At 39.0% G+C, this 125,548-nt stretch overlaps 11 protein-coding genes, 2 long non-coding RNA genes and 2 pseudogenes across 20 annotated transcripts; 8 read left to right on the top strand and 7 right to left on the bottom strand.

Moving 5' to 3' along the window:
* Nucleotides 1-11,113: 11,113 nt before the first annotated feature.
* LOC126620727 (uncharacterized) lies at nt 11,114-13,175 on the bottom strand. The gene is made up of 5 exons (XM_050288995.1): nt 12,964-13,175; nt 12,240-12,328; nt 12,056-12,153; nt 11,610-11,926; nt 11,114-11,371 (listed from the first exon to the last, which is right to left on the bottom strand). The coding sequence occupies exons 2-5, from the start codon at nt 12,246-12,248 to the stop codon at nt 11,262-11,264; spliced, it is 534 nt and encodes a 177-aa protein (XP_050144952.1). The 5' UTR covers nt 12,249-12,328; nt 12,964-13,175; the 3' UTR covers nt 11,114-11,261.
* Nucleotides 13,176-17,582: 4,407 nt separating this feature from the next.
* LOC126622761 (uncharacterized) lies at nt 17,583-19,386 on the top strand. The gene is made up of 3 exons (XM_050291489.1): nt 17,583-18,617; nt 18,879-19,306; nt 19,365-19,386. Exons 1-3 carry the CDS (start codon nt 17,583-17,585, stop codon nt 19,384-19,386), a joined length of 1,485 nt encoding a protein of 494 aa, XP_050147446.1.
* Nucleotides 19,387-30,438: 11,052 nt separating this feature from the next.
* On the top strand, nt 30,439-41,211 carry LOC126620725 (transcriptional corepressor LEUNIG_HOMOLOG-like). 2 transcript variants are annotated; one of them, XM_050288991.1, is made up of 18 exons: nt 30,439-30,560; nt 31,000-31,087; nt 31,237-31,334; nt 31,586-31,695; nt 31,818-32,110; nt 32,212-32,287; nt 32,404-32,515; nt 32,617-32,666; nt 32,762-33,007; nt 33,465-33,536; nt 33,789-34,007; nt 34,266-34,407; nt 34,493-34,602; nt 34,943-35,092; nt 35,283-35,438; nt 35,535-35,651; nt 40,477-40,674; nt 40,821-41,211. In XM_050288991.1, exons 2-18 carry the CDS (start codon nt 31,056-31,058, stop codon nt 40,962-40,964), a joined length of 2,325 nt encoding a protein of 774 aa, XP_050144948.1. In that variant the 5' UTR covers nt 30,439-30,560; nt 31,000-31,055; the 3' UTR covers nt 40,965-41,211. The 2 variants fall into 2 exon arrangements, with proteins under 2 accessions (XP_050144948.1, XP_050144949.1); XM_050288992.1 differs by having other exon boundaries at nt 30,442-30,560; nt 31,049-31,087.
* On the top strand, nt 32,870-79,881 carry LOC126622759 (transcriptional corepressor LEUNIG_HOMOLOG-like; the record flags this gene model as incomplete). The annotated part of the gene is made up of 6 exons (XM_050291488.1): nt 32,870-32,954; nt 78,804-78,877; nt 78,986-79,036; nt 79,211-79,373; nt 79,474-79,590; nt 79,699-79,881. Coding segments are annotated over exons 2-6 (546 nt in total), but the record flags the coding sequence as incomplete, so codon positions are not given.
* On the bottom strand, nt 46,475-48,407 carry LOC126622760 (uncharacterized; annotated as a pseudogene).
* LOC126620723 (putative disease resistance protein RGA1) lies at nt 58,768-64,532 on the top strand. Of its 2 annotated transcripts, XM_050288990.1 has the most exons (5): nt 58,768-60,157; nt 60,442-62,771; nt 62,937-63,949; nt 64,063-64,113; nt 64,245-64,532. In XM_050288990.1, exons 1-4 carry the CDS (start codon nt 59,033-59,035, stop codon nt 64,071-64,073), a joined length of 4,479 nt encoding a protein of 1,492 aa, XP_050144947.1. In that variant the 5' UTR covers nt 58,768-59,032; the 3' UTR covers nt 64,074-64,113; nt 64,245-64,532. The 2 variants fall into 2 exon arrangements, with proteins under 2 accessions (XP_050144947.1, XP_050144946.1); XM_050288989.1 differs by having other exon boundaries at nt 60,442-63,949.
* LOC126620730 (60S ribosomal protein L13a-1-like) lies at nt 64,802-67,783 on the bottom strand. Of its 4 annotated transcripts, XM_050289000.1 has the most exons (5): nt 66,934-67,783; nt 66,704-66,810; nt 65,872-65,965; nt 65,691-65,775; nt 64,802-65,202 (listed from the first exon to the last, which is right to left on the bottom strand). In XM_050289000.1, exons 3-5 carry the CDS (start codon nt 65,892-65,894, stop codon nt 65,044-65,046), a joined length of 267 nt encoding a protein of 88 aa, XP_050144957.1. In that variant the 5' UTR covers nt 65,895-65,965; nt 66,704-66,810; nt 66,934-67,783; the 3' UTR covers nt 64,802-65,043. The 4 variants fall into 4 exon arrangements, with proteins under 4 accessions (XP_050144957.1, XP_050144959.1, XP_050144958.1 ...); XM_050289002.1 differs by lacking the exon at nt 66,704-66,810 and having other exon boundaries at nt 67,280-67,783; XM_050289001.1 differs by lacking the exons at nt 66,704-66,810; nt 66,934-67,783 and adding an exon at nt 66,197-66,692.
* Nucleotides 70,441-73,621, bottom strand: LOC126620726 (uncharacterized). The gene is made up of 2 exons (XM_050288993.1): nt 73,216-73,621; nt 70,441-72,109 (listed from the first exon to the last, which is right to left on the bottom strand). Exons 1-2 carry the CDS (start codon nt 73,226-73,228, stop codon nt 70,617-70,619), a joined length of 1,506 nt encoding a protein of 501 aa, XP_050144950.1. The 5' UTR covers nt 73,229-73,621; the 3' UTR covers nt 70,441-70,616.
* A 1-nt stretch (nt 79,882) lies between the features above and the next one.
* LOC126620729 (transcriptional corepressor LEUNIG_HOMOLOG-like) lies at nt 79,883-81,257 on the top strand. 2 transcript variants are annotated; one of them, XR_007622618.1, is made up of 4 exons: nt 79,883-80,273; nt 80,480-80,671; nt 80,758-81,038; nt 81,138-81,257. XR_007622618.1 is itself a non-coding variant. In XM_050288998.1 (3 exons), exons 1-3 carry the CDS (start codon nt 80,208-80,210, stop codon nt 80,937-80,939), a joined length of 390 nt encoding a protein of 129 aa, XP_050144955.1. In that variant the 5' UTR covers nt 79,883-80,207; the 3' UTR covers nt 80,940-81,038. The 2 variants fall into 2 exon arrangements, 1 of the variants encoding a protein (XP_050144955.1); XM_050288998.1 differs by lacking the exon at nt 81,138-81,257 and having other exon boundaries at nt 80,530-80,671.
* Nucleotides 81,258-83,094: 1,837 nt separating this feature from the next.
* LOC126620728 (uncharacterized) lies at nt 83,095-85,544 on the bottom strand. 2 transcript variants are annotated; one of them, XM_050288997.1, is made up of 5 exons: nt 85,288-85,544; nt 84,979-85,058; nt 84,529-84,626; nt 83,584-83,759; nt 83,095-83,497 (listed from the first exon to the last, which is right to left on the bottom strand). In XM_050288997.1, the coding sequence occupies exons 1-4, from the start codon at nt 85,478-85,480 to the stop codon at nt 83,621-83,623; spliced, it is 510 nt and encodes a 169-aa protein (XP_050144954.1). In that variant the 5' UTR covers nt 85,481-85,544; the 3' UTR covers nt 83,095-83,497; nt 83,584-83,620. The 2 variants fall into 2 exon arrangements, with proteins under 2 accessions (XP_050144954.1, XP_050144953.1); XM_050288996.1 differs by having other exon boundaries at nt 83,095-83,759.
* Nucleotides 85,545-89,846: 4,302 nt separating this feature from the next.
* Nucleotides 89,847-90,365, top strand: LOC126624281 (uncharacterized). Its single transcript, XR_007624037.1, has 3 exons — nt 89,847-90,024; nt 90,108-90,229; nt 90,315-90,365. It is a non-coding gene; the product is annotated as an uncharacterized LOC126624281 (long non-coding RNA).
* Nucleotides 90,366-90,455: 90 nt separating this feature from the next.
* Nucleotides 90,456-92,032, top strand: LOC126623690 (uncharacterized). Its single transcript, XR_007623841.1, has 2 exons — nt 90,456-91,051; nt 91,915-92,032. It is a non-coding gene; the product is annotated as an uncharacterized LOC126623690 (long non-coding RNA).
* Nucleotides 92,033-97,726: 5,694 nt separating this feature from the next.
* On the top strand, nt 97,727-100,723 carry LOC126620747 (BTB/POZ domain-containing protein At5g48800-like). The gene is made up of 4 exons (XM_050289025.1): nt 97,727-98,259; nt 98,558-98,624; nt 98,728-99,900; nt 100,006-100,723. Exons 1-4 carry the CDS (start codon nt 98,165-98,167, stop codon nt 100,534-100,536), a joined length of 1,866 nt encoding a protein of 621 aa, XP_050144982.1. The 5' UTR covers nt 97,727-98,164; the 3' UTR covers nt 100,537-100,723.
* An 8,825-nt stretch (nt 100,724-109,548) lies between these two features.
* LOC126624045 (cytochrome b5-like) lies at nt 109,549-111,463 on the bottom strand. The gene is made up of 3 exons (XM_050293038.1): nt 111,196-111,463; nt 110,258-110,324; nt 109,549-110,123 (listed from the first exon to the last, which is right to left on the bottom strand). The coding sequence occupies exons 1-3, from the start codon at nt 111,280-111,282 to the stop codon at nt 109,867-109,869; spliced, it is 411 nt and encodes a 136-aa protein (XP_050148995.1). The 5' UTR covers nt 111,283-111,463; the 3' UTR covers nt 109,549-109,866.
* Nucleotides 111,464-113,767: 2,304 nt separating this feature from the next.
* On the bottom strand, nt 113,768-122,749 carry LOC126622758 (putative disease resistance protein RGA4; annotated as a pseudogene).
* Between the last annotated feature and the right edge of the window lie 2,799 nt (nt 122,750-125,548).

Genomic DNA, 125,548 nt, shown 5'->3' with positions numbered 1-125,548 from the left:
ACAAATACAAGTATTTATAGGCTTACAACTTAAAGTGAAAAATATGAAAAGACATAAAAAATAAAGGCTTACAATATAACTCCTGAAAAACTAAATGATTTCATAAAATGTCATTAACCTAGGAATTCCATAAGCCACAAATTTAAAGCTAGATACATGCATTATAACTCTAAAAATGCATGTATTATATTATAAAACTTAAATCCCAACTATGTCTTTATTCATTGGCCTGCATTAGTATCTTCCTTATCATTTGATGGATAAATGTCGATATGAAAATGGTTGACATGATGCGTACTGATACATACAGATGTTGTAGAGTTTTATGTAGTGTTTCTCCTATACTGAATCATAATTGTGTTGTGTTTAAGTTTGCTGGATAATGTTTTGAATGACTACTTATGGGCCAAGGCCATTCTTCTAACAACCACCACGGTAGCAACAGCCGATCTAACGATCCAGGTTCCATTGACGACAATTGTGGACTCGATGACTGGCCATGCTTCTCGTGGAGCCTAAAATAATCTCAAAAATTCTAGAGGTGACACGTGGACTTTTATTCAAGAAAGACAAGATTACCCTCAATAAATGGGCAAGCTTCTCAGATGTTCCCACCTGCAGCTCACATTCCTGGATGTCTCGGCGGCTAAATATGACTGTCTACAGCTCACCTGCCCTTGGCAAGGAATTAAAGATAATGATTAATTACCCAAATCCTATCTTTAATACATTCCCAATTGAATATTGACTCCAATCAAGTAAGTAATCCTAATTTAAATAAATTAAGGATAATTACACCATTATCTCAAGATATTATTTCCTATTTAATATCTTGGGAATATTTAGAGAATGTATCTCCATTAAACACTATGGCCGGCCCTATCTCTATAAATACCCCATATTCTACCAATTTTTCAGAGCTTTTGCAACCCTAAAAAAAGCTTTAAACACTTTACTTTCTCAGAGAAACTTAGGCATCGGAGATCCGTTGACCTAACCCCCTCCACCTTGTGGGCGCGTGAAGCTTAAGTCTTTGATCAAAGGTGTTAATTGTTTTGCAGGTGCATTTTCGTCAAGACTGAAGAAGGCAGAAATTTGCATCGACAAATTTGTGCTTTCGTTGAGAGCTGATTCAAAGTACTCGAAGAAGGCTCTCACATTTGTTTCTTGAATTTTCTACTACGTTGAATTTCTCACACGTCGTATCAATTAAGTTTTCCTAGAAAAGTTTCTTGATCAATCCTTGGAGAAATGATACAATGGTAGGAAATTCAGAAACTATGACGAACGGAACCCCGTATAAACAAGGATTTGGACCGGAGAATGGAGACAAGGACATAGCCCCACGACGGTGATCTTCAAGGCTCAACACGATGACATGAGGAGCCCCACCGTCGCGAAGCCGCACTTCAACCATCACCACCGTGACCCAACAACCACTGCAGGGCCACTAGGCCACGGCACCACTTCCACCGACATAGCCCTTGCTGCGCCGCATTTAACCAAACCCTATGCAAGAGGCCCAGGTCCATTTCCAAGCCCATGGGCAGGAAGCCCAGAACTTGACAGCTGCCACAGCAGGCCCAGGGCAGCAGGCTTTGCTGCACAACAAACCCAAACCCAAGCCCAGAACGAGGCAATTGCTACCAGGCAGGCAGCTTAACGAGCCCAAGCCCAAGCAACCCAGCCAGCAGGCCATGATGTGGCAGCATAACGACTAGGAGGGCCCACGGCCATGCAAGCCCAAGGCGAGCAGGCGTAGGTCCAACACGCCCCGCGACCCGTTTCGATAACTCGGCCCGCAGCCCAATCCATTCCAAGGCTGCCTCCAGCGATCCAGATTCCGACCATTGGTTCCGCGATCGATTCAGGGTTATTTTCACCCTATTTTTCTGCAGAAAATCCCGTTTTGGGCTCAAGTTTGTACCTGCAGTCCATTACATTTCCACTGCACATGGAGATGCACATTTTCTAGACTCTTCCAATCCAAATGGCGAGCACCGCCTGCCCAAGCAAGTCGTCGATTTGACGAACGTCTTCGCGTAGCAGACCACCATGGTGAACTAACTCCTCGAGCACATCAAGATGCAGTGTGCCCCAGATGAGGTGTTCCGAAGCAGGAAAAGAGCGGAAGAATGAGAATCATTCCAGCGACGTCCTAGCAAAGAACCAATCAGCTCTGCATTCGAGGTTGGGTTCATACTCTGACAGGCACTCGAGACATTCCGGGAGAAGAGTCCACACGAGGCTAGGCCCACAAAGAGATCCTCCTACGAGGCAACAGAGTAGGCAGCCGTATGACACCCAGAGAAGAGCACGTGAGCAGTCCAGCTCAAGTTCCACTAACAGCCTCCGCCCAAAGCAGCATGGACTAGCAGGTCAACACCGGGGGCAGCTAGAGGCTCCGCTGCCCTACCAGGCGTAAATCCAGAAAGAAGTACAAAGACTTGTAGCAAAGCAGCAACTCGGATTCCAGCGCATTGACACTACCGACGATGCCCTTCGTAGAAACGTGGCCAACCTGAGCATGTCACCCTTTACAGAAGAGATCAAGCAGACAGAGCCCCCGCGGGAGTTCAACCTGCCACATTTCACCTCGTTCATGAGAGATTAAGATCCGGACAAGCACCTGATGCACTACCGAAACGCCATGACCTTTTACGCCAACAATGACGCTCTCATGTGCAAAATCTTTGCTACGACACTCCAAGGCGAGGCGCAAGACTAGTTCCACAACCTGGCGCCACATTCAATCCGGAACTTCAGCAAACTTTCCTTGGTTTTCACTAAGGAATATTCGTCCTGCCATTCGATCAAAAAGAAGTTTGACCACCTTTTCAACATGAAGAAGGACCTTCGCACATACGTCAAAAGATGTAGGGCAGGGAAGGCGAAGATTGTCAGATGCGATGACATCATCGCATGCTCAGTTTTTCGAAATGGGCCCCGAGCAGATCACCCACTTTTCAGAGAATTGATTATGGGTGAGAACCTGTCCCTGGCAAACTCTTATGCTTTGGCAGAAAAGCATTCCTTCTGGGATGAGAAAAATCGCTCCCAGAAGCCGTCTGAGCAGCCACGCAAAGACGCGGAACCGATTCAGAAGAAAGCGAGTGATAAACCGCTTAACAACAAAAGCAGGCCAGGAGACAGATGCAGGGACCGATCCCCAGCAAAGGGAGGCACATCGCTTAAGACGTACACTAAATTCTCAGTCCTGATTAACCAGATCTTTGGCGACCTCAAAGACAAGCCATGGTTCAAGTCGCCGCCACCCATAAGAGGTGACACCTCTAAGATGGACCAGACCAAATACTATGCATTCCACAAAGGTCCTAGGCACACAACCAATGATTGCACCACATGGAAAATGTACCTTGAGCAGCTCGTGAAAGAAGGCAAATGCGACAATTACGTCGATAGACCAGCTGCCCGGCCAAGGTGAGAAGCAGACGTAGATGCCAAACCCCCAACCAAGACAATCCGAATCAACGGAATATTTGCCGAATCTGAGCATCTGGGGGCCACCAATAACTCCAAGAAAAAGAAGATCCAGCAGGCGAGACTGGTCAATCAGGTTCAAGACATAGATGTTGTACCTGGACCAATCGTCGGCTTCACCAAGCAGGACGCTGAGGGCGTAGACTTCCCCCACGCCGATGCCCTGGTGATTTCTGTACAACTGGCCCACGCCCACACCATCACTAACAGAATCATGGTGGACAACGGCAACTCAGTCAACATCCTACAATTGTCAGTCATCCAAAAGATGGGCCTGAAAAGCACAATCCAACGTAAAGCAGAGGTCTTGACCGGATTCAACGGACTCACCTCAACTGCTATTGGCATTATCACACTCGACGTAACCAGCCCACCGATTGTCTCATTGCAAACCTTCATGATCGTCAACGACCCATCTCCCCATAATGGGATATTTGGCCGACCTTGGCTAGTGAAGATTGAAGCTGTGACCTCGATCGAGTACTAGAAAATCCGATTTCGCATCCTAGGAGGAGCAGTCGGAGAGATTAAAGATGACCAGGCCATGTCTAGGCGATGCATTGTACAAGTTCTTAAGGAGATGAAGAAGAAATCTTTCGCCCCAGCAGTAGTAGCTGAAGTGCAGAAAGACGATTATACCTTCATCGAATAACAATCACAGCAATCTAGATGGAAACCCAAAGAAAATGCCAAGCATATCTTCCTTGACCCTAACCAGCTATCAAACAGATATAAGCAATCTTGGATATGAAGTCCCCAACTACTCTGAATGAGATCCAAGGTCTGACCTAACGAACATCTGCATTCAACCGATTCCTCTCGCGACCTATTAACCAATGTAAACTTTTTTCAAGACAATCAGGACGCATAGCGAGACAAAGGGAACAACGAAGTGCAAGAAAACATTACAAGACTTGTAGAAGTACCTCACATCACTTCTCTTACTATCTAAGCTAGAGGTAGCAAATGATCTATATCTATATGGCGGTATCTGAAACAGCAATGAGCTCTACCCTCATACGAGAATAGTTAGGGGCCCGACCACCTGTATTCCACAGTTCAAAAGCTTTCTTCGATGCGGAAGCCAGATACCCGAAAATCAAAACTTTGATTTTGACGCTAGTTGTTGCAACCTGGAAGCTCAAGCCATACCTTCAGACATATGTAGTCATCGTCATGACGTAACATTCCGCACAACCCAGACGCACAACGTTAAAGGCACGAAAACTGGTGGACATTCCGACGAGCGCATCAACTTAGCCCAGAAATACCCCAGAGGAAACCGAGCACACCATAACCGCACCAACCCCACATGCAAGAGATTTTCGGCACTTGCACGTCGACTTATCATCCAACTACCAAGGATCGGGAACATGCCTAGTTCTCACTACCCTGGACGGTTCAATGCTTGACCAGGCAATCACTCTAAGCTTCAAAGCATCAAACAATGAAGCAGAGTATGAAGCCCTACTAGCTGGTCTCCGATTGGAAAAAGACCTAGCAATGAAGAAGCTCGCGATCTATTCTGATTCCCAGTTGATCACTAACCTCTATTTTCAATAAAGATTGAAGGAATTATTCACAAGCCTAGACTAAATGCATAAACAAACTAACCAACCTTGCAACAAGCAGAGGACGACCGTTGCCCTACAAACATGGTGTACCCCGTGATAAGCAGAAGACGCCAAATGCCCTGCACACATGGCGTAAGAGGGTAAACTAATTCCTCAACCACCCCTACGACAAGCAGAAGACGCCCGCTGCCCTGGTGTACCCCCTATGACAAGTAGAAGACGCATGTTGCCCTGCAGACATAGTGTAAGAGGGTAAATTAATTCCTCAACCACCCCTGTGACAAGCAGAAGACGCCCTCTGCCCATTCAACAATGGTGTGTGCTCTCCAATATGAGAAGGTAAACTAATCTGGAATATCCAAACGTGGATGGGTGGTACGACTGCTCAGTTTCCCCTGAATGCAACGACTACCTGAGCTGGACAACTCCCAGAATTGGCCTCGATAGTCCTTCCCCTGGAATAGACTTAATCAACTGAAGGATTCGATTCAGCGAGATCCCGGGTCTCTAACCAGAAGAGACATTAAGTGCAGGACCCCTGCCCATGAAAGAATTTGTAACATCCCACATCGCCTAGGGGAGTGATCTTTAAATGTATATTCCTATTCCTACCTAGCACGAGGCATGTTGGGAGCTCACTGGCTTCGGAAGCGAGAATGAGGCCAGAGCACTCCCAAGATGGGTGACCCATTGGGAAGTTGCTCGTGAGTTCCAAAAAAAAAACCGTGAGGGAATGGTAAGCCCAAAGCGGACAATATCGTGCTACGGTGGTGGAACGGGCTCGGATGTGACAAATGGTATCAGAGCCAATCTCTGGCCTGAAGTGTGCCGACGAGGACGTCGGGCCCCTAAGGGGGGTGGATTGTAACATCCCACATCGCCCAAGGGAGTGATCTTTAAATGTATATTCCTATTCCCACCTAGCACGAGGCCTTTTGGGAGCTCACTGGTTTCGAATTCTGTTCGAACTCTGAAGTTAAACGAGAAGGAGGCCAGAGCACTCCCAAGATGGGTGACCCACTGGGAAGTTGCTCGTGAGTTCCCAAAAACAAAACCGTGAAAGAATGGTAAGCCCAAAGCGGACAATATCGTGCTACGGTGGTGGAACGGGCTCGGGATGTGGTGGACCCGGGCCGGGATGTGACAGAATTCGCATGACAAGATGGTCAGTCCTCGACGTGCAAATCTTCATGAAGTGACTTGGTTTTAAATTGTTGCAATACTAGTTAAGCAACCTGCGAAATCAAGGTTGCGACTCAGAAGGATATGGCCTCTAAGGCGCGATTTCGCCTACAACTCATGCGTAAAACGCATCCGAGAGCTAGGACGACGCCTGAAGTGGTTACGCGTGTCTTCTGCTTCTGTAAGTAAGACGCCCGGCCGACGACCCAACAGTTGGCAGCCCAAGGCAATCTGTAAGCCAATACTTACGCCTACTATGACTACGTGGACTCGCTTATTTACTTAAAAGTGGCGCTTTCGACCAACGGTCTACGGTTTAAGTTTTGAGAGACAAAGTCAAGTGTCATAACTATAACAGCTACGCAGACCTCATCTGTTTTCTACGATAAGCACTAGTCCAGCTGACGGCTCTATAAGTTAAAAATCTCACAACATGCCCCGGGAGGGCCAAAGCTCAAAAAGTCACAAAGACGAGTGTCATAACTATAAAAGTTACGCGAACTTCTTCTGCTTCATATAAGAAGCATGAGTCCGACCGACTGCTTAATAGGTTAAAAATCTCGCAACATGCCCCGGGAGGGTCAAAGCTCAAGAAGCCACTAAAATCGAGTGTCACAACTATAGAAGCTACGCGGACCTCCTATGCTTCCTACGAGAAGCATGAGTACGGCCGACGACTCTATAAGTTAAAAATCTCGCAACATGCCTCGGGAAGGGCAAGGCTCAAGAAGCCACTCAAAAGCCAGAATACAACCAAAGTAGCGACGTGAACTCATCTGCTTTCTACGTGAAGTATACGTTTGATCGCTAGCCCTATAGGTTAAAATTTTCACAACACGTCCTGGGAGGGCTAAAGCTCATGAAGCTACCCAAAGCCGAGATTCACAGCTATAGTAGCTACGCGAACTCGCCTGCTTCCTACGAAGACAACGAGTTCGGCCGCCGGCTTTATAAGTTAGAAGTCTTACGTTTTTCCTCTTACAAGTAAAGCTCTATGAGCATCAAAGCCAAAACTGAAGCCTAAAGTGACCACGTGAGTCAACTGCTCCATCGAAGTAGCCAACTCAACTACCCATCCTACGACAAAGTTTTGTAAGTCGCCTCAAGCAGGCAAGGCTCTCGAAGCCCCGAAGACAAAGCTAAAACCTAAGTGAGGATGTGGGATCAGCTGCTTCATTGAGGCAGCTCATCCAGCTGAATGCCCTACGATAAAGTTTTGCAAAAAATATGGCGAAACAGAAGGATGAAGCAAAACAAGGAAAGTTGTTTATTAAATTTCTAGTAAATTGATATATCGGCTCGAAGGCCAACAAAGTTCAAGCAAAGTATAACATAAAGGAAAAGAAGAAAACTCCTAAGTCTAAGCAAAAAGGCTACTCCTTGGCAACCTGCGCAACCACTGGTTCCTCGACTGTCACGTCTTCAACAGTCGCACCACTCCTAGCAGCCAAAGTTTCCATCAGCTCATCCTCAGCCGCCCCTGCCTGGACTGCCTAACCTTCAATTGCTCCACCAAAAGCAGCCTCATCCAGTTCCTTTTTCAGGTTCTTGCTAGTAGACATAGCACTTTGCAGATCCACTTCTTTGGACTCAAGCTTACTGGCAACCTCTTTGAGATAAGACACTTCAGCATGCATGAAGATAAGCTCATCGTCCTTGGCAAAACAAGCAGATCGTAACTCCGAATTGATACACTCAAGGTCCTTAACCACTAGAGAAACACAACTGACTTCCTTCTTTGCAGCTTCTAACATCGCCTAAGTCGCACTAAGCCTAGCATTCAAAGGGGCGACCTCTTGATGAGCGATTTCCAACTACAAAGAAGTGGGGGCAGAGACATCATACCCCTTCAAAACGGCGAGTTCAGATTTGAGCTTCTCGATCTTTTCAACAGCCAAGCGAAGTTGAGCCACCAATGCCACTTCAGCCTCCTTAGCACACTTGACAGCATCCTGATCAACGCGCATAGGTTCAGTTGCCAGGATCAAAATCTTATGCATTGTAGCAATCAGGGATGACCTCCTTGAATAAGCAGGACGCCTCGTAAAGAAGTATGAGCAGATGACAACTTTCCCAACTCTGTCAACAAACTTGGTGCATGCATCGACGTCTTCAAGCAGGTTAGCCTTCAGCAACACATAAACCTCGGGAAACTCTTTAGCCTCAAACTTGGTGGATCTCTCACAACTGCTCGTGCGAGCAGATTTCCCATTCTTAGCAGACGAGTCAATCACGGCAGAATGAGAAACATGCCCAGGCGCCACCTTAGCAGCAGAATCCACTTTCCCGCTTTTCATAGCGGCAAGCCTCTCAGAAACCAATCCAGACTTAGTTCCTGACAGATGCTTCGACACAAACTCGGACACCAAATGCGTTATTGAACCCTTCCGCTGGGCAAGTCTCTTAACAATGGATGCGGTCACCTTCGGAGCAGCAGGTTTCACAGGCTCAGGCTCAATAGTCTTCTTTACCCCCTTAGGGGAAGTTAAATCAATGATAAGCTTCTCGGCAACAGACGAGCTCCCACGAGCAGCAAAAGAAGTCATTGGCTTCTTCTTAGCCGAAGGCTTACAAGCAGGTGGGGAAGACCTCTTATTTCCACCATCATTGGCAGCGGGCTCTACAGCAGCGATTGGGCGAGCCAACTCCTCATCCTTTATCCACTTTATCTCTTCATTCGGAGGTAAGCCACATTTCTCCCGACGAAGAGGGCTGAGCAGCCAGCGCCACTCACGGTACTCAACAGGAATGCCCAAGGCGACGTGCACTTTTTTCATATCTGTCAAAATCCTTGGAGTTGAGCCAAACTCTGAATCTACGCAAAGTAAGAATGACGATCAATAAATTGAAGTCATGAAGCAGCTTAACAAAAAATTCAAGCAGGACAAGAATGAAGTAGTTCACTTACCACTGATAAAAGTAGTCGGGACACGCAGTTCAGGAGAACAGTCAGACTCCCACTCTCTACTGACCTCCAAGGTGTCTCTTGCCCACTCATGGTCACCTTTGCTAGAAGCATCGAGCATCATGTAGCGAGACCTCAGCTGCCCCACACCTTCCTCGTGGCCGATCTCAAAGAAGTACCAAAACTCATTTATGGTCAAGCCAAGATCAAAGAACCTACTCAAGTTTGTGAATCTCACCATCGCACAAACTGCATTTGGGGAGCACTGAGCAGACGCGCATTTCATGAAGCAGATCACTTCCTGGAAAAGACGCAGCATGGGAAAAGTAAACCCTAACACGAAGTAGTACGAATGGAATGTGATAGCTCTCTTCCTAGTAGAGGCACCATCGCCGCATGGTTCATGGCCGCTATCATCTTTCACCCGCTTGACGCGAACCCCAGACGAAATCGCATGCTTGTACACCTCAAGAAAATCCCGAAACAGCTCATCGGAATTAATCTTGACATGCTCAGCTTTGAAATAGCCCACCTTGTCGGAAGAGCCATCTTGACGGTACAAGGGTGGAGGATATTCGTCACTCTTGCGATCAGAGGAAGACATCTCAAAGTCTCTGCAGAAAGTACAAGGAAAAATATTTAGAAGGCATATCGCAAGAAGAGAATAAAACAAATAAAATAAAATAAAAAGAAGAAGGATCGCAAGCCCAGCCAAATCATAATTGTGTTGTGTTTAGGTTTGCTGGATAATGTTCTGAGTGACTACTTATAGGCCAAGGCCGTTCTTCTAACAACCACCACAATAGCAACAACCGATCTGACGATCTAGGTTCCATTGACGACAATTGTGGACTTGATGACTGGCCATGCTTCTTGTGGAGCCTAAAATAATCCCAAAAATTCTAGAGGCGACATGTGGACTTTTATTCAAGAAAGACAAGATTGTCCTCAATAAATGGGCAGGTTTCTCTGATGTTCCCACGCGTAGCTCACACCCTTGGAGATCTCGGCAGCTGAATACGACTGCCCACAGCTCACCTGCCCTTGTCAAGGAATTAAAGATAATGATTAATTACCCAAATCCTATCTTTAATACATTCCCAATTGAAGATTGACTCCAATCAAGTAAGTAATCCTAATTTAAATAAATAATCATATCTTTAATACATTCCCAATTGAAGATTGACTTCAATCAAGTAAGTAATCATAATTTAAATAAATTAAGGATAATCACACCATTATTTCAAGATATTATTTCCTATTTAATATATTGGGAATATTTAGAGAATATCTCTTCATTAAACACTATGGCCGACCCTATCTCTATAAATACTCCATATTCTACCAAATTTTCAAAGCTTTTGCAACCTTAAAAAAAGCCCCAAACACTTTACTCTCTCAGATAAACTAACTTAGGTATCAGAGATCTGTTGACCTAACCCCCCCCCAACCTCGTGGGCGCGTGAGGCTTAGGTCTGTGATCAAATGTGTTGATTGTTTTGCAGGTGCATTTTCGTCAAAACTGAAGACGGCGGAAATTTGCATCGACACTCCTCATTTTGCTGATTATCTTGGAGCAGGGGCTGTCATGATCGGATTCGCTGGCATAAACATTCCTTCTGATGCTTTTAACAGACCAAAAGAAGCTATACTTGTGTTAGACCAGTGAAGCTCGCAATGCATCAGGCACGGGAAGGCCGGTTTCAGCTGCCCCTTCATAGCATACTTTGCATTTTACACGTAGAAATGTGTGATATTTGTACTGTTTTCAGAATTTTTGTAAATGTATCTATGATGGCGATATTCTAAGCTACAGTAACTTACGCAAATGGAAATCACACTTCGTGATTACCGTAGTTCCTTTAATTTCTTTCACTTGGATCAATTGACGATTAATGCGATTACAAATCAAGCTCATTTTGTAGGATTCAAGCGATCACTCCAATCTAAATGCACATAACGGTTAACCATGGCCATTCAATCAATTCCAAATTACTCCAAATCCAAATGAGTCCCTTTTGAGGACAAGTATATGTCTACATGTAATCATTAAGATTTCGAAACAACAAAGCCACGAATGAACGCTACACGATCAATAATTATTCAATAAAAAAATACTGAAAACCGTCGAGGAGTCTACGGATCAATCGTGGAGCTTGACGAGCAGCACCACTTTTCAACGTTGCTTCCAGATTATGTATTACGGGCACTGCAAAACAAAGGCAGCAAAAATTCACATTATTGAGTATTTAACCACATGGTTCTCCCATTAACCACAATCCTTCTATCAATTTATGGTCATTATCTGAAATCAAATGGCACTAATCACTAATCAAATACAAATTAAGGGGTATTAAAAACAAAGGAAATTAATAGAGACGAAGAATTATAAATTAGCTTTCAGAATCAAATAGGGCTGAGTAGTATCTAAAGGATAAATAACTTACTAATAGGAGCTCCCATTGGACTGCCCATAACTTCATTAGGAAGCTGCAAAATATAGTCCGGAATGGTTGCACCCACCAAAAATTGAGCGACCTCATTGCTAAAGTTGTTGCAATTGTGAGTAAGCAAACGATAGGTTTCCACAGTATACCGGGGACTGATCCCCTGCAAATATATCTCAAAGACATCCTTGGGCACATGTGTGACACCCAAATCTACCACCTTTATTGGTGTCCCATATGCCGTTGACCCAGCAGGAGCATGTTTTATGCCTCCCCCAAAATAGTACTCATTACCATAAACCACCAATCCCGTGTGCCTGCGATTGAAAATTCACATGGAAGGTTTAATTACCTTTACACATGCCCTGCCAAGAAGAAAATACGAAATAACAATATTTCTTCATATCGGAGTTCTCATCGTATTCCAATGAACAAAAAACACTTACCATATGCCCTCGATGGCTTTCCCCAAGACAGCCATGGACATTTGCCTAGCTAATCCTTGGCTCAGGTCATATACATTTAGAATAACCTTGTGACCCTCCTGCAACCAAATTAATACATCAATTAAAGAACTGCATTGCAAAGCAAGAAAAGAAGTCAAAATACAACAAATATAACAGTACACACCTCTGCCATCTCTGCGGTCCAATATCAAAAGGCTCAGTAGACAAAAATGCGGGGTATTGAGCTAATGAAGATCGCGTATTCCAATTACACTCATAAAGATAATAATTAAAAAAACATGGTAAGGGCCAAAATTCAGGGAGAAAAATAACAGATTCAGTTATAAGCAGCTAAAGCCGGACACTATGATTGCCAGAATCGACATATAAATGCCCGAATTCTAAATTTTGCAAATTTCTAATACAAGTTAGAAAAATAGTACTGGTTGCTCCTGTGCTTCAACCACCATCACCAAAAAACGTAAAAATGCACAAAAATCACCAAATTGTAACGCAAAACAATTTTATTCGTTTAATATCATCAACATATTTCCCAATTGCAAAACAAAACCAGTAATTGGGGCTACTTTGCTCAAATCTACACTAATTATCATACAAATCACTAAATCAATGAACAAAATCCTGAATTACCCTCCAAAAACACCTTTTAAATATTCAAATATAGCAATTACATACAGCAATCTACCTTAAGCATTGGATCCCACAGATCAAACCAAAAACCCTAAAAATTCCGCAAAAAATTCCAAAATTTTTAAGTTTAAATTTTTCTACAAACTCTCAACAAAATCGAAATTTTTTTACGTAAAGCAAATTCGATTAAACAACTGAAAGGCTGATGGATGAATATTAGTGATTCAATTGGCGTTTTGTAACGAGAGAGAACGTACCTGAGCGCGAAGAAGCCACGAAGAGAAGTTCTCACTTTTCTGCGATTTGCGTGAGCAGGTTCGGATCCGTCTGATAGCACCAAAGCTCAACAGCCCTTTTCTCAACCTGCAAGTTATGGAAGAAGAGAGGGAAGGAGGGAGAGAGAGAGAGAGAAATGTTTCCACCATCAAATGACCGTTCTTCCCACAATCCAGCCAATTGGTTACGTATAAGTTTCCACTATCACAACTGGCCATATAACTAAACAACTTGATTAACTACTAATTAAAGTACTTTAAGCTTCTAATTGAGATCAAGGTAATCACAATCATAACACCGTCGCTTTAAACACTTTTCCAACTAACTGGGATGACAATTTGGATTCCCTGATCCCACTTCTATGACGTTTTAGAACTTACTAACCAGTTATGTTGGGACACGTGGATTGTCATTCAAAGCCCACGCGCTCTCTGGAAAATAAAATATTATTTCACTTTTCTTATTTTTGGCGCGACCTCCTGCTAAACTCTTCCCGCTGGTCTTTCCTTGTATTAAAAGATGAATACAAATTAGGCTTTTTTTTTTCCTTTCTATTTTAGGAAATTTAATGTAGGTGATAATTTTATATATTTAGACACGAGTTGATTTTTTTTTTTTTGTGGGTTAACCACGAGTTGATGTTTTGAGCAAGGTTTAAAAGACGTTAAGCGTTAGTCGGGCGATGGGTTGGGGCCTAACGTCTAGGCGCCTAGGCAAATTTAAGTAAATCTATTATATTTCGTTTAAATAAATGTCTGCTTATACTTAAAAAAAAAAAAAATATATATATATATATATATCATTATAAACTACAAAATAGAATGACATATATATTATGAAATATTGGAACATAATGAAAAAGAAAATATAAGACACATATATAATGTGTGTTCATTTAAATATGCAACAAGTCTCTTGCAATTTATTGAAGAAAAAAATGCAAAATGAAAGTTATCTATTTAATGTCTAAGTAAGTCGCAACCTAAGCGGGTGCCTAAGCTGGTTTGGGCGGGCTAGACTAGTGCCTAGGCGATCTAGACAGACGCCTCAACAAGTATAGACGCTATTTCTTAATCTTCAAATGCTTTGGTATTAATCAGGATGGTGACCAACTACCTAACGCATAAGCAGTGTTAGGCGGGAATTTTTAAAACAGTGGTTTTGAGATGAATTTTCAACTGGTATCAACAAAAACAATTTTTCTTTTGAAAAAAATTACATTCCAACGCCATTTCTTTGCAAGGTTGCATCGAAAAAAAGGAAGAGCGGAATGGTGGTTTAAAGTCAGTACCATTTGTTAAAATTTTCTTTATTTATTAAAAAAATTTTGATTGATCAATTACAATATTTAAAATATTCTGTAAGCTTTAATAAATTACCCTTTTTTCTTGAATGAATTTTTTTTTCTCTTCACTGGGCTTCTACCATTTTTAGGTGAGATATTGTCATTTTCTTTGTTTATTTTATAGAAGTGATAATGGGGGAGAGAAGATTTGAATAGAAACCTCATGCGAGAGATGTTTTAACATATTCGGAACACAAGCTGGAATATTATGTGTCACAATACACGTAGAGAGATGATATATTTTTTAGCGTTCTTTCATTTGTGTTGTGACGCGTGGTATACCGGCTTGTATTATGAATAGGTAGAAAAATTTCTCACTAAATACAAAAGATAATATTCTTAACCAACTAAACTACAAGCTCATTATATTGTCATTTTTCTTTTGATTGGGTAAAACTTTAACCCATCAACTAATTTGTTTGAGTATTTAGCAATAAACCTTCAATTTTAGCCCCAAAATTTATCTAAAAGTCCCATTTTGGGGTCTAACATTTGTTTTTACAAATTTCACCTAATTCTTTTATTTGGAACTATGTCATGTTTTGTTGGTATGAATGCAATGCACAGTTGTTCAAAGGCCAAATGTAACTAAATGCTTGTATAAATATTTGGAAAAGAATGTTCTCCGTAACAGTTACACACAACTATTTGTTGACGTCTCATATTACACACATTAGCCAACCGGAACATAATAAAGTTTACCACTTAGTTACTCTCTTTAAATATCAAATTGTCACAACCCGTCCCAAATTATTTCTATCGGTGTTGTGAAAAGACTAAAATGCCCTTGGACATTAAGTGTGTTGTGTGTGTTTTAGCTTAATATTTTGACCCATTTAAATCCTTTTCCTAAATTTTTGGACTCATTTAGGATTTAAGTTTTTATGGGTGCCAAATCTGGACACACACACCCACACGTGCAACTCACTCTCTCTCTCTCTCCCTCGAAATCTCTCTTTATTCGTACAATTGTACGGCCATTCACCATCCACCCTCAACCAGTCGCGGATCGAGGTTGTGGATGTTGGTATCGTGCTTCTTTCAAGCTCAGAAGTCGAGTAGTGGTTTTGGTTGGACGTGAAATTGATCACTCATATATTTCATGCATTTATACCATCAATTTCTAAAGTCTTTGTGATGTTTTTGTGTTAAAATTGTGGCATTTTACCTTACCTTGTGTTAATGTACAGTTAATTTTGTTTTAGGATCAATTTCAAGCAAAATGGAATAAAGAAAATAGAAAAAACAAATAAAAGAACTAGAAGGTGGAGCACTAGGAAGTGTGAATTGAAATGGCTGCCTTTTGTTAAAGGAAAAGACACGGCATAAAGAAGTAGACAGAGAGGATGGCACACGGGACAGAAAGAATAAAAGAAAAGAAAGCAGGGAGAGTGGATTGACAGAAGGATAGCACAGCAGCAAGGAAAAAGGGGAAATAATACACGGCAAAGAAGTGGGGAAGACACGGACAGAAAAAGCAGAGAAAGGAAAACAGAAAATAAAGAAGTGGGAGGACACGGACTGAGTGGAAGAATAAAAGAGAGGACAAACTGACGTGAGAAGCAGAGAGAGATGAGAGACTGACAGAGAGCAGGCAGAGACTGACGGACAGAAGCAGAGGGCGCAGAAGGAGAGAAGAAGAGGCTTCACTCTATTTTTCTTGGTTTTATCTTCTCAAACCCATGTTTTACTTTTGGTTTAATTTGAGAATTATGTGTAACTAAATTTTAAGTAGTTAGGGGCTGTTTTGAAGCCCCGAATATGATTGTAATTTTGTTGTGATATTTTGTTTGAATGACTTTTATGAAAGGATGAAAATTGTTTCACTACTTATGTCATTGATAAATTCTTTATGTGTTTCTATGGATGCATACATAGTGAGCATATCTAGGATTTTAATGCTATGAATATATGTTTACCTGCCCTTGTTGAATGAGGACCTACATATGTTCTAGAGTAGCACTTGTTAATTGTGGTTAACATGTGAACCGATTTCTAGGATAAGTAAGACAACGCCAGTACTTACGATGCCTTGTGATGACTCAAACTCTTTTTATTTTTAATGATTTCTACTTCTTAAATCTATGAACACGCCATTCTAGATTGCATGTTAGGGACTAAGTTAAGTTGAAAACGTCATTCTCTTAACATACTACGTAAGAAAGAGTAATAGGTTGAGTTCTAACAGTGAGCCAACTTGAGCATCTTCATCCGGAAATAAAAGGGATTTGAATGAAACATAACATGCTTGCATGATTATTTGGTGGTGGATAGCATTTCCCCTAACTCGTTTTCTTAACTTGTGAATTAAAATCTATTGGTATTATTTAAAACTTGTTGAGGTCCTGTTTTGTCCGATTTAATTTAAATAGCTAATCAACTCCAAAAATCCCAAAAATTTGTGTGAGCATAGCTTGGTGTGTCTAGTTTATGTGTATAAAATTTCGTTGCATTTGGATAAGTGTAAGTTAGTCTCATAATTATTGTTCGGTGGCTGGTCAATGGAGACAGCCACCCTGTTTTTGTGACATTTTAAGTATTTGGATAAAACAATCTTCTGCGGGAAAGACCCTTATTTTCATATGCTACAATCGAAAAATTTTAGTGTTAATAAGGAAAATTAATAGGATATTTGTGGGCTACTTTGTGGTGTGCTTTTAATCCTACCAAATTTTGGCGTCGTGTCGCCGGGGAGTGTTATTTCTAAATTACTTATTTTTCTATTGTTTTCTTTTCTTTTCCAATTATTGTTTTTGTTTTTATTTCAGGTACTCTTTGTAGTACATGCATACTCGAAAGTCTAAGAGCATTGATCTAGCTTCCTACGATCCAGAGATTGAACGAACATTTCGAAAGCTTCAAAGAAAAATCAAGCAAAAGTGTGCATCGGTGTCTTTACCACAATCTTCTCCACCACATTTAAGTTCGGAAGAGGAGGAGGAACCACAAGAAGGCATGGCTGATAACCGTACATTGAGGGAGTTGGCAATGCCAAATACGGATCAACAACCATTGTGCATCACATATCCAAATGCAGAAGGAGGATTTGAGCTTAAGTCCGGCATGATTCACTACTTGCCTAAGTTCCATGGCTTCTCAACAGAGGATGCCAACAAGCATCTCATGGAGTTTCACGTGGTATGCTCAGGAATGAGACCAGCAAATGTGGATGAGGAGCAAGTCAAGTTGAGGGCATTCCCATTTACATTAGAAGCTAAGGCAAATTAGTGGCTTTACAATTTACCTTCGGGATCAATGAACACATGGAACCAGGTGAAGCAAGCATTCTTGGAGCAATATTTTCCGGCCACAAAAGCTGCAAGCATAAGGAAAGACATATGTGCAATCCGACAACAACAAGGAAAACCCTTTGGAGATTACTATGAGTGGTTCACACATTTGGTTGCATCTTGTCCTAACCATCAGATTTCAAAGCATTTACTAATACAATACTTTTATGAGGGATTGTATGGTACTGATCGTGTAATGCTTGATGCAGCAAGTGAAGGAGCATTCATGGACAAGACGCCTACTAATGCTAAGGCATTGCTAAAGAACATTGCTGGCAACACACGACAATTTGGAGGGAGAGATGAGCTACCTTTTAAGAAAGTTAACGAGGTAAGTGCTAATTATAGTATTGAATTACAATTAGCTAACTTGACTAATCTTGTGCAACAGGTTATTGTGGCTCCAAAACAGGTGTGTGGTGTATGTTCAATGATGGGACATGCCACATACATGTGCCCTTCGTCGATGGATCAAGGTGGTCTTGAGCAAGCTAATGCATTAGGAGGATTTCAAGGGCAACAAAGGCAAAAGTATGATCCCTATTCCAACAACTATAATGCAGGATGGCGCGATCATCCACACTTAAAGTGGAACAATCAAGACAACGGACAACAATCTGTTCCCAACAACTATAACTGTCCGCCTGGCTTCTTTCAAGCAAGACCGCGGGCACCATTTCAGCCTCAACAACAACAAGCTCCAAGTAAGTCTCTTGAGGATTTAATTGCTTCTTTAGCTAACTCTACTCAATCTCATCAACAGAAAACAAACAAAGCAATTGAAAACCTTGAGCGCCAAATGAGTCAGTTAGCAAGTTTGATGGGGCAACAACACCAACCAGGAAGGTTGCCTAGCCAAACCGTGGTAAATCCAAATGCGGAGCAGATGAATGTTGTGACTTTAAGGAGTGGAAAAGAAGTTTTTGAGCAAGATGAGGCTTCAACAGAAACTGAAAAGTCTCCTAAAGATACAGAATTGAACAAAAAAGATTCTGATAAGGTAAGTAAAGAAGTTCAAAATTCATTTAACTCATGTGTCCCTATTCATTTTCCTCGTTGGTTTATGAAATCTAAGAAAGAGCAAACTGATAAGGAAATCTTGGATACTTTCCGGAAAGTCCAAGTGAACTTACCTCTTTTAGATGCCATAAAACAAGTGCCCAAGTATGCAAAGTTCCTTAAAGAGCTTTGTACAAACAAGAGGAGATTCAATGATCAAAAAACTGTGGCATTAAGCGAGGAAGTATCAGCTGTTTTGCAGAGAAAGCTGCCACCGAAGTTGAAAGATGCCGGTAGCTTTACCATTCCATGTGTAATTGGAGGCAAAGAGTTTGGGAGAGCATTGTGTGATTTGGGGGCATCCATCAATCTGATGCCATATTCAGTGTATGAGTCATTGAACCTTGGAGACTTGAAGGAAACAAAGGTAGTAATCCAGTTGGCAGATCGTTCAAATAGATATCCCAAAGGCCTATTGGAGGATGTACTTGTGCAAGTGAATGAGCTCATTTTTCCCGCTGACTTTTTTGTTCTTGAGATGGAACATGATCCTATGCCTACTGCACTTCCTCTTATATTGGGAAGACCATTCCTTAGAACAGCACGGACGAAGATTGATGTCTACGATGGTACCTTAACCATGGAAATTGATGGGGAAAACGTCAAGTTCAGAATCTTCAATGCTATGAGGTATCCTAGTGAATTAGAATCTTGTTTGTCTATTGATGTGTTTGACTATTTTGTGCAGGATTGTTTTAATGAAGGTGTGAGACAAGATAATTTAGAGAAGGCATTAGTGCATAGCATTACACATGGAAATTTTAACTATTCAGAGCACATTGAAGAAGAATTAATCCAAACAGTGGCCTCTCTTGAGTCTCTTTCACCAATTCGTGGTAAGTGTTCTTCTTATTTTATTTCTCTTCCTACTTCTAACGAAAAAACTCTTCCTTCTGTGATTCAGGCACCTAAATTGGAGCTTAAACCGATCCCTAAACATTTGAAGTATGTATTTTTGGGAGAGGATGAAGCATTACCAGTCATCATATCGTCACAACTCACAGTAGAAGAGGGGGAGAAACTGATCCGGGTACTGAAGGATCACAAAACTGCCATAGCTTGGAGCATTGCAGATATCAAAGGTATAAATCCAGCTACATGTATGCATAGGATTCTACTGGAAGAAGGTGCAAAACCAACTAGGGAAGCTCAACGCCGTTTAAACCCACTCATGATGGAAGTCGTAAAAAAAGAGGTTATCAAACTTCTTGATGTTGGCATCATATATCCTATTTCGGATAGCAAGTGGGTAAGCCCTATTCAAGTAGTCCCTAAACGATCTGGAGTCACAGTTGTTAAGAATGAAGTTACTGAGCTAATGCCTACACGTGTGCAAAATAGTTGGAGAGCCTGTACAGACTATCGAAAGATAAATAGCACCACACGCAAGGATCACTTTCCACTCCCATTCATTGATCAAATGTTAGAAAGGCTAACTGGTCATTCTCATTATTGTTTTCTTGATGGCTATTCTGGGTATAATCAAATTGCAGTTGCTCCGGAGGATCAAGAAAAGACGACTTTCACATGTCCATTTGGCACATTTGCATACCGGAGGATGCCGTTTGGACTGTGCAACGCCCCTGCCACATTTCAGAGGTGTATGGTAAGTATCTTTTCTGATATGATTGAGAAAATAATTGAAGTGTTCATGGATGATTTTTCAGTTTATGGTGATTCTTTTGATACATGTCTACATAATCTGTCCCTAGTTTTAAAACATTGTCAAGAAACTAATCTAGTGTTAAATTGGGAAAAATGCCATTTCATGGTTTCGCATGGATTAGTTCTAGGGCATATCATATCTGAAAAGGGAATTGAAGTTGATAAATCTAAAGTAGAACTTGTTAGTTCTTTACCCATCCATACTACTGTCAGGGAGGTTCGTTATTTTCTTGGACATGCAGGTTTCTACCGTAGGTTTATGAAGGATTTCTCAATGATTTCTAGACCCTTGTGTCGTTTACTTCAAAAGGATGTAACATTTGATATGAATGAAGAGTGTGTGGTAGCATTCAATAAGCTTAAGGAGTTGTTATCCACGGCTCCTGTAATCATGCCACCAGATTGGAGTTTACCTTTTGAGTTAATGTGCGATGCTTCAGACTATGCTGTTGGTGCAGTTCTAGGGCAGCGTGTCAACAAATTGCCACATGTCATCTATTATGCATCTCGAACACTCAATGATGCACAGTTGAATTATTCAACAACAGAGAATGAGCTTCTAGCTGTTGTATTTGCTTTAGAAAAATTTAGATCTTATTTGATTGGGACTAAAGTTATTGTGTTTTCTGACCATGCAGCTTTGAAGTATTTACTCACAAAAAAAGATGCAAAACCACGACTCATTCGATGGATACTTCTGCTTCAAGAGTTTGACTTGGAGATCAAGGATAAGAAAGGGAGTGAGAATGTTGTAGCAGATCATCTTAGCCGACTTGTGCATTCAAACACAGAGGAAGATCTCATCCCTTTACGTGAAAGTTTTCCAGATGAGCAACTGTTTTCATTAAAGATTAATGACCCTTGATATGCAGATATTATCAATTATAAGGTCATCAAAAAGATTCCTGATGATTTTACACGTGCTAAAAAAGATAAGCTTGTCAAAACCGCCAAATGCTACGAGTGGGATGATCCTTATTTGTGGAAATATTGCACTGATCAATTGATTAGAAGGTGTGTCCCCGAATCTGAGTTTAAATCTATTCTAACTTTTTGTCATTCTTATGCATGTGGTGGCCATTTTGGAGCAAAGAGGACAGCCCTGAAGGTGTTAGAGAGTGGTTTTTATTGGCCTAGTTTGTTTAAGGATGCGTACGAGTTTTGTGCAACATGTGATCGTTGTCAACGAACAGGTAACTTGGGCCCAAGAAATCAAATGCCACAAACCCCTATTTTGGTTGTTGAGATCTTTGATGTGTGGGGCATTGATTTCATGGGACCTTTTCCATCTTTAAATGGTTTTCTTTACATTTTATTGGCTGTGGATTATGTTTCTAAATGGGTGGAAGCAAAAGCCACCAAAACTAATGATTCAAAAGTTGTTTCAGATTTTATTAAGAGTAACATCTTTGCAAGATTTGGAATACCTAGAGCAATTATTAGCGATGGAGGGAGTCATTTTTGCAATCGAACATTTGAAGCGTTGCTTAGGAAGTACAATGTCACACATAAGGTGTCTACACCTTATCATCCGCAAACTAGCAGTCAAGCAGAAGTATCAAATCGTGAGGTGAAGCAAATTTTGGAGAAAACTGTGAGTCCTAGTAGGAAGGATTGGAGCATGCGCTTGAACGATGCATTGTGGGCTTATAGGACTGCCTATAAGACTCCTATTGGAATGTCCCCATTTCGGTTAATTTATGGGAAACCATGCCGTCTTCCAGTAAAGTTAGAGCACAAAGCTTATTGGGCGATCAAAGCCTACAACATGGACATGAGTGTTGCCGGAAAGCAAAGGAAGCTTCAATTAAATGAGTTAGACGAAATCCGGAATGATGCATACGAGTCTAATCGAATATACAAGGAGAAATCAAAGGCATTTCATGACAAGATGATCTTAAGGAAGAGCTTTGTCATTGGACAGAAAGTTCTTCTATTTAATTCTCGCCTTCGGTTATTTCCAGGTAAGCTTCGTTCTTGATGGGTTGGTCCATTTGTTATAACAAATATTTTTCCTCATGGTGCAGTGGAAATCCAAAGTGCAACGCCCGGATACATGTTCAAAGTGAATGGGCATAGACTCAAGCCATATTACGAGTCTTTTGCGGAGCATGATGTGGAGGTTGTACCTCTCCAAGAACCAGTTCCCTTTGGATGATTACTCTTGGTACCGTCTGGCTGCGGACGTAAAAGCAAGCGCTTATTGGGAGGCAACCCAATATTTATATTCATTGCTTTTTTTTTTCTGTCATTTTCAATTTTCTTGCGTGCTAAACTGAATTATTTCTTTTCTTTGTATTTGGGTTATGTCCACCCTTGGAGTTGATTGCAGAATTATAGTTTGGGGGTCATCATTTGATTTTACTGCAAATTGGGGAAGTTTTTAGTCCAAATGCCGGATCACTTCAAGTATCACCTTCCATTCGAAGTTCACTTCCATGCCATGGAACCTAGGGGAGTGTGACTGGAGGCATCGTCCGGCTGCAAGACGTTAAAGAAAGCGCTTCTTGGGAGGCAACCCAAGCTTTCTATCTTTCATCTTTATTTTGAATAATTTTAAATGTTCTTGTTCTGTTTTTCTCTTGTTTTATGGTTTTTGTGTTTAAGTCCTACTTTTGTTCCTTTATGCAGGTAATGATTTTGCAATCTCTACCATAACTTCTTGCAAGGTATTTTTACATTCATAAAAACGAAAGGAACATTAAGCATATAAATACAAGAGGGAGCCTTCACAAAGGCTGCTTAGGAAAAGTCTCAGTAGTCGGCGGAGCTTCAGCAGTCGGCGGAGCCCCAGAAGGAGGAGGCATCAAAGGTTGATCATTTGGAGCTTCACTATGCAGTACAGCCCCAGAAGACGAAGGCAAATGCTGTTGGAACAAACCCACAAACCGCTGATGATCAAGTAAAATCTGACCATCATATTCCTGCATCTGGTCAATCTTCATCTTCATGTTTGTATCATAATTATGTGCGAGCCTATGCAATTGTTTATTTTCATGCTTAAGCCCTATAATCTCCTGCTTGAGACTCATCACTTCAGCCGCCAATGATTCAACTTGACGGGTTCGGGCAAATAGGCGTTGGGCCATATTGGACACGAAATCTGCACACTGCACACTGAGAGCCAGAGATTCCTTAACAGCCAACACATTCGACCGTTTGGCAAGAAGTCTGTTATCTTTGAGAGTGACAAGGTTCCTGGCCACCACTGCAGCTGTCATATCATTCTTCATCACCGAATCCCCAACGGTAAGGGGACCAGTATGGGATATGAAGAATGGGCGCCATATGTTGTCTGGAGAAGGCTGAGCTACCTCTTCACCAAGGTTCAAGTCAAAACGACGGTCGGAAGGGCCAGACATATTTCAGAGGTGTTAAAGAAAGAAGAGGTCGGACAAGTCAAGATCGTAGAAATGCAAAGAGGGAGTTTTTACAGGCAGAAATTCAAGTGTGCTTTGAACGTCCTACATACCTCTATATAAAGCAGCACGCGATGGGATTTCAGAGATCGAAGAGGCGAGCTCAGAAATCGAAGAGGCCAACTAAAAAAATCAAAGAGGCGCTAGCTTTCTCAAAAGCTGAGCTTGCTCAGAAACCACGACAAATCTTCTTTTCCAGATTTGTCCGCACTTGTCACATGTAACCTCTGCACTCGACAGAGCTCAGATTTCGAATAGGCAATTCCAGATTTCGGAGAGGCATTTGCTTTTCCAGACGTGTCAACATTTGTCACATGCAGAGTCTGCTTTGCGGAAATTACGGGCAATCTGTCGAAGATCTCTGGTCAAGTAGAAAACACATGAAGTTTACTGTTCCATCATCTAATGGTTGTTGACAAGAGTAAAAGAACAGTACCGGTTATTATTTCCTATAAATGTCGACCTTCACCCTCCATGGCAAGGCAGACATACATAACCTCCTTCATCTCCGAGAATGCCTTTCAAACAAACCCTCTCGAGTCACTCAGTGTTCCTTATTCCTTGGGGTATCTCTGCAAACAACCCATTCAAAGCAAAAGTATTTCATATCATGAAGGTTGAAAGCAATAGTATCTCATATCATGCTTTCTCCCTGTCCTTCTCCTTGTCTTTGTTTTACGACAAGGAGAAAGAGAGCAATCAGCCAGCACTTGGTATTAATCTTCTGATCTGGAGCCGACTGCTTGGAACCCCTTCCTAATTGCTTACCTAGCCTTGCTCTCGAGTACTCATCTTCATCATCTTGTGCTTCCTCTTCGTCTACCACATCTGCCTGGGGAACAGATAAGGGAAGTGAAAATGATACCTCGAAGCATGTGGAGACAATTTGCCAATTCATCCTCAGCTAGGGACAAGGAGAAAGAAAGCAAGAGGTGGGCACTTGGAAAGATTGAAGAAAGAAACAAACCAATACCTCTACCTCGTGTCTGCCCGCCGTGTAGAAGAAACAAGCAAAGAAGAATGCAGACTGCACAATTCAGAGTTCCTTGGTTTCAAATCAGACTCTGAGATTCGCCTACACAAATTGGTGTGTTCTTTCCTTTTCTTTATGTGTCTTTATTTCATTTTATATTTCTTTCCTTCCATTTTTATGTCTTATTGTTCAAAAATTCATTTCATTATCATTGGGGACAATGCTATAATTAAGTTTGGGGGTGGAAATATATTTCGTTAGTTTATTTCACTACTTAAAAAAAAAAACTAAAAAAAAAAGTTTTTATTGTTGTTTGTAGCTACTTCTCAATTTAATGATGAGATTTGATCTTAATTTCCTTCTTACTTTCAAGAAGTCTAAGTTCGTTTCGTTGTCTTTGTGTTAACTGTGATTTCCAGAAATCAACTTGAAAAATAAATGTGCCTAGTCTTGTCAATGTGAAACTTGAGCATGATTTAGCGTTTCATATGTGAATCATGTGAGATTATGTAAACCTTGTGAGTTTTTGAGCCTATACATGATTGAACCATTATACATCAATCTCATTCCTTCTTGTGCGTGTGATCTCACTGTACATATATCTCTAGAACTTGCTTTATACTACTCGATTCATTAATCAATTCATGTAATAACTTGGAAGTGATATAGGCCATCTTTGGATAGTTTGAGCCTTTCATGCCTACCTTATATGCTATGTTTATCTGTAGTAGCCCATTGAGCCTTTAACTAAGCCATTTCTTTGTTAGCCACATCTCTTTACCTTGCTCCAATATTGGAGTTAAGCCCATACACAAAAATCAATTCCTTATTGTTTTGAGAAAGTATTACATGGGTTGTGCTTTTTGGGGTTTCATTTATGTAGAAAGATGGATGGAGCATGTGTATTACAATGAAATGTGAATTTGATGGGTGATGTAGCTTTTGCATATTTGTTTCTTTCAATTGAAAAAAAAAAACGAAATATATGAAAATTGGACAGTGTTGATTTGTTGAAAATGTGTCGGTAGAGTATAAATTTCCTTTTGAAGTTAAATTTGGGGAGTAACAGGTGCTTGAGGTTTTATTATTTTGCTTTCAATTTGAGGTGGTGTGATATTGAGATGTTGGAAAACTACCAAAGTGTACTTTCTCAAAATTTTTTGATTTCCATATCATTTCTTTCATTAGCCTATCACCTTTAGCCCCATTACAACCGTAATAAAGTCCTATTGATCCAAGGTATTACTTAAATATTGATAAGCGAGTTAGGTGGACAAGCAAGTATATGGCGGCATGTACAATGAGATCACTTGAGTGAAACACATTAACCAAAACTTATGAGTGAATGAGCGTATGTTGTGTAAGAAACTCACATGTTTGCATATGATGATTTAAAGGAGCTTGGAATTGCATTGACATGGCTAGCTCACACATGGCTTTTCAACGTTTTGTTTGAAGGAAATTTGGTTAACTATTGGATGATGTTTTGAGCTCTTGTTACTTACTTCTTGGTTGTTTGTTTCATGATTAGCACTTATCTCTGAAATCGAAATTTAGAAGTTGGCTACTAAGTTGTTGAGTCTAGTTTTAGTTGAGTGGTTTTGTTTTGTGTTTTGTTTTGCTAGAGGACTAGCAAAAATGTAAGTTTGGGGGTATTTGATCACTCATATATTTCATGCATTTATACCATCAATTTCTAAAGTCATTGTGATGTTTTTGTGTTAAAATTGTGGCATTTTACCTTACCTTGTGTTAATGTACAGTTAATTTTGTTTTAGGATCAATTTCAAGCAAAATGGAATAAAGAAAATAGAAAAAACAAATAAAAGAACTAGAAGGTGGAGCACTAGGAAGTGTGAATTGAAATGGCTGCCTTTTGTTAAAGGAAAAGACACGGCATAAAGAAGTAGACAGAGAGGATGGCACACGGGACAGAAAGAATAAAAGAAAAGAAAGCAGGGAGAGTGGATTGACAGAAGGATAGCACAGCAGCAAGGAAAAAGGGGAAATAATACACGGCAAAGAAGTGGGGAAGACACGGACAGAAAAAGCAGAGAAAGGAAAACAGAAAATAAAGAAGTGGGAGGACACGGACTGAGTGGAAGAATAAAAGAGAGGACAAACTGACGTGAGAAGCAGAGAGAGATGAGAGACTGACAGAGAGCAGGCAGAGACTGACGGACAGAAGCAGAGGGCGCAGAAGGAGAGAAGAAGAGGCTTCACTCTATTTTTCTTGGTTTTATCTTCTCAAACCCATGTTTTACTTTTGGTTTAATTTGAGAATTATGTGTAACTAAATTTTAAGTAGTTAGGGGCTGTTTTGAAGCCCCGAATATGATTGTAATTTTGTTGTGATATTTTGTTTGAATGACTTTTATGAAAGGATGAAAATTGTTTCACTACTTATGTCATTGATAAATTCTTTATGTGTTTCTATGGATGCATACATAGTGAGCATATCTAGGATTTTAATGCTATGAATATATGTTTACCTGCCCTTGTTGAATGAGGACCTACATATGTTCTAGAGTAGCACTTGTTAATTGTGGTTAACATGTGAACCGATTTCTAGGATAAGTAAGACAACGCCAGTACTTACGATGTCTTGTGATGACTCAAACTCTTTTTATTCTTAATGATTTCTACTTGTTAAATCTATGAACACGCCATTCTAGATTGCATGTTAGGGACTAAGTTAAGTTGAAAACGTCATTCTCTTAACATACTACGTAAGAAAAAGTAATAGGTTGAGTTCTAACAGTGAGCCAACTTGAGCATCTTCATCCGGAAATAAAAGGGATTTGAATGAAACATAACATGCTTGCATGATTATTTGGTGGTGGATAGCATTTCCCCTAACTCGTTTTCTTAACTTGTGAATTAAAATCTATTGGTATTATTTAAAACTTGTTGAGGTCCTGTTTTGTCCGATTTAATTTAAATAGCTAATCAACTCCAAAAATCCCAAAAATTTGTGTGAGCATAGCTTGGTGTGTCTAGTTTATGTGTATAAAATTTCGTTGCATTTGGATAAGTGTAAGTTAGTCTCATAATTATTGTTCGGTGGCTGATCAATGGAGACAGCCACCCTGTTTTTGTGACATTTTAAGTATTTGGATAAAACAATCTTCTGCGGGAAAGACCCTTATTTTCATATGCTACAATCGAAAAATTTTAGTGTTAATAAGGAAAATTAATAGGATATTTGTGTGCTACTTTGTGGTGTGCTTTTAATCCTACCAGAAACCCTCGGAAACATGAGAACCAAAAACCCCCGAAGAGGTGCACAGTGACTCCGTCGTAATCGCGGGGGTTTCAGTAAGTTTTAAGGTTCTAGGAAGCTTTAGGATGTCTTCACGAAGCTCGGGGAAGGAAGTTGGAGTGTTTTGGACGTCGGGAAGTCCCAGTTTGCGAGTTTCAAGTTTTGGCCGGATTATCGAGGTTTCTTCAGCGAGATTTCGTGGATTTTAGGGCTTAAAATTGGTAAGGTTTTGTTCTACTTGTTGTAAGCTTCATTTTGGTACAAATTTCATCGAATTTGGTTAAGTTTTGGATGAGATATGAAGTTTAGAATTTTTTTCCAGTTTCCGGCAACGGCAACGGCAATGGCAACGGCGACGGCGACGGAATCCGGTGACTCGCCGGAGAAAAAGATGAATATTCCGTTAACTTTGACGAAATATTCCTAACGGCGATTAACGGCGTCAGGTATTATTAACGGTATATGCTTATATTTAATGGAATATTCCCTAACGTTGTTAGGGAATCCATTTAGTGTGCCAGGCACGTGGGCCGCGTGTCTGGCCTTGCCTTAGCCGAGGCGTGAGGGCGCGTGGGGTCATGAAATAGTTTTTCTAAAAATATGGGGATGTTCCTGAGGTTGAGTAGGTCATGGTGGTATATTCAAATACCCCATTTGAGCAATGTATGAGAAGTTATTAGCTAGTTTCGTTTATGTGCTTTAAATTAACATTTATATAGTTGTTTTCACATTAGGTGAGACCTATCCTGATGATGAGTGTCATTTATCGAGGCTCGGGGGCTATGACCTTTCGACATATCAGTGAGTGGATTTTTGGTTTTCCGTATATACTTATATACTTGAGATTTTCCCATAAAATGAATTTGAATGATTATACGTTTTGAAATGCCATGCAAAGTATCTGCCTATGTGAGATGTGTTGAGAGCTCATAAACCTGCACTCTGGTGTTAGTGTTCCCGCCCAGAGTTAAGGCACAATCCTTCACGTGATGTTCACCTCCCGCATCATATGCTCACCTTGGATCCAAGTTAGGTGCACATGCTTGTCGTACATGCCATTATAGATGATTCCGACTCGTAGGTGACCCGTGATCATTCGCACAGTCTTCACGTGATCATAGCACTAGAGCATATTTATTTTACACCTAGTCTTGTCGTACATACCACTTTAGGTGGTTCCAACTCGTGTACAGGATTTGATATGATTGAGATTGGTTATAAGCTGTAGACTCAGCCGTGCAGGTCACGTTAGGTGGATCCGGCTGATATGATATCTGACATTGAAATATTTGAATTGGATTACTTATAGTATTTCTTTGAGATAATTTGGCATGGTATAATTCTATGGATTTTCATCCTGAGCATGATTTCTGATATAGCATATATTATATTTTTCTGGGAAATTATATAGGTTTTACGGCGAGAGGTTAGAACTTTTGAGAAATGAAATGATTTTGAAAAGCTTTGTTTTTGCCCACTCACACTTTCTGTTTTGCGCCCCTCCAAGTTTTAGGTAGAAGTGCTTTGGTGGCTCACGGAGATTTCGACAGTGGTTCTGACAGAACATCATAAATGTAGGATCACCTTTGGGTGTTGTATAATTAGTACTTGTCCTGCTTAACTGCACTTAGGTTATTTATGCTTTGGTTGAGTATTTCACACTTAATCTCGCACTAGCACGTTATCTTAGCTAGTACTGTTGTCAGATTGGTTTTTATTCATTCGTATTTCTCTATATCATTATTGCTTCCGCACTGTGCACATGGTTACATCACTCTCATGTGACGGCCAGCACACCTTGATTTAGGTCGGGGTGTGTCACAAATGGTATGCGAGATTATTATTTTTAAATATCTAAAATTATTCAGAGTAGGAATAAAATAGAATACAACCTAATAAAACTCATCGCCCTACTATAATCCTGTCATAAAATCAACTAAACACTTCCACTCAACTTATGTTGTTATAGAGCCTTGTTCATCAAATTGACATTCAAGCACCACCAATCACATTGTTAATCAAATTAAAGTGAGATTATATTTTTAAATTTTGAGATTAAAGTGAGATCTATTATATGTTCCAAAAAAGATTAATGGATGTGTGTGGCACAAAATAGTTTCATGTCTTTAAGGAAGGAAATTGTTATTACCACTTTAAAAATCTCATTTTACAGTGTATTTTTCTTTCTAATTATTGAAAATTTGAAGTCCAAAATGAAATTTTTAGAGTACCAATAAGAATTCTCTTAAAAAATTGTTAACCCGTATTATCACCGGTGGGTCCCACAACCGAGCAAAACCCAAAAGGCCGATGTCGAAATTCCGAACCAAAATCAGAACCTCATCCTACAGACATTAAACTCCGTTGATACTCCGAGGCTAGCTTCGGCTCCGAACCTAAAAACCAGCCTCTGTTATATCTTCATTCGACGATTCCTTCTCCGCTTCTCTTTTCACTGTTATAAATCTAGAACGTCCCTCTCCCTACTTCAGTTACAATCTAAGAACAAGAGTCCATTAGTTTTCTCGGGAAAATTATCCACACTGTTTGAACTCGATTGAGCATGTAAGTTCTCGGATCACTCTAGCTGCGCGAAATTTCAATTTGTTTGGAGGATTTGAAATTTCAGTTTGTTTCTGTTTTTGTTTCTCAGTTTTGGTTGATTCACTGGTGTGGTTTTTCAGCTGAATTCTGATGGGAATTGTTAGAATTCTGTGATTTTTTTTTCGGTTTTTGAGTTTTTGCTCTGTTTGGTTGCTCGGAAAATCCAGGACGATGGAGGGAGAAGATTTGTGAAGTTGAGCATTATCTAGTTTTGTATTAGTGACTTAAAAAAGTTCAATGTAATTCCTAAAGATGATAATTGAGATAATGATTGTGAACTACTCATAGTAACGGTTGAATTCCCATTTTTTTTAGTGAAATTAAATTAAATTTCTTTGTTAATTTAGTTGAATTTACTTTGATGAGGGAGTCTCAAGCTGTCGGTGATGTATAATTGCAGAAAAAAACAGTGACATTACTGGTGATTTCTTTGTTTGCACTTAATAAAGGTAAAACATGGCGCAGAGTAATTGGGAAGCCGATAAGATGTAAGTTTTTGGTTTGATCATTTTTCCTTTCAATCTGCATGTAATTTCTATATCGGTATTTTTGTTGTTGATTTGTTTTATTGCCGTGAATTGATCGTCGGATCGATATTTATTGTTCACCCTACTGTTGATTTTGCTGTCTGCTGCAGGCTTGATGTTTATATTCATGACTATTTGTTGAAAAGAAAATTGCTTGCTTCCGCAAATGCGTTTATGACGGAAGGGAAGGTTGCTACAGATCCAGTAGGTAATGTTGCCAACTTTTAATTCATTCTCAACTCGCTTACTGATTGTGTTATTTAGAAAATTCTGCTTAGCATGCATTTGCACAACAACATTTTGTAATTGTTGTGTATGCCCAGATTCGTTCACTGGATGACATGTTTTGATGGTTTGCTTGTTTTTTGTTTTTTTAAAAGATTTTGTTGCGAATATTTTACAGTATATATGTTGAGTAATTTTCTGGAGAGTAAACCTGTTTTAGACTTGAATATGCAGCAATTGATGCACCAGGAGGATTTCTCTTTGAATGGTGGTCTGTCTTTTGGGACATATTCATTGCAAGGACAAATGAGAAGCATTCAGAGGCTGCTGCAGCTTACATTGAGGTTCCTTCATTTTGTTATATTTGGATTTTGTTATTTTAGAAATATCCTTTCAGGAAAAAAGAAATTTGTTGTTTGGAAATTTTTATTGCTTTCCTTCATTAGTATGTTTTCATGGCATGAAGGCACAGCAAATTAAGGCAAGGGAGCAACAGCAGATACAATTGCAGCAGCTACAGCTATTGCAGCAGCGCAGTGCTCAGTTACAGCGTAGGGATCCAAGTCATCCTGCTGTTGGTAGTGCTATAAATGCTATAAACTCTGAGGGTGTTATGGGGCAACCATCGGCCAGTGTGCTAGCCATGAAAATGTATGAAGATCGTATGAAACACCCTCACTCAATGGATTCAGAGGCTTCCCCTGCGCTTATTGATGCCAGTAGGATGGCCCTGCTCAAATCAGCTGCAAATCCACAAGGGTAACTTCTCCTTAGTTTTTGCATGTATTTGAGCTTTATTTTCATTCATTTCTTTCCTGGCCAGAATGGGTCATTCATCTGTTTGGTTCTTGTTGATTCAGCCAGTTGGTACAAGGCAATTCTGGGAACATGCCAGGTGCTTTGCAGCAAATCCAAGCACGAATTCCTTTAACCACTGTAACTACTCATTACCTTTACTATTCGTTCTTTTTTTTGTTCAAATATATTAGTTTCTTTGTCTCTTCTTTTCTAGCATACTGAGCAATTATTATGTGGACTTGTGGAGATTGTAGGACATCAAAAGCGAAGTTAGCTTAGGTGCAACTCAGAAAAGTTTGCCTATGGATCCTTCATCAATTTATGGACAAGCCATTTTACAGTCAAAATCTGGACTAAGCAGTGCAGGTGACAACACTTGACGTTATCATTGTTAGATACAGCCCCACAGTTAAATATGATAATTATGCTCAGAAATTTCACATGTGAATGCTTCTTTCTTCCTTCAGGATTGAATCAAGGTATTACAGGTCTTCCTTTGAAGGGTTGGCCTCTAACTGTAAGTTATATATGGCTTTCTCTTCTTGGTTGTTTCTTCTATCTAGTGTGGATTTAACTCTTTGTTGCAAAACTACTCCATAAACCATAATACAGGGAATCGACCAGTTACGACCGAATTTGGGTGTACAAATGCAGAAGCCAAATCTTCAGACCCAAAATCAGTTCCTTTTGGCACCTCAACAACAGCAAGTTTTGGCACAAGGTAATTCCACAAGTTACGGAGATATGGATCCTCGCAGATTTTCTGGACTGCCTAGGGGTGGCTTGAATGCAAAAGATGGTCAATCTACCAGAAATGATGGATCAATGTCCTCTCCAGTTTTATCGAGTTCACCAAAGGTAACCTTTCTGATGTATCTGTTAGGGACACACTTAGACAGAAAGAGTTGAAAATTTGTTATTACACTGTTGTGCACAAATATGATAGTCTTTACCTTCCTAACTTTTGCATGTGGCGTTTTTATTCAACAATGATTAAGAAAAGTATTCTAAATTTGGCATGCTATACTTGCCCAAGAATAATGAAACTTCCGGGACTTAAAGTAGGGCATACATGACCCCTTTGTGAATGTTGGGGTCCTATAGTTTAAGATGCTGTTAAATCTATTGCCGTAAATGCTTCTGCTCTATTTTCTGCAAATTTTGTCCTTTCGACTTTTAATGAGTTTCACTGGTTTGATCAATCATTATTTCATGTGATTTCTGACTTTGTCTGTTGACATTTATTGTTTCCAAAAAATTTGATCTTTGAAAGGTGCAATTTTCTTTATTTGAGGCTTTTGTTGGTGTTCAACAGATAAAAATGGCTCAGATGCAGCACCCTTCCTCTCAACAACATGAACAATTGCCACAACAGCAACTACAACAGGTTGTGCATAGTTATGCAGACTTAAACTTTGTACTCTTTCTGTATGTCCTTGGTTAGGGATCCAAGTCTGGGCAAGGATAGCGTTGCTATCTCTTCTTTACTAGTGAGCTGATTACGAAATATTAGCTGTTTAAGAGAACCAAATTTTAGACAACACTGATATGATTTCTGCTACAATTATATGCCTTTTGAATTAGGGCCTGAAGAAGTTTTGGATAAGCTGATATACATCTATTGATGTTTTTTCTGCAGAAAAACAGAAAGAGGAAACAACACTCTTCCTCTGGACCTGCCAACAGCACCGGCACAGGAAACACTGTTGGCCCTTCACCCAGTTCGCCAGCATCAACTCACACACCTGGTGATGGAATTAACACAGCCAATAGTATGCAGCAAGTCAACAGTATGCCAAAAAGCTTGATGACGTATGGTCCAGAAGGAACAGGACTTCCGTCATCTTCCAATTTACTGGTATGCTGAGTTGCTGACTTTAAATGTAGATGTGAAGAGTACTTGAGCTGCCAATTTAATTATAAGTTTTCTCAAGGTTTCCAAAAAAAATTTATGCTGTCTGTAAACAATGCCAAAAGGCTTGGTTCTATAGTTGGGGAATCACTATTATGATTGCGTTTTGAGTATCAAATTTCTTTGATATTTTATGGGTGCGGAAACGGAGAAGGTAGAAAAGCCAGAGCGACTCTTCTGCTAATAGCATTGTATTTTGTGCAGGATGATATTGAACGATTTGGAGATGTTGGTTCTTTAGAAGACAATGTGGAATCATTTTTGTCTAATGATGGGGGAGACAGGAGGGATCTGTATGGGACATTAAAGCAGAGTCCTAAACAGCACCAAAAAGATTCTTCTAAAGGTAACTTGAGGTTTACACATTGTATTCAGAGAGTTGCTCAAGTTTCTTCACTGTACCTAAGCTGTGGCCGCAATGTCCAATTCAGGTTTTACATTTGGTGAAGTTGGCTGCATACGGACCAGAACCAGCAAAGTTACTTGCTGTCACTTCTCTTCAGATGGGAAGTTGCTGGCTAGTGCTGGACATGACAAAAAGGTATGTACATGGTATAAGAAGACATTCAAATTATATGTATACATATATACACACACACACACACACACACACATGCATATCGTTGGCACGAAAAGTATTATCTACTGGATTTGACAGTTTTTATAAGTTTCAACGTCAAAAAGTCTGTTCTACACGAGTGTGTTCGCTCGCACATGTTTTAAATTTTAATGAATGGAGAGGTCATAAGCTAAAAGTGGTAAATAGATACTGCTGGGTCAGTTAATATAACGATTTAAATGCATGTAATGAAGATGCATGATTGAGATTGGAGGCTTGAAGGAATGAGAACAATTAACATTTGTCATATCATATGCACCAGGTTGTCCTCTGGAACATGGATACTCTGCAGACAGAGAGCACTCCCGAAGAACACAAGTTAGTTATCACAGATGTTCGGTTTAGACCAAATTCATCTCAGCTGGCAACAGCTTCAGTTGACAAATCTATACGATTGTGGGATGCAGCCAATGTAATTGTCTTTACTCTCTTTTATGTATGGTCTGAGCTGACAAGGGTGTACCTCAAGATGTTAATAATTTAAGATTTTTTCTTATTCTCTTGTTACTTAGTCGTTAGAAACCTTATTTTACAGACTACATAGTTTGTGTGTGCATTTTCATCGTACTAGCGTTGTTGACTTATTAATCTTATTGTGGCAGCCAAACTATTGTTTACGTGCATATACGGGGCACAACTCACCTATCATGTCCCTTGACTTCCACCCTAAGAAGACTGATTTATTTTGTTTCTGTGATCATGACAATGAAATTCGGTACTGGAATATTAACTCATTCTCTTGTACTCGTAGTTCAAAGGTTTGTAATCTTCTGTTCTTTCCTTCCAAGTTAAGGGTTTTTTTATTTGTACGAAAGCTATAGTCACCCTAAAATTGTCTTTAACATTTGGGGCAGGGAGGTACTGCACAAGTGAGGTTTCAGCCAAGAACTGGACAACTGCTGGCAGCAGCCTCAGATAAAATGGTATCCATCTTTGATGTTGAAACTGACAGGCAAACGCACTCGTTCCAGGTACCATGTCTGTAAATGTGGGATTGACTAACTGAGATCCTGATTAATATTAATCTTTTGCTTTGGGTTATTTATTGATATCCCCGATAAGCTACAAATATGTACATATACATGAGTCAAAATAAACAAACAAGATGGAGCCTTCATAAAGGTTGCTTAGGAGAAGTCTCAGCAGTCGGTAGAGCCCCAGAAAGAGAAGGCATCGAAGGGGGATCATTCGGAGCCTCAGTATTGGACAGAACCCTAGAAGGAGGAGGCATCAGAGGTTGATCATTTGGAGCTTCATTACGCGGTACAGCCCCAGAAGACGAAGGCAATAAATGCCTTTGGAACAAACCCACAAATCTCTGATGATCAAGTAAAACCTGACCATCAGTTTCCTTCATCTGGTCAAGCTTCCTCTTCATGTTTGTAGCATAGTCATGTGCGAGTCGGTGCAACTGTTTATTCTCATGCTTGAGCCCTCTAATCTCCTGTTTGAGACTTATCACTTCGGCCGCCAATGATTCAACTTGGCGGGTTCGAGCAAATAGGCGTTGGGCCATATTAGACACAGAACCTGCACACTGAACACTGAGAGCCAGCGAATCCTTAACAGCTAACTCATCAGACCGTTTAGAAAGTAGTCTGTTATCTTTGGGAGTGAGAAGGTTCCTGGCCACCACCGCAGCGGTCATATCATTCTTCATCACGGAATCCCCAATGGTAAGAGGACCAGTAGGGGAGACGAAGGATGGGCGCCATATGTTGTCTGGAGAAGGCGGGACTGCCTCTTCAACAAGGTTCAAGTCAAAACGACGGTCGGAGGGACCAGACATTTTCAAAGGTGTTGAAGAGAGAAGAAGTCGGACAAATCAAGATCTTAGAAGTGCAAGAATGGAGCTTCTACTGGTGGAGATTCAAGTGTGCTTTGGAACTTAATGCTAGCCCCTATAAAAAGCTGCACTCGACGGAGCTTCAGACATCGAAGAGGCGCCTGCTCAGAAATCGAAGAGGCGTTTGCTTTCTCAAAAGCTGGGCTGCTTAGAGACCACGAGGGTGATCTCATAAATCGAAGAGGTGTTAGCTTTCTCAAAAGTTGGGCTGCTCAAAGACCATGAAAGCCGATCTCAGAAATCGAAGAGGCGCTCGCTTTCTCAAAAGCTGGGCTTCTCAGAGACCACGAGGGCCGATCTCAGAAATCGAAGAGGCACCTACTTTTCCAGCCTTGTCAGCACCTGTCACACGCACACTCAGCTTTGCGGAAATTATGGGTATTCTATCGAAGACTTCTGGGGAAGTAGAAAACACATGAATCTTACTGTCCAATCATCCACTTCCCACACGCAACAATAGCTCATGGGTACCACAGATAACTTTGCCAAAGTTCTCTGCCAAAGTTGAGCACGTGAAGCTTGCAGCTCCCACTACATCGCTCTGACCAAGAAGGGTAAAAGAATAGCAAAGAAACAGCACTAACAAAGTGTAGACCCATAAATTTTGAAGGTCTAGCTACCATATTATTACCCACAAGGGTAAAGGAACAGTACCGCTGCTGGATAATTGGAAAGTCCCTGTGTGTCAACCTCTGTGCCTTGTGGCAAGGTAGACTAGCAAACATGCCCAACCTTTACTCACATTTTCGAGAAAACACTCCCAATAAGATTGCTTGCTCCAAAATCGAAGAGGCACCGTCCTCCGAATCTCGAGAGCCAGACTCCCAACATGACTACTTTCTCAAAAATCGAAGAGAGGGTAAATGAACAGTACCATTGCTGGATAATTGGAAAGTCCCTGTATGTCAACCTCTGTGCTTCGTGGCAAGGTAGACTAGCAAACATGCCCAACCTTTACTCACATTCGAGAAAACACTTCCAACAAGATTGCTTGCTCCAAAATCGAAGAGGCACCGCCCTCCGAATCTCGAGAGCCAGACTCCCAACATGATTACTTTCTCAAAAATCGAAGAGACACTGCTCCCCGAATCTCGAAAGCCAGACCCCCAGCATGATTGCTTTCTCCAAAATCGAAGAGGCATCGTTCTCCGAATCAATCGAAGAGGCGCTCGCTTTCTCAAAAGCTGGGCTGCTCAGAGATCACGAGGGCCGATCTCAGAAATCGAAGAGGCACCTACTTTTCTAGCCTTGTCAGCACCTGTCACACGCACACTCAGCTTTGCGGAAATTATGGGCATTCTGTCGAAGACTTCTGGTGAAGTCGAAAACACATGAATCTTACTGTTCAATCACCCACTTCCCACACGCAACAATAGCTCATGGGTACCACAGATAACTTTGCCAAAGTCTCTGCCAAAGTTGAGCACGTGAAGCTTGCAGCTCCCACTATATCGCTCTGACCAAGAAAGGTAAAAGAATAGCAAAGAAACAGCACTAACAAAGTTTAGACACATAAATTTTGAAGGTCTAGCTACCATATTATTACCCACAAGGGTAAAGGAACAGTACCACTGCTGGATAATTGGAAAGTCCCTGTGTGTCAACCTCCGTGCTTCGTGGCAAGGTAGACTAGCAAACATGCCGAACCTTTACTCACATCCGAGAAAACACTCCCAATAAGATTGCTTACTCCAAAATCGAAGAGGCACCGCCCTCCGAATCTCGAGAGCCAGACTCTCAACATGATTACTTTCTCAAAAATCGAAGAGACACTGCTCCCCGAATCTCGAGAGCCAGACCCCCAGCATGATTGCTTTCTCAAAAATCGAAGAAGCATCGTTCTCCGAATCTCGAGAGCCAGATACCACATGCCACTTTTTCAAAGTGCTCTGACAGAGTTAAAACATGTGAAGCTGGCAGCTCCCACTACCGTGCTATGACTAAGCAGGGTAAAGGAATAGCATTACTACTTGTTGTTAGGGAGACTCCTATATATGTCGACCTCCATCCCCAACGAACAGGCAGACCTGCAAAAATGCTTAACCCTTCCTCATATCTGAGAGGGCACTCCCAACGAAGCCTTTCGAAATATTCAGCTTTCTTTCCCCCTGATAATACCTCTGCAAACAAGCTATACTAGAGCAAGAATATCTCATATCATCAGGGTTAAAAGCAAGAGTATCCCATATCATGCTTTTTCCCTGTCTTTTCCTTTGGCCTTGTTTTTACCTGCAAGACAAGGAGAAAGAGAGCAATCAGTCAGCACTTGAAATCAAGCTCCCAATCAGGAACTGACTGCCTGGAACCCCCTTACCTGATTACTTACCTGGCATTGCTCTCGAGTACTCATCTTCAACATCTTATGTTTCCAGGGAAGATACCGCATCTGCTTGAGGAACAGATAGGGCAAGTGCGAAGGATACAAGGAAGCATGTGGAGACAAGCGTAACAGCACACGTGCCTATACATCAATTACTCTGTCAAAAGCAAAAGTATCCCATATCAGCACGGTCGAACGTACTCTAGATTTGATGGACTTGTTTTGACCCTCAAATTCTTCAGTCGGCCTTATACTCTGGAGGAAACCAGAAAACCCTCAAGCTCAGTTCAAGAATAAGCCTGTGGAAAGCTACTTCTTCAAAAGCAAAAGTATCCCATATCATCTCTTCTCATTTTTCTTCTCTTTATCCTTCATGCTGCTGCAAGATAGGGAGAAGGTGAACAATCAGCCGGAGCTCTGATTGCTTACCTTGTCTGTCACCTCTTTCAGCAGATCCCCTAGCTCGGCGACTTGGGGGACTCCTACTACATGGTTTGTATCGCGCTTGACCAAGCCTGAAACTACAAGTAAGCTTCAAGTGAAATTGATACATTACCTTGTGCATCTCCACCAATTAAAGATACCACCCCTGGATGGAGGAAGAGTACTTCCAGAGAAGCTGCCACATCTACCTATGAGACAGATAAGGCAAGTCAAGATGATACCACACTCCGATACTTAGAAGTTTCGTGATTACGAGATCATTCTCCCACAATATTTCCTAATGTCATTTGTACTCTAATGTCATTTGTACTAAATCATTCACTTATACTCACTAAAGGAGAGCTTAAACCTATGTACTTGTGTAAACCCTTCACAATTAATGAGAACTCTTATATTCCGTGGACGTAGCCAATCTGGGTGAACCACGTACATCTTGTGTTTGCTTTCCTATCTCTATCCATTTATATACTTATCCACACTAATGACCGGAGCAATCTAGCGAAGATCACAAAAAGCGACCGTTTTCGTTACCTAGGATCTATCTTGCAAGAGAACGGAGAATTAGATGGAGATCTCAACTATAGAATACGAGCTGGATGGATGAAGTGTAAGAGTGCATCCGGCGTGTTGTGTGACCGTCGTAGGCCACTGAAGCTCAAGGGAAAATTTTATAGGACGGCAATAAGGCCAGCGATGTTGTATGGCACAGAATGTTGGGCGGTGAAACATCAACACGTACACAAAATGGGTGTAGCGGAGATGAGGATGCTTCGTGGGATGTGTGGGCACACGAGAAAGGATAAGATTGAGAATGAGGATATCCGAGGTAAAGTAGGAGTAGCCGAAATTGAAGGAAAGATGAGAGAAAATCGGTTCCGGTGATTTGGACATGTGCAAAGAAGGCCGACTGACGCTCCGGTTCGAAGATGTGACTACGGGACAGAGGTTCAGGGCCGAAGGGGTAGAGGAAGACCTAGGAAAACTTTGGAAGAGACTCTAAGAAAAGGCTTAGAGTACTTGGATCTAACGGAGGACATGACACAAAACCGAGCGCAATGGCGTTCTAGGATTCATATAGCCGACCCCACTTAGTGGGAAAAGGCTTTGTTGTTGTTGTTGTTGTTGTTTGGGGACAAGTGATTAGGTATTAAGAGTTGTATAATTAAATCATCGTTCTCAATCTCAGGGGCACTCTGACATGGTAAACTACATTTGTTGGAATGCAAATGGAGAATATCTGGCATCTGTCAGTCAGAACTTGGTGAAGATTTGGTCAATATCTTCGGGAGAGTGTATTCAGGAGCTCGGCTCTAACGGCAACCAGTTTCATTCGTGTGTTTTTCACCCAAGTTATTCAAATCTCTTGGTCATCGGAGGAAACTCGGTAATTTCTTAACCTCTTCTAGCAATAGCTTCGTAAACAAATAAAGTATTCATAGTAACTGCATTGACCATGGTAACCTATGGTTAGTATGTTGTTACGTAAAAAGGTAACTTATGCTAATAGTCACCTTCATCCTTGTGAGCCAGTCTTTGGAGCTGTGGAACATGGCTGAGAACAAGAGCATGACAGTGGCGGCACACGAGAACATAATCTCAGCTCTGGCTCAGTCACCTGACACTGGAATGGTTGCGTCGGCAAGTCATGACAGCTCCGTCAAGTTATGGAAGTGAATTCAAGCTTAAAATCCTCCGAGAGCGCTTTGGGGCGGAAATCTGGAGGGAGGACTGACTGGCAGATGGAATGTGCAGTGTTTCCAAGTAACAATCTTATATGGTAATGAGATGATCCTAGTTAAACCGCTTGACAAATAATGTAGAATAAGATATTTTTTTCTTTTCTTATCTATGGGTTTAGCTCTTCTGTCTTAATATAATCTTTTAATTTTAGTGTCTAATATAATCTTTTAATTTTAGTTTATATGTTATTAAACATTTTTGTGTGTATTATTTAGGTTGGTTTGTGGTTGTGGTGCTTCTAAAAAAGTAGCTTATAAGAATCTAGAACACCAAATGTGTTTCGTAAAAAATAAAAAAGTTGCTTTTTTTTTAAAGAAATTGTTGTTAATTACAGTAGAAAATCATAGAAAAGCGTAAGCAGAGTCTATCAAGCTTCTAAAAGAACTGTTTTTTTTTTTGTTTTTTCAAAGCATAATGAATAGTGCTAATTTAATGAAATTTTCAGATGATAAGTATAGGAATTATTGTTATAATTAAGCCGACGATTGTATGCTACCCAAACTTGTTAGAGCAGCTCCAGCAGGAGCTTTTGCTCGATGGACAGGCTTCAGCACAGGGCCTGATTGCCCGAGGGAGGAAGTCTAGCGTTGGCTAGCGAGGGAGCTCGAGCAGGCTCGTGGATTCGTGCCGGCCCGAGCGCCTGAGGTGGTTCTGGCGTCAGCTGACGTCAGACACCTTTTTTAATTTTTTTTCTGTCAGGTTCTGGACCAGTGAGGCCGAAAACGAGGAAATTACAGTTGGGTGCGCAGAGGCGGGTGAGGGCGGAGGATATGGAGGTGAGTTATGGCGGGGACATGTGGGGTGCTGATGAGGTGTTTGAAGATGAAATGGCGTCGTGAAGAAGTGCGTCCAGGACAGTGGGCGGGAGGGGGAGTACAGAGGTGGGGTGAGGGAGGAGGTGAGGAGGGTTTGGGGGATGGTGGTGCTGATGAGAGTGAGGGTGAATGCGAGGGTGAAGAAGGTGAAGAAGAAGAGGAGCCACAGGCGGTGGCTTCCGCTGTTTGTGGATTGCTTGGGGGTGGAGGAGGATAAGCCTTGTGTTTGTGGTGGCGTTGTTGGTGGTCTTCATTTCAACAGAGAGAGAGAGAGAGAGAGAGAGTCAGATGCTACTCTTTGCTTTGTCTATTTTTAAATATCTTGGTATTATTTTATAAATAAAAAAAATACTATTATTTTATTGTCTATTGCCAGGGCTATTGAAGTGCATCGGTGAAGATGCAAAAGACGGTTATTGTTCATTAAGGGCAATTACTGTTCACTGGATGGATAACATAGTGTATTGCATGAGGGGAGGATTCCCACGCTGGAACTGCTCTTATCTCTATGATTGATATTCTTGACACGAAACATAAACATAAGACTATCCTTTGAATCTGTGTCGTGTCATACATTGTTGTACCGTAAAAAGAACTTCAATGGTTGTACAACTCCTCTCCTACACGTATGGTCAGTGTACAATATGGCTTCTTTTTTTTCTTTAAATGAAAATAGAAAGTATTTTAAAAATGAAAATAGAAAGTACATAAAGCATCTGGTAATTCCGTGGGTGGTTAATTAAGTTACCGCAAGAATATGTGTATTCGATGTGACATCGAACAGAAAACTCTCTCTCGCGCTCTCTCTGCCTCTCTCTCAACAACCCTAGTGTTTTGCAGCTATCCTCGAGATCCCTACACTGCCTCCAATGGACGAATCCGATCATCAAATGATTCAAATTGCAGACCGCGAAGTACAATCGAAGGAAATCTTGGAGTCCTTACTCTGCTGCGTTTGACACATCTGATCCCGCTCAAGATCGTCACGTGTTGGCCGATACTCACGGAGTGACGCAAGCCATCCTATCATGCTTATGCTAGGAATATGCAATCATCATACATGCAACCTTGCGCTGAATGTAATAATTATAAATGAAATACATATTTTTTTAAACCATGAAATATGAGAATGTATGAACATGTTCAAAGCATAATATTGATCAAGATTACAAGCGAAATGAATGTAATTTAAAATTGCGATTACAATAAAAAAAAAAAGTCCTACACAGAAGGGAGAACTCGAAGCTACCAATACAAGAATGCCATGATGCCAGGGTTGTATACATCAATTCTAAGTCCTCAAAGAAGCGAAAAATAAAAGTGAACCAAAGTTTATAACATAGTAAGTAAAACCACCTTCTTTTTTTTTTTTTTTAACGTACTAACCCCCATTTTTGTTGAATTTTGATATATCCACATCAGAATTATTATATTACGTCATTTGCATGGTATCCCTCTCTCCGTGACTTTCATTTTTCATATGACAAATTAATCCAAAAGTTTTCAATATCAATTTCGGTAAAAAAATCCCAATCGGTGTATCAGTTCTCTCTTCCATTTTTCCCAATCTCAACTTTATATCTCTCTTTTTTTCCTCAAATCAGCAGAAAAATTGAAGGAAACAAATGTAGCCCATAACAGAAAATTAAGCAAAAAGCAAATGGAGTTGTAAGGTTTCTTTTGGGTTTATTGGTTTAATTAGGGTTTAACGGTTTAGGTATAAGGTGAACTGAAAAAATAGGACAAGGAGGAAGACGATCTGAAAAGATGGAATAAATGGAGGGAAGAAAGAGTTCCAGATAATTCAAAGTGTTAAAATTGTGGGATTATTCATTACTGTTTGGATTTCAAAACATGGACATGATTTGAATCTAATGGTGGTGTTGACCCTAAAAACTACCAAGCCTACGTGGCGCGCAAGCCAAGTAATCTATGAGCTAACTAAGTCCTTCGGTTGTGTACGGGGCATGCCAACTCGTTGGCTGAGGAGTAAAATATGTTGATGTTGCATTGGGTGCGCGTCTGACTTCTGTGTCTTGCGATTGCGGCCGAAGAAGGAACTTATCTCGACCTTCGGGTTCTAGAACCTGAAGACAAGGCTGCTAACTTAGCGAAGTTCAATATCAAATTCGGTTTCCAATGTGCCGAATGTAGTAACTCGTAACACCTCACTTTACCGAGAAGGCTGATGAGATGACCTAGACCAACAAGGATTCGAAAATCCTTCTCGACCGAGACTTGGATAGGTAACCAGTCGGCCTCGACGCAATGCTGTTTATGCCAACTGAAGATGCTGCGAGATCGGCTGATTCTACGGCGACAGTGCTGTTTATGCCAACTGAAGATATCATCGGTTGCCTCCACAGTGCTGTTTATCCAAACTGAAGGTGTGTCGGCGAAAAGAGAAAAGAAAAAATCTCAAGGTTGTTGAGAGAATTTGCGCATGACAGTTGTGTGTTGAATTGGAGGGGGTTTTTCCGTTGTCATTGCATCTGTATTTATAATGACTGTATGCTTGCTTGGCATGGCCTGATCCCCAAGTAGAATTTGACTTCTGTTGATGCACAAAACCGGATGTCTTGGAACAACGTAAATCCGGCCGTGAATCTGCAAGAAATGTAAATAACACAAGAAGTATCGTGGTTCACCCCAAGGTTTGGGCTACGTCCACACTGATTGTATTTTTCTGAGAAGTGAGGGGAGTAAGGGAAAGAGCTTCTGAGTGTGAGAGAACTCTTCCCATGGCCTAAGAAATGGTCTCCCCTAATTGTGAGGGTGATGAGTCCTTTTATAGAATAAGGGCTCCTCACTTATTACATATTTGCCCCTTCCTTTATTACATAATTACATTTAAGTCCCCCGAGTATTTGTATGAGATCTAAATACGGAGGCCCTAAGTATGGTATAAACAGTAGTCCCCCAAGTCTTCAGTCAAGATAGTCTTTTGGCTGGAGACTTGAAATTCAGTCCATATGTGGGCCGAAGTAACTAGATGTTGTCTTGAACTGATGCTCGATATGAGGCGCTGTTCAATCTGAAATGATGCTTAACTAGAAGTAGCACATGCTACGAGGCTACTCGGCTCGTGGCTTATGTTGCCTTGGTTGGCTCGGCTTGTGGCGTTGAAAGTGAGGGAGTCCCTTTTATAGAATAAGGGCTCGCTTCTCAATACATGAACGATGGGCTAGAGTTGATGCTCTCTAATGATGGTGAGGGAGTCCCTTTTATAAAATAAGGGTTCGCTCCTCAGTACATGAATAATGGGTGCTCTCTAATGAAAGTGAGGGAGTCCCTTTTATAGAATAAAGGCTCGTTCCTCAATACATGAATAATGGGTTAAGTCCCCCGAGTATTTTTCATAAGGCCCAGTTGAGGCCCAATATATGGTACATATTGTAGTCCCCCAAGTCTTCGATCAATAGAGTCTGTTGGCTGGAGACTTCAAATTAAATCCATGTATGGGCCGAAGTGGCGGTTGTTTGGATGTGGTATTTGTATACCCTGCACTGAAGCTTTGTAAGTGAAGCTTTGCAAGTGAAGCTTTGAAGTTGGAACTTTGTAAATGAAGCTTTTGAAGCTAGAGCTTTTTGTAAATGAAGCTTTTGAAGCTAGAGCTCTGTAAATGAAGCTTTTGAAGCTAGAACTTTTTGTAAATGAAGCTTTTGAAGCTGGAGCTCTGTAAATGAAGCTTTTAAAGCTGGAGCTCTGTAAATGAAGCTTTTGAAGCTAATTAACATGAGTGATGCTCATGAATGTTTATGTTGATTGACATGAGTGATGCTCATAGATGTTGACACGAGTGATGCTTATGAATGTTGACATGAGTGGTGCTCATGAATGTTGACATGAGTGATGCTCATGAATGTTTATGTATGATTGATATGAGTGATGCTCATGTATAATTTTGAAGTACTGGGCGTACTTTTGATCACCTAGTGGGTGATAATTGCGACAGGCTGCTGAATAATTTTAGAGTACTGGGCGTACTTTTGATCACCTGGTTGGCGATAATAGTGACGGGGTGCCGACTAATTTTTTGTGGTATTGGACATACTTTGGTTCACCTAGTTGGTGTTATTTTGGGCTTATGGGCTTTCGTCCTCCACACGACATTCCAGCCCATTTATTTTAGGCTTTGACGTTTTTTTTTTTAATTTTTTTTACCCTCTGATGGGGGTTTATACAGATATCTCCGAAAGATAAGAAAAATAAATTACATCATTCAAAAATAAATCCGACCCTCTGCTCAATGGGTCACGCTCATAATGCCATCACCACCGCAATTATGTTTTTCTCTTTTGTCTTCTTTTGCTTTTGTTTTTCTGCTTTGCTTTTGCTTTTCCACCGCACTCTCTCTGTCTCTCAGTCTTTGCGCTGCTGTCATACATGTGCACCTACTTAATCATTAATACCTTATTTGCAGTTTACCCACTTGAGGTCCTACCCAGTCAAATCCTAATCTCTCAGATTTTATTCTCTTCTCTACTTTAGCTTTCTGCTTTGCAGGTTTACAGCATGGGTGGGCAATGACTTGGAGGTCAGGGATGCCAGCTGTTTGAGCAACTGCGATTTGGAGTGGCCTGTTCTCGATCTGAGTTGGTGGAATCCATTGATTCACCTTCTATCAGCTTAGCCATTTGAAACAGATGCTCTTTGATTATGGAAATCCCGGGTTTCTTCCAAGAATTTATAGAAGTTAGACAGAGTTGCAGAATCGTTGCTTGTATCTCTGGTAAGCAACCACTATTCTCTAAGCTGAACATTGACATCCCTCATAAGGGAAAGAATCTTGTAATTCATCCTTAGGTAATCAACATGTTTTGTTAGAGCATCTTAGGCATACTGTCTGCCCACAGTTCTGACTGCAGCTGTGTTTAGTAGGTTTTCCAATGAACCGTGCTCTTTCAAGAGCTTTAGGGCAGTCTTCTGACCAAATCCAAGAGCTAGATGTTGGATTCCAGGAACACCATCAGCGTGATCACCCACAATGCACCTAAGGCTTAAATCATAGCATGGATCACAGTTATACTGAGCTATGTAATGCTTAAGAGTGTAAAACGACCAGCGTTCTAACTCATCCAAGGGCACAACAAGCTGGACATCTTCCGAAAGCAATTGCTTAAAATCTTTATCAGGTGAGGCAATCACCACCCGATATCCTGTTTGAAGAACTTGCCCCACAAGTGTAGCTATAACATCATCAGCTTCATGACCTTCTACTTTTATGACCTTCACCACTTTATGCTCAAAATAACGAAAAGCAGAAAACCAAAATCTTTGAATTTTATCAGCTACAGGCCTTTTCCCAGTCAAGAGAGGGCGCTTGATTTGGACATCATGAGCTGGTACTGGAGCATCATGGTGCCAGCAGCTGTGGCTGATGCGGAGGTGGACTCGTTAGCGCCGGAACTGGCGTTGATCTGCTGGTTGTGAAACTTGGCGGCGAGGGTGGCGGAGTCGTCGTAGGAGAAGACGACATTGTTAGGGTTGGAGGAGAACAGAGACGGGGCATCGTTGGTGGCAGAGGCCCAGGAGGGGCTGAGGGTGGAGAGCTTCCTGCGATCTGTGTGAAATAGATCCTCCTCTCAACTCTCTCGAGGGGTCGTCAAGGCAGTCGCAACTCGTGTGACTCATGACTCAGTCGTGACTCGTTACTAGGGAGGAAGGTTTCTCGATAGTTGGGCCATCGGTGCTGATATCCAGCTTCATAGCCATAGCCCTCGGGTCTCCTCCAGGCCTATTATCAGCAACAGAAGATGGTGAAGAATGAGCGATGATGGAGAGCTGGTTGATTTGATAAGCAGAGACTGAGAGAGAGATCTTTGGGACTATTTTTATATTTTTTTTATGAGCAAAGATCGAGAGAGAGAAAGGTCTCTGTCTATGTGGACGCCCAAGAATATGAGAGAGATGAGGGACCGGAGAGAGATCTGAGGAGTGTTTGAGATTTGGATCTTTTTCTGTTTCTGGGTTTTTGTGATTTTGCAGATTCACGGTGGAGGTGAAAAAAATGAAAAAGAACCAACATAGTTTTTCGTGTCGATTCCCACAGACAGCGCCAAATGTTGATGCACAAAATCGGAGGTCTTAGAACAACGTAAATTCGACCGTGAATCTGTAAGAAATGTAAATAACACAAGATGTATCGTGGTTCACCCCAAGGTTTGGGTTACGTCCACACTGATTGTATTTCTCTGAGAAGTGAGAGGAGTGAGGGAGAGAGCTTCTAAGTGTGAGAGAACTCTTCCCATGGCCTAAGAAATGGCTCCTCTAATTGTGAAGGTGATGAGTCCTTTTTATAGAATAAGGGCTCATCACTTATTACATATTTGCCCCTTCATTTATTACATAATTACATTTAAGTCATCCGAGTATTTGTACGAGATCTAAATACGGAGGCCCTAAGTATGGTATAAACAACTTCAATCCCAACTAGACAAGCGAGAGCCTATCATTTAGCAAATAACAGAAATAGATTACCTGACTTTGCTTCAGTATTATCACCTTTATCCAAAAACCTATTTTTCCTTTCTTTTCTTTTGGATGCATTCCACTTGGTCATCATGATAGGCTAAAACCTATCACCTACTTACTTATCTGACAAATTTGTTTGACCAAATAGGAAAATAAAAGAATATTCTTTCATTATCCCTTCAAGGCCCATCTGATCATGCCATCCCATTCTTCAAGACTTACTTGATCACGCCAAGTGCTGATCTATGCATGTTCTACCAGCAAACCCCAATTAATTCGAACTATGTTATTGCTTCTAAATTGGAGATAATTTGAAACTCATTTATCCCGTATTAGAAAATGTCAAAATAATTCACCATTAAAAGATAACATCATGATTAAAACCATAATATATCCTTCAATAATAATTATCTTAACTACTCTGTCATCCAACGATTGAGAACTATGTTCATCAACGACCTCGATTGTTTGGACCGATGTTGTAAAATCGGGTCCAAACAGGTGGTCATGATTATGTAAGAATATGAACATGAGTATTTGGTGAACTGGCATTAGCTATTTGGTCTGATTAGTATAAGAAAGCCTTATAGGAAGATGAATGTGAGTTCTTGTTGATAGAGGAATCTATCATGGAGATGAACTGATATAGACTAGGAAACAACTCTTGTTTCCTAAGCGGATTGTAATAGGAAATCCTCATTGGATTAGGAGAGGTATATGTATGTGTGTGTGTGTGTGTGTGTGTGTCTGTATATATATATATATATATATATATATATATATATATATATATATATATATATATATATATATATATGTTGTACTCTCTGCTCTCATAGACACACGCTCAATCAAGAACCAAGCCCTATTCTTAGTTAGAGCATTATGAGTTCTACTAGAGAGGAGAAAAGTTGCAATATACAAAGTTTGGACAGCTGCAGCCATGGCGTTTTCCAACAGAGGTTCATCAGGTTAGTGTGAATGCAGTAATTCATATGGAAAAGATTTTGTACTTTCTTGATTGTGTTTACTATGGCTTAAATCTTGATCTTGGCTAGTTAATTCTTACATGTGGTATCAGAGCCTTAGATTTAAGTTCTTAAATTCAATCAAGCAAGGGTCAATTGAAAATCACCATAATCAGGTTTCGAAACCGGTTCTTAGTCTCATAACAATTTTTCTTAAACGGTGCGTTTTTGGTAAAATAAGGTTAGAATAATATGACTGTTGGTATTCGAAATCGGTTCGATTTTCCTTTTGGGGTTTTCTGGGTTTTGTTCTTTGGCAAAAGAAGACTTTATCTTGTCCCTTTCATCCTGACCCACTCATTAGCAATCCGAGTAAATCAAAGCTTGTTATTGAGTGTTCAATACATGTCCAAAATATTTCCGCTGCTAGGTGTTGATGGTTGTCTCCTTAAAAGGTATGTGATCTTCAAAACTCGGATTAGCAATATGAATATCATAAATCTTGTATAATGATTTTGATGAATATGAAAGAAGTCATTCTTAGCATATGATTTAGTTTCTTAAAATCATGCATCTTAATGGTCTGTATAATGAAAGAAGCCATTCGTAAGATGATTATATTTGGTTAGATTTATGCAAATTTATTGTCGCTATTGAGATCATAAACTGAGATGTATGGAAAAAATCAGTGCAATTGATGGTTGGTTCTGATTATAAAGTGATCAGTTCGTGATCTATTCTGAAACTGATAATCTTATATGCGCCTACCAACTGTTTCTTGTTAAGATTGTATATATGGATATTGGTTATAAAGCTTTGATGTGCAATAGACTGTGAAACGAAATCAGAACTTTGAATGTTCATATGGTGATTTCAGGTTCATCGATGTCTGCAATATCAATGAAGACCTTAAACTTAGCAAATATTCCAATCCTTACTGGTGGTAGCAATTACAAGAAGTGGAGAAGGGATATCAACTTGCTATTGACTCTCAATGAGTTTGATATAGCAATTGAAAATCCCAAGCCTATAATTAGTGATCAAAGCACCAGAGCTGAGAAATCAGATTTGGAGAGGTGGTCAAAAGCTAATAAGGTAGCACTTTCCATCATAGAAGCTGGAATGACTAACACTATCAGAGGAGGAATTAAGAAACCAGAGCTTGCTGTGGAATATTTGGCTGCAATTGAAAAGAAATTTAAGGAGTCCGAGAAGGCAGAAGTAAGTTAGTATATGTCTGTGTTGACTTAGTACAAGATTGAAGGTACTGGCTCAATAAGGGATCATATAATGAAAATGTCAGATGCTGCCGAGAAGTTAAACTTCATGGATATAACATTAGAGAGAAGCAGCTTGTGTTCATGATCCTTCAAGCCCTCCCTACCAAGTATAGTCAGTTGAAAATCTCTTACAATACTCAGGACAAGAACTTGGGCATAGATGAATTGATTGCACAATGTGTGCAAGAGGAAACTTGGCAAAAGCAAGATAAAGACAAGGAGATCGAAGAAGCAAACTATGTGCAACCTGGAAGAGAGAAGAGAGCATTCAATAATAACAACTTTTCAGGTCCTGGTAAGAATTCTAAATTCACTAAGAATCCTAACAAATTCAATATATCTGCTAAAGTAAATGACTCCCCTAGAAAATCTATCAAATTTAAGGCTAAACCTAAAGATGTGTCTAAACTTAAGTGCTTTTGGTGCAAGACTAAAGGGCATTTTAAAGTTAATTGTGAGATTTTTAAAGATTATGTGAAAAGCAAAGAAAAGGAACAAGTACTTGTCTGTGTTTAGTCAAATCTTTGTGAAGTAACTGTTGATTCTTGGTGGTTTGACACTGGATGCTCGGTTCACATAACTAATTCTTTGAAAGGTTTTCAAAAAACAAAAGGAGATTGGAAATACTATGTATCATGTCTATGTGGGGGAAGGGACTAAGGTTGCAGTGCATTCCATTGGGGTAGTGAACTTTAAACTAAATTCTGGTTTTGTTTTACAACTGAAAGATGTGCTCTATGTGCCTAAAATGAGAAGAAACTTGCTTTTTGCTTCTAAAATAATAAAAGATGGTTATGCATTCTCTGCTGATGATGTATGTTTGAATTTTTTTTAAGAAAAACCGTTTTGATAAAATTTTGGGAACTGCCCTCTTGTCTGAAAATCTCTGGCGTTTAGAGTGTCTAGTTGAGTTTGTTGATCAGTTTGTTTTAAATGTCAATTCAAAAAGAATGCTAGAACATGATTCATCTTATATTCTTTGGCATAAGAGGTTAGGGCACATCTCTAAAGAAAGGATTTTTCAACTTTCCAAAGTTGAACTAATTCCCAAACTAGATTCTGCCACTGCAACAGGAATGTGTTGATTGTTTGAAAGGAAAAATGACCAACTTTAGAAAACTAGATCCCAAAAGAAGTCAAGGGTTACTTGAAATCATACACACTGATATCTGTGGTCCTTTTTCAGTCAAAACCATATGTGGAAACAAGTATTTTGTTAACTTTATCGATGACTTTTCTAGACTGGGATATACCTTTTTTATTAATGAAAAGTCTGATGCCCTTAAATGTTTTATTGTTTACAAAACTGAGGTTGAAAAACAATTAGGTAAAGTTATTAAAATTGTTAGATCGGATAGGGGAGGAGAATACTTTGGCAGGTACACTGAATCAGGACAACAAAAGGGACCATTTGCACTCTATTTAGAGCAAAACGGCATTGTAGCTTAGTATACAACACCGGGGACACCTCAACAAAATGGAGTCTCGGAAAGGAGGAATAAAACTCTTATTGGTATGGTGAGAAACGTGATGTCAAGATCCAAATTGCCTGGTTTCTTGTGGGGAGAAGCCTTGAAGACAGCAAATTATATTTTGAACAGAGTACCAAGCAAATCTGTTATCTCAACACCTTTTGAGTTATGGTATGGTAGAGCACCTAATTTTGAATACTTTCATGTTTGGGGTTGCAAATCAGAAGCGAGGTTCTATAATCCTAATGAAAGAAAATTAAACTCAAGGACACAATCTTGTTACTTCATAGGGTACCCTGACAAGTCAAAAAGCTACAGATTCTATATTCCTCAACATCACACTCAGATCCAAGAAACACATAATGCAGTATTCTTGGAGGATCAAGACGTTGCAGATCTATCAAGGGAAATTTTCAATTTTGAAGAGGTGGACCAGTTACATGACATCCATGAAGCTCTCAACTACAATCAGGTCCCATTATTCCGTCAGTCATCTAATGAAAGAGAAGAAACACTTGCAGATTTGGAGTCTCCCACATACCAAACTATGGAAATCGATGATCAAATTCCTACACCTGCATTTGTTTTAAATTCTGAACAACCAGTGTTAGTTGAACCAAGAAAGTCAACAAGAGTTAGGAAATCAACTGCTATGAGTGATTATGTCTACTTGCAAGAAGCAGATTTTGACATTGGTGAAATGGATGACCCTATTTCATACTCTCAGGCCATTAAAAGTTCACAGTCAACTCTATGGCAGAATACTATGAAAGAAGAACTAGATTCAATGTACAAAAATAATGTATGGACACTTGTGGAGTCTAGCCCTCAAATCAAGCCTATAGGTTGTAAGTGGGTGTACAAGACCAAAAGAGATGCTCTTGGTAAAATTGAGAGACACAAAGCAAGATTAGTTGCAAAGGGCTTCACTCAAAGAGAAGGTATTGATTACAACGATACTTTTTCCCCAATATCTTCTAAAGATTCAATGCGAGTAGTCATGGCCTTGGTTGCATATTTCGACTTAGAGCTGCATCAAACGGATGTCAAAACAGCTTTTCTTAATGGAAACTTAGAGGAGTGCATTTATATGAAACAACCATCTGGATTTGTTGAAAGGGGGAAGGAAAACATGGTTTGCAAGCTCAATAAGTCAATATATGGGTTAAAACAAGCCTCTAGACAATGGTATTTAAAGTTTGATCAGATTGTCTCTTCTCAAGGATTTGAAGAAAACAAATTAGACGATTGCATTTATCTTAAATTTTCTGGTTCTCAGTTCATTTTTCTGGTACTTTACGTTGATGATATTCTTCTAGCAAGCTTTTGTCCTCAGTTATTACCAAGAACTAAGAGGATGCTCAGTGAAAGTTTTGATATGAAGGATCTAGGAGAGGCACACTATGTGTTAGGGATTGAGATTGTACGCGATAGACAGAAAAGATTGCTTGGCTTATTGCAAAAAGGTTACATTGATAGAGTATTACACCGGTTCAACATGGAGAATTGTAGTTGTGGACAAGTTCCAATTAATAAAGGGGATAAGTTCTCAAAGAATCAATGTCTGAGGACTGACTTGGAGACAGAGAAAATGCAAGGTAAGCCTTATGCTTCTCTGGTGGGAAGTCTCATGTATGCAACCATATGTACACAGCCTGACCTTGCTTTTATAGCTGGAATGTTGGGAAGGTTTCAATCAAATCCAGGTGAAGCACATTGGATATCTGCCAAAAAGGTTCTAAGATATTTACAAAGAACCAAGAATTTTATGTTGGTTTATGGCAAGGGCGAATCTTTGGAACTTGAAGGATACACTGACTCTGATTTGGCTGGTGATATAGATGATAGAAAATCAACCGGTGGTTATATCTTCATGTTAAATGGTGGTGCAGTTTCTTGGAAGAGTGCTAAGCAAACTGTGATAGCTACATCCATTATGGAGGTTGAGTTCGTAGCTTATTTTGAAGGAATGAAACAAGCTGTGTGGTTGAAGAATTTTCTGATAGATTTAAAAGTTGTAAAGTCGGTTCAGAAACCAGTAAGGATATTTTGTGATAACAACTATACTGTGTTTTTTGCCAAAAATAACAAAAGAACTTCTGCCTCAAGGTTAATGGATGTAAAATTTCTTAAAGTAAGAGAGGAAGTAAAGAAGGGGATGATTGAAGTTCAGCACATTAACACTGTTTTGATGATTGCAGATCCTTTGACTAAAGCGCTGCCTATTGGAGAATTTCATAAACATGTATCTCGAATGGGAGTATTGGAGAATTTAGATCAGTGGGAGTAATTGATCTGTTTCAAAAAACTTGAAGGTTGCTGCTATGTGAGTAATTCAATTTGGGACTGTGTTTACATTTTGGTCTAATCTAGCTTACTTAGTTATGTTTAGTTTGTTAGTTTGTTAGTTTGTTTTACATTTTAATAAGAGTCTTTGTTTCGAAACCTAATGCTTCTGCTTTGGAGTATTGTGGTTTTGATGATGGACTTGTTAGATTCATATGATGCTTTGAAAGAACAATTTGTTTGTTTTATAGGTTTATATGTTTCATGAATTTTATTCAGTTATTGAAATGTTGCTTTTCATTAAAGATTAATATAGATTATAATCTTTTGAAAAGTGGGAGCATATTCTGGATTGGTATTGTTAATCATGTGTCATATTTGCAGATTGGATACATATGAGTCTTGAATCAATGATTGTTTTGGTTGTAGTCTGAGATTCTTGGCTTCTGTATTTTGAAATGCAATGGGACATTGGTCATGATGATAAAATCTTGAATAAGGTTATGTGATCACTCTTATAATTGGTGAAGGCTGTGCTTGTTCTATGTCTCAAGTTCAAGTGGGAGAATGTAAGAATATGAACATGAGTATTTGGTGAACTGGCATTAGCTATTTGGTCCGATTAGTATAAGAAAGCTTTATAGGAAGTTGAATGTGAGTTCTTGTTGATAGAGGAATCCATCATGGAGATGAACTGATATAGACTATGAAACAACTCTTGTTTCCTAAGCGGATTGTAATAGGAAATCCTCATTGGATTAGGAGAGGTATGTGTGTGTGTGTATATATATATATGTTGTACTCTCTGCTCTCATAGACACACGCTCAATCAAGAACTAAGCCCTATTCTTAGTTAGAGCATTAAGAGTTCTACCAGAAAGGAGAGGAGTTGCAATATATAGAGTTTGGACAGCTGCAGCCATGGCGTTTTCCAATGGAGGTTTATCAGGTTAGTGTGAATGCAGTAATTCATATGGAAAAGATTTTGTGCTTTCTTGATTGTGTTTAATGTGGCTTAAATCTTGATCTTGGCTAGTTAATTCTTACAGATTATTCATGGGTTTATGGGATTCTAGGTTTATGATTATGATGATATGAAGAACAAAAGAGGGAAAGTCGTGGAAGAGAACAAACATGAATGAGAGATGCGATACAATGCAAACGGTGTGATAAAATAATTCTGATATGGATTGATACAAACTCCTAGATTAATACGATAGTTAAGATTTAGCTAAATGCGTGTCAATTCATGATGCTAAATGTGGAGACTCGGGATCCAAAAACATCGATGCATCATAGGTGAATCTCAAGAATCAGGCGTCAATTTTACTTGGGAGTGTATAGAGATCCATTTATTCAATCTTATTAAGGGGAAGATCAATTTTCATATTTTCATAACGTTGTCATGAGAATTATGTCAAAAACATGAGGTGGCTGAGAGTTCGTGGAGAGTCTCACTTTGTGAGAGTCTCCTCCTTAGCTGGTAGCTCCTCTTTGTTATAAGACCATCTCCAATCCTTGGGGATAAAACTTAAAAATTTAAACAAAAAAATTTTAAGTCATAACCCAGAAACTGTTTTTCTTCTCCAACCCTTACGACTTAAAATTTTGGCTCAAGATTATTAAATAATGATTTTAGCCTTTTTTTTATTTTTTGAAAATAAAATTTATGTATATTATATTAATTTATTTTTATGAACATTCAAATTCCAATAAGTAATTAAAAATCATACAAATACATAGGTATTTATAAAGTTTTATGCGAAATTTGATTTAAATCATTTTCTTAAATTATTTTAGACACTAAATTTAATTTTGGGCCGTCCAATCTTTTTTTTTTACCATTAAATTTGATCTCATTTGATCATAGCCGTTAGATTATAGTAAAAAAACAAAAAAAAATGTTTGAAATATGACAGTTTGGTGGTTCTAGAATTATTTAAGCCACGCTTAATGTCTGGGGAGAATTTAGGCCAGAGATATATTTCTCCGCAGGACTTATTTTAGTCCAATAATTAAAGATGATTGGGAGGTTTTAAAGTTTATATTTTTAACTTTATCCCTTGAATTAGAGATGGTCTTATATTTTAAGCTCATATCTACCACTTGCTAAGAAAGTGGGTCTTGTAGTAGGTTAGCTTTTTCCTCTTTTTCTTTTGCTTCCACTACTCCTTGTCTTCCCACATGGATGAATCACTTCTCCTTTCATCATTTGGTCCACAATCACTGCATGTTATTATTCATAGTAGGTGAGTTTTTCCTCCTTTTATTTTGCATTTAGTGGACAGCTGCTAAAGTTTCCTCATAACATACTTCTATGTTTTGATCTCTAAGAACGCATCATTAAATAGATTATCACCAATTTTGGATATGTTACTTTAGACACAATTTAGACCAACTTTCACAAAGAAGTCGTTTTTATTTGGACACTTTAAGTTGATGTTTTGAGCTCCACAATCTGATCAAGGGCGGAACTAGAATTTTTTTTTATGGGTGAGCTAGCTAAAAAAAATTATCCTAAAATCAAATGATTTTTTTTTTGCTACAAACGTATTATATGCAAAATTTAAGTTTAACTTCCGTATTTGTATACTTAAAATTTGTTTGACATGAACTCAATAAGTTTCCCAATTGCAAATTGCAAAAATTACAATGAATCATCAAATTTCACATATATTTAGATGCAAACACAAGAAGAAGATAGAAAACTTGGTATCTCAATTACAACCACACAACTAGCACAAAACAAAACTATGAAAGTAGAAGTAAAGGCAATCTTTAAAAAAAAAATGTTGAATGAAACTAATATAAAGCCCATTGAATCAAAGGAAAACTAATGAAAAGGGCTTGAAAACTTTGAGTTTTAATGATAAGAACAAAATAAAGGGTACAGTGAATAGTACCAGGATTGACTTTTTAGTGTAAAAATGTGGTTTTTCGTTAAAGTGAACAGTACCGGATGCTTTTCGTTAAAGTTCCCTTGAATCAAAGCATAATAATCTTTAACAAAATGACATCACAATTTCCATGGTAATTTTATATTCTTAATTGCTAAATATTCGCTGGGTTATAGTTTCATTAAAAATAATTCTCCTTACACTATTTTTTATGTGTCTATTATATTAGAATATACACTAAAATATATATACACATGTTGCCACAAACCCTCCTTGGGTTACAGCCCTGTAGCCTTTGGTGTGGCTACGCCAGTGAATCTGACTGAAGATCATGAGCTGCGAATTTGAACATCTGTTGGTGTGGTATGCACTTGGAATGCGACAGAGCTTAGATTGGTGCCAATTTTGGACATGTCGTAGTCGACACAATTTGAAACAACTTTCATGAATAAGTCATCTAGATCCAAGCAGTCTAAATTGATGGTTTGAGGCCTGGGAGTTGACTGATGAACATGAGCTACCAATTCCAGCTTGCTGCCACAACTTGCATGTAGCCATACACATGTATCAATTACCTACAATGCAAAGCACCTTGTATGAATTGGATATCAGAGATTAACAAATGTGAATTAGGAGGAAGAAAAGTTTATTTTTACTTGACACAAAATAAGACAAACTAACTTAAATTAACTAGTCTAAGGATTAAAAGTCTAAAATTAGGAGTTGAAGATGTGACATAACTCTTTTGGCAAACACCCATCAGTGTTAGTCGTAACTGTGTTTCTCCTTTTTATTTTGTTTTGCAGGTTTCTCGTCAATTCAACCTTGGTAGAAATTTGCACAAACAGAAGACGAGTTATTTGTGGGTGGGGGATGAGCTCATCCTCAACTGAGGAAAGTATTATAAAAAATTAAATTAAAACTTGAAATTTGGATAAAAGTTAGAATTTTGAAATTGAAATGACCAGTTCCCTTGTTTGAATTTATAATCATAGAAATTTTGGAATTTATATGTGGAAATATAATTTGGAAATTAGAAGTAACAATTCCAACTTGAAATTCCATGTAAATATTTATCATTTATAAATTTCCACAAAAAAGAGTTTTAATTTTCCATTTATAGATTGTCACATTAAATTATGTACATAAATTTCATTATAGTTTACCGTCAATTCAAACAAGAAACTTCACAATTTCTAGGAAATGAAATTTCATAATTTTGATTTTATTTAGTAATCTTAAATTTTCTCGCCTAAATATAAAGTAGGGTTTTTATTTTTTTAATTTTCATTATAGTTTATAGTCAATTCAAACAAGAAAACTTCACAATTTCTATAAAATTAAATTTCCTAATTTTGATTTTATTTTGTAATTTTAAATCCCTTCCTCCAAATATAAAGTAAGATTTCAGTAAAAAAAAAAAATGTGAACCTAGTTTTTATTTTATTTTTTGAATCACAACAACCTAAAAAAAAAACTTGCGACGGAAACCACAAACTTCAATTGGTATATACAACTTTATGTAAAAGCGACAAAAAAAAAAAAAAGGTGCACACTTTGAAAAAGATGCAAGATAAGGCAAACAACCATTATTGTCATACGTACAGCTCCTTGCTGTCTATCAACCAGAGAAATACTAAAGCAACAAAAAAAAGGGTGCACACTTTCAAAAAGATACAAGATAAGGCAAACATGCATTATTGTCATAAGTACCGCTACTTGCTATCTATCAACCAGAGAAATACCGTGCCTATGAGCGCTGTGTTTTGGTTTTAATCTGCTCTTTGTTTTGTGATCTGTGTACGGAAGGATGGATATGGCAGAGATATCTAGTTTCACTGCTGAGGGAATACTTGCAAAGGCGGCTTCACTTTCCAACGAACCGCTCGTCCGTTCTTGGGAACTTGAAGAAAAACTGAAAAGCCTGCATCAAACATTAGCCAAGATTCAAGATATCACGCGTGAAGCTGCTGAGAAACCACAAGATCCGCGTGATGAGGCAGTGGCTTCGTGGGTGCAGAAACTTAAGGACGTAGCCAATGATGCTGATGATGTCTTGGAGGAAATCAACTATGAAGTTCTCCGCCATAAGCACGAAATACAAAACCATTTGAAGAGAAAGGTACTCAACTTCTTTTCACTCTCTAATCCGGTTGCATTTCGTCTTAAAACAGCATGTAAAATTAAGAGCATCAACGCATCGTTGGTGGATCTCGCCAGTCAGGCATCTTCTATGGCACTATTTTCCAGAAATACAGATGCAACTTCTCAAGCAATGAAATCGACGAGAGAAACCAATTCATCAATTGGCAATGAAATCATCGTTGGCAGAGATGATGCCGTGTCAAACATAGTTGCATCCTTGACCAACTCAAAACATCAAGAAAATCTTTCTGTCATGGCCATTGTGGGGATGCCAGGTTTGGGAAAAACTACTTTGGCCAAGTTGGTTTATAATGAAGATGCGATAAGTCAACAGTTCGATAAGAAAATATGGATATATGTATCCAATACATTTGATGTCGATTTAATTTTGAGTCGAATCTTAGAATGTGTTTACTGTGGAACGGTTGATATACAAAGTCAGGAGGCAGTGCTTAAAAGCCCCCAAGAACAGTTGACAGAGAAAAGATGTCTTCTTGTACTCGATGACGTTTGGAATGAAGATTCTGAAGAATGGAGCAAATTGATGAGTTGTTTGTCAGAACATTTTGCACGGGGGAGCACCATACTTGTCACTACACGCAGTTCCAAAGTTGCAACAATTACGGAAACACTTTCTCGCTATGATTTGGGATTTCTATCGGAAGACGAATGCTGGTCCATATTGAAGGGAAGAGCATTTGTAGATAATACTGCTCCTACCGATCCTGATCTAGAGAAAGTTGGAAGGGAGATTGCCAAAAAGTGTGCAGGTTTACCATCTGTGGCAAAGGTAAAGACAATTTATTTTGTATTTATTTATTAAAGCTTACAAATGAGGCTATTCAGAAATACATGGTGCTCTTCTTAGTGGGCCTAAGCGACCAATTAACCTTATTGAAGATATTGGCCTATTAATATTGTTAGGGTCCTAACAGTCTCTTTATCCATTAACAGCAACATTATAATATTAGTTAGCTAGCTTCTGTCAAACTACCAACTAATGTTTATTGTTTTAATCACTTATGAAGTCTATGAATTATTTAACAACAAATATAACCATATATGAACCAACAGGTTTTCGGAGGAATGTTGCGTTTTAAGAATAGTGCAAATGAATGGTCAGAAGTTCTAGAAAGTAAAATATGGGACTCTCCAGAAGCAGAAGAGATGATCATCTCGCAATTGAAGTTGAGTTTGGATAATTTGAAATTCCCATTTTTGAAAGAATGCTTCACTTATTGCTCAATGTTCAAGAAAGGCTCTGAAATTGAAAGGGATGACCTAATCCAACTGTGGATGGCTCAAGGATTGCTTCACCCTTCTTCTGAGAATATTGATCTGGAGATGGAGGATATAGGCACTGATTATTTTAATATTCTGTTGCAAAACTCCTTACTTCAAGATCTTACGAAGGATGAATTTGGTGTTGTTGCCAAATGCAAGATGCACGTTCTTGTGCATGATTTTGTAGAACTTGTAACAAAATCTGAGAGCGCAACTTCGGATTCGAATGAGATGGTCGGAACACGAAAGATTCGACATGCTTCACACATTCCTACTTCGGTTTTGCAATCAATTTCGAAAGAAAGTTCAAGGGGATTGCGCTCATTGTTTTCTAATAGCGAAGTTCCTAGTGACATGTTGCCAAGGTATAGAGGTTTACATGTCCTGAAACTTTACAATGCTGATATTACGGAGTTGCCTATTTCAATTGGGAAACTGAAGCAGTTGAGGTATTTAAACGTTTCTAGAACAAAGATCAAAGCAATCCCCAAATCTGTCGGCAAGCTCCATAACTTACAGACATTAAGAATGAAGTATTGTAGATGTCTGAAAGTGTTCCCTAAGGAAATGGGAAATTTAATCAATTTGAGACACGTCTATTTTGGTCCAGTCCAAAAAAAGAAACGTGCTAATTTTGGCTGGTACAGGGAATCTCATGTTAGGGTCGAGCAATTGAGTAATCTTCGAACGCTGCCTTATTTTATTGTGAGTCATGATGGAACCGGTCGTGGAATTGAGGAATTGGCTAGCTTAAACCACTTGAAAGGTGAACTGGCTATTTATGATTTGGAACATGTGAGGGATGAAGAAGAAGCGAAGAAATCAAATTTAGCAGAAAAGAGAAACATACAAAAGTTGTCACTTGTATGGGGTGAGGAAATGAGGCCACGCAACGACAGTGAAGAAGATGTTCTCCAAGGCCTCCAGCCACACCCAAATTTGCAAATTTTAGAGATTTGCAATTTCATGGGTGCTAAATTTCCATCTTGGAAGCCACACAACAACTTGAAAAAAATTCGATTAATTAGGTGCGACGTATGCGAAGAAGCCCCCATGCTTGGCCATCTACCTAGTCTTATGCATCTTGAGTTTAATACAATGTGTAATCTAAAACGTTTGGGAGATGAGTTTTATGGCTGTGATGATGCAATGAAGACCAAGGCTTTGTTTCCTACATTGAAGACGTTCAGAATTAGTGCGGCCCCAAATTTGACCGAATGGATTGAACCACCAGTGGTGAAAGAAAAACAAATATCGGTGTTTCCTAGCCTTGAGGAGTTGGATCTCGTGGAGTGTCCACAAATGAGAAACTTTCCTGATCATTTTGCATCCCTCCGTAAGTTGGAGATGAGTATTTGTCACGAGCTATCAAGCCTAACAAGTCTGGTAGAAAAGTGTACATCTCTTAAGAATCTGGAAATAAGCAACTGCGACAAACTTAGATCCCTTTCATTATTTGGTTTGACATCCATCCGGAAATTGTTGTTTAGCTCACATGGTGGTAAGTTAACATCAACCAGCTTGCATAGTGGAGCAGAATTGTACACCGGAGTTTCTCTTGAGGGGTTGTCCATAAAATGTCCATCTCTTGAAAATTTGGAAATAAGCCGCTATGATAGTCTGATGTCCATTTCAGTTCACGGTGTAACATCCCTTCGAAGATTGGAGATTAGTTCATGTGGTGGATTAATATCAATGGACCTGCAAAGTCTACCAGAATGCTATATCCCTCTAGAGGTGTTGTCTTTAAGATCGTGCAAAAGTCTAGAGTCAATTTCAAGTTTACACGGATACACATCCCTCCGTGAATTAACCATTGAAGATTGTGATGGACTAAAAACTTATGCATCTATTGGGCTTGAATCTTGCACTTCTATTCGTGCGCTGGGTGTCCACGATTTTCAACAATTGAGGCAGTATGCAGCTGAGGGGTTAGACATGTCTCTTATTGAGGAGTTGACCATTTATAAATCCCCCAAGTTAGTAAGCATTTCATATCACGGTCTAACGACACTCCGCAAACTGGTACTTATTGCAAGCTATGTACTGGAATTGTCTATCGTCAGCAGTACTACGGTGGAGGAGTTGTATTTACAGGATTGTACATCCCTTGGTTCACTGTGTATTGACAATTGTGGAAGGCTGAGGCATGTTTCGGTTGATGGGCTAGAAACACTCATTATTCTTGAGGAGTTGACTATAAGGAATTGTCCTAGTCTAACATTCAATCCAATCACTCCATGGCTTCGAGGATTAGTGATTGAGGGTTGTGAGAAACTGCCGAGTGGGTTGAAACATTGCAACACACTTGAGAGATTGAAAATAAGTGGTAGCCGAAACTTGGTATCCATTCCAATTTCAGATGTATTCCCGCCATCCCTTGGGCAATTTGTAATTGAAGATTGTGCTCAACTATCAAGACTGCCAGGCCGCCATGAATCTCTTGAGGAGTTGAGTATAGTGAATTGCCCTATGCTAAGATGGAGGTCAGTTGCCAATGAGGGGAGGAGTCTGACCGCCCTCCGGAGATTGGTTATTGCAAGTTGCAGCGGACCAGAATTGAACATCGACTTTATCAGTACTCTTGAGGAGATTTCTTTACACGATTGCACATCCCTTGGCAAACTGAGAATACAGGATTGTCAGAATTTGAGGCAGACTTCTTTACACAATTGCACATCCCTTGGCGAACTGAGTGTTGTGGGATGTGATGGATTGACAGGTCTGTCGAGTGGGCTCTCATCCTGCACATCTCTTGTCGAGTTGAAAATTGAAGGGTGCAAAAATTTGATATCTCTGGCAGATGTCGATGTAACTAGCTGGCAATCCCTTTCCATGTTAAGGATACTTGATTGTGAGAGATTACAATACTTGCCGACGGGTCTACACACTCCGACTCATTTGAAGAGATTGTGGATTGGTGGATTCTGGGAGGAGCTAGATTCTTTCCCGGTTTCGCAAATTCCATCATCAGGCTTCTTAAATATCAGCGGGTGGCCTAAGCTCAAGTCTCTGCCTCAAGTAATTAATCACTCAACTAGTCCTGTAGTAAAGTTGGCTATATGTAATTGTGATGGGCTGGAGACTCTTCCAGAGTGGTTGGGTGACCTTACATCTCTCGACTATCTGGAGATTTACAAATGCAAGGATCTTAAGTCTCTGCCTTCCGCCCAAGCTATGCAATGCCTCACCAACTTAATATCTCTAATTATTAATCGATGTCCCATTCTGAAGGAAAGATGCGCCAGGGGTACTGGCACAGAGTGGCCCAAGATTTCTCACACTCGAACCATCAGATGTAATTTCCTCTATCTCAAAACAAATAATTCATTTGTTCAATTCTCCTTCTCTCACGTTTCTTCTTCAGTATTGAGTATTGACCATACCTTTGTTTTTTCTTTTTCAATTAAGGTTTTGACTAGAGCGGCCAAGAGGTAATTTCTCACGTTCTAAACGTCAGAGGTAATTTCTTGTCAAACCAAATCAAGTTTTATGGCTTAAATATTTAGTTCCAAACCTTTTCCCATCATTTCAACTACTTGCAGGTTGTTTTCTACATTTCTTGCTAACTTCTTTGTGTTACATTTGATCAGCCAGCGTCCAGATTCAAGACTAATCCAACTTCTCACTTCCAACACTTCGGAACATGAACATGAGGAGGTCTGCATTTTTCAGCACTGAGTCGGAAAGGAGGGCATTGTTCGAATTCCCTCGTGTAAACGAGACGCCCCTCCATTGATATTTGTTATCCTGCAGTAGGATGTTCAATCCTCTATTTGTAATATGGAAAGTTCATCCAAGAATGTATGTTCTAGAGTCAATTTATCCTCTAAATATTTCGCGAGATTAGAGAGTGTAATCCCATTTTTCAGAGTTTGTCATATGTGCAAACACCGCACGAGTCTCTACTAGCTCTACTAAGACCATCTTCAACCGTCCGATGACGTACCCAAAAATCATACCCGTATTTAAATTCGGTTCAAAAATAGGTTTATAGTTCTCCGACATGCTAGAAAACATCAAGCTAAAATGTCAGGCAAACACCCAAAACTCGAGTCATGTTAACACAACATGCACCCAATGGGAGCCGCCATGGCTTTTGGTGGCAGTATGTGGCGCCAACAAAGAAACCAAGACTGAGACCCATAAATTTTTATGGAAAAAGACTATCATAAAACAAATTAGAGTCATACGATTCAAGTCATTCAACACAGGTAAACAAGTTCCTCGTTTAAACTTATCAGAATAAAAGATCTGGTTCCTCAAAACGAGATGCTCGACAAGGAGTTCACTAAGATGTAATCCCGAATAAAAGCCAAAAGAAACTCACCGAGATGTAATCCTCAACAAAAGAATGCATGACTGGCAGGGTAAAAAAACGACGACACCACTTCATAGCCCTAAACTTTTAATATGCACCGAATAAGGGAGTTGAAGCTGGGAACCAAGCTTCTCCTTTGCAGATTTTTCAGTCTTCAACGTGAGTTTGGTTAGCTGCTTCTTCCTCTCGTATGCCAACTGAGCCATCTCCTTTATCTTGTTCTCTAGCTCCTGTGAACACGAAATAAAAAGATGTTCAGTACTTGGCATATAACTTTACCTACGAATATAACATTGCATTCATATAAATCCGAGAACATCATGCCATGGATGCAAAAACCCGTATAATGCAAACCTATTGCCAAGCTTAAAGGCAGTTTCCAAATTCGAGCGCATCTCAAGAAATTTTAAAAAATATAAAGCCATGTATGAGCATGAAAACCATATTCATGGATGAATAAATACATAAACATCATAAAACCGACAAGTGAAATGATGCAAATGATGAAGATAACTCCGTAAGGTAACAAATGTATCGACTCTGCTGTGGCTAACAACAATCTACATTCAAATTACATCCAAACTACATTCAGATTACAAGAAAATACAATCTACATTCAAGTTACTTACAACAAATAAAAGCCAATGTTAACAAATTTCGAGATCATTAAACAAGAATTGCAAAAAGCATAAATCTTTTGAGTTGAATTTCATCTTACCTTGGTGTCATAATGACTCCATCCGACCTCGGACATAAGCTGACCCAACAAGCTGTATTTGTGGCCCTTCTGAAGCCTCAAAACCCTAGTTTGACAATTGATCACAAACCCCAACTCACTGAAGCAATTCATCAAACACGTAGAAAACAAAAACAAAAAGTCACACCGCCACCATACTCACTTGATAGCATCAGGAACCATCATCCTCTTCGTCTAGTCATACGGCGGTGGGATGCCCTCGTAAACCTTCAGCCTCGCCAGAGCCCGCGTTTAGTCTTGTGCGGATCATCCAGAAAAAAATACAAACCAATCGCCATTAAAACGGTGAGTTTTGAAGCAGAGAAACAGAGACACAGAGGAACATAGTGTGAAAGTTGCGTAAGTTACCAAGCATTTTCTTAACAATATGATGTGTTTTTAGTGTAGTGTAAAGTTGATATGCATCTCGATTTAGGGAGAAATTTTAGTGTATGACTAAAGGATCATAAGTATGTGAAGCCACTTACAAAATAGTCGGTATATTTTCTTAGCATCCAAGTTACCTTGTGATCCCATTGATGTGAAAGTTTCTACATAAGAACAACTGCGTTGAAGAAATTTTCTAGACTAAAGATCATGAAAAGGAAAATACAAAAAGATGTGTTAAAAAGTCTTTGAAATAAACAAAACAAGTTAGTGAGAATCATGAAATGCACCATCTTAAGTTATGATCATATCCACAAGTGTTTGATATGACCATTATACAAGTTGTAGAGCCGATTCACTGATTAAAACTCTACCTACGCAACTAAATATTAAGTATGAATGTATGAAGAAGATATTTACTACTCCAACTACAAGCCTGCACAACCTTTTTTTTTTTGGAAAATTGGACATAGCATTCCAAGGCCTAAGGCCAAACAAAGACACAAAGAGGTCCACAAACTACTTAAGTACAAAACAAACATTGGACCTCAAAAGCACACATAAAAGAGCCCAAAACAAACACAGACAAAGCCAGAATACACTAGAACCTTGTAGTCCCCGCCGTCGCCGGAAATCTCGAGAGCCACCATCGCAATCCGCCAAGTGATCCAACCAACCAGAACCCAGGAATGAAGAAAACCAGTGCTCCAACACCCTGCAAACAACACCACAAAATCAAGGAATCCAATGGGAAATCATAACCCACTGGAGACAGAGCCAATAAAGGCAAACACGAGGAAGGAGGTGGTGCGAACACCCGAGCCATAACTCTACTCACCTTCCAATAACCCCGCGACACAACGCGGTTAAGAGATGTGAGTGCAGACGTGGTTTTGTGAGGGGATGGAGCAAAGTGGTCTGAGGAGGATGGAAGGAAACGAAGTAGTGGAAGACGAAAATGGAAGAAACGAAGTGAAGAGAGACTGAGATGGAAGAATCGAAACGGAATCAGAATTTTGGGCTCAGATTGGGAAAATGGATAGGAAGAGAGGATGGAGAACGAGAGATCGGGAACGAAAGCAGGGAAAAACGCGAGGAGAAGAGCAGAAAAGAAAAAAACAGGGGGTTGCCACCGACCCTAGCTAGGGTTAGCGAGAAAAAGGAAATCGGAGTCGGAAGCAAACCTCGCATAGACGGCTGAAGAAACTCTCAAAGAGAGAGAAATGCTCTCACCAGGACGGGAGAGAGAGATGTTCCTCAAGTTGATAGAAATACAAGAGGGAGGGAAATAAAAAGCTTACAAACAAGCCTTACGATGTGGAATATGAACATTTTCCAAATTTTCAGAAGGAAAAAAAAAGTTAAGAAAATTTCCACAAAGCAATTATGCAAAAAAATTAAAAAACCACCAAACACATAGGGTTGGTGACGAAGAGGCCATCCCACCCTTTTACTTGGCCAACCCCCGCACAATCAAACCACCAACACACCTTTCCCTTATTTACTCTTTCAAATCAAACTCTGTGAAATCTTCAAAATCTCTGCATTTCCAGGTCTTAGAGGTGAAGAAGCAGACCGGCCTCTGACTCTCCGACGACGACGACAATGGCTGGAGACAAAAAGGTTTATACTTTGGCTGAGGTCTCCACTCACAGTGATCGCAAGGACTGCTGGCTTCTCATCGATGGAAAGGTAATGTTCTTGCTTCTTTTGAGCTGCAGTTTTCAGTTAAATTTTGGGAGTTGTATGTGTGATTGAATTTGGGTTTTGCTCTGATTGGATCTGGGTGAAGTGTTTGTTGGTGGGTTTTGACTGGTATAGTTGGATATTGGAATAGTTAGATCAGGATGAAATGTGTTCGAGATTGCTATAAAAACAAAGGAAAATTACAAGTTTATAGATTGGTATGAGTCAGATTGATAGACATTGGTTGAGATATTGATTTCAACTTATAGGAGCATGATTCAACTGCTGATGGATGGGCATTTCTTTTGTGTTTTTAGTGAAATTTATCGCCTCGATAGGAGATAGCTTGTGCTTATACCGCGCATTGGTTTCTCCTAAAATAAGTGATACTTTATGGAGAATAGCTAATTATTAAGATTTTAGTTGGTGGTGAAATGATTGATTAAGTTTAATGAAATTAATGCCTGGAGGCACATCAAATAAAAAATGGTGCAAATGTTGCTGATGGACTATACAAATATGTTTCCCAGCCGGCTCCTCATTGAAGTAGTAGTAGTGTAGCTGAATTAACTTGGCATAGTTCAGGTTCCTTTCTTAGTAAGCATAGATTATCTGTTCGGTCCACTGTGTTCACGTTCATTGCCAACTGATGTGCCCTCAGTTCTATGTTATGTGAAAAGCTAATAATGCTAATAGTCGCTTTCATCCTTGTGAGCTAGTCTTTGGAGCTGTGGAACATGGCTGAGACAAGAGCATGACAGTTGCGGCACACGGGAAAGTAATCTTGGCAAATTGGTTCAAGTATAATTTTTGCAATTCAAGGCAGAAAAATGAGTCAGAAGTATTGTTTACAATTAAGCCAATTATAATACAACTGCACGATTGCATGCAACTCAAACTTATAATCTCTATTATCGATATTTCTATCTTCTTGGAGCTGGGGTGTGTTGGCTGATTAAGGTCTAAATTGAAATTTCCCTTCTTTTGTCAAGCTGTTAGATTTCAATAATGAGCTGTTAGATATCAAGGGCTAAGATTAGATCAAATTGTATTAGGCTCAAATGTGAGCAAGTGGCAAGATCTCATAGGATATTGTAATGAATGGTTGGATGAGCTCATAGGCTCTCCTAGATTCTCTCCCTCTCTAACGGTTATGTAATTAGTTTGTTACATCTTGACCCGGGCTCCACCACATCTTGGGCTCGACTCCGCCGTAACACGATATTGTCTGCTTTGGGCCCCGACCACGGCCTCACAGTTTTGTTTCTGGGAACTCAGACGAGAACTTCCTAGTGGATCACTCGTCCTGGGATTGCTCTCGCGCGAACTCGCTTAACTTCAGAGTTCTTACAAAATTCGAAGCCAGTGAACTCCCAAAAGGCCTCGTGCTAATTGGAGGTGGACATGTACATATAAGGCATAGAGGATCCACTCCCTTAGGCGATGTGGGATCTAACAATCCACCCCCCTTAGGGGCCCGACGTCCTCGTCAGCACACTTCCGAGTAGGGATTAGCTCTGATACCAAATTGTTACATCCCGGGCTCGACTCCGCCGTAGCACGATATTGTCCGCTTTGGGCACCGACCACACCCTTACGGTTTTGTTTATGAGAACTCACACGAGTAGAACTTCCCAGTGGGTTACCCATCATGAGATTGCTCTAGCTCCATTCTCGCTTATTTTTCTGCCTCTGAATATAAGTTCTAGATGCTTTTCTCTAATTTTTATTTTTATTATTATTTTTATTTTTGCTATTTAGTGTGAGAAAATGGCTTCAAAATTTGATGTTCCAATGTCTGGGCAAAGGAAAACAAGAAGAGAACACTAATGGTGGTGACGATAGAGAATCCCTACTTTGCGATGGAAATCAACGGTCCATGTGCAGCCTTCAGCCCAGTTTATAAATATGAAGAACCAATGACATGGGGATTTGTTTAATTTTATCAAGTTTTGTACTGAGGTAAAACTCTCCCCATTTAACATAGTTTTAAATGCTGATTAGTATGTGTGTAAATAGGATTGTGAGTGGTTGTATATATGTAGTAGTAGAATTGAAAACATTATTGTAATTATGTGTAACTAGAGTAGTAAAGCCGCGGCATCGCAAGGGCTTTTTTTGCTTGTTGAACATAATAGCTGTTTCTTTTTAAAAACCAATTATGTTATCCACGTATAACATATCAACTTGCTTAATAAAGGGAGAAGAGTGCATAAGTATTGTGAACCCCAAACTATAGTGCTTTTGTTTGGCTTTTCGAGAGAGATATATTCAGTAAATGTGGTGCGTGGTGCGTGGTGCTTACTGCTTACAATGCATATTTTCAGCATAAATAATCCATGAATCTATGTATGCATGCACCAAAATCATTTAAACTATTAGAAAAGACTTTAATTCTCCCATGTGAATGTGAGATTTATACATTCAACATAAGCATATTAACATTAAGCACATGAAACTTAAATACAATAGGAGCATCTCGCTAATTAGTAGTGAATCACTAGCTCCTTCTCATTGGTTTCTTAACTTTGTTGTTTCAGAACTAATGAAACATACATGGCGAGGGTAAAGCACATATATATGTTTGATTTGTGTTTTGACAGATCAATTTAAAGCCCTTGAATCATGGAAGTCAAACCCGATAGGACTCTACCAATAGTAAAAGGAAAGAGAAACACGCCCTTTTATTTATTCTCGTAATAGACATTACATGACTTATCATAGCTAGCTTACATATGCTTTCATGCGTGCGGTTTTATTGAATCCACATCAAAGCATGCAAAGCGTGATAGTTTTAGAGATGCTAACCACAAATGTCGATCAAATTATATATGATCACAGCGGTTCTTCTTCTTCCTTGTGCTTCAAGTTGTAGAAACAGACACCCGTATAAACGCCACCCTCCTTGGAGTAGGGAACCATTTTATTCTCAATGCTAACAAGACTGTCCTTCTGAGTGTAGAAGAAGGGAACATCGCATGAACCCCTTGTTGCTATCAGGCTCACCTTCACCCGAGTCATTGGCTTCACAACAACCGGAAATTCCTTCACAATTGTAGTTTGTGATGTGCGAGCTTTTCCCCACTCATAGACTCCAGTAAACTGATCACCCACTACTTCAACGTTGTCCTTTTCGTCTACGATGAATAGAGTGGCGGAAATTATGGTGGTTGGGATGAGGGACGAGAATGAGACGGGATCGACGACGGAATTCCAAGTACTAGCACTAGTGTCTAAGTAGACCAGCCGGATGATTTCATTTGTGGGTTCTTTGGTGCGGTTTTCGGCTTTTCCAGTGGCCACGACGACGTCGCTTTTATCATAGATCCTAGCATCGGTAAGACGGAAACCGATATCAGAGATTTTTCTGGACAGAACAGGCTCTTCAACTGCCAGGTGCGCCTCTACGGTAATTGTAGGCACGTTCGCACAGAGACAACTAATTGTCTTGGAACCGGTAGTGAATCTCTTGCTGTATTTGTTGTTGCCCAAGTTGCGGAGAGCTACAACATTAATATTGTCAGTGTTGTTGTGGTCGGCAGCCTCGAGTTTGACTGGCCAAAACAGCGTGTCAGAGTCCTTGTTGGTGGCGTCTTCTGTGTCGGTCCAGATCCAATCGTTAGTCCTACTACGCCTCCAGAAATTTCGAGCGTGAGTGGGCTTTATGCGAACGCTTCCATCACCAGCGGTGAAGACCTCGTGCCCCACCGACGGATCAATGAGACCGGAGGCTGAGAACTGCAGATGGGGGTTTCTATTGATGGATTTGGGGGTGAGGTAGTGGCCATTGTCACCTTTGAAGGCAACAAATTTGGGGAAAATCACCAAGGATTCCCAGTCGGTGACTGAAAAGACATCCTCATTGGTTCGAGTGTCGGGATTCTTTTGGTATGCGAAGAGGCACGAATGGAAGGCATTTGCCGAGAGTGGCATTGCGTAGTGTCCCAGTTGCACGTGGAGCAGTCGGAGGAGGACTTTGTTGTTGTTGCTGTCTACTCCGACAACCTGAGGCTCCCAGAGTGTGCATGACCAAAGGGATTTATATTCCACTGGTTCATCAGCCCCGGCTACAATCCACCAGTGGACTTCGTCTGCTCTTCTCAGATATTTGTTGTTGTAAGCGGATCTTATATGCACCAGCCCTAGGCCGCCGTTGTTGCCACCATTTGCGGCCGGCTCCACGTGCAACTTTGTGTAGGGGCTCACAATATCGTCTCCGGAGAATTGGAGAACCCCATGCAGGTTCTCGACGTCTTGATGTATGTAGCGCAAGTATTTGTTTTTATATTTCAGGGCAAGAGTCCTTGGCAGTTGTTGTGATGCCATCTCTGAAGAAAGTATAAATACAAGTAACACACATTAATAACCAAACTAAGTGTTTAATCACAAAATTAATATTATCTAAAGAAAGTGCACTGATTCTGGAATCTTACAACTCAAATAATATCAGTCAAATAGTAGTAAGGAAGATTAGAAAGGAATCTGGAAAGAAAATAGGTGTGGTAAAAACAGTACTCTGCTTCTCCACCAAATCTGCAGAAAAACAGCACTATCGGACCAAGTTTAGGCCCCGTTTGGAGCATTCAAAACTAAACCAAATCGTGTAATATTATATGGGCTTTGAAGCTTGTGTTTTGTACTTTAGAAGCATATAAAGTTTGTAGAAAACGGAGCTCTGAATTGGAAATTATAAAAAAGAAAAAATGGAGTCTTGAAACTGGAAACCCAGTTTTCTGCTGCTGTTTGGCAGCTTGTGACCCAGTTTAAATAAGGTTTTGATCAACCAAAACTCAACGGAACTGAGTGAAAACAATTGGGTTACGATCATGAACATATGTACTTTCAACACACTAAAAATTTTCTCCAAAGGAGCACATAAAGACTTAGAAATTAAGAGCCAAAGAAGGCTACTCGAAACTTTGCATAGAAATCAATTTTTTGCAACTTACGTAGCAGCCCACTTCCAAATCATATAACGAATCCCAAAATACTTCCAGGTAGTCCAGAAGTCATGTATACAACATCCAAAACTACAATGACTCAAAATAACAAGAAATTAACCTTTTGAACCAAACCCTTGATCAAGAAATTTGATCTACACACCCAATCCGAACTACTCAACTCTAATTCATCATTGAATGATAGAAAACCCTAAATAAAACTAAGAACTCCAAATATATCATGGTAGTTTCAATTCAAATATATATGTAGCAAGCGTCGACAACACCAACCAATACCAGAAAAGAAATTGAAGTAAAAGAACCTCATGCTAATTCATTGAATCTGATCAACAAACACCACAAACAAACGTAGAACTACAAATATTTTTAGACATGTGGAATTAACCCATGGATATCAAAATTATAAAAATTAATCAACAAAACCATAAATTATCAAACACATTTTAAAGCCTTTTGTCTGTTATGCTACTCACCATTTATGTGCATAATCTCTTGTTAGTCTTGCTAATCTGAAGGACATCGTAGTGACTGGACCAACATGGAGTCCATCGAATCTGCATCGACAAAAGAAATTAGAGGGGAAACACTCGTATTCACAAATCTGACAGCCCAAAAGGGATTTATTCTTCAATCTTCCCAAATTTGGTGGTCCCCAATTCTTTGCAGGAGCAATTAAATTGAAGGGCGACGCTTTTGGGTTTGATTTATGGATTTAAAGTGCGAAGGAGATGCAACTGATCTTGTTGCTGTTGTGTGTGGGGAAGTGAGAGTGTGTGAGAGAGAGAGAGAGAGAGAGTCGGTGTAGTGTAGCTTGGGGATGAGTGTGAGCCAAGAGAGACAAAAATATCATTGGTTTTCTCTCTTTTCTTTTTTTTTTTGCCCTTTTCCGTCCAAAAAAAAGATCAGAGTCTCCTTCCCTCTCTTTTCTTTTTTTTTTTTATCTTTTCCGTCCACCCTCCTCTCGACAGTTCTCCCTTTTTTTTTTAATCTCATTGGTTTTCTCTATCCTTTTTCTGATTGGTCCCTTGCCTTCCACTCTCTTCTCCTGGTCGGGCTTCCTTCACACGTGGGAGTTTATTCTATTTACAATCTAAGATTTAGTAAAATGACTTCAAATATCCGTAACTACACCGTTATAATCCGGACTTGCAAACAGATATGGCCTATGAGCTCATAATTTTGAGATCTATTTGAAAATGTTACTTACGATCTTGAAAGGTTAACGAATTTTAAAGATTCATTACAAAATTTCAAACCGATAACTATTCGATTTAATTCCAAAAATTAACGGAGTTAAAATTAACTAATAAAGATAACGTAAATGTGAAATACGAATTTAAATAACGAGATACGTAATGAATAGTGAAATTCCGGGGATGAGATTTCACAGATAAGAGTTTTCAAGATTGTTAAAGAATTCTTATATTCATTATAAATTCTTATTTTCAACTTGGTAGTTCGATTCTTAATTGAACTCTGTTGTGAACACTTCCTTGCTGTGGATGAAGCTAATTTTCTTTGTACACCAACAAGCCTTAAACCTGAGATGAAAATTGTCTACAACTGTTAGAATGAAATAAAAGAGGAAAAAAGTCTGTGTAGTCGATGCCTTGGAGAAATGAGATTAATTAAAAAATGTTGTAAAATCGACGGTGTGTGCAGTGGAATAAATAAACAAGACACAGAATTTACAAGGTTCATCTACAGTCAATGTGACTGGAGTACGTCCTCGGAGCAGTAGTAGTGCTTTTATTATAATCTGAAATCATAAGATTACAACTCTCTCTATTATCTCCTCTCTTTTTCTTCTCTCTGCCCTGATCTTTGTGGCTTCTCTCTTCTTCCTCACTTCTCAGTCGTTAGACTTTGTGTTTTTGTGTGTGATTTTATATGGAAGGATGAGGCAGCAAGTGGATTAGTGGACAAACATGTAGAGTTGTAGTGGGTTGGTCATCCACACATTGAATGGCTTATAAGATTACAACACTCCCCCTTGGATGGCCATAAGCTGTGACGTCGCTGCTGGCTACCACTCCAATCATTTTCACTTGCCTTATCTGTCCCTTAGGTAGAAGTGGTATGTTCTTTAGTTTTCCCCAGTCAGATGTGGCATCTTTTCTGGAAAGCCTTAAAATTTGAATTTATTTTTGGGTGCTCCCCTTGATGAGTTTCTCTCGCTAATTTCAAATTCCTTAGGCTGATGTTTTCCCCCAAAATGATGTATCATTTTCACTTGCCTTACTTGTTGTTGACTTTCCACAGCTTGATCTTGAACTGAGTTGAAGGGTTTCTTGAAGGGTTGGCGAGGCATGGTCTTTTCAATCACTCAGTCAGCCACCAATTTTCTCCCTTTGGATTCCATGGGCTCATCGATGATCCTTCTGCTTCAGTTTCTTGCACGGTAGAAGTGGTGAGCAACTTTTGCCTTTGGATGGTCCATCACTTCTTAGTGACTCATCCATGCTTAGCAACTTCAGTGTAAAGAGCCAACATCAGACCAATTATTCTACAGTGTTGGTGACTTGAGACTGAGCTCCATCAACAGTTGAAGATGGCTACTCGAGAGCAATACTAGGTAAGCAATCAAGAAAGGTTCTAGGTAGTCGAATCCTTACCAAAAGTTTGCTTGCAGGTTCTGACTGATTGCTTTTTTTATCCTTGTCTTGCAAGTAAGAGTAAGGGCAAAGGAAATGATAGGGAGATTGCATGATATGAGATACTCCTTCTCTCGTCCCTAATGATATGAGATACTTTTTGCTCTTGAAGGAAAGAGTATAAGATTTTGATGCTGGTGTAAACCTTTTCGATCGAAATGGGTTTCTTGCTGAGGAAATGAGTTAGGAATTTTTAGGGACTTGGTTGAAGAGGTATTCTCAAAAAGGAAGAAAACTGAGTATGTTGAGAGGTTTGGTTGCAGATGTATTTTCGGCAAGGAGAGAGAGTTAGGCATTTTGGATGTATGCCTTGCCATGGAGGATGAAGGTTGACACATATAGGATTTCCCCAATAGCAGATAGTGGTGCGGATGTGTCCTTGTTACCCACGCTTGTTGGCAACTTCACGCGTTTTCGACTCTGTCAGATATCTTTGACAAAGTTGCATGTGATATCCGAAAAGTTGAGATTGAGTCTGAAAAGTGTTAACGGACTTGTGCAGGAAAATCCGGTTTTTGAAATTCAGAGAGTGGTGTCTCTTCGATTTTTGAACAAGTGGCTATGTTGTCTCTTCTTTATAGAGGTATTGATTGTATTCAAATTGCACACTTTGAAGATTTCCCACCTGTGAAAATTGTCTCTGTTGTATTTCTGAGATTTTACTCCATCCAACTTTTTTCTTTCATCATTTCTGAAAATGGCCATAAATATCTTTTTGAAATGTCAAAAAGATATTTATGTAGTTAATATTAAAAAAAACCAACTGAGATCCCTCCTTGCTCTGCTTCCCCATCCCTCAATTATTTTTCTTTCTCCTGGAGCCCAAACTGCACCCCATCGCCCAATTCTTTTCAGCGATCCCCCAAATCTTTTCATCCTCCCCTTCTTCTGATCATCCATTCTTCTTCTTGCTCCCTTTTGATTATTTTTCTTGTTCTCTTCTGATTCTTCTTCTTGTTTTCTTCTGATTTTTCTTCTACATCCGCCAATTGTTTTTTCTTTCTCATAAAGGCCGCACCGCACCCTACCTCATTCCCTAATCTAACATTTGCTTAGATTTGAGTCTTAGAAGTGATACAGATGAGCCACGTCAAGATAATAATTGTTGCCCATCATTCTTATCTTCTAATGGCCTTCTTACAATTAGAAAGTCTGTGATGAAGGATGAAGTAACGGCTACAGTAGTAGCTAAGAACCTTCTCACTCCCAGAGATAAAAGAATATTGTCAAAGAGGACTGATGAATCGACTGTTCAAGATTCGTTAGCTTTCAATGTTCAATGTGCAGGTTCTGTATCCAACATGGGCCAACGTCTACTTGCTCGATCGCGCCAAGTCGAATCATTAATGGCTGAGGTGGCAAGTCTTAGACAAGAACTTAAAAGGCTCAAATATGAGAATAAAGAGTTGCACAAACTTGCAAATATTTACTCAATAAACATGAAGAGAAAACTCGACCAGCTGCAGGAATCCGAAAGTCGAATTCAAAATGATCACCAGAGATTCGTGGCTAGATTTCGAGGGCAACTAGTGTCTTCCCCTTCTAGTGTTTTGCCAAGTACTAGGGAGTCACATGATCAATCTCCAGTGTCTTCCCCTTCTAGGGTACTGCTAAGTACTGAGGTTTCACATGAACAACCTTTGTGAAGACTCCCTCTTATTTGTTTGTTTTAACTCATGTATATGTACATATCTGTAATTTCTCGGAGATATCAATAGATAATCTTTATTTCATTCAGTGTATTGTGCTAAATACAATAAAACATATACTTGACTAAGATGTGGTACTTCTGGACCAAACATCAATTCATCAGTTCCCTCACTAGGATGAATGATTTTTCTTAGTGTCTAAATATTAATTAACCTTTTGAGTGTTCAACTCATGATCTTCAATCCATATGATTCTTTAATATTATAAACATCATGGATAAGATTCGTGTTGGCATATTGTTTGATCTGCAGCTTAAGACAATATTTCCTTCAACACTTTATAATTTTTCTAAACTCTCCAGGAGTTTCAATTTAATATCATCAACTTTTGCAAGAGATTTTAGTATATTGCAGTAATATCATAATAATAGTACTCATTAAGGCAATTTATACCATCCATTGGTATTGAGTACATAATTTAAGCTTTACCTTTTCAGGGCTTTCTTCAAGCAATCTGAATCCTTCCGGGATTTTCTACACTTCATGACACATTTTCCTTTGGAATTTATACAGAGCAACTTGCTTCCATGTATACTTGAGGGATTTACTTATGGAGATATGCTTTAGGCATCTCATAAAGTTTCGTGTAATATATAATTTTCCATTTAAATGGATAAGCTTCATAATGAGAAATCATGTTTCCAGGAGTGTATTACAATTTTAGGTTTCAACTAAGAACCTTGTGTCATATCATTTTAGTGTAATTTACTGTATTACAAATGCCCCTACGTAACCTTCTGGGTTCAACATCATTTGGCGATTTGTACAATAGGTCCATTTTCCACGTTCTTGGTAAATTGATATGGAATTGTCTTTCTCCATTTTTGGCCAATTATTTTTCCTTTTGTCGACGAACAAGAGAACGCAGCTCAATATCCACAGCTCAATGATGAATTTAGTAGTTACTGAAAAACCAAAATTAACATTGGTAATCATCAATTCGTGATCCTATAATTCTTATGTGCATGCGCATGCATATTTATAAGCATTTCATTTACTTTGGATATCATTGCCTCTTCAGGGGCTTTACATTGTCTCTTCTAGGACAATCATCTCTTATTAGATGAATTGTTTGAGAATTTGGATCATAAGCTCCTCTAGAGCGTTATACAGTTTGGATTTTAATTTCCACTTCTAAGAGTTGAGTCATTAGAACCTATACGTCTATCATGCTTCATGCATGAGACATCAAAATTTCCATGTCCGCAGATTGTCCTTTCTGGAACGTGTATCCATGCGGCGACTATCATGCTTCCGACATGTAACAGTTATGCTCCGGGAATGCAATAATTCAGTAATGCCATATTTTTCTTCTTTTGAATGACTAACTGATCCTTTTGAATCTAAGGGTCTACCATGCTTCAGGTGTGTAACAAATAAATCATTTGCTGCCACATTATTTTGTCTAACAAGGACATCAATTCTTATAGGCACATTTGTAGCAAGTATATGGACATCAATTCTTATATGTTCATGGTTGTTGTTGGGGTTCTATCGTTAAGGATGCTGTTAAATCTATTGTCGTGAATGTTCCTGCTCTATTTTCTGAGAATTTGGTCTTTTCAACTTTTAATGGTTATGATCAATCATCATTTCATGTGATTTCTGAGTTTGGCTGTTGATATTTACTGTTTCCAAAAACTTTGATCCTTTGAAAGGTTCAAATTTTCTTTTTCTGAAGCTTTGTTGGTGTTCAACAGATAAAAATGGCACAGATGCAGCACCCTTCCTCTCAACAACATGAACAATTGCCACAGTAGCAACTGCAACAGGTTGTGCATAATTATGCAGACTTAAACTTTGTACTCTTTCTGTATGTCCTTGGTTAGGGATCCAAGTTAGTTATCACAAATGTCCGATTTAGACCAAATTCATCTCAGCTGGCAACAGCTTCAGTTGACAAATCTGTACGATTGTGGGATGCAGCCAATGTAATTGTCTTTACTCTCTTTTATGTATGGTCTGAGCTGATACAACCAGGATGTACCTCAATACGTTAATAATTTCAAGATTTTTTATTCATTTGTAATTTTTAGTTGTTAGAACGTTCTAGCGTGCATTTTCATTGTACTAGCATTGTTGACTTATTAATCTTATCGTGGCAGCCAAACTGTTGTTTACAAGCATATACGGGACACAGCTCCTACTACGTCCCGTGGCAGCCAAACTATTTTCATTAAGAAGACTGATTTATTTTGTTTCTGTGATCATGACAATGTTATTCAGTACTGGAATACCAACCCATTCTCTTGTACTCGTAGTTCGAAGGTATGTAATCTTCTGTTCTTTGTTTCCAAGTTAAGCGTTTTTTTTATTTGTACGAAAGCTATACTCACACCCTAAAAATTGTCTTTATCATTTGGGGCAGGGAGGTACTGCACAAGTGAGGTTTCAGCCAAGAACTGGACAACTGCTGGCAGCAGCCTTGGATAAAATTGTTTCCATCTATGATGTCGAAACTGACAGGCAAACACATTCGTTCCAGGTACCATGTCTGTAAATATGGGATTAACTGAGATCTGGATTAATGTTAATCTGTTGCTGTAGGAACAAGTGATTAGTTATACGATTAAATCATCGTCCTCAATCTCAGGGGTACTCTGACATGGTAAACTACATTGGTTGGCATGCAAATGAAGAATATCTGGCATCTGTTAGTCAGAACTTGGTGAAGATTTGGTCGTTATCTTCGGGAGAGTGTATTCAGGAGCTCAGCTCTGACGGCAACCAGTTTCATTCGTGTGTCTTTCACCCAAGTTATTCAACTCTCTTGATGTTCATAATCTATTAATTTTAGTGTCTAATATAATTTTTAATTTTAGTTTATATGTTGTTAAACAATTGCCACAACGATGATATGATGCTACAATCTTATGCCTTTTGAATTAGGACCTGATGAACTTAGTTTTGGATAAGATGATCAACATCTATTGATGTGTTTTTCTGCTGAAAACCAGAAAAAGGAAACAACACTCTTCCTGTGGACCTGCCAACAACACCGGCACAGGAAGCACTGTTGGCCCTTCACCCAGTTCGCCAGCATCAACTCGCACGCCTGGTGATGGAATTAAGACAGCCAATAGTACGCAGCATGTTAACAGAATGCCAAAAAGCTTGATGATGTATGGTTTAGAAGGAACAGGACTGGCTGCATCTTCGAATTTACTGGTATGCTGAGTTGCTGACTTTAAATGTAGATGTGAAGAGTACTTGAGCTGCCAATTTAATTATAACTTCACTCAAGGTTTCCAAAAAAAATTGTGCTGTCAGTAAACGTTGCCAAAAGCTTGGTTCTATTGTTGAGGAATCACTATTATGAATGAGTTTTGAGTATCAAATTTTATTGTTATCTTATGGATGCTGAAACGGAGAAGGTAGAAAAGCCAGAGCGACTCTTCTTCTAACAGAATCGTTTTCTGTGCAGGATGACATTGAACGATTTGGAGATGTTGGTTCTTTAGAAGATAATGTGGAATCATTTTTGTCAAATGATGGGGGAGACAGGAGGGATCTGTATGTGACATTAAAGCAGAGTCCTAAACAGCGCCATAAAGATTCTTCTAAAGGTAACTTGAAGGTTTACACATTGTATTCAGAGAGTTGCTCCAGTTTCTTCACTGTACCTAAGCTGTGGCCGCATTGTCCAATTCAGGTTTTACAATTGTGAAGTTGGCTCCAGTTTCTTCACTTTTTTCTGATGGGAAGTTACTGGCTAGTGCTGGGCATGACAAAAAGGCATGTACTAGCATTGTTGACTTATTAATCTTATCGTGGCAGCTAAACCGTTGTCTACAAGCACATACAGGACACAACTCACCTATTATGTCCCAATGACTTCCACCCCAAGAAAACTGATTCATTTTGTTTCTGTGATCATGACAATGAAATTCGGTACTGGAATATCAACCCATTCTCTTGTACTCTAGTTCGAAGGTTTGTAATCTTCTGTCATTTCCTTCCAAATCAAGTGTTTTTTTATTTGTACGAATGCTATACTCACACCCTAAAAGTTGCCCTTATCATTTGGGCCAGGGAGATACTGCACAAGTGAGGTTTCAGCCAAGAACTGGACAACTGCTGGCAGCAGCCTCAGATAAAATAGTTTCCATCTTTGATGTCGAAACTGACAGGCAAACGTACTCATTCCAGGTACCATGTCTGTAAATATGGGATTGACTAACTGAGATCCTGATTAATGTTAATCTGTTGCTTTAGGAACAAGTGATTAGGTATAATTTGTTATATGACTAAAATCCACAGATATCGGAGATCCAACGCTGGGGAACGAGGTGTTCAAGAATGCCGATGGAAGCATCCGCATAAAGTCCAATTCCTCGTGTAAGATCTGGAGGCTTGCCGAGGATGATTGGATCTACACTGACTCAGATGACACCACCAGCAACAACTCTAGCACGTTATTTTGGCCTTCTCTATAGACAACGAACCATGCATGGAGGTGGAAGAGATTTGTCCTTTCAAGGAGTATATCAGTGATGTCACTTATCGCCTCAAGGGCCTGACAATGTACAACCAAAATGTTGTCCAAAAATCAGCTTTGGCGGGGATGTTAATCGTAACAAAGAATCTTTTCCGGCAGAGGTAAAGGTCTCCAGCTTCTCCTCACTTCTGAGGCTTGGTAGTGTAGGGAGCAGCACCTGTGCCAGTGTTCCAGTAATCGCAGACGGAAAGATCAAGATTGGGTCTACAGAATCAGTCCGTTTTGGAGAAACTGAAACCATCACAAGTAGTGAAAATGAGGCTGTGTATAAGGCGGATGTGTCTCGTCACTTCGGAGGCTTCATGCGATGTTTCTTTCTCCTACAGCCAGCGCGGCACTCGTACTGCCGGGGAAATAGTTAACAGCAAACATCGACGATGGAATTTACACTGCCGTCAGGACCTTCGACTTCAAGTTTGACATTACAAAGGAAACACTTTGATATTCCACTAGTAATTCGTATTGTGCCTGTTATTGTCATCGATTCTTCGTTCATGTTTCACGTGATCGTGATTTTTCCGTTGTTCGTTGAATTCCATTAAAACCGAGTCAATGTCTTGAGTTTTGAATGGAACCCTTTACAAGAATAAATTAGAGGGAACTTTAATGAAAAGGGTTTCTCCAAACGTCTTCTTAATCAAAAGCACTCTCTTAACTTTGTTTAATAAAAATGACACAAATTACATATGTCAAACTCTAAATATTAAAACTCACGGGCTGGAAGCAAAGCTCATTACGCAACCCTCCTATGTTTTCTTCCACCCCTTGCCCCTAATGGGCGTTACCCCATATCTGTCAAACTACTACAACTATTTCTAGAACTGAACAATGGCACTGCCACTATTTCTTTAACCAAAATCTGAAAGTATCAATTTTGAAGAAGCACTTACATGGAAAAGAAGCCCCTGAGGAGAGGATTAAACTTCTCTCTTGGGTCGAGGACCAATTCAGTTAAATTTGGTAAAAAAAAATTGGCAAAAACTGCCCGGAAAAAATCACTTTTGGAGAGGTCAATCTCCTAGGATATTGAATTTCAACGTCTGGGTCTTGTATTAGAAGAAATAGGGCATCGTTACGAACTTGTAACTTCTGACCTCGCATGATTCGTTACCATATGAGACACTTATGAAGAATTTAAGATTGAAAAGAAGGAAATGAGAGGGAGAAACAGAAGGGAAAAATAAAAAGGATTGGACTCAAACCTGTTAGGGATCAAATCAGCCCCAGTCAATTATTTTGGTTGGGCTACTCTAATTGGGCTTGTTTGATGTTGAATTTTATTTTAACCGTTAAATAAAGTTATTAATGTGTTTTTGATTAAAATTCTAAATTTTTAAATCATTTTTACTAATTTTATTAAACTGGGAGCGTACCTTGTATGCGAATGAGTTCAAGGAAAGTGCAGTCCAAATCCGACACCGAAAGTTGAGGCCCATTTGCATGCCATGTCACAAAACCAACTCCAATTTGCATAAATCTACACATTCGCGCTTCTCGCTAAATGACTTCAAAATTTTATTGAACTTGGAATGCACTACAAAAACTAAATATATGAAATTGACCACAGAAAAAAAAAAAAAAAAACCTAAGAGTTTCATTTTTGTTTAGTGCCTTTTTAGTGTTTTGATAGTATCTTTGTAGTGCTCGAGTAGTTCATCGACAATGTTCAAGTGAATTGTTAACAACTCAGTCTAAATTTCGACGTAAGAAGTGAAATTCCAAAAAAAATTCAGATTGGAGTTTGGATCGTAACGTGACGAGATTTGTCAACTTACTTGTTTGACTAACTATGAAGGTTCCTACTCCAATCCCCCGTTCCAGTCCCGATGCTGGATCACAGGGTCCAGATCTGCACAACGCCCCTTCAGTCTGCCACGAAGTCGACTAACGCAAGCTTAAATACAGACAGTACAGAAGTTAGCGTTAACAAGTCACTAGTTCATCAGCACAAGGACTGAATGGAATGGATAAGATTCCTACCGCTAAAGAGAAATGCAGCAATGCAATTTATGTGATGCTATGGCGTTGGAGGCGCTAATTTTGCTCCCTGCTTTGCTTCTGACATTTCGACTTCACATGCACTGGTATTTGTAGACTTTTCATTCTCCACTGCCATTTCTTTGATCCTCGCTTGTTGTATGGCTAGCTGCTCGTATCTGATGATCAAATCAAGAAATCACGTTTACTGAGTGTGTACGCATGTGCAGATACTAAACATGATCTAGGGCAAGCAAAACATCGCATAGTTCAAAAGGGTAACGACGCAGATGTCTTGACAAAGTATAGTGATAGTCACTTGGACTCATATCATCATATGCACCTGTATTTATAGCTTGAATCTGTAAATTTGAAAATGTATAGTGACGGTCACATTTAACAGTTCTGATTTTAACATGACTCTTTAGCTATAAGCATCATCCTGTTGTGGACAAGTTTTCAGGGATCGAAAGAAGCTTCAGGTGCAAGCATGATCACAGCAGTTCAACATTGTTGACATCTGCTATAAACTTATAAGCCTTACCATGTCAGACTAAATCAAGAACTTGGTACTATCTGATTCAAATGGAGTACATATGTAGATCTTTGCAGTCTAAGCCTATGTGTTTGACCAAACCAATTCCAACTAAAAGTTGAGTATTCAAGTTCATTGAGATGAATGGATCGTGTTTGTTTGATTCGTTTTTCCAAACCAGTCTTCACTGGCCCTATGATAGGAAGAGAATACGAGTCTAGAGCTCCATCAGGAGCAATCAGTATGTTCCAAACACTAACAAGATAATCGGCTCAAAATATTCAAACTAAACTACCTAGACGAATACTCCTAAATCCCATCAACAACTAATCAATCAATCCGGAGTTCGGACTATGATATCAGATAACATTGGTGCGAAATGATAGAAAATCTGAAACTTGTAAAATACTTACTCCGCCACTTGTTTCTTGACAAGCACAAAGTACACTCTCCAAAATTGACGTTCCTTCAAGTAGCGGGGGCATAGCTTATATCTCAAATGTGAAAGTTCCTGAAAATACGAAAGATCCAATTCATAAAAATGCTCTTAAAGGGTTGTATAATGCAGTGCAGCTCCAAAGTTATAACTAATAAGAAATCTAGATATGAGGCCTGGAACATCCAGGGTAATCGAACTTCCCGAGCTCCTTGGACTACAACCATTTCTTATTTGTACTACAAATTCAACACAACTAAAGGCACTAACCTTTATAAAAGCAATTGCAAATTGCTAGAAGGCCAAGGAGCAACATTCTACAATTGTTGATATAAATTTACATGCTTTACTCAACGAACTTTATAACTGTGAATTTGACATCAATTACAAAAAATATTAAACATAAACAATGAGCTAGAATTCAAACCTTCACTCTTGAGAGCACAATGGTGGCATGCCTTTCCTGCCATTCAGACAGATCTTCATCTTCTTCAGCTCCCTCATCGTCTGCACCGCAGCGAATCAAGCAAATTTAACTCCATTAACAAGAAAAGAAAGAACCCATTGCAGTCCTTATCCACACAAAGAAAAACCCAGCCCACAAATTTTCATTATTTACCCAAAATCAAATTAACCGAAGAAAAAACTCCATTATCAAGCTAAATAATTACTGTTCCAAAACACCAAAGGAAACAATTAAAATTAAAATTAATTCTGAAAGCTGTTATCTTTGTACCTGGAAGTGGGAAATTCCTGAAAGTGTCCAAAGTGAAGGACTTGACAAGATCGACCAACTGCTCCGTGACTCCCAGCTGCTCTTCTTCCCTTTCGTTTTGCTGGGGAAGGAGGGTTTGCTCTGAGGGATCTGGGTTACTGGTCTTTTCACTATTCTTCAAGAGTTTGCGTCGGAACCACGAAGATAAATCCATTGGCAATGCCAGAGTGCATGGTAGTGAACACACAGAAGTTGAACGACAATTTTTTTTTTTTTGAGTTCTTTATATATTAATCCTTGCAGCTCTTATTTTCTATCTAAAAACCCAACTAATTATAAATATTCAAATAAAATCCAAATTTAAAAATGATTGTAGTAATTGACCAATTAATAAAAAATATTTACAACTTGTACCATAATATTCAAAATAAATCAATAAATATTATTACTCACCTTAATTACAATGAACAAATAATTTAGAGAATTATTATTGGCACTTCAAAATTTTCATTCTATACTTTAAACTTTTTATATTTAGAAAGAAAAATACACTTGTGAGAAGTGTAGAAAGAAATTTTTGAAATGTCAATAATATTTCTCATAATTTATTGCATATTATTACCTCAAACACACACATATATATACATATATACATTTAAATGTATATAGGACTACCATAAGCTCAATATATATACATAGTTTACCTATATGTATAGTACTACTATGCATTCAAATATATATATATATATATATATATATATATATATATATGTATGTATGCACAGTACTACATATATAATCAAACATATTATACTAATTAATCGAACTATATGTAAATTTATGATGAGAATAACATATATTTTGTAGGTATTTTATTTTGTATGCATCATCATATATATTGAGCACATTTAGTATTATATGTACAAAATAATAGGTAAAATAATATTGAATAAAATAATAATATTTTGTTTCATGTAGGTACATTATTTGGCATATATTTTGCGTAAATTGGGTTTGCTTTATTATGTAGGTAAGTTATTTTGCATGTATTTTAGATGGGGGTGTGATATCTACACATCCTTGTTTACTTCTCACACACCTTTCTAAATTTTCGGTAGCCGGATCGGATAAATTGAAGAAGATCAACGGAAGGAAATTAATAAGGGGTATGAGAGAAGTAAAAAAAATAAATTTGTGGATAGCACACCCCTCTTACATATAGTGGGGAATTATTTTGCTTTTTTTAAGCAATCTAACATTTTAAAATTCAAATAGTAGGTGCACTAAATCAAATAACATTTTTTGTTGGTAAATTATTTTGCATGAATTTTTACATATACCAGGCATTTTTTTTGTTATATATATATATATGTGTGTGTGTGTGTGTGAAATAATTTACCTACATTTATATGTAAAATATAATTTGTTGACTTAACTAAGCATGCATTATTACATATATATTAGGCATGTTTTGTTGTTATTATATATTAGGAAATAAATTTATTACTTTTTATTTTCGTAAAATCATTAATTCTCCCTTACAATTTGTATGGAACTAATTGTGTACATCAAACATTCAAATAGGGGTATTTTGGGCATCAAATTTTTTTAAATGCGTAAAGTCAAATATAATTAATGAATTTGCTGATATGAAATTTAGTCAATGAGTTTTATTTGAGTAAAAAACTTATGACGTGTTTTATATAAAGAAAATTAAATTTTAAAGGCTAAAGTTATATTTTCGGATTTTTTTTTTTTTTGGGAGACAAGTCCGTGATCTGCTGCTTTATGGTTTATCGTAACGATTTGCTGCGGACAAGTCGCTGGATTTGACATGCAATACGGGCTTAACTACGATATTATTAACGGGCTAGCGAGTAGTGAGTTTTAGATTTTTTTTTTTTAATTTCTTTTTATACATACGATATTATTACATTAGGGGGTAAGAAAGTGAGTTAAGTTTTACAATGGACTGGTTATATTAATTTAGTTCTAGAATAAAATCTAAGACTTCTCATTTGCAAGTGAATATGAGTATTGCTAGACTGTAGTACTAAGTGGTTTCATATCGCATCATATTTCAACAACGATTTTACCGATTATACTTTTGTCAAGTTCACCTCTCATTATATTTTAACGATTTAACCGTCTATCGATTTTTCTTCAAAGATCATATCAACAAAAAATTGTCATATTGAAAACTATATGTTTGTTGATTAAATGTTGATCATTTAGTGTTCATTTGAAGCATCGTATTTTTCTATTTTCTTTAATATAACTTGATGTCTTAATACTTTTGAATTTATCTTTACAATATATATATATATATATATATATATATATTGTAAAAATGAGCTATACATAATTAATTTTAATATAAACAGTTTGAATCATCGAGAAAAATGACGAAGTGAGCTCAAAAGTGTTCTTCAAATAAGGCTATTTAAGGAACCTAGAAAGGTGATTAACGGGGATTTTAAATTAGAGACAAACAAGGATGGGTTTCTTCTTTGCCGTTTAGGCCCTTCTTGATTTCGGATATAAACATGATTAGTAAAGAGAAAGAATCATACTTGAGACTTTTAGCGCATAAGGTAAATGTCTTAACTAATTGAACTACAAACTGCTTGATACCTTGACGTTATTATGTATGCTTTAAGCTTTTATATCAGTGAGAATTGATTTCGTTCGTCTGGAATTTATAAATATTGCCGCTCGAACCTCTCTTCATGGTAATATTTGAACCTAACTGAATAATGTTCATACCTCACCATCGGGTGGTTAAATTACTGAAAATTAATTGATTGAATGGGAATTTAGAGATGATAATATTGTAGTTTGTAGCATATGAGTTCTTTACATTATGAAACGAAAATCAATAATTCTGAGGTCATATTCTAAAAGTCCACTGTTTCATTAATGTTTAGTGAATGGTAACGTGTGATCTTATTATTTCATGAGTTATAATATCAGTGAACAAAATGATTGATATATCCCACTATTAAAATATATTAATAAAAACAAATACATATATGTGATATGTTATAATTAATTTGTGTATTGGGTCAAGTGAATTTAATTCAATAATAGCACGTTGGCAATTTAACCTTCCTTCTTCTATCGGGACCTATTCGAAAGAGAAATCAATACTTTTTGTCATGAACTGAATAGGACGAACCTTCGTGTGAATTTAAACGATTTAAGCAGCTTCATAGATTTTTGTCTTTCTGTTAAGTGACAGCATTACTATTATAGTTGCCGCTCTACGTTCATGATACTTTGGGATGGGGTTACTTGTTTAATGCTTGCGAGAATAGTAGTACCGCATAATAATGTTTTGAATACGCTAAAAAATTAATCGTATTTAACTAAGCCAAAGGCATGAAACGCCAGAGAAATATGACTAGATTTTTTCTTTTGGACAACACGCCCAGCCCAAGATTGGTTTAAGTATTTACGAAGTTTACAGTTTGGGTTTTAAGCTTCTTTTACTTGTAAGGATTTGGTTTCTTCTGCTTTCGTGTTCAAAAAATACAAAACATAAAATAAAAAATCTGTTTCCTTGTCTCCAAGTTATCCTCACGCAATCAAGACTCCTATTTGGAGTTTTGCCTCCTCAGAGCATCTCTAAATGAGGAGTGAAAATGTCTTCATCAGCAATAATAGTAAAAAAAGATAACATCAGTGTTTTCCAACCTAAATGTCAATTCTTATGTAATATGATCTGGATTGACAGCAAAGGTGATTGTTGTCAAATTTGACAGCAATTTCAAATCTATTTGAAGTGATTAGTAAAGTTTTTCATCATTTTTAATTATTATTTCTTGTTTTAAAAATACTTATTACAATTATGAAAAGTAATAATGTAATGAATAATAGTTTAAATTTGATATATCAGATGATGAACAAAATTTCTTAGACATTTTTTTAACGAGATCCATTAGAAATACATTGTTATAGGTGGGTCTAGTAAGTAGAACAGTCTTCCATGTCAGCAATTAAAGTGTCTATGATTTTAAAACAAATTACATTAATTACCATTGAATGTAAGTAACACGACTCATCCATAAACCCTATCTGACTACTTTTGTTTTCGATTTTCCTTGATTTTAAATTGAAAATCCTATCCGCCTCCTTATGATTTGAATTTTTTAACGCATAAACCATGTAAGTGGGAAGAGAAAAGTATCTTGTTCATGTATACTACATATTACATCAGAAGAGTTCAAATTTTCAATGCATAAATACTTGACTATAAAATAAATTCCTTGCTAGACGAAAAAATTTTGTCGGGTCACTTAGTACTATAGTTTAGTGGTATTTATTTTCACTTGTCAAAGCATCCCCAATGTCACAGCCCGTTCCAAAATATTACATTCGTGGCTGTGAATGGACGAAATTGCCCTTAAGAAATACTAAGTATGTGAAGCTCAAGTTGATAATTATCTAGGTTCCTAAGTTTTGAAAATAAAATGGAATTTAATAAGGATGGAACTTAGATTTTTAGGTTAAAATTTTGTGGTTTAGAGTTGGGGATTGGAAAAGAACCACGTGGGATCCCCATTCCTTATTTCCCTCCCCATTTCCCGTATACTGTCCTTCATACTCTCTCTCTCTTCCTCAGACCTCACTCTCTCTCTCTCACCCTCTCGAACACACGGGCAACCATCAAAACCACCTAAAACTATTACCAACGCCGGATTTAAAACCACCATTGCACTCCTGAGGACTCCACGATCACGTAGGTACCAGTTTAAGGTAAGTTTCACTTCGAAAACCCTAGTTTCTAAAGTTGGCGTGAATGTGTACTGTTCATGAGCTTTGAATTGGTTGATTTTTAGGACAATCCAAGCTCATAGTGAGCTTAGTGAGGTCCCAAGGAAGCTCGGAGTGCTTCGTTGGAAGGATTTGGACGTCGGGATCACGAGGGTTAAGTTTGGCCGGTTTTGCTTGGATTTTTCCGGTGAGATTTAGTTGTTTTTGAAGCTTAAAAGTAGTATATTGTGATTCTATATGTTGAGGGCTTTAAATTGATATATTATACGAAGAAAATGGTTGAGAAACGAAGGAGAACGAAGCATTTGAAAATTCCCCAGTTTTCCGGCCACCGGAAAAACCAGTCCGGCGAACCCGCGAGGAAGAAGGTGCGCGTGGGGCGCGCGTGGACCCGTGCCTTCCTTGGCGCGTGGGGGCGCGTGCTACAGTAAAAAATTATTTTAAAAATATGTCGACGTCCGTGACGTCTAGTAGATCACCGTGGTATATTCATATACCCAATTTGAGCACCGTATGAGAAAGTTATTAAGGATTGTTGGTTAGGTGTTCAAATAACGTTTTATAGTTTTTGCATTTAGGTGAAAATGTGAATTGAAGATCCGACCGTTGGATCGTTACCAAACTTTGATACGTTGTAATACGTAATATTTGAGGATTATTGGAACTTACAGATTGGGAATCTGAGATACGGATCTTCCGGAATTGGAGTTGTAAGTTCATAAAATAAAATGTAAACCGTCACTTAGTTTTGTTAATTGACGGAGATCCGACCGTTGGATGGTAATGAAATTTTAGGATGTTGTCCTAGAGGTATAATGTGGACCTCTGGAAGTTATGGATTAAAATCTGAGTGGTGGATCTTCCGGATCGATCAACGTAGTGACGTATTTTATATAAGTTATACATTCTATCGATATGAATTCTGAGGCTGGATTTGATTACTATTCTAGGCGGCGATTGTCATGGCGCCTTGATGTGTGGTGCTAGGGAGTTATTGGACGAACTCCAGGTGAGTGGGCAGTTTTGTTTTCCGTATACATATATACTTGCCGTTTTCCCAGAAATTGAAAATGCATGAAATTATGCTTTAAATGAAAATGTATAAAAGTATATGAGATATATTAGTTGAAATGCCATGCATAGAAGTATGCGAAAAGTATATAGAATTATATGGAAATGTAAATTGAATTGCCATGCATGAAATGATATGAATTGATATATGATGCATATGAATGAATGGTGCGGTGGACGCACAGGTGAGTATTTAATTACTGTTATGATGATGATGATATATATTGAGCTCAAATCCTGCACCATGGTTTAGTGCTTATAGTATTCACCGCATCGCACGCTCGCCTTAGATCCAAGTAGATGCTAGTCGTACAGTCCACGCGGAGTGGGTACGACAGGCCAGTCGCGAGAGTGTTAGTGAGATTCCGACTGGTGGGTGACCTTAGATTATGTGCACAGATGATTTATGAGAAGCACTAGAGCGTAACTTGTGTGCAGAAGGCCGGACGGGTCACAGAGGTGACTCCGGTAGAGTGATAATGATAGATTTTGAGCTCTAGGTTCAACCGTACAGGGCTATTAGAGGGCCTCCGGTTGATTACTTTCTTGCACCTGATATGATTATTGTTGATGCATCCATACTTAACTGTTGAATTAGACAAGGCATGGCATAATTGATAAAGAAAAAAATGTTGAGTTAATGAACTGAAGTATTGAGAATATATATGTATATTTATATTTTACATTTCTGGGAAAGTATACAGGTTTTACAGAGAGGGGTTACAACGTTTTGAGAAATGTTTGGATTTGGAAAAGAATTGTTTTACTGACCCACTCAATTTTGGTTTTGCGCCCCTCCAGGTTCAGGAATCACAAAGGTGTGGTGACTACGAGGAATTCGACGGTGTTCTGACAGATTGGACAAAATTAGGACTCACCTTCGGGTGTATCAACTTATAAATTGTATAATTAAAGCTTCCGTACTGTGCAAATGGTTACGTCACTCTCACGTGACGGCCAGCATGCCCTCCTTCGGGACGGGGTGTGTCACCCAATGTGGGCTTTATCCTCTATGAAAACTACTACATTTGGAGCCCTAGTGAGAAATTTCATCTCCAATGAACCAAAAACTGGGGTTAGATCCACCATTTGGGGTATCAACTTTATTCCATGTGTAGCAAAAAATTAGGCTACATCTAGCCCAAAAAGCAGTGGGTCCCACCAAAAAAGTAGATACCCATATGAGCCAAACTTTTTCACTCTCATCCCAATTGCAAATACACTCATACTCTCTTTTTATTCTTTTGTTTTAATTCTTTTTCTTTACATTATTTTGTTCCAAAGATCATCCATTTTATTGGTATGTTTAATGCTTAAGCTTTAAAATGATATAAGATGTTGTGCGTCTAAAAGGGCTTACTTTTATTAATTTCCAAATAAAAACGCTCTACATATTAAAATGACATTGGAAGTTTAGAGACCTAAACCGAAAACATAAACAAACAACATACCTAAATTAGAAGGGCATTACAATTTAGTTATGAGATGAAATCTTATCTTGTTCGATTTCAGAGAAACAAACCAACAAATAAAATTGAGATTTGAAAACCTAATCCAACGGTTCATAAGTGATGAACTCTAACTTTGTCAGAATTTACATTTTTTTAGGTTGGAATGTTCATAAATTCTTTTTGAGATAACATGTCCAAGAATCAACTTAAGAAAAAGTTAATACAAAACAAAATTTGTCACATAATCAAATTACTACATAAATATATATATATATATATATATATATAGAGCCCAAAAGTAAATAGCTCTTCATTGTGAGAGATTTTTTTATAGAGCCCCAAAGATTCCTCAGAACTCTAAAATGGGTTATATCCACTATTTTTCTAGCCTCATATAGAGCTCCTCACTGGAGATGCTCTTAATGAGAGATCTTAGATTCAATTATCACCAAAGACTAATTTGAACTACATTATTGATAGCTCATTGTGAGATTAATGTCACCCCCTCTCCTTAGTGTAGATAAGATCGTTGTTTTAAAAAAAAAATTGAATGTTTCGTTTGTGAGGTTAAGCCATTACATTTAATTTAATATTCGTAACTCAATCAATTTTTATTTAAATAATTTATGTAATTCTAATGTCCTACCGGCCATCATATGCACCAAATGATCTATACTTCTGTTTTCTTCTTCTACACTTTTTTTATTATATTTTTTATGTAAGTTTTGTTGTCCTTATTATTCTTTGATTTATTCAATCCTAACGCTATAAAAAGATAAGGGAGTATAGAGAAAGAAAAAGAAATTGCGAAGATCATTTCTCACAAAGGTTGTTGTGTAGATTATTAACAAAGTGCATAATGTCAGAATGTAAAAAACAAAGTACAACATCAAAAAGGGGACAAAACCTTACAATGACTTATAAGTTAAGAATGTGCTCATATCTTTCTCAAGCAGTTAAAGTTCTAAAAATCTGAAAATTTGGGTTTATGATCTTTAAAACATCCAAAACATTAGCCCTTTTTTTTTTGTATGACCTCTCAATCGAAACTTATCTCGATTTAAAATCGTATCAATTGAAAAAATTTGTGTTCAAGCTCAAGCTGAAATCTATTTAATATGTCCACCAGAATTAGACAATTAGATCGAATACGCGATCCTCAAAATTGAGAGATAGAAGCATACAAAAATGGATAGAGCTTAGGAACCATACCTTTCATGATTATCTTGTACGTATATGATAATGTGACATTTGAATTATGTTACATATATGATCAAACAAAAACCAATAATTTAGAGGTTATAGTGTCACGATTCATATCCCAATTGTATCTACTGAAAAAAGTAAAGTTAATTTGTAAGCATATGAATCTAGGGGTGTGCTATCCACACACCCTTTGTTAATTTATGTCATTTGATCTTCTTTAATTCATCCGATCCGACGCCCAAAAATTAAAAAGATGTGAGAGAAGTAAAAAGAGGTGTGTGGATATCACATCCCATGAATCTATACTACTATATAAAGCTAGCAGCCTCATTTAGAGTCACGAGCTTCACCAAAAATAATGGGACAAAAATGTCCCCCAAACAAAAAAGTTCAAAAGCAGCTCAAAATAATGCATCAAATAATGCAGGGGTATTTTCATCATATAAACAGTGTTTTTTATAATTAATTTTTTCGTGCAGTTTTTTATTTTTAATTAGTACCTCACAATGGACTAACAATAATATGATTCAATCAGTTGTTTATTAAATATTATTTTCTTTATTGTTAAACACGTTCAAAACATCTTAAGAGGTATGGTACCGGTTATCAAAAAGTTCTTTCGCACGCGCATAATAATGTGATTCAATTAGTTGTCAAATGATTTTTTTTTTTTGAACAAACGATATTACCTACACTAAGGGGGAGAGGATAAGATTAGCCTCACAATGTGCTAGCAATAATGTGATTAAAAAAATATGTAGTCTCGCATAACATGCTGTAATTCAAAAAATATCTTTTGTACTCGCGTAAGCGAATGTATGAAGGCTAGTATAGTATAAGGCCATGCAGAGTTTGAGCATGTAAACTGTAGCATCGGATGCCTTTAATTAGAGTTTGTTACATTGTGTGTGTCTCATCACTAATTGGTAATTGCTTTGAAACACTTGGCGTGCGAATGTACTCTAATGATGGGGACTCACTTTCTCTGAGACCACCACTACCACAAGACAACGCACGCCTTCAATCCTCAATAATTTTCTTCACCCTTTACATATGGCCGATATATCTCAATCAATAATGTAATTGTGAAAAATAACATTTATAAACTAAATTGAAGGATAAAAAAAGTTAACATATATGACCTCTTACGCTTGTTTGAATGGTGAAAATTTGTGTGCAGATTCTAAGACAACTAAGCGAAATTCACGAAAACTTATCAGATATCTAAAATAAGAATAAAAGTTGTAATGTGGTAAAACGTTAGGGTTCAATATTTTGACATTCTGATACTTATATGTAAGGTTCTAAAAAGCGCTAGGCACTACTCGGCCAATGGGTATGGGCCTAACGCCTAGACATCTAGACGAAGCCTAGGCGATTCTTTTTTCTTTAAATTTTAATTAAATATATTATATAACATATAAATAAGTTTTTATTTATACTTAAAGAAATTACATAATTGTATTATGAAACATAAATTGTAAAATAAAATAACATATAGATTACAAAGTATTAGAACATATTAAAAACATGGAGAACAAATATATAATGAGTGTTCATCTAAGTATCCAACAAGTCTCTTACAATTTACAAATATAAGTTATCTATTTTATGTCTAAGTGAGAGTCGCGACTTGGGCGATTGTCTAGGTAGGCTAGGCGAGAACTCTTTTTTAATTTTTAAATGCCTAAATATTAATCGTGGAGGTGATCAGCTGTCTAGCGCCTAAACATGGCTTAAGCGGTGCTAGACAGAAATTTTTAGAGCACTACTTATAAGGTGTCAAGAAAAAAAAATCCCTATCATTCGGCGGAAGGTGAAACCTAACTTAGGTAGGTAAAAAGCTACTCAAGTAGTCATTTGATAAGATATAAGATTTTGGTTTTACATCATGAGAAGGGAACAAAATTTGACTTCACTTAAAGCATGCATATTCAAACCTTAGAATTCACTCATAAAAGCGACCACCAATCCTTAACTTTAGGATCCTGCTCTCCATGCCATTTATACATACATGCGTTCATATATACAACAAAATACATGCCATTATCACGAATGGTTTGATGATTTTGACTTGAACCAAATAAGTTTTTGTTTGTATCTCCATTCTACACATATTAAAGGAATGTTAGTGGCCGTATTGGAGGATAACTTACATGGCATGACATTGTTAGTCTGTTATGTAGTGTTTTGTGTCAATAAAAATAAAGATATGTAAAAAAATTTGTACATATCTTTATTTTAATGACATAAGATGTCAATGTAATAGTATATTTGTATTATATAAGTTCTTCTCAGTGGTAGTGGAAGATCAAATAATAGCAAATGTAATAATATGTGGTCGGAGCCACTTGTGGCTTGCCTTGCATTAGAAAGAATGAGGATCCTCTCCGGATCCTCTTTGTGAAGATACGGGGATCCTCTAATCGTATTCGTTCATCATATATCGTGTAGTAAAAATTATTGTAAATTTTTTTATTTAAAATTGAATATAAACAGTAACTGACAAAAATTAACTGCATGATGTACGATAAACGGACACGATTGAATAATCAAAGGATCCTCACAAATAAGATCTAGAAAGGATCCTCATTCCATTAGAAAACCCTAAACATATATGACCCACCGCAGATGGAGGTGGTGGGTAATAATCACAAATCAATATCATGGAATTATCAAAAGTGGTCACGCCACTCTCTCCCTATCCAAAATTTGATTGTTCCTTTCTTTCTTCTTTTTGACCTTTTCTTTGTTTGCTCTTCCTCACGTGAATTGTGTAAAATTTTCCCAAAAATAGACCGACTTACTTTTCTTTTTACGTTATTATTTTAAATTACACTATTTAAAAAAAAAAGATTCAAATTTGAATGCAAAATTAATAAAATCTTGACCTGACCAACTGTCATAAACTCTCGGTCGCATGAAGGGGAGTTCCTCCCTTAATAGACTTAATTTCCAAAGTTTGTTTTGATGCTAATGATTTCTATATTCCTTGCCATTTCTAACTTATCTTATATGGTCTCATAGTTCCATAGGGCCAATGTAAGGTATTTCTTGGATGAAACATAAGTTGGTTCATGACTCATTTCTTACCTTATTGCTACAAGATGTTAACTTAGTTAAATGGTTTGCTAAAGTAATTTCATAACTTAGTAGGCAGATGATGCTTATAACATAGTTAAATGATTCACTAAATTGTCTGGGTTTCCTTTCGGTAATTAGCAAAAACCCCACGATTTAATACCTTGTTGGCAGTGGCAAAATATTTAAAGATCATTTTCATGCCTTAATGTGTTAAAGATCATTCCAAATCACATGTATTAAATTTTTGCACGTATGAGGGTTCATATTCAGTAGTGAATGTACATTGAAACCAAGATCTTATTAGGATCACTCGGAGTTCGGGGAATATACATGTGAAAATCTTTCGATGACTATTCAAATGTTTGGCATGAGTATCTTTTGTGTCCACAAGTGTTTGATATAATGTCTGCTAGGCATATCTCGGTAGAACTCGACAAGCTGCGTCAAGAGTACTCAACATATTCTCTCGATAGCACTTATCAGATTACTTCGTCATATGTCGATATCTATTGACATGTGCATAACACGATTTGACTGACGACAATAAGCCCACTAAGTGTTTGACGAAATGCCTCAGTAATTAAACTGAAATATTTGTGTACGCTTCGCACTCTATTTTAGTTAAAAAACTTGTACTTTTAACGCTCAAACCCCCAATATTCGAATCCTAGATCCATCCCGGTTGTTATCCCATTAATTACACCAATTTACCACCATCTCACCTCCCTTTATATTCGGCAGGATATTTTTCACTCCCGGAGTCTATCACTTTTACAGAGTGTTACAGCCGACAAAAAGTACAATAAAACATGTCGAAGTTGTCAAACCAAAATAACTACTTTTTCTATATTTCCCGCTTTTTTGCCGGTTGGTAATGAGAGGTTTTGACTTTACAATGTGAACAAAGTAACAAACCCCTCCTTTCTGTGCTTCCTCATCATCTCCTTAATTTTTTTTAAAATTAAATTAAATCCCATCACAGCAGAGAGTAACAAAAACAGGAAGAGATTATGCAATATTTTGAGTGTGATTACTAAACCCTCCCAAAAAAAATTAAAGGCAGAAAAGCATGACCCACCAAAGAGGCCCATTGCTTTGGACAGTTGCAATCTGTGTTTTGCACACCACCTGTTTGACAAAAATAAAAAAAAAATGGCCAAACAAGGTCACCACCAACATCAACATCTCCAACTGGGTTGTTGTCTCTGTCTCTCTTCCCGGTACTTCACTCTTTGAACCCCAGCATTACCATTTTTTCATCTTTGCCTTGACATTCCAAGTTCCTCTCTTGGGTTCCATTTTCTCGCCCCATGGACCGCGGCAGTGACAAGCATCAGCATCAGCAGCAGCAGCAACCACAACTATCCGTGGCTAAGAGTTCGCGGCAGCAGCGATACAACGAGTGGTTTGTTTCTTGATTTTCATATGTTTTTTTTATGTTTGTATTTCAACTTGAGTACTTTTAATTTTATTTTGTAAGTGTTGCCTACACTACCTAGTGATTATATAAGTGGTGTTTTGATATATATATTTATGTGCTTTGTTGTGCTGATGCATGATAAACAAAAGATGAATGGTTTCTGATTGTTCTCTTGTATTGTATTCTATAAAGAAACTTTTTTTTCTTTCCTCATTGATTTGTGTCATGTGCAAATATCTGCAACGGTTTCTTGTATGAATGTTTACTTGTTGATCTTTTGCAGGATTTTTCGGGACGTTCCAAGCGATATTACAATACAAGTAAATGGAGGGGCTTTCTCACTACATAAGGTAGCTACCTTTGCTGTTTTATTTACTTTCAATTCTTCAAAATTATTCTTTAAAGTCACTGTCTTGATGGAATTTTGATATATTATGGTGCTTCTGAATGCAGTTCCCTCTCGTCTCTAGAAGTGGGAGAATCCGGAAGTTGGTTGCTGAACACAGGGATTCTGATATCTCAAGAGTGGAGCTTCTTAATCTACCGGGAGGTGCAGAATCATTTGAGTTGGCAGCAAAGTTCTGTTATGGTATTAACTTCGAGATCACATCTTCAAACGTTTCTCAGCTGTGTTGTGCTTCTGATTACCTTGAAATGACTGAAGAGTACTCAAAAGATAATCTTGGTTCGCGCGCCGAAGAATACCTTGAAAGCGTTGTTTGCAAGAACCTTGAAATGTGTGTTGAGGTTTTGCAACAATGCGAGAGTTTACTCCCTCTGGCCGATGAGCTGAGAATAGTTAGCCGTTGCATAGATGCAATAGCCTCAAAGGCTTGTGTAGAGCAAATTGCTTCGAGCTTTTCGCGCTTGGAGTATAGCAGCTCGGGGAGGCTTCACATGAACAGGCAAGCCAAATCTGATGGGGACTGGTGGATAGAAGATCTTTCGGTTCTTCGAGTTGACTTGTACCAAAGAGTCATAACTGCGATGAAGTGCCGTGGAGTCCGCCCTGAGAGTATTGGTGCATCTCTTGTGAACTATGCGCAGAAGGAGTTGACAAAAAAGTCCAGCTTATGGAATATGTCTGGCCAGACAAAAGTTGACGGAATTTCAGCTTCAACTGGGCATGAAAAACTCGTGGTTGAGACAATTGTCAGCCTTCTGCCCGTTGAGAAACTTGTTATTCCAATCAATTTCCTATTCGGGCTTTTGCGAAGCGCTGTAATGCTTGATTGCACAATTGCTTGCAGACTTGATCTGGAGAGGAGAATTGGGTCACAGTTGGATATTGCTACTCTCGATGATCTTCTGATCCCTTCTTTCAAGCACGCTGGTGACACTTTATTCGATGTGGATACAGTGCATAGGATTTTAGTTAACTTTTCTCAGCAAGATGATAGCGAAGAAGATATGGAAGATGCGTCTGTTTTCGAATCTGATAGTCCTCATTCGCCTTCCCAGACCGCTTTGTTTAAAGTTTCAAAGTTGGTGGACAATTACCTTGCTGAAATAGCCCCTGATGCAAACCTCAAGCTTGCTAAGTTCATAGTCATTGCTGATGCTTTACCTGAACACGCACGAACAGTTCATGATGGGCTATATCGAGCCATTGATATTTACTTAAAAGTAAGTCTTTCTTATTATTCTTTGCCGTTAGTCTTGATTAAGGATTTTGCTTTTACCATTCTTTCATTAGTTTTGATTGATGTATATACGTTCTTTCTGTGACAGGCTCATCAAGGTTTAACCGATACAGACAAGAAGAGGCTCTGCAAAATGATTGATTTCCAAAAGCTCTCACAAGAAGCCGGTGCACACGCTGCACAGAACGAGCGCCTCCCTCTCCAGTCAATAGTACAAGTGCTTTATTTTGAGCAAATAAGGCTCAGAAATTCCTTGGGCTGCTCTAACGAAGATGAACCCAAGCCAATGCACCAGTCATGGCGGATCAGCAGTGGTGCGCTCAGTGCTGCGATGTCTCCACGGGACAACTATGCATCATTGAGGAGAGAAAACCGTGAGCTAAAGCTTGAGCTAGCTCGGTTAAGAATGAGACTAAATGATCTTGAGAGAGAACATGTATGCATGAAGAGGGATATGCAAAGGTCCAACTCTCGTAAATTTATGAGTTCTTTCTCCAAGAAGATTGGCAAGCTAAGCTTCTTTGCAAATAGTTCTTCAAGGGCATCCACTTCTCCGTCAAGGCATTCTTATAGAACTGATTCTAAAGTGATCGAGAGAACGTGTGCAAGCACAGATTAGGTAATTCACATTGTCAGGAACTTTTTATGTCTTGTTAGTAAGTGCAAGCCTTACGAAATTTTCACTTTTGTATGCGTCTTTTGGCCTCCTTGTAAAAAAGATTTGTGCTTTGAGTTAGCGATAGCGGGGAAAGATCTTGATTGTAAGTGATGCTTTTGGTTGAGTACAGTTTTTACATTTGTTTAAATTCTAAATCATTAAATTAAATTTCAATTTAATTGCAAAATGTAGCAGGTTAAGATTAAATAATATAGACTCTATGCTGTATATGTAGAACAAACAAATAAACTTATATAGCTGCTCTAATAAGGTAACAAAACATTGGTGCGCGTAATCAACATTCAAAAACACGGTTTAATAAATGCCTTGCAGGACTAATCTACTCGAGAAGCGTTGGAATTGCACCCGAGACCCAGTAGCCTCGCTTTGTCGCTCCTCTTCCTTGTTTGGCAAGGTAAATTTTACCTTAAGGCGAAGCGACTTACGAGCACTTTCAGGTTTTCTTACACAAGATTTCAGCAATGGGACTTGCTTGCTTTCCCTAATATTAAGATCAGCAAGTTTGACCGTAATGTCGTTGTTGCCATCATCATATTTTCTACGACGTCTAGTTTCATTTTTTGAATGTATCGGAGGTTTCTGCTTAGATTCTTCGCGGGATTTCTTGTTTGTGGATGACAACTCTACTTTGATATCTGTTTGGAGTCTTCTGTCAGAGTCAGCATCTTCATCACTCAGGCTAGGGCTTACAGTAGCACAAGCAAAAAACTGAAGCTTAAGCCTTCGCCTCTGCTCGTGGTGCTTCGGTGTCATACCAGCATACTCCTTGGGAGGAGAACTATGTTCATGTACTTGATGGTGGCCACGAGCTTTAACAGATTGCTTATGTTCAATCAAAGGAGGAGGCTGATTGCCGTGCTCTCTGGCTTTAAGCAACTGATAAATCGTGCGGTTAGGAACTATAAAAAACACTTTCCCGGGAATCAAAACTGCTTCAGGCTTAACCACAATCCACGGGAACTCAAAGATGTCTGGCCTAGTTATGCTGTGCAGGGGGTACCTTCTCATCACCTCTTCAGCTGTTACCGGTTTCTTGTGAACCTCCAAACGCCTCCCCGGACGCACCAATTTCAGCACACCTTCCTCCCTCACTACACTTCCCATCGCCAAATCAAACGCCGGTAATATCTGATCAAGTATTTTTTTCTAAGCAGCTAGGAGTTAATGGACAATAAGTCGAGGAAGAGGAGCTACCAGGCTGCTCAAGTTTGCTTCTTATAATGGTAATAAACTCACTAGCAGATGAAGTTTTGGTGGAGAAACTTATGAGGAATCTTTGGAGGGGAATGCCAAAATTAGCTGGAGGAATGTGACTTTTCTTTGTCCACATAGATTCTGTACACATTTGAGTAGATTCTTTGTTTGTTTTACCAAACTTTGTTTGGTGTTTGTGAAGTGTCTTATCCTTAATCTGAACACTTTGTTTTGGCTGCTCAGAGTCTCAAAGGACTCGATAGTTGAGCAATGTGACAACACGGCCGCCTACATGGTGGTGCAAAAGACACTAGTATGGAAAGGCACCAACTTATTGTACAAACTTTTTGCATCCCAACTGATGCAAACAATAGAGTTGTGTTACTGGAAGAGCGTCGCCTACGACTAAGTATCGAACTTATCATAAATGTATATCGTCACACAGGTGTTAGTCGAGCCTGAAATCTTAGATTAAACCAAATGTTAGTGGAGCTTCAATTTATGCTAAATTATTATCTCTTCCTACCCATCAAACTCTTAATTAACAAAATTTTACAATTTTTAAATAGTTTATTCTTCTTACACAACCATTCTTCCAAAATTTCTTCTTAGAAGGCTATGTTTGACTGGGGGATTTCCTAGTCTCAGGGGATTGATGTCAAGTTAGTAAGGAACTTATTACAAAATGACAGATACAAGGGATTAAAAATGCTTTTCATGATCATTACTAAGGCACGCTAGAGGGACTTGTAAATGCATCATTCTAGATAGTGATTTGCAAATCCCTCTTACATGTCATTGAAAAGAATAGGTAGTGATTGAATATAAACATAAGCTTATTATATGATATTGATGAGTTAGTAGGTAAATTTTACATTCTTTTTAACTTTTTACATACTTTTCTTTATTTTTAGTTATTAAATTGAATATATCAAACAAAAACAACGAAGATAACTAAGAGCTCATTGGAAGTGCCTTTAAAATAACTGAAAGCACTTTTAGAGAAAATAATTTTAGTTTCAAAAGCGCTTCAGTGCTCTCTGGCAAAAAACACTAGTTATGCGCTTCTTAAAAAAAAATATTCATTTACTTACATTTTCACTAAGAATTGGTTCTAAAAATATTTTTACCAAAAATGATTTCAGATATTTTAAAAACACTCACAAATGAGTTATATACAAAAATATATGGGTAAAGTACAAAAAACTACCTCAACTATTGGTGTCACGACACTTTCATAACTCATCTTTTAAAATTGACAATATCATACCTCATCTTACGAATTTGTGCCAATGTTATACCTTCCGTTAGCTTGGCTTGAATTTCTCAGTTAAATGCTAACGTGGCTTGATCCGGGACCCACTTTTTATTAAAAAATTATTAAAAACTAAAAAAAAAATTAATATTTTTAAAATATTAAAATAACAAAAAAAGTAAATAAAAAAAAACCCTTTCTGAGGGTGGGTGAGGGGGAAGACAAATTTGTTTTTTTTTTTTTTTTTTACCTTCTTTTTTTTGGGTCACAAGAAGAGGGAAGAAGATGAAGATGGGGGAGAAGAGAGAGGGGGGAACTGGGGAAGGGGACGAACTTGGGATTTTTTTTTTTTTTTTAAACTTTTCATTATTATTTTTATAACTTGGGATTTTTTTTTTAACTTTTCATTATTATTTTTATATTTAAAAATTATTAAATGATTTTTTTTAGTTTTTAATACTTTTTTAATAAAAAATGGTTTCGGATCAAGCCACGTCAGCATTTAACTGAAAAGTAAACGGCCAAGTAACGGAAGGTATAACATTGGACTAAATTCTAAAGATGAGGTATGACATTGTCAATTTTAAAAGATGAGGTATGAAAGTGTCCTGATACTAATAGTTAAGGTAGTTTTTTGTACTTTACCCAAAATATATTTTATCATTCTTCAAGGAAGATAACCAGTTGGGGACTTGAGGATTATTGTGCTCAAAATATCTAGTGGTGCGCAGTCAAAGCAGAGCCTCAAGAGCAAGATACTTTTTCATGTGCCCGAAACACTAGTTGATACATCATGTGTCATTATATAAATAATGTTTTGTACTAAAAAATTAATTACATAAAAAAAAAAAATTTCACTACTTATATAATAACATGTAGTGTACCACTATATAATAACATGTATATCAATTGCGTTACGAAACAAAGAAAAATTTCTCTTCAAGAGCAGCATAAGATTGGACGAATTTAATAATGTGTGGCAAACAACATTATGATCCAATGGAGGTGCCTCGAGATCATCGGCACCCGTTGACACTGATCCTACTCTTTTATTGTTTCCTCTTCCATTATTCCACTAGTTCCAGTTAAATCAAACTTGTCTTGTTTTGCCTTCTGGCTTTTGCTACTTATTTCCTTTTTTTTTCTAGCTTTTTTCTACTTATTTAATCAACGGATTATCCAAACTTGGCCCTACCTAAACCAAATAGAAACTTTCCAAAAATGGATAGAAATCAAACCAAGATTTTGGTCATAAACACTCAATCACCCAAACTTCAACAACAACAACAACAACAAAGCCTCTTCCCACTAAGTGGGGTCGGCTATATGAATCCTAGAACGCCATTGCGCTCGGTTTTGTGTCATGTCCTCCGTTAGATCCAAGTACTCAAGTCTTTTCTTAGGGTCTCTTCCAAAGTTTTCCTAGGTCTTCCTCTACCCCTTCGGCCCTGAACCTCTGTCCCGTAGTCACATTTTCGAACCGGAGCGTCAATAGGCCTTCTTTGCACATGTCCAAACCACCGGAACCGATTTTCTCTCATATTTCCTTCAATTTTGGCTACTCCTACTTTACCTCGGATATCCGCATTCCCAATCTTATCCTTTCTCGTGTGCCCATACATCCCACGAAGCATCCTTATCTCCGCTACACCTATTTTGTGTATGTGTTGATGCTTCACCGCCCAACATTCTGTGCCATACAACATCGCTGGCCTTATTGCCGTCCTATAAAATAAAATTTTCCCTTGAGCTTCAGTGGCCTACGACGGTCACACAACACGCCAGATGCACTCTTACACTTCATCCATCCAGCTTGTATTCTATGGTTGAGATCTCCATCTAATTCTCCGTTCTCTTGCAGGATAGATCCTAGGTAGCGAAAACGGTCACTTTTTGTGATCTTCGCTAGATTGCTCCGGTCATTAGTGAGGATAAGTATATAAATGGATAGAGATAGGAAAGCAAACACAAGATGTACGTGGTTCACCCAGATTGGCTACGTCCACGGAATAGAGGAGTTCTCATTAATTGTGAAGGGTTTACACAAGTACATAGGTTCAAGCTCTCCTTTAGTGAGTACAAGTGAATGATTTAGTACAAATGACATTAGGAAATATTGTGGGAGAATGATCTCGTAACCACGAAACTTCTAAGTACCGGAGTGTGGTATCGTCTTGACTTTCCTTATCTGTCTCATAGGTAGATGTGGCATCTTCTCTGGAAGTACTCTTCCTCCATCCAGGGGTGGTATCTGTAACTGGTGGAGATGCACAAGGTAATGTATCAATGTCACTTGAAGCTTACTTGTAGTTTCAGGCTTGGTCAAGCGCGATACAAACCATGTAGTAGGAGTCCCCTAAGTCGCCGAGCTAGGGGATCTGCTGAAAGAGATGACAGACAAGGTAAGCAATCAGAGCTCCGGCTGATTGTTCACATTCTCCCTATCTTGCAGGCAGCATGAAGGATAAAGAGAAGAAAAATGAGAAGAGATGATATGGGATACTTTTGCTTTTGAAGAAGTAACTTTCCACAGGCTTATTCTTGAACTGGGCTGAAGGGTTTTCTGGTTTCCTCCAGAGTATAAGGCCGACTGAAGAATTTGAGGGTCAAAACAAGTCCATCAAATCTAGAGTACGTTCGACCCTGCTGATATGGGATACTTTTGCTTTTGACAGAGTAGTGGATGTATCGGCACGTGTGCTGTTACGCTTGTCTCCACATGCTTCCTTGTATCCTTCTCACTTGCCCTATCTGTTCTTCAGGCAGATGCGGTATCTTCCTTGGAAGCATAAGATGTTGAAGATGAGTACTCGAGAGCAATGCCAGGTAAGTAATCAGGTAAGGGGTTCCAGGCAGTCAGTTCCTGGCTGGAAGCTTGATTCCAAGTGCTGACTGATTGCTCTCTTTCTCCTTGTCTTGCAGGTAAGAACAAGGCCAAAGGAAAAGACAGGGAAAAAGCATGATATGGGATACTCTTGCTTTTAACCCTGATGATATGAGATATTCTTGCTCTAGTTAGCTTGTTTACAGAGGTATTATCGGGGGGAAAGAAAGCTGAATATTTCGAAAGGCTTCGTTTGGAGTGCCCTCTCAGATAAGAGGAAGGGTTGAGCATTTTTGCAGGTCTGCCTGTCCGTTGGGGATGGAGGTAGACATATATAGGAGTCTCCCTAACATCAAGTAATAATGCTATTCCTTTACCCTGCTTGGTCATAGCACGGTAGTGGGAGCTGCCAGCTTCACAAGTTTTAACTCTGTCAGAGCACTTTGAAAAAGTGGTCTGTGGTATCTGGAAAGCTGATGTTGCGTGTGAAGATTACAGACAAGCTTTATCCAAGAAGATCCAGCTCTTGAAGTTGGGAAAGTGGTGCCTCTTCGGTTTTCGAACAAGCAATCCTGTCGGGGATCCAGCTCTCGAGATTCGGAGAACGATGCCTCTTCGATTTTTGAGAAAGCAATCCTGCTGGGGGTCTGGCTCTCGAGATTCGGAGAGCGATGTCTTCGATTTTTGAGAAAGTAATCATGTTGGGAGTCTGGCTCTCGAGATTCGGAGGGCGGTGCCTCTTCGATTTTGGAGCAAGCAATCTTGTTGGGAGTGTTTTCTCGAATGTGAGTAAAGGTTGGGCATGTTTGCTAGTCTACCTTGCCACAAAGCACAGAGGTTGACACACCGGGACTTTCCAATTATCCAGCAGTGGTACTGTTCCTTTACCCTTGTGGGTAATAATATGGTAGCTAGACCTTCAAAATTTATGTGTCTAAACTTTGTTAGTGTTGTTTCTTTGCTATTCTTTTACCCTTCTTGGTCAGAGCGATGTAGTGGGAGCTGCAAGCTTCACGTGCTCAACTTTGTCAGAGAACTTTGGCAAAGTTATATGTGGTACCCATGAGCTACTGTTGCGTGTGGGAAGTGGGTGATTGAACAGTACGATTCATGTGCTTTCTACTTCACCAGAAATCTTCGACAGAATGCCCATAATTTCCGCAAAGCTGAGTGTGCGTGTGACAGGTGCTGACAAGGCTGGAAAAGTAGGTGCCTCTTCGATTTCTAAGATCGGCCCTCGTGGTCTCTGAGCAGCCCAGCTTTTGAGAAAGCAAGCCTCTTCGATTTCTGAGATCGGCCTTCGTGGTCTTTGAGCAGCCCAGCTTTTGAGAAAGCAAACGCCTCTTCGATTTCTGAGATCGACCCTCGTGGTCTCTGAGCAGCCCAGCTTTTGAGAAAGCAAACGCCTCTTCGATTTCTGAGCAGGCTCCTCTTCGATTTCTGAAGCTTCGTCGAGTGCAGATTTTTATAGGGGCTGACATTAAGTTCCAAAGCACACTTGAATATCCACCAGTAGAAGCTCCATTCTTGCACTTCTAAGATCTTGATTTGTCCGACCTCTTCTCTCTTCAACACCTTTGAAAATGTCTGGCCCCTCCGACCGTCGTTTTGACTTGAACCTTGTTGAAGAGGCAGCCCCGCTTTCTCCAGACAACATATGACGCCCATCCTTCGTCTCCCCTACTGGTCCTCTTACCGTTGGGGATTCCGTGATGAAGAATGATATGACCGCTGCGGTAGTGGCTAGGAACCTTCTCACTCCCAAAGATAACAGACTACTTTCCAAACGGTCTGATGAGTTGGCTGTTAAGGATTCTCTGGCTCTTAGTGTTCAGTGTGCAGGTTCTGTGTCTAATATGGCCCAACGCCTATTTGCTCGAACCCGCCAAGTTGAATCATTGGCGGCTGAAGTGATGAGTCTCAAACAGGAGATTAGAGGGCTTAAGCATGAGAATAAACAGTTGCACCGGCTCGCACATGACTATGCTACAAACATGAAGAGGAAGCTTGACCAGATGAAGGAATCTGATGGTCATGTTTTACTTGATCATCAGAGATTTGTGGGTTTGTTCCAAAGGCATTTATTGCCTTCGTCTTCTGGGGCTGTACCGCTTAATGAAGCTCCAAATGATCAACCTCTGATGCCTCCTCCTTCTAGGGTTCTGTCCAGTACTGAGGCTCCGAATGATCCCCCTCCGGTGCCTTCTCTTTCTGGGGCTCTACCGACTGCTGAGACTTCTCCTAAGCAACCTTTATGAAGGCTCCCTCTTGTTTGTTTATTTTGACTCAAGTATATGTACATATTTGTAACTTATCGGGGATATCAATAAATAAGCTTTTCTTCATTTCAACGTATTGTGTTAAATACACCAAAGCCTTTTTCGCTAAGTTCTTTGAATTTTCTTTTGTTGAAGCTTGTATGTTGAAGCTTTGTGAGTGGAGCATGTAGGTTGAGGTAGTGTTCCCTTAATTTCCCGAGTGAGGAAAACTTCTCGGTTGGAGACTTGGAAAATCCAAGTCACTGAGTGGGATCGGCTATATGAATCTTAGAACGCCATTGTGTTCTGTCTTGTGTCATGTCCTCCGTTAGATCCAAGTACTCTAAGTCTTTTCTTAGGGCCTCTTCCAAAGTTTTCCTAGGTCTTCCTCTACCCCTTCGGCCCTGAACCTCTGTCCCATAGTCGCATCTTCTAATCGGAGCGTCAGTAGGCCTTCTTTGCACATGTCCAAACCACCGTAACCGATTTTCTCTCATCTTTCCTTCAATTTCGGCTACTCTTACTTTACCCCGGATATCCTCATTCCTAATCTTATCCTTTCTCGTGTGCCCACACATCCAACGAAGCATCCTCATCTCCGCTACACCCATTTTGTGTACGTGTTGATGTTTCACCGCCCAACATTCTGTGCCATACAGCATCGTCGGCCTTATTGCCGTCCTATAAAATTTTCCCTTGAGCTTCAGTGGCATACGGCGGTCACACAACACACCGGATGCACTCTTCCACTTCATCCATCCAGCTTGTATTCTATGGTTGAGATCTCCATCTAATTCTCCGTTCTTTTGCAAGATAGATCCTAGGTAACGAAAACGGTCGCTCTTTGGTATTTCTTGATCTCCGATCCTCACCCCTAACTCGTTTTGGCCTCCATTTGCACTGAACTTGCACTCCATATATTCTGTCTTTGATCGGCTTAGGCGAAGACCTTTAGATTCCAACACTTCTCTCCAAAGGTTAAGCTTTGCATTTACCCCTTCCTGAGTTTCATCTATCAACACTATATCGTCTGCGAAAAGCATACACCAAGGAATATCATCTTGAATATGTCCTGTTAACTCATCCATTACCAACGCAAATCAATCACCCAAACTTCAAAGAAAAAAATTGTAAGTTAGAAGAAAAACTGATAATTAAGTATTATACAAAAACTCTTAAAAAAGAGTTTAATCGGGGGAAGGAGCTCATCGGCTATTCACTTTTTATATATCTAATTGATTCTTAATTGTGATATTTCTTTTGCAAAGTTAGCTCAATATCTTTCTAAGTACTGGTCTGAAATGTTTCTCTTTAAAGAGTAACGTAATAGATGACTAATATGCATAAAGAAAAAACAAAATAGAAGTCATGACTATTTGATAGCAAAAGCCTGAAGGAAAAACAAGAAACAAAACAAACCAGACGCATAATTCCACTACTTCTACTTAAATCAAAGTTGTCTTGTTTTGCTTCTTGTTCTTCCCTTATGTGGGCCCCTGAATCAAGCCCCAACAACCAGTCACAATTTTGTGTGTATTGGGCCTTGATCAGTCCCACGACATGTATCAGCAACCACAACTCATAATTCAAGTGAAGTTTGAAAGCGAAGGCATAAACTCATTACCTCCTAACATCCCTTCATCAACAACATTTCCAAACCCAAAAACTAACAAAGGGTCTTTGCGACCCTGTCATAAACTTATTCGAAAGCATTCTCACTTCTCCTTCGGCTTCTACGTTTATGCCGTTGACGATTTGGTGTAGAAGCGGACGCCAAAGGCTAAGCCCAAAATTAGCAGAGGAACAATGAACTGGAGGAGTTTGATGACGAAATCAGTTGTCTTGTCCTGGTTGTAGTGAGGCTGCTTGGGAGGAGTGTACATCCTCTTCGCGGGGATGGATGCTGAATCAATGTCTCCAACGTAAAATTCGTCCATCATTGCTCTAGCAGTGGAACTGTGACCAACATCTTCGAAATCATTACTTGCGTCTTTTCCTGCAAACCAAAGATCATATTAGGACCACGAATCACATCGAATCAATAGGTTTCTGTTTCGGCCTATATATTGTGTTGTGTGCATATGAAAAGGGAAACAATTTTGTTTGTTTGAGAGTGTCACTGTGTTGTACCTGTGGCTGCCAATAAGACCTCATCACCACCAGGATGGTCCTCCAAGAATTTTGTTACATCATACACCTGTAACAACACGTTTATCACAATATAAATAATCTACCTTCACTTGACAGCAAATTTCTTCCAAATTGCTACTCCCTCCCCAAATGATTGGCAGTGAACACACACAAAGAGCAACACATTTTTCCTTGAGATACAAATAATTGACAAACGGAAGCATTATTACAGTCAAATTTTGTAATATAGAACTGAGGGCACGTCAGTTGGTAATGAACGTGAACACAGTGGACCGAACAGATAATCTACGCTTACTAAGAAGGGAACCTGAACTATGCCAAGTTAAATCAGCTACACTAATACTACTTCAACGAGGAATCAAAGAGGGCTAGCCGGCTAGGAATTGGCTTTGTAAAGTCCATCTGCAACATTTGCACCATTTTTTATTTGCTGTGCCTTCATGCAATAATTTCATTAGACTTAATCAATCATTTCACCCCCAACTAAAATCTTAATAATTAGCTATTCTCCACAAAGTATCACCCATTTTAAGAGAACCAATGCGCAGTATAAGCACAAGCTATCGCCTTTCGAGGCGATAAATTCACTAAAAAAACAAAAGAAATGCACATCCATCAGCAGTTGAATCATGCTCCTATAAGTTGAAATCTATATCTCAACCAATGTCTATCAATCTGACTCGTACCAATCTATAAACTTGTAATTTTCCTTGTTTTTATAGCAATCTCGAACACATTTCATCCTGATCTTAGTCCAACATGCAGTCAGAATATGAACCAATATTCAACTATACCAGTCAAAACCCACCAACAAACACTTCACCTAGATCCAATCAGAGCAAAACCCAAATTCAATCACACACACAAATCCCAAAATTTAACTGAAAACTGCAGCTCAGAAGAAGCAAGAACATTACCTTTCCATCGATGACAAGCCAGCAGTCCTTGCGATCACTGTGAGTGGAGACCTCAGCCAAAGTATAAACCTTTTTGTCTCCAGCCATTGTCGTCGGAGGAGAGTCAGAGGCCGGTCTGCTTCTTCACCTCTAAGACCTGTAAATGCAGAGATTTTGAAGATTTCACAGAGTTTGATTTGAAAGGGAAAGAAGGGAAAGGTGGGGTTGGTGGTTTGATTGTGCGGGAGTTGGGAAAGTAAAAGGGTGGGATGGCCTCGTCGTCCACCAACCACAAACTCCCTATATATTTGGTGGTTTTTTTATTTTTTTGCATAATCGCTTTGCGGAAAATGTTCATATTCCACGTAGTAAAGCTTGCTTGTTTGTTTATTTGTTTATTTATTTTTCTGAACAAAATAAAGCTTGTTTGTTAGTTTTATTTTCCTCCGTCTTGTGTTTTGATCAACTTGAGGGACATCAAAAGGTTGTGCAGGCTTGTAGCTCGAGTAGTAAATATCTTGTTCACACATTCATGCTTAATATTTGGTTGCGTAGGTAAAGTTTTCATTAGTGAGTCAACTCTACAACTTGTACAACGGTCATATCTTTTGTATTGCCTATTTGTGATCCTTTAGTATAGAAAGTTTATTCTACACAGTTGCTCGTATGCAGAAACTCTCACATCAATGGGATCACAAGATACCTTAGATGCTATGAAAACATAATGACTCTCTATTTGGTGAGTGGTTGCACATACTTATGATCTTTTGGTCACACACTAAAATTTCTCCTTAGACCGAGATGCATCTAAACTTTACACTACACTAAAAACACATCATATTGTTAAGGAAATGCTTGGTAACTTATCATCTAGCACTCACTTTCATATCTAAATCACTCCAAAAGAATTGTTGTGAGGAAATAGGATTTGGTTCACAAATTTTCTGTAGTGCACATCAAAAGAAAGTTCATTTCCGAACAATAGTGCAGTAGAGAAAACCTCTTGGTTCTACCATCCAAGTCAATAAAAAGCCCAATTACTGGCTCAATTCAAAACATCATTAGAAATGTTCAAAGCCCAGTAGTTGGCCCAAAAAACAATGCAGGGCCCATGGTTAACAAAAACCCTAGCTGTGAGAGAGAAGCGAGTGGTGGTGACCAAGGACCTTCTCAACGGCCAGCCGACCGCAGTCGTGCGCTTAGCAGATCGCCATATCAGAAGGTTTGGTGAGGCAGAAGCTGAAGTACATGAAGTTCCTCAGGAAGCGCATGAACACCCAACCCTCTCCCGCCAAAATCTTCTGGTGCAACGTCCGAGGTTAATGCCGTAATTTCGTAATTCACACTTTGTTCCTCTGTGTCTCTGTTTCTCTACTTCAAAACTCACAAGTGAGCATGGTGGTGGTGTGACTTTTTACTTTTGTTTTTTAAGTGTTTGATGAATTGCTTCAGTGAATTGGGGTTTGTGATCAATTGTGAAATTAGGGATTTGAGGCTTCTGAAGGGCCACAAATACTGCTTGTTGGGTCAGCTTTCGTCTGAGGTCGGATGAAACCATTATGACACCATCGAGACAAAATGAATTTCAACTCAAAAGATTTATGCTTTTTACAATTTGTGTTTAATGATGTTGAAATTTGTTAACATTGCCTTTTATTTGTTGTAAGTAATTTGAATGTAGATTGTATTTTCTTGTAATTTGAATGATGTAGATTGTTGTTAGCCACAGCAGAGTCGATACATTTGTTACCTTACGGAGTTATCTTCATACTTCACATTTTTCGCTCATTTCACTTTTTTTGTTGCGGATTACATCTCTGTGAGTTTCCTTGTGCTTTTATTCGAGATTACATCTTAGTGAACTTCTTGTCGGGCATCTCTTGGTTTGAGGAATCAGATATTTTATTCTGATAATTTTAAATTAGGAACTTGTTTACCTGTCTTTTTCACAGTACAAATAGAGGACTGGACATCCTACAGCAAACTGCATGATAACAAATATCTTTGGAGTGTCGTCTCATTTACACGAGGGAATTTGAGCATTACCCTCATTTCCAACTCGGTGCTAAAAAAATGCAGACCTCGACTGTTTTTGTGGTGTTGATGTTTGCCTTTCGGACAAGCCTTGGTTAGCATATCAGACTTGTTCTTGTTGGAATGTAACTTTCCAGCTTCAACATTTTCCTTCATGCACATGTCGGATCTAGTGATGCCTGATTTTTTAGTGTATTTGAACTTGGAAGTGAAAACTTGGATTCGACTTGAATCTCGAAATCTTTAGATGATGACTTGACTCTAGAATGTACATTCTTAACTTGGAAGTAAGAAGTTGGATTGGTCTTGAATCTGGACGTTGGTGATCAAATGTAACACATAGAAGTTAGCAAGAAATGTAGAAAACAACCTGCAACTTGTTGAAATGATGGTAAAAGGTGTGGAAGTAAATATTTAAGACATAAAACTTGATGAATAATTTGGTTGGACAAGAAAGTACCTCTGACGTTTAGAATGCGAGAAATCTCAGGCCAATATTCAACCTTCATACTCATCTTAATCAACTAATTAACCAAAAAAGAGGTTTGTTCAATACTCATTACTGAAGACGAAGAAGAAAAGAAAAGGTGAAAGAAAAGGAACCCAATTCAAGATATTCTAGATTGATGAGGCGTTGCATAGCTTGGGCGGAAGGCATAGACTTGAGATTCTTGCAATCATAAATGTATAGTCGGTAGAGAGATGTAAGGTCACCCAACCACTCTGGAAGAGTTTCCAGTCCATCACAATTTCCTATAGTCAAGTATTTTACAGGACTAGTTGAGTGATGAATTACTTGAGGCAAAGACTTGAGCTTAGGCCACCCGAAGAATCCTAAGATCTTTGATGATGGAATTTCCGAAACCGGAAAAGAATCGAGCTTCTCCCACAACTCACCTATCCCCAATCTCTCCAGACGAGTCAAAGTGTGTAGACCCGTTGGCAAGTATTGTAATTTCTTACAATTACGTATTCTTAACATGGAAAGAGATTGCAAGCTAGTTACATCGGCATCTGCCAGAGATATCAAATTTTCACAGTTTCGAATTTCCAACCTGATAAGGGACGTGCAATTGCGTAAGGAAATCTCCTCAAGAGTACTGATATAGTAGATGTTCAATTCCGGTCCACCGTAACTTGCAATAACCAATTTTCGGAGGGAGGTCAGCCTCCTTCCCTCATTGGCAACTGAACTCCAACTTAACTCAGGATAATTCATTATACTCAACTCCTCAAGAGATCCATAATCACCTGACAGGCTTGATAGTTGAGCACAATCTTCCATGACAAATTGTCGAAGGGATGGGGGGAATACAATGATTGTAAGTTTCGACTACCTATTATTTTCAATCTCTCAAGTGCGTTGCAATTTTTCAACTCACTCGGCAAACGCGAAAGCTTCTCACAACCCTCAATCACTAATCCTCGAAGACATGGAATGATTGGAATGAATGTTAGACTAGGACAATTCCTTATAGTCAACTCCTCAAGAATAGTGAGTGTGTCTAGCCCATCAACTGAAAAATGGCTCAGCCTTTCACAATTGTAGATACACATTAAACCAAGGGATGTACAATCCTGTAAATACAACTCCTCCACTGTAGTACTGCTGCCGGTAGACAATTCTGATTCACAACTTGCAATAAGCATCAGTTTGCGGAGGGTCGTTAGACAGTGATTGGAAATGCATATTAGCTTAGGGCAGTTATAAATGGTCAGCTCCTCTATAAGAGATATGTCTACCCCATAAGCTGAATACTGCCCCAATTGTTGATAATCGTGGACACGCAGCGCACGGATAGAATTACAAGATTCAAGCCCACGCCATACACAAGTTTTTAATCCATCACAATCTTCAACAGTCAATTCACAAAGGGATGTGCATCCATGTAAACCTAAAATTGACTCTACACTTCTGCACGACCTTAAAGACTACACATTTAGAGGAATATAGCATTCTGGTAGACTTTGCAGGTCCATTGATCTTAATTCACCACATGAATTAATTTTCAATCCTCGAAGGGATGTTGCACCGTGAATTGAAATGGATATCAGACTAACGCAGCGGCTTGTTTCCATGGACAACTCCTCAAGAGATACTCGGGTGTACAGTTCTGATCCTCTATGTAGATTCGTTGATGTCAATCCACCACCACCACCACATGAACTAAACAACAATTTCCGGATGGATGTCAAACCAAAAAGGGAAAGGGATCTAAGTTTGTCACAGCTGCTTATTTCCAGATTCTGAAGAGAGGTACACTTTTCTACCAGACTTGTTAGGTCTGATAGCTCGTGACAAATACTCATCTTCAACTTACGGAGGGATGAAAACTGATTAGGAAAATTTCTCATTTGAGGACACTCCACGAGCTCCAACTCCTCAAGGCAAGGAAACACTGTTATTTGTTCCTCTTTCCTCACTGGTGGCTCAATCCATTCGATCATGTTTAGGACTGCACAAATTCTGAATGTCTTCAATGTTGGAAACAAAGCCTTTGTTTTTATTGCATCATCAACACCATTATAGCCATAAAACTCAACTCCCAAACGTTTTAGATTATGCATTGTATTAAACTCAAGATGCATAAGACTAGGTAGATGGCCAAGCATGGGCGCTTCTTCACATACGTCGCATTGAAGTAGTCGAATCTTTTTCAAGTTGTTGTATGGCTTCCACAATGGAAATTGAGCACCCATGAAATTGCAAATCTCCAAAATTTCCAAATTAAGGTGTGGCTGGAGGCCTTGGAGAACATCATCTTCACTGTTGTTGCATGGCCTCATTTCCTCACCCCATACAAGTGATAACTTATGTATGTTTCTCTTCCCAACTAAATTTGATTTCTTCGCTTCTTCTCCATCTCTCACATGTTCCAAATCATAAATAGCTAGTTCACCTTTCAAGTGGTTTAAGCCAGCCAATTCCTCAATACTACGATTAGTTTCATCAGGACTCACAACAAAATAAGGCCTCGTTCGAAGATTAATCAATTGCCCAACCCCAGCAAGAGATTCCCTATACCAACCAAAATTTGCAAGTTTCTTTTTTCGGACTGGACCAAAATAGACGTGTCTCAAATTGACCAAATTTCCCATTTCCTTAGGGAACACTTTCAGACGTCTACAATACTCCATTCTTAATGTCTGTAAGTTATGGAGCTTGCCGATAGATTTGGGGATTGCTTTGATCTCTGTTCCAGAAACGTTTAAATACCTCAACTGTTTCAGTTTCCCAATTGAAATCGGTAGCTCCTTAATATTTGCGTTGTAAAGATTCAAGACATGCAAACCTCTAAACCTTGGCAACATGGTCCTAGGAACTTCATTATTAGAAAACAATGAGCGCAATCCCCTTAAAGTTTTCTTTGGAATTGATTCCAAAACTGAAGTAGGAATGTGTGAAGCATGTCGAATCTTCAGTGTGCTGACCATCTCATTAGAACCCGAAGTCGCGCTCTTAGATTTTGATACAAGTTCTGCAAAATCATGCACAATAGCATGCATCTTGCATTTGGCAACGACACCAAATTCATCCTTCGTAAGATCTTGAAGTAAGGAGTTTTGCAACAGAATATGAAAATACTCAATGCCTATATCCTCCATCTCTAGATCACTATTCTTGGAAGAAGGATGAAGCAATCCTTGAGCCATCCACAATTGTATTAGGTCATCCCTTTCAATTTCAAAACCTTTATTGAACATTGAGCAATAAGTGAAGCATTGTTTCAAAAATGGGAGTTTCAAATTATCCAGACTCAACTTCAATTCCGACAATATAATCTTTTTTGCTTCTGGAGAGTCCCATATTTTACTTTGTAGAATTGCTGACCATTGATCTGCACCATTCTTAGAACGCAATATTCCTCTGAAAACCTGTTGGTTCATATATGGTTAGATTTCCTGTTAAATAATTCATATATGGTTCATGAGTACTATATATTTATTTTTGAATAGTGTCATTTGGAAGGCATGAAAAAAGAATGTTGTTACTTACTTTCTTAATTTTTTTGCGTTTTCCCTCTTTTTTTTCTCTTTTCTACGAAACAAAATGGATTCCATTATTTGGTATCCAGAGCCTAGTAAAAGCTATTGGCAATATAGCTACTCAATGTCCAAGTGCATGATGTACAAAGCTCATGTTGCTCTAGGGTTTGGAAACAAGAAAATGGAATTGGTTTACAAAGCACAAACTCCACATGAGTGTCTAATCTTCCACTTGAGGCAGTCTTATCTTCCCGTGAGGAAATGAGAGTTTGGAAAGTCTACTCTATTATTGGATTGTCCAATGATGGCATCTCTATCATCCAAGATAATCATGTCTTATTTGACACCTGTAGTCTGGATATGAGCTAGCCAATATTATATGTAGCAAAGTCGTCCATGCACTGTGGGAGACCGAAAGACTTAAAGAAACCTTTACAGTGTTAGATGAGAACAAAATTTATGAAAGTATTCATGATACTAGACTTTGGCCATTCTATTTAAAGATAATTGTTTCATAGTCAAGGAACTCTTACGCTGTTTGGGCTTAAAATATTATGTTTGGGCTGAGAAGAGATAAGTAAAAATTGAAGGTCGTGGCTCTCAGCCCAATAGTGATCCTTAAGGCCATATGGCTTTCTCAACCCAAAAAATGATGATTCAACCAAGTTCTAATGGAAGTGGGATTGCTAAGGGATCAGACTTATACATGAATGGGTTGAGCTCGGTCGTGAGTTGGCACGCCCACATCCACAAGAAAGATATAGGTAGCATAGTAGTTACTCGGCATGCGGGTCACTTAGGCTTTGTAATTTTCAAGGTCAACATTTTGGCACGCTCAGTGAAACCAAGTGCTAAAAACTATGAAGTTCATGACGACTAAAAGTCACTTTGTCAAGAAGAAAACAACAATAGGGAAAGCATCGACAAATCAAACATCTACAAATCAGGCAATTGTGTCATCTGACATAAAAATTGCACATGATCTTCTCGTTACCGTCAAGCCATACCCTACAGCACACCTAGAAATTGAGATAATCTCCACAACCAGAAGCTAGCGGCGATGATTATCGCGATGACTACTAAGCCCACCGATTTTGGGTCTTCATAACGGATGGTTGAGGAAGACAACGATGAGCCTCAGATGATGTACTTCCTAAAACTTTCATTTGATGTAGGCTCGCCAAACATACCAGACATTTAAATTTACCTTGGAGAGTGAGCTCGGCCAACTCAGTTTCAAACAAGATATAGTAAATCAATACCATGAGGAAGTATAATGATCTCATGAGGAAACGAACTTTTGTTAACATAATTGTTCACTAAAATTTGACAGTCCAAATGTCACTGTTAAAAAGCAAGAGCCAAGTGCAGTACCTTCCAAAAGAAAATTCTTAGTAGTATATCAACATTAATGCTGCTGGAATTATCATCGAAAAGCATTATGTATCGAAAAGCATTATGTGTGTAAGGCATTGTCCCAAACCAACAGGAAAGATGTCAAAACGCGAACAACTTTGGCCGAGACTGCAGTCAATACTGCAAAAGTTTGCACCTTTGAATCACCAGGGCTGATGTTATTTTTTATCAACTCTTCGCGGGAAAAATGATCAAGCTTTGTCTAGACCATGTCATACTTAAGGCCGGATATTTGACGGGAAGTGTCTATTGAGTGCCACCACTCCAACATGTATGCCACCAATAACTGTGTAGTGTTTCAAGATGCTAATGGCTGAGGGCTAGTACCTAACCACTTTCCAGTGCCTCGACCACTGACATATTCTCTGTGAGGCACTTATTGGACTTGTAACAGTACTAGTAGAAATGAAGGTCTCATGTTCCCCTTGTTTGACAGGTTCATCATCTTTGCCAACAAAATTGGTGTTTAACGTGTTATAGTTGAGGAAGTTTTCTGCAAACTTGGCGATGTTTTCCTTCAGCCAATTTTTCTTACAGTCCTTGAGCTTTAAGACTCCTAGGCTTTCTCGTTAAAGATGGCCCTCAAGTCCAAGTTGTACTTGCGTGTTGACAAAATGAAGTCAACAGCGAGGTTGGTTAGAGATGTACCGAGGATGGTGGTGACATCCAGTATAGTAGGGCTCATAGGGCCGATGGGGAAAACCATCATGTTAATGGCTAGGTACCAAAAATTAAGGGTCGCCACTAAAAGTTCTCAATCCATGTTCATATCTACTATGAAGATCTTGATGGTGTCGAAAATGCCCAGATGTCACGCATTGCTAAAGTGGGGCACCATTTAGCTGACCCATGAAGCCCAAGCAGTAGAGGCTGAGGGCTAAACGATCTGGGGTTTGGCGACTCCCAACTTTGAAAAGTGATGTGAGTAGATTTTCCTTCACCGGTGAAATGACCGAGTCTAAGATAGTGTTCTTGATCAAATGACCAAAAACCTAAGACTTGGCTTATTGCTCATCAGGATATCTGAAGAGCTTGATGATAAGGCAGTCAATGAAGCTTTTAATGTTTTGAAGTGAGCTATTCACAGAAGCTTAGAGGTGTTTGAGTGCTGGCCATTTGAAAAGATGGGGTTTCGAGTTGGAGAAGTTAAAGCGGTTGGTAAGAAAATAGAGGAAGCTTGAGAATTCTAGGAAATTGAAGTTGCAGAGTTTCTAGAGGGTTTTGAAAGTGTGAATGAGATGAAGAAATTTCTGAGGGTTTTTATGGGCAACACATAAGAGAAAGAAATGATTGAGTTATTAATTTTGAATTTCAAAATAGAAAAATCTCGGATGTGTTTTTCACTCATTGCAGTTTTGGCAATTGAAGCGACTTGGGCCAATTTTCATGCCACCTAACCCAATATGAGAATTGATGCTTTGGTTTTTAAAACGAGTCAATCAAAATGGGACGTTCTAATGACTAGGCTGTCTAAAAGAGCGTGGCGCATGAAAGGCCAAATCTAGAGAGTTATGGTAAGAACTCAAAGTGTGGCAGAAGTAATTAGGTTGGGTCAGTCGATGCAGAGTTAGCGTGCACACCTGAGTAAAGACATTTATTACAAGCCAATGGAGGTGGTTGAAGAATATTCGCTTCTTCAAAACCCTCCGACTATATGTCTATGGTCAAAGATTTCACAAGCAAGGGGCAATGTTTGGGCCTGAAATATTGGGTTTGGGTTGAGAAGATAAGTCAAAATGGAAGGTTATGGCTCTCAGCCCAATAGTGATCTATCTGGCCAAATGGTTTTCTCAGCCCTGAAAATGATGATTCGACAAAGTCTTAATGAAAGTGGGATTGCTAAGGGATTAGACTTAGACGTGGCTGGGTTGAGTCCTGTTTGAATTGAAATTGTTAAGGGTCCAAAAAGGTTTTGATAAGACTCGAATTATTCCAAGATGAAAACCTATGCCTAATCAGATAAGAGTGAATTAAGTGCATAAAAAGGCTAGGTTCAGAGTCCTAATTCAAGTCAAATAGGCCGAGACCTAGTAGAGATAGAGTCCCGGCATAGTAGGAGGTTTGGTGAGATAATGTTAGGAATATCTGAATATGGTCCAAGAAGTCATAGTCCTATTAGGACTTTACTTCGACAGACTTGGCTATCACAAAACGTACCTCTATAAATAGAAGTGGTTTTGCAATGCAAACAGCCTATTTAACTCAACAAACAACTCAAAATGCTCTATGCGAAACCTTCTCACACCCTAAAAAAATACTAATTATCCTAACCATTTTCCAATGCACCTTTAATTTGGATTAACAACACTGTGTTGACAATCGACAACATATTTAGTTTGGATTAACATCACTGAGTTGTAGAATCAGGCGATCAAAAACATATTCAGTTTGGATTCACATTACTGCTTCTAGTTGGTTTGCTATCTATCCAAGTCTCAGCCAGCAAAGATTCTACGATTCTTTTGACAAACAAGGTCTCATCAGCTTCCCAGCAAAGTGAGTTGTTCTATGAGTGGTTATTCCTAGGTGGATTTCAGAGTTAAGCATTCAGTCGGCCTAACAACATTCATAGTAAAGACATTCATTCATTTGAGTATCTTTGCTCTTACAACCTAATACTGATTCGATGCACCTATATTTTCACAAATATAGTTGAAGCTACCGAATCTGGTGCGGAGAATTGAACTTCATAGTTGAAGGCATAACCTTGTCTTTAGGTTCTAGAACCCTAGGTTGAGAGTGTTCCATCGCCGATCGTAGTCGCTTGGTGCATAAATTAATAGTACGTTCGACACCACATGATCACGTCTATTCTACTTGCCTGACCGAGCTCGGTCGCACGTTTGCACGCCGCATCCACAAGAAAGACGTAGTTAGCTCAACTATTAATGACTTGCGCATCACGTGGGCTTTGTAATTTCCAGAATCATCATACGTGTGACAGAAGTGATACAGTATTGTGATTATAATGCCAAATCGTCTGATTCCTCGCTACTTAATTCGAGAAGGCAAGATTATTATTGGATCAAGACAAAGTTTGTTGATACCTATATGCCGTATGTATCAAGGACTACAATACAATTGATGAATTGAACAACTTTTTGGGTCTTTGTTTAGTAGCATTATATGCATCAGCATCATGAAGGAAAAAGTTGTTCAGTTGGAGGCTAGTGTGCTTGTGGGATGCTAGGAGATTTGGAAATTTTGCATTTTCACCAAGGTTGTATTTGGGGAAATAATCAGCAACTAATGACAAGTTTGCACTTGTTTTGGTTGCAGCTACCATGCTAATATTTGAATATCCAATGGTTTGTAACTGGGTGAACAAGTTGAGACAACCCTTTTCATTTCTACATGACAGATTGCTTGGAAAGGGTGTTACTTGGACAAAAGCAGAGCATATTGGGTCTAACTTAGCATATCTAGTATTAGGGCACGGAGACATGCCTTTATTTAGGGGGTAGGGTTGGGATTATAAGGACCCTAACAATATTAATGAGGCAATATCTATAATAGGGTTAATGGGTCACTTAGACCCACTAAGGAGATTACCATATATTTAGTAATAGCCTCAATTGTAAGGCAAGAATTAAGCATATTATTATTATTTAATTTCTTAATTTTTTTAGCATTTTCCCTTTCTTTCTTTTTTGGCGTTTTCCCTTTCTTTCTTCTTTATACGAAATTGGTTCCATTATAGAATCAAAGGACAAAATAAAGTAGAGACATACAAAAGATACAAAAGGTACAAAAGGTCAAAAGAATGTGCGGAAATTATAATGATAACAAATAAGATTCCAAACAAAATAGTATAAACTTCAAATAAATAATACTAAATTAACAGTCATTACCTTTGCCACAGATGGTAAACCTGCACACTTTTTGGCAATCTCTCTTCCAACTTCCTCTAGATCAGGATCTGTAAGAGCAGCAATATTATCTACAAATGCTCTTTCCTTCAATATGGACCAGCATTCGTCTTCAGATAGAAATCCCAAATCATAGCAAGGAAGTGTTTTTGTAATTATTGCAACTTTGGAACTGCGTGTAGTGACAAGTATGGTGCTCCCCCGTGCAAAATGGAGTTCTGACAAACAACTCATCAATTTGCTCCATTTTTCAGAATCTTCATTCCAAACATCATTGTAGACATCGAAATTTCGATGAAATAAATGTTGACCAATAGTTACAATTTCAACGCTCACGTGTCATATAAATTTTACACGTAGCATGTGACTAAACGTAAAATCAAAATAAATCGGAAAAGTCATCAATCAGGACACGTGTCAACACCTGGCAGAAATGATTTATTTCATCTGAATATCATATTCAAAATTAGGCCTTGGAAAATTCTATAAATATAAGCCATTTCATTCATTTAAAGGGGAACCAATTCATAACCAATTCACCTCACACCAAAACCTTGAAGCTTTGAAACTCCAAAGCTCCCAAGAAAATCACAAATGATCAAGAAAGCTCTCTTCGTTCTTCGTCAACCCAACCTTCAAGATCAAGCCCCAACTGCCCTTTGAAGGAACTTCCTCCAATTCAAGATCAAGCCCCGACGGTCCTTGAAGGAAGCGTGCATCGTTCATCATCCGTTCATCCTAAGATCAAGCCCCAACGGCCCTTTAGATCAACAACATCAACAAATCCACATATCTAACCGTTCTTCAAGATAAAGCCCAAAAACCCTTGAAGATCCATTCATCAACTGTTCATCAAGATCAAGCCCCAAAGGCCCTTGAAGATCCATTCATCAACAATTCTTCAAGATCAAGCCCAAAAGCCTTGAAGATCCGTTCATCCATCAACCTTCAAGATCAAGCCCAAAGGCCCTTAAAGAAACTTCCATCAACCTTCAAGATTAAGCCCCAACGGCCCTTGAAGAAAACTTTCGACCGTTCATCCAAGATCAAGCATCGACGGCCCTTGGATCAATCGCACATCCACAAATCAACACCTTACGGAGATCGAATCAGAGGATCAAATTTGGGAGAGATTGTAACCCCTAAATGATTAATACAAATATTATTTTGTACACGTGTTCTTGTCTCGTTTGTCGCAGGAAAATTTCGTGTTTACAAATTTGGCACGCCCGGTGGGACAATCTCTACCTCTCATCTCTTTGTCCGTTCAAGGAATCCAAACATACCTCAAAGTCAATGGCATCAAGCAAGGGACAAGCCGTTCTCGCAACCACCAAGGGAAGGATTCTGAGCACTTCTGCCGCGACTGGACAATCCATTGGCGCCACAACCATTCCTCAACATGCCACTTCAAAGTTGGTGCTGTTAAAGGAGCAAGGGGAGCATTAAAGGTGCGAGTCTGTCATCAACTTGACATCGTTGGGGGCACCGAAGCATGCTACTGAGGCACACAAGATGACATCCTAAAGCAGCCAATGACGTTCTTCGTCAGCATCCTGGATGTCTAAAGGAAAGTCACGTCTATTGGTTGCACATGTCATGACCATCGGCGTTACCTCCATCGAAGAACAACTGGCTCAAATGAATAAAGCGATCGCAAGGCTAACACGGATTGTTGAAGAAAAAGACTTGCAAATCGCTTCACTCGTCAACCGACTGGAGCCACAGAACGGCGAGAACCCTGACCCAGAGGATGATCCACTAAAGAGAGGAGCTGGCGAAGATGAGGAGCCTCCGGTGGAGAAGATCGATGTGAAGCCGGAGCCAGACAAAGCAGCGGTACTCATGGGATCTCTTTCTATCCAGCAGCTGCAGGAGATGATCACCAACACCATCAAGGCACAGTACGAATGGAGCTCACATACCTCCTTGTTTTACTCGAAGCCATACTCCAAGAAGATTGATGCCCTGAAGATGCCAAGGGGTTATCAACCACCAAAGTTCATGCAGTTTTATGGAAAAGGAAACCTAAAGCAGCACATCGCACATTTCGTCGAAACTTGCAACAACGCGGGGACGGAGGGAGACTACCTCACCAAGCAGTTTGTGCGCTCGCTGAAAGGAAACGCCTTTTAGTGGTACACGGACCTAGAGCCTGAGTCCATCAACAACTAGGAGCAATTGGAAAGAGAATTCCTTAACCGCTTCTACAGCACCCGCCGCACTGTAAGCATGCTGGAGCTGACAAGTACAAAGCAATGGAAAGATGAGCCAGTCGTGGACTACATCAACCGATGGCGCACTTTAAGTCTTGACTGCAAAGACAGACTTTCGGAGACCTCCTCGATCGAGATGTGTGTTCAAAACATGCAGTGGGGATTACACTACATCCTTCAAAGCATCAAACCATGGACCTTTGAGGAGTTAGCCACCCGCGCCCATGACATGGAGTTGAGCATCGCCCATCATGGGGAGAAAGAACCGATCGCCGACTACAAGAGCGACAAAGTTCTTAGGACAAAGATGGAGAAGGCTGCGTGGAAATCCACCAAATAAGCAATGACGGTCAACACAGCTCCCGTCAAAATCTCTACACGAGGTAAGGCGATTCAAGCCGAAGCTTTTCATGATCAAGAGATGCGTAGACGTACTTTGAATGAGCTTGAGGAGAAGACTTATCCATTCCCCGACTCTGATGTGGTTGCCATGTTAAAAGACTTGCTTGACAAAAAGGTGATCGACTTACCTGAGTGCAAATGGCCAAAAGAGATGAATCATACTGACAATCCAAGGTACTGTAAATTCCACCGTTTCATAAGTCATCCAACGGAAGAGTGCTTCGTACTGAAAAATCTCATCATGAAGCTGGCTCAAAAATGAATCATTGAGCTAGATCTTGACGATGTGGTGAAGTCAAATTATACCACCATCACTTATAGCTCTGTCGACTCAAAATCTTCACCTCAATCGCTGGGGGTATGCTCCAAAACCATGCCAATCAAGCAAAGTAAAGTTGAGGGATGGACACATGTTACTCCAAAGAAACTGCACAATAAGCATACGTTTCC

The sequence above is a fragment of the Malus sylvestris genome, chromosome 5, assembly GCF_916048215.2.
Source record: "Malus sylvestris chromosome 5, drMalSylv7.2, whole genome shotgun sequence".
Lineage (NCBI taxonomy): Eukaryota > Viridiplantae > Streptophyta > Magnoliopsida > Rosales > Rosaceae > Malus > Malus sylvestris.
This window is presented reverse-complemented; position numbering and strand designations above follow the sequence as displayed.

Coding starts and splice junctions, on each gene's coding strand:
- LOC126620727 (XM_050288995.1), bottom strand. Junction 11,927..12,055: donor AAAGCCATCGAGGGCATATG/GTAAGTGTTTTT, acceptor TTTCAATCGCAG/GCACACGGGATTGGTGGTTT. Junction 11,372..11,609: donor TCCAATGGGAGCTCCTATTA/GTAAGTTATTTA, acceptor TTTGTTTTGCAG/TGCCCGTAATACATAATCTG.
- LOC126622761 (XM_050291489.1), top strand. CDS start 17,583: ATGAACACATGGAACCAGGTGAAGCAAGCATTCTTGGAGCAATATTTT. Junction 18,618..18,878: donor ACAAAAAAGATTCTGATAAG/GTAAGTAAAGAA, acceptor GCTGTTTTGCAG/AGAAAGCTGCCACCGAAGTT. Junction 19,307..19,364: donor AGAATCTTCAATGCTATGAG/GTATCCTAGTGA, acceptor TATTTTGTGCAG/GATTGTTTTAATGAAGGTGT.
- LOC126620725 (XM_050288991.1), top strand. CDS start 31,056: ATGGCGCAGAGTAATTGGGAAGCCGATAAGAT. Junction 31,696..31,817: donor CTGCTGCAGCTTACATTGAG/GTTCCTTCATTT, acceptor CATGGCATGAAG/GCACAGCAAATTAAGGCAAG. Junction 32,288..32,403: donor CACGAATTCCTTTAACCACT/GTAACTACTCAT, acceptor TGGAGATTGTAG/GACATCAAAAGCGAAGTTAG.
- LOC126620723 (XM_050288989.1), top strand. CDS start 59,033: ATGGATATGGCAGAGATATCTAGTTTCACTGCTGAGGGAATACTTGCA. Junction 60,158..60,441: donor GTTTACCATCTGTGGCAAAG/GTAAAGACAATT, acceptor ATGAACCAACAG/GTTTTCGGAGGAATGTTGCG.
- LOC126620730 (XM_050289000.1), bottom strand. CDS start 65,894: ATGATGGTTCCTGATGCTATCAA. Junction 65,776..65,871: donor ATGGTTCCTGATGCTATCAA/GTGAGTATGGTG, acceptor TTGTCAAACTAG/GGTTTTGAGGCTTCAGAAGG. Junction 65,203..65,690: donor GGAGTCATTATGACACCAAG/GTAAGATGAAAT, acceptor TCGTGTTCACAG/GAGCTAGAGAACAAGATAAA.
- LOC126620729 (XM_050288998.1), top strand. CDS start 80,208: ATGCCAAAAAGCTTGATGATGTATGGTTTAGAAGGAACAGGACTGGCT. Junction 80,274..80,529: donor CTGCATCTTCGAATTTACTG/GTATGCTGAGTT, acceptor TTTTCTGTGCAG/GATGACATTGAACGATTTGG. Junction 80,672..80,757: donor CCATAAAGATTCTTCTAAAG/GTAACTTGAAGG, acceptor TGTCCAATTCAG/GTTTTACAATTGTGAAGTTG.
- LOC126620728 (XM_050288996.1), bottom strand. CDS start 85,480: ATGGATTTATCTTCGTGGTTCCGACGCAAACTCTTGAAGAATAGTGAA. Junction 85,059..85,287: donor CAGGAATTTCCCACTTCCAG/GTACAAAGATAA, acceptor GCTGCGGTGCAG/ACGATGAGGGAGCTGAAGAA. Junction 83,760..84,528: donor GTCAAGAAACAAGTGGCGGA/GTAAGTATTTTA, acceptor TTTGATCATCAG/ATACGAGCAGCTAGCCATAC.
- LOC126620747 (XM_050289025.1), top strand. CDS start 98,165: ATGGACCGCGGCAGTGACAAGCATCAGCATCAGCAGCAGCAGCAACCA. Junction 98,625..98,727: donor GGGCTTTCTCACTACATAAG/GTAGCTACCTTT, acceptor TTCTGAATGCAG/TTCCCTCTCGTCTCTAGAAG. Junction 99,901..100,005: donor CCATTGATATTTACTTAAAA/GTAAGTCTTTCT, acceptor TTTCTGTGACAG/GCTCATCAAGGTTTAACCGA.
- LOC126624045 (XM_050293038.1), bottom strand. CDS start 111,282: ATGGCTGGAGACAAAAAGGTTTATACTTTGGCTGAGGTCTCCACTCAC. Junction 110,325..111,195: donor GGCTTGTCATCGATGGAAAG/GTAATGTTCTTG, acceptor GTGTTGTTACAG/GTGTATGATGTAACAAAATT. Junction 110,124..110,257: donor GGTCTTATTGGCAGCCACAG/GTACAACACAGT, acceptor TTTGGTTTGCAG/GAAAAGACGCAAGTAATGAT.